Source organism: Salvelinus fontinalis, chromosome 35, assembly GCF_029448725.1.
Source record: "Salvelinus fontinalis isolate EN_2023a chromosome 35, ASM2944872v1, whole genome shotgun sequence".
In the NCBI taxonomy this organism is placed as follows: domain Eukaryota; kingdom Metazoa; phylum Chordata; class Actinopteri; order Salmoniformes; family Salmonidae; genus Salvelinus; species Salvelinus fontinalis.
In genome coordinates this window covers 32082415-32183644 of record NC_074699.1, presented here as the reverse complement: position 1 = coordinate 32183644, position 101230 = coordinate 32082415, and the positions used below count along the sequence as shown (strand labels likewise).

The 101230-nt window shown below is 41.9% G+C and overlaps 3 protein-coding genes, 1 long non-coding RNA gene and 1 pseudogene across 7 annotated transcripts; 4 read left to right on the top strand and 1 right to left on the bottom strand.

The window, feature by feature from the left end:
* The first annotated feature begins 9398 nt into the window (after positions 1 to 9398).
* On the top strand, positions 9399 to 21865 carry LOC129834928 (dynein regulatory complex subunit 4-like; annotated as a pseudogene).
* A 3561-nt stretch (positions 21866 to 25426) lies between these two features.
* Positions 25427 to 55059, top strand: LOC129834734 (fatty acyl-CoA hydrolase precursor, medium chain-like). 2 transcript variants are annotated; one of them, XM_055899978.1, is made up of 15 exons: positions 25427 to 25882; positions 33417 to 33465; positions 44334 to 44436; positions 44910 to 45114; positions 45283 to 45421; positions 45518 to 45651; positions 45785 to 45938; positions 46048 to 46152; positions 46330 to 46434; positions 46598 to 46738; positions 46846 to 46926; positions 49830 to 49977; positions 50173 to 50322; positions 50592 to 50664; positions 52670 to 55059. In XM_055899978.1, the coding sequence occupies exons 3-15, from the start codon at positions 44340 to 44342 to the stop codon at positions 52851 to 52853; spliced, it is 1716 nt and encodes a 571-aa protein (XP_055755953.1). In that variant the 5' UTR covers positions 25427 to 25882; positions 33417 to 33465; positions 44334 to 44339; the 3' UTR covers positions 52854 to 55059. The 2 variants fall into 2 exon arrangements, with proteins under 2 accessions (XP_055755953.1, XP_055755952.1); XM_055899977.1 differs by lacking the exon at positions 33417 to 33465 and having other exon boundaries at positions 25428 to 25882.
* A 525-nt stretch (positions 55060 to 55584) lies between these two features.
* On the top strand, positions 55585 to 68146 carry mthfsd (methenyltetrahydrofolate synthetase domain containing). 3 transcript variants are annotated; one of them, XM_055899974.1, is made up of 9 exons: positions 55585 to 55782; positions 55936 to 56039; positions 63733 to 63846; positions 63903 to 64016; positions 64169 to 64282; positions 65300 to 65390; positions 65497 to 65609; positions 65740 to 65865; positions 66858 to 68146. In XM_055899974.1, the coding sequence occupies exons 1-9, from the start codon at positions 55755 to 55757 to the stop codon at positions 67770 to 67772; spliced, it is 1719 nt and encodes a 572-aa protein (XP_055755949.1). In that variant the 5' UTR covers positions 55585 to 55754; the 3' UTR covers positions 67773 to 68146. The 3 variants fall into 3 exon arrangements, with proteins under 3 accessions (XP_055755949.1, XP_055755948.1, XP_055755947.1); XM_055899973.1 differs by lacking the exon at positions 63903 to 64016 and having other exon boundaries at positions 55586 to 55782; XM_055899972.1 differs by lacking the exon at positions 63733 to 63846 and having other exon boundaries at positions 55587 to 55782.
* Positions 68147 to 71169: 3023 nt separating this feature from the next.
* On the bottom strand, positions 71170 to 75477 carry LOC129834987 (forkhead box protein F1-like). The gene is made up of 2 exons (XM_055900347.1): positions 74183 to 75477; positions 71170 to 72343 (listed from the first exon to the last, which is right to left on the bottom strand). The coding sequence occupies exons 1-2, from the start codon at positions 75153 to 75155 to the stop codon at positions 72180 to 72182; spliced, it is 1137 nt and encodes a 378-aa protein (XP_055756322.1). The 5' UTR covers positions 75156 to 75477; the 3' UTR covers positions 71170 to 72179.
* Positions 75478 to 76175: 698 nt separating this feature from the next.
* On the top strand, positions 76176 to 93033 carry LOC129834986 (uncharacterized). Its single transcript, XR_008756343.1, has 3 exons — positions 76176 to 76416; positions 89346 to 89460; positions 92014 to 93033. It is a non-coding gene; the product is annotated as an uncharacterized LOC129834986 (long non-coding RNA).
* The last annotated feature ends 8197 nt before the right edge of the window (positions 93034 to 101230 follow it).

Below are 101230 nucleotides of genomic sequence, written 5' to 3'. Positions count from 1 at the left end.
AATCCAAATGTTCAAATTTCAATAGCTCTTTAACCATTACTCCTAACACTTTCAAAACTGGTTGTAGCTAAACCGATGGCATAGACGCACATTGCACACCCTTTAGTTTGTGCATTATTTTTATTTTTTAAATCTCACATGGTTTTACATGAATTTTTCAGAATTTATCATTTCAATAGCTCCTTGGTCATGTGACCAAGTGACTTCAAACAAGGTTCAGAATATCCACTCAGTGGGCCTACACATTGCACACCCTTTAGTTTGTCCATTTTCATCTCACAAGATTTTAAAATAATTTTTCAAAATGTAGAATTTCAATAGCTCCTTGGTCAGGTGACCTGGTGACTTCAAACAAGTTTCAGAATGTCCACTCAGTGGGCCTACACATTGCACACCCTTTAGTTTGTCCATTTTTATCTCACATGGTTTTACATGAATTTTTCAACATTTAGAATTTCAATAGCTCCTTGGTCATGTGACCTAATGTCCGCTGACTACCCTTCTATATTGCACACTCTTGTTTGTGTACTGTAAAATCACGCAGTGTAACGTACATTTTTCATTGTTTCAAATTTGCAATAGCTCCTTGGTCATGTCAATTACACACTTTAGAAGCGTGCAGTGGATATACACCCATATTGCATAACCTCTAGTGATGTATCTTCTATATTGTTGTACATTAATATTAGTTTGACAATTAGGGGGTTCAGTCCAGTGTTGTGTTTACCATTTTCATTTAATATTTATCTACAATAATTTGTAGTTCTAAGTACTTATTTTCCCAGTTTTTTAGTTTTCCACAGTATTTAACAGTGGTACACAATAGGAGAGAGACAGATAATATCTCCTTTCATTGTTAATATCAACCATAAAGGAAAAGGGCAAAGTACGAGAGTCATGCTATTAATTGTCCAAAGATGGAGAGTGAGCTAGTGAGGTAGGCTTTAATCTTTTCCAACATGTCAACAGACACTTAACACAGGTGTGATTGTTGACGAGGACAAGGCTGGAGATCACTCTGTCATGCTGATTGAGTTCGAATAACAGACTGGAAGCTTCAAAAGGAGGGTGGTGCTTGGAATCATTGTTCTTCCTCTGTCAATCATGGTTACCTGCAAGGAAACACGTGCCGTCATCATTGCTTTGCACAAAAAGGGCTTCACAGGCAAGGATATTGCTGCCAGTAAGATTGCACCTAAATCAACCATTTATTGGATCATCAAGAACTTCAAGGAGAGCGGTTCAATTGTTATGAAGAAGGCTTCAGGGCGCCCAAGAAAGTCCAGCAAGCGCCAGGACGTCTCCTAAAGTTGATTCAGTTGCGGGATCAGGGCACCACCAGTACAGAGCTTGCTCAGGAATGGCAGCAGGCAGGTGTGAGTACATCTGCACGCACAGTGAGGCGAAGACTTTTGGAGGATGTCCTGGTGTCAAGAAGGGCAGCAAAGAAGCCACTTCTCTCCAGGAAAAACATCAGGGATAGACTGATATTCTGCAAAAGGTACAGGGATTGGACTGCTGATGACCGGGGTACTATCATTTTCTCTGATGAATCCCCTTTCCGATTGTTCGGGTCATCCGGAAAAAAGCTTGTCCGGAGAAGACAAGGTGAGTGCCACCATCAGTCCTGTGTCATGCCAACAGTAAAGCATCCTGAGACCATTCATGTGTGGGGTTACTTCTCAGCCAAGGGAGTGGGCTCACTCACAATTTTGCCTAAGAACACAGCCATGAATAAAGAATGGTACCAACACATCCTCCGAGAGCAACTTCTCCCAACCATCCAGGAACAGTTTGGTGAAGAACAATGCCTTTTCCAGCATGATGGAGCACCTTGCCATAAGGCAAAAGTGATAACTAAGTGGCTCGGGGAACAAAACATCGATATTGTGGGTCCATGGCCAGGAAACTCCCCAGACATTAATCCCATTGAGAATTTGTGGTCAATCCTCAAGAGGCGGGTGGACAAACAAAACCCCACAAATTCTGACAAACTCCAAGCATTAATTATGCAAGAATGGGCTGCCATCAGTCAGGATGTGGCCCAGAAGTTAATTGACAGCATGCCAGGGCAGATTGCAGAGGTCTTGAAAAAGAAGGGTTAACACTGCAAATATTGACTCTTTGCATCAACTTCATGTAGTTGTCAATAAAAGCCTTTGACACTTATGAAATGCTTGTAATTATACTTCAGTATTCCATAGTAAAATCTGACAAAAATATCTAAAGACACTGAAGCAGCAAACTTTGTGGAAATTAATATTTGTGTCATTCTCAAAACTTTTGGCCACGACTGTAGAGCGTTTGTAGACTTTAAGAAAAAAATATTAAGTGACTGTCAGAGTCCTTAAGGAAAGGTGGGTTGGAGTCAGGCGCGGAGAGCAGAGGATTCGAATGAATGTCTATTTATTTTCCTGGGAAAACGGTCACGCCAAAACACACGGCGCATCAACTGACCGGCCCATACACAGGACCCAAAACGTCCAGGAAAACAACATACAAAATCAACATCCACACACTAACAGAAAATAACCCCGCACAAACCTAGGCAGGCCTAACAGGCTTAAAAAGACAAAAATCAGGAAACACAATAAGAAACAGGTGCAACTAATAAGACCAAACAAACAGAAAAGGAAAAAAGGGATTGGTGAGTAGACCAGTAGACCAGCGTAGACCAGCGACGACGACCGCCGAGCACCGCCCGAACAGGCAGGGGAGCCACCTTCGGTGGGAGTCGTGACAGTGACAGTTTCATCAGTACGTGCTTAAAACCTGTTGAGGACAGAGGGCGCTGTTTTCACTTTGGGGGAAAATCGTGCCCAATTTAAACGGCCTCGTACTCAATTCTTGCTCGTACAATATGCATATTATTATTACTATTGGATAGAAAACACTCACTAGTTTCTAAAACCGTTTAAATTATATCTGTGAGTAAAACAGAACTCCTTTTGCAGCAAACTTCCTGACAGGAAGTGGAAAATCTGAAATCGATGCACTGTTCTAGGGCTGCCTATTAATGTCCTTGATATATATTATAATACATGCACTTCATACGTCTTCCACTAGATGTCGACAGGGAGTGAGAGAAGAAATGGAGTGAATAACTTGATCTGGGTCGAATAATAGCTCTCGGCATGACGTGTCACCAGTTTCCTGTTTTCTGGAGAGCGCGTCAAGGGACCTGGATTTGCCTTCTGATAAGCTGTCGTTATGGACGACTAATATCTCCGGCTTTGATTTTATTTGATACATGTGACAATATCATCATAAAGTATGTTTTTTCAATATAGTTTTATTAGATTATTGAAATTTATTCGGGACGTTAGGCGTGTTGCGTTGTGTGCCTTTGTTCAGGAAGGAGAGCTCAGCGCCACTTTGCTAGCTTTCCGTGCTAATTGACTGGAGAAGAGGACATTCTAAATCCAAACAACGATTGTTCATGACAAAGGACCCCCTGTACAACATTCTGATGAAAGATTATCAAAAGTAGGACCCATTTTATGATGCTATTTCATATATCTGTCGAACATGTTGTACTAGTCGTTTGCGGCCAGGTTTTGGGCACGCTCTCGCCATAACGTAAACTGCATATCGTAATGAAGTTATTTTTAGAATTCTAACACGGCGATTGCATTAAGAACTAGTGTATCTATCATTTCCTATACAACATGTATTTTCTAGTAACGTTTATGAATAGTTATTTGGTCAGAATAGTTGGAGTGTCATAAAAATATCTGCACATTCTGGGAAAAAGATGCTACGTTAGCACAATGTATAACCACTGATTTCAGCTCTAAATATGCACATTTTCGAACAAAACATAAGTGTATGTATAACCTGATGTTATAGGACTGTCATCTGATGAAGGTTTATGAAGGTTAGTGAAAATTAATATATTTTGCTGGTTTATTCCCTATCGCTAACGTGCCTATTGCTATCGCTAACGTGCCTTGATGAATGAATGCGGCAGTGTGGTAGGCTATTGTAGTAAGCTAATATAATGCTATATTGTGTTTTCGCTGTAAAACACTTAAAAAAACGGAAATATTGGCTGGATTCACAAGATGTTTGTCTTTAATTTGCTGTACACCATCGATTTTTCAGAAATGTTTTATGATGAGTATTTAGGTATTTGACGTTGGTGTCTGTAATTACTCTGGCTGCTTCGGTTCTATTTCTGACGGTAGCTGTGATGGTAGCTGCAATGTAAAACTGATTTATACCTCAAATATGCACATTTTTCGAACAAAACATAGATTTATTGTATAACATGTTATAAGACTGTCATCTGAAGAAGGTGTTTCTTGGTTAGTTTGGTTGGTTCTTGGTTAGTTAGTTTGGCTTTGTGCATGCTACCTGTGCTGTGAAAAATGTCTGTCCTTTTTTGTATTTGGTGGTGAGCTAACATTAATATATGTGGTGTTTCGCTGTAAAACATTTTTAAAATCGGACATGTTGACTGGATTCACAAGATGTGTATCTTTCATTTGCTGTATTGGACTTGTTAATGTGTGAAAGTTAAATATTTCTAAAAAATATCTTTTGAATTTCGCACTCTGCTTTTTCAGTGGAATGTGGGAGGAGTTCCGCTAGCGGAACGCCGGAGCCAGACAGGAACTTCTTATGGCTGCAGGGTGAATATTGAAAAACTGGAAAATATGTGCACATTTTCAAACGGCCTATTAATAAATTTTTGCTCTTACAATATGCATATATTTACTACTATTGGATAGAAAACAGTCTCTAGTTTCTAAAAACGTTTGAATTATTTCTCTAAGTGGAACAAAACTATTTTTACAGCCCATTTCCTATCCGGAATTGAGATTTCCAAATGCGATGTCTCTCTTTAAGAGCGTGTCTATAAAAGGTCATGTCACTTAGGACCGTAGAAACACGTCATACGCCTTCATCTGGGTGTAATGCGGAAGTGAGAGAAGAAAGCAGTTGAATATCTCGTCCAGGGACTGAACACAACATCTTGGAGTGAGACCTGCGCACTTTAGATTTTTTTCTGGGCACGAAATAGAACAATAACTCGGCTCGTGGACAACGCTCGTTAAAGGTGAATATGAGCTCTGGCTTTGATATTATTTGATATATGTCACAAAATCATCCTAAAGTATGTTTTTTCAATATAGTTTATGTATATTATTGAAATTTATTCTGGACTTTAGACGTGATGTGACGCAAGAATTGTTTGAAGAAAGAGAGGTTAGCGCCGCACGGCCAGTGTGCTTGCTAATACAAGATTGAAATAGTTCGTTCTGGAACCCAAACAAAGACTGTACTGGACAATGGACCCCTTTACAACATTCTGATGGAATATCAACAAAGATAAGGACCCAATTTGGGATGCTTTTTCATATATCTGTCGAACTGTGCTATGCTACCGTTTGACTAGAATCAATGCTGCCGTATGCTAGCTAATGTAGTAAGCTAATATAACGATATATTGTGTTTTTGCTGTAAAACACTTCAAAAATCGGAAATATTGGCTCTATTCACACGATCTTTGTCTTTCATTAGCTATCCACCATATATTTTTCTGAAATGTTTTTTGAGGTGTAATTAGCAGTTGACGTTGGTGTCTGTATTTTCTCTGGCTACTCCCGTGCGATTTCAGACTGTAGCTATGATGGGAGCAGTAATGTAAAACTGATTTATAGCTAAAATATGCACATTTTATGAACAAAACATAGATTTATTGTGTAACATGTTATAGGACTGTCATCTGAGGTAGTTTTTTCTAGGTTGTTTAGGTTGGTTCTAGGTTAGTTAGGTTGGCTTGTGCATGCTACTTGAATCCTACTTGTGCTGCTCCTACTTGTCTGTCCTCTTTTTTATTTGGTGGTGAGCTAACATAAATATATGTGGTGTTTTCTCTGTAAAACATTTAAAAAATCGGACATGTTGGCTGGATTGACAAGATGTTTATCTTTCAAATGCTGTATTGGACTTGTTAATGTGTGAAAGTTAAATATTTAAAAAAAATAGCTTTTGAATTTCGCGCCCTGCACTTGAAGTGGCTGTTGTCATGTTGATCCCGACTGGGGGCTTGCAGCCCAAACAGGTTAAAGAAAGTCATCACAAAGATCACAGATGACAGTGCCCACCAAATCTATGACAATAGAGAATTAATTGTAAGCACCAAAGTGTGTTTGTCAAAATAATATCTGAAATGTCAGTTGTTGAACATAATACTTCTATTTGCAATAGCAATTTATGATATATGCAGTTGAGGAATATTCCATGTACCAACACTACATGTAGGACGAACATAAGACATTCCCACATATAGTATTTCTTTTATTTTTTATTTCACCTTTATTCAACCAGTTAAGCCAGTTGAGAACAAGTTCTCATTTACAACTGCGACCTGACCAAGATAAAGCAAAGCAGTGTGACACAAACAACAACACAGAGTTACACATGGAATAAACAAACGTACAGTCAATAACACAATACAAAAGTCTATATACAGTGTGTGCAAATTAAGTACGATTAGGGAGGTAAGGCAATAAATAGGCCGTAGTGGCGAAATAATTACAATTTCGCAAATAAACACTGGAGTGAGATGTGTGGAAGATGAATGTGCAAGTAGAGATACTGTGGTGCAAAGGAGCAAAAAATAAATAAAATAGAAATAAAATAAATAACAATATGGGGTTGAGGTAGTTGGATGGGCTATTTACAGATGTGCTACGTACAGGTGCAATGATCTGTAAGCTGCTCTGATAGCTGATGCTTAAAGATAGTGAGGGAGATATGAGTCTCCAGCTTCAGTGATTTTTGCAATTCGTTCCAGTCATTGGCAGCAGAGAACTGGAAGGAAAGGCGGCCAAAGGAGGAATTGGCTATGGGGATGACCAGTGAAATATACCTGCTGGAGCACGTGCTACAGGTGGGTGCTGCTATGGTGACCAGTGATAAGATAAGGCGGGGCTTTACCTAGCAAGGACTTATAGATGACATGGAGCCAGTGGGTTTGGCGACGAATATGAAGCGAGGGCCAGCCAACGAGAGCATACTGGTCGCAGTGGTGGGTAGTGTATGGGGCTTTGGTGACAAAACGGATGGAACTGTGATAGACTGCATCCAATTTGCTGAGTAGATTGTTGAAGCCTATTTTGTAAATGACATCGCCGAAGTTAAGGATTGGTAGGATAGTCAGTTTTACGAGGGTATGTTTGGCAGCATGAGTGAAGGAAGCTTTGTTGCGAAATAGGAAGCCAATTCTAGATTTAATTTTGGATTGGAGATGCTTAACATGAGTCTGGAAGGAGAGTTTACAGTCTAACCAGACACATAGTTATTTGTAGTTGTCCACATATTCTAAGTCAGAACCGTCCAGAGTAGTGATGCTAGGCGGGTGTGCAGATGCTGGCAGCGATCAGTTGAAGAGCATGCATTTAGTTTTACTTGCATTTGGAGCAGTTGGAGGCCACGGAAGGAGAGTTGTATGGCTTTGAAGCTCGTCTGGAGGTTAGTTAACACAGTGTCCAAGGAAGGGCCGGAAGTATACAGAATGGTGTCGTCTGCGTAGAGGTGGATCAGGGAATCGCCAGCCGCAAGAGCGACATCATTGATGTATACAGAGAAAAGAGTCGGCCCGAGAATTGAACCCTGTGGCACCCCATAGAGACTGCCAGAGGTCCGGACAACAGGCCCTCCCATTTGACACACTGAACTCTGTCTGAGAAGTAGTTGGTGGACCAGGCGAGACAGTCATTTGAGAAACCAAGGCTGTTGAGTCTGCCAATAAGAATGTGGTGATTGACAGAGTCGAAAGCCTTGGCCAGGTCGATGAATACGGCTGCACAGTATTGTCTCTTATCGATGGCGGTTATGATATTGGTTAGGACCTTGAGCGTGGCTGAGGTGCACCCATGACCAGCTCAGAAACCAGATTGCATAGCGGAGAAGGTACGGTGGGATTCGAAATGGTCGGTGATCTGTTTGTTAACTTGGCTTTCGAAGACCTTAGAGAGGCAGGGTAGGATAGATATAGGTCTGTAACAGTTTCGGTCTAGAGTGTCTCCCCCTTTTGAAGAGGGGGATGACCGCGGATGCTTTCCAATCTTTGGGGATCTCAGACAATACGAAAGAGAGGTTGAACAGGCTGGTAATAGGGGTTGCAACAATTGCGGCGGATAATTATAAGAGGGTCCAGATTGTCTAGCCCAGCTGATTTGTAGGGGTCCAGATTTTGCAGCTCTTTCAGAACATCAGCTATCTGGATTTGGGTGAAGAAGAAATGGGGGAGGCTTGGGCAAGTTGCTGTGGGGGGTGCAGTGCTGTTGACCGGGGTAGGGGTAGCCAGGTGGAAAGCAAGCCCAGCCTTAGAAAGATGCTTATTGAAATTCTCGATAATCGTAGATTTATCGGTGGTGACAGTGTTTCCTAGCCTCAGTGCAGTGGGCAGCTGGGAGGAGGCGCTCTTATTCTCCATGGACTTTACAGTGTCCGAGAACTTTTTGGAGTTTGTGCTACAGGATGTAAATTTCTATTTGAAAAAGCTAGCCTTTGCTTTCCTAACTGCCTGTGTATATTGGTTCCTAACTTCCCTGAAAATGTGCATATCACGGGGGCACTTCAATGCTAATGCAGTATGCCACATGATGCTTTTGTGCTGGTCAAGGGCAGTCAAGTCTGGAGTGAACCAAGGGCTATATCTGTTCTTAGGTCTACATTTTTTGAATGAGGCATGCATATTTAAGATGGTGAGGAAAGCACTTTTAAAGAATAACCAGGCATCCTCTACTGACGGAATGAGGTCAATATCTTTCCAGGATACCCGGGCCAGGTCGATTTAGAAAGGCCTGCTCGCTGAAGTGTTTTAGGGACCGTTTGACTGTGATGAGGGGTGGTCGTTTGACCGTGGACCCATTACTGACACAGGCAATGAGGCAGTGATTTCTAAGATACTGGTTGAAGACAGCAGAGGTGTATTTAGAGGGCAGGTTGGTCAGGATAATGTCTATGGGGGTGCCTGAGTTTACGGATTTAGGGTTGTACCTGGTAGGTTTCATGATAATTTGGGTGAGATTGAGGGCATCTAGCTTAGATTGTAGGACGGCCGGGGTGTTAAGCATGTTCCAGTTTAGGTCACCTAACATTACAAACTCTGAAGATAAATGGGGGGCAATTAATTCACATATGGTGTCCATATGCGGCAACAGTGAGAGACTTATTTCTGGAAAGGTGTATTTTTAAAAGTAGAAGCTCTAACTGTTTGGGCACAGACCTGGGTAGCATGACAGAACTCTGCAGGCTGTCTCTGCAGTAGATTGCAACTCCACCCTCTTTGGCAGTTCTGTCTTGGCGGAAAATGTATACATATACATAAAGGCATTTTTCAGCAATAATTTTACCACTCAGAATCCAGAATGGATATGACAATGGGGCCAGCACAGGATGTAATACACCCTTACAACAATCTACTTTTTGTTCTTTTTGATATTCTTATCTGGTAAACTGCTACTGTGTCAAGAAAAGAGCCCCAATTAGGGGTTAGTGTACTCCAGTAAAAAAGGGCTGGTTTGGATTAAAAACTATTGCCCTGTGTCCCCGTTCATAGGGGCATGAGAGACTAGTCAGTGGTAGAATTGAGAATTAGAGTCCCGCTCCTTGAAAGCAGCAGCTATACCCTTTAGCTCAGTGCGAATGTTGCCTGTAATCCATGGCTTCTGATTGGGGTATGTACGTAACAGTCACTGTGGGGACGACGTCCTCGATGTACTTACTGATAAAGCCAGTGACTGATGTGGTGTACTCCTCAATGCCATCGGAAGAATCCCGGAACATGTTCCAGTCTGTGATAGCAAAACAGTCCTGTAGTTTAGCATCTGCTTCATCTGACCACTTTTTTATAGACCGAGTCACTGGTGCTTCCTGCTTGAATTTTTGCTTGTAAGCAGGAATCAGGAGGATAGAGTTGTGGTCGGATTTACCAAATGGAGGGGGATGGAGAGCTTTGTACGCGTCTCTGTGTGTGGAGTAAAGGTGGTCTAGAATTTTTTTCCCAATGGTTGCACATTTAACATGCTGATAGAAATTAGGTAAAACTAATTTAAGTTTCCCTGCGTTAAAGTCTGTTTAGTTTCCCTGCGTTAAAGTCCCCGGCCACTAGGAGCGCCGCATCTGGATGAGTGTTTTCCTGTTTGCTTATTGCGGAATGCAGCTCATTGATTGCAGTTTTAGTGCCAGCGTCAGTCTGTGGTGGTAGACAGAGATCCACGAGATCGAGGAGAGGAAGAACAGCCAGATCAACACGCTGATGAAGAACCACGAGAAGGCTTTCAGCGACATCAAGAACTACTACAACGACATCACCCTGAACAACCTGGCCCTCATCAACTCACTCAAGGTTAGCAATACCACAACAATATCAGCTAATAACCAAGGTATTTGTTCTACTCAATAACAATAACCTAGGACCAATCAACTAACTGAGTTTTAGAAATTCCTCAACGTACAGTATCATCAAACCTAACCTAGGCTTCATCAACTCACAACTCACTTGTGTATTACAAGACGATAACAGAGAGGTGTATGATTACTGATAGGCCCTGATCTTTAGCAGAAGGGTTCACTGTGTGGTGTGCCTGACTGACAGTGGCCAGGGTTTGGAGCCCTGGAGGGCAAACTGTTTGTTACACTAACACATCAATACAAGCTAGTAACCAGTTGTTTACAAGGCCTGTGTGTGTCTGTCAGGAACAAATGGAGGAGATGAAGAGGAAGGAGGAGTATCTGGAGGAGGACATGGCAGAGGTGCTGCTGCAGAACAAGCGCCTGACGGAGCCCCTGCAGAGGGCCAAGGAGGAGGTGACCGAGCTGCAGAAACAACTGGCCAACTAAGAGAAGGACAAGACCTCACTGGCGGTGGGTTACACACACAAACACAGAATAGAATACATGATATTTAGTTATATGGTAATTATAGAGAAGATTTATAGCAAAAAGCAACAATGTAGCAGTATGACAGATTTGCATAAAAAATATTCATATAACAACATGGAAAAGTAAAATTCCTTCAAATGGTAGAGAGAATAAAGTAGACAGCACGGGTCAAAATTTTGATTTATGTCCGGATGACGCGTACATGCCCAAATATGGGCATCCGGCCAGGACATCCTGTTCCTGTTGTCACGTGTTAGAGGGTGTGTTATTTATATCTATATTGCATCTATTCCTTTGAAGTTGTCATGATGATTGATGTGTAGGGACCTGGTTGAACTGGGAGGGTCTGTGTTTGAACATTTCAAAGAGAATGGCCCCACACCCCCTATTTTATTGTCCTTAGGGCTGTTGTCTATGACGCAGGAATGTCCGGGGGGTAATTTGTGTGTGTTTGTCTCTGCTGGGGTGTTTGAAACAATGTTTTTTATCTAAACAATTCAACGATAGGAGGGCATATATACATAACGATACCCAAACAACAGGAGATTTTCCTAGGTTGGGGATCAAAGGAGAGCTGCTCTCCAGGGTGGGGGCTGTCACAGTCAATCATGACAGCCACTTTGAAAGGCCTTTACTTATAACTTAAACAGATTCATTTTCTACCCAGCTTATTAATTCATGCTGTGGGATAAATCAGGTGTTTCTTGGTGGGCTTAAACAAATCTCCTGTGAAACAAAAGTGTACACTTTACACACGTTTATTGACTTAAAAAAACACCACAGCAACATGAAAGATATAGTAGAAATGCTACAAAAAATCTATTAGTTCTTATTTTTTTTCCCAAGCCTGTCTGGATGTGAACTACTTTGTGCCTGGAAAACTTACGGAGCTGGGGTTTGTGTGGAATATCCTGCGAGCAAGAGAGACTGTCATGACGACGGGGTGGAATTGGAAACGGCAGGATGTATATGTCACACCCTGGCCTTAGTTATCTTTGTTTTTCTTTATTATTTTAGTTAGGTCAGGGTGTGACATGGGGGATGTTTGTGTGTTTTTGTCTCGTCTAGGGTGTTTGTATTGTCTAGGGGGTGTTTGTAGAGTTCATGGGGTTGTGTTCAGTGTAGGTGTTTATGTAAGTCTATGGTTGCCTGGATTGGTTCTCAATTAGAGACAGCTGTCTATCGTTGTCTCTGATTGGGAGCCATATTTAGGCAGCCATAGTAATTAGGTAGGTTGTGGGTAATTGTCTATGTGTAAGTTGCCAGTGTCTACACTTATTTGTTTTGTATAGCTTCACGTTCGTCGGTTTGTTGTTTTGTAGTTTTGTTTAAGTGTTCTTCAGTACGTCGCTTAAATAAATAGATTGTGTATTCACTTCACGCTGCGCCTTGGTCCTCTCTTTCACCCGAAGACGATCGTGACAGTATAAACCTATAACCAGGCCCTTTATCTGTAAGAAAGGAATAGTAAAAATGTTTAACTAATTATAACATGTTTTAAAAGGTCGGTACTAAAGATTTAGAATTAAATAAAGGAATTTAAAAGTGTATCTCATCATTTAAGGAACAGGAATCGATGGTTATCTCTCTCGCTCCGGTCTGTCGCGGAGAAAAGGCATTTCTGGGAAAATGGTTATGTGCGTTTCAAAACAATGTCTTATTTTATACGAATACAGTCTTTCCTACAACAGCCTGGTATAAACATAAATATTTACAAGGTTATTAAAAGTTTAGTACTGTCTGGTAATGATGTATAACTGTTGTACAACCAATGTTTATAAATAAAACATCTGTGCATGTTTCAATATTGTGCATGAAAATAGTTTTGGATTAATTATAAGATGTTTTAAAAGGTCTGTACTAAATATTATGAATTAAATAAATGGTTTTAAAGAGTTATCTCACCTTTAACGAAGGGGCTCTGTCTTTTCGCTCTATCATCATGCATGTCTCAGAGAAAAATTATTTTGGAAAAGACGTGTGCGTGTGCAGGAGGTGTGCGTGTGCAGGGTCAGGAGGTGTGGGTGTTTCAAAACAAAAGGGGGTGGGGGTGTGTGTCTCTGCATGTGGCGTTTGAAACCAAAAAGGTGCGTGAGGCTGTTTTAGAATTGGGTGTGCGTCTCTTAAAATGGGCACTTTCGATTCATTAACACACATGCCTTTCAAATACGTATTTATCTCACCCCCAAGGACGTGGGGGGATAAAAAGTCAAACAACCTCCGGCAGACCTCCTACGGTTTAAAACATATGTTATTTGTAATCAGCTCATATACAAACGGCCCCCCACCCAGGTCTATAAATCTATATCGGACAAAAAAACATACAGAATAATGTTAGGAGGAAAATGCAAGTCTTCGCTCTGTGAACTTGTGTGTTTTAGCTGACAACACCAATCTATGCAGTTCTGTAAGCTAAACTCCAAAGGTGTGTGTGTGTGTGAGTGTAGGTGTGTAGGAGGATAATATGTGAGTTGCATGTTGAAACGACTCTCTGTGCTGACTTTCTGTAGTGTCGAAAAATACAAAATCTGAATGTTTATGCTTTCCTTGATCTGAACCTGTACTCAAGTGTGAAAAATCCTTGAAATATCTTAACTATCCTTCCACTGGTAGATATAGCCTTTTGTTTATAGCCAAGCTGCTACCCCATGATGTTGTAGGAAATCAAAAGGAAATACAGACAGGCATAACATGTCGAGACAACCACCTGTGGTTTTGGGGACTCTAAACATTAAGAGGCAATATATGGCTTTTTTTTTTGCATACGGGATGCCACCCGAAAAAACGTCACCCCCGTTCTGTAAGATCATTACAGAATATCTCTCTTTTGAGCCAAGACCGCGGAGCGAGTGACAACGAAACGCTAATGCCTTTCGTATCCCCTCTGTACGAAAGGCATTAGCGCAACTCCAAACACCAGGCCAACAGCCCAGAACAGCTAAAAGATAATCTGTGAATCCATCCTAATGGAGTTTTCTGAAGGTGAGTTAGTGAAAATAACTCAGTGAAAATAATATATTAGATTTGGAGGCGTTAGGTATTTTTTCTGGGAATTGTTTGAATATTAAAATTAGATATTGTTTTAATATTAAACAGGCTGTCACGCCCTGACCTTAGTTATCTTTATTATTTTGGTTAGGTCAGGGTGTGACATGGGGATGTATGTGTTTCGTCTTGTCTAGGGGTTTTGCATGTTTATGGGGTGTTTACCTAGGATAGGATAAAGCAATCCTTCTGCCCCCCCCCCCCCCTTAAAAGATGTAGATGCACTATTGTAAAGTGGCTGTTCCACTGGATGTCATTAGGTGAATGCACCAATTTGTAAGTCGCTCTGGATAAGAGCGTCTGCTAAATGACTTAAATGTAATGTAAATGTTTACTAGTCTAGTTGTTTGTATGTCTATAGTTGCCTAGATTGGTTCTCAATTAGAGGCAGCTGTTTATCGTTGTCTCTGATTGGGAACCATATTTAGGCAGCCATATTCCGTTGGGTATTTTGTGGGTTATTGTCTATATGTAAGTTGCCTGTGTATGCACTTGTTTAATATATAGCTTCACATTTGTTTGTTGTTTTGCATAGTTTGTTTAAGTGTTCTTCGTTTCGTTAAATAAATAGAAGAATGTATTCTTATCACGCTGCGCCTTGGTCCTCCTCCTCGTCATCCAAACGACGAACGTGACACAGGCGTTAAATGTGTTTTTTTTTTTTTACAGATATTCAGAAACGGATGGACAAAGATTTTTTTTTTTTAGGCAATATGTCAAATGCACGTATTCTTATAAGTTAAAATGTATCTATTTGGTATAAATACATGTTAATATTATCTAACGTCTGTATGATACCCAGAGGCTACCGGGCATAATTGATTGCAAACCGACAGCGTTACACGGGGTTTCTCAGAAGCAAACTGCGCCCGGTCCTTTACGTAGCCCCTCACCATCACACTATTTTCGACGTAAATCCCCAAATAAAATCCCTAATAATATTTATACATCAAAAATAAAAAGTGTGTACATAATTTTTTTTAAAGCTAATCTTGTGTTCACGGCGGACCCACACCAAACAGGGGTACAAGCCTCCTTATGGACCCTGAAGGACTTGGGAGGAACAGATGAAACAGAGGCTATTCTACGGTTCTGTATGAACAGCCTTACCTTAACTCCAAACACCAGCCAGCAGCCAATAGCACATATATTATTTAAGAATGATAGGTATTAGTTCTTGTCATTTACATGTAAGTAAAAAAAAAAAAGAAGCTTATTTATCCATTGAACCATAGATTTTATTCATGCAGTTTGTAAACAATAGCTTATGCCCTCTTAGGGTCTATCTGACCCGCTTATTATATCAAACCTCTCAGACTAGAAATTATGATTAGAAACTATGAACAACTATGTTCAAACTGTGATTAGAAACGATAATTAGAAACTATGACAAAACTATGATCAAACTATGATAATAAAACTATATAATAAACTATGAACAACTATGAAGACAGGGCTGTGTGTGTGTGTGAATGATGATCTATAATTTAAGTGTGTAATATTACTCTCTCTCAATGTATACCCTTTTACTTAATGTATACCAAAGTAGCAAATATTTAACAACGTTTCAACATTTGGTATTTCAACATTTATGAAAGACAGTGACATACAATTTTAGGCAATAATCAATATAATGCGTTACATAGTGTGCAGCTGTGATAACTTTAGGTAATATACTCTCTCTGTCTCTGTCTCTGTCTCTGTCTCTGTCTCTCTCTCTCTGTCTCTCTCTCTCTGTCTCTCTCTCTCTGTCTCTGTCTCTGTCTCTGTCTCTCTGTCTCTCTCTCTGTCTCTCTCTCTGTCTCTGTCTCTCTCTCTCTCTCTGTCTCTCTGTCTCTCTCTCTCTCTGTCTCTCTCTGTCTCTCTCTGTCTCTGTCTGTCTCTGTCTGTCTGTCTGTCTGTCTGTCTGTCTGTCTGTCTGTCTGTCTGTCTGTCTCTCTGTCTCTGTCTCTGTCTCTGTCTCTGTCTCTGTCTCTGTCTCTGTCTCTGTCTCTGTCTCTGTCTCAGGCTGTGAAAAAGACAAAAGATAGGACATTGACTCCTGAGTGAGTCCAGGCTAAATTAAAAAGACCCAAATAAAAAGTATGTGAAAAGATGGGGTCAAATGTATTTTTTTGTTGTTGTTACAACCAACAGGTCATCCTAACATTTGACATAACTAGTAAGCCTTACATCCTGAATGTATAGGGGCTCCCAAATATGGACCTGGGAACACACAGGAAGGCTGGGCCCACAAGCCCTTCTAAGTAATTGAGCCGAGAACATAATTGCTATATTGTAATTAAAAGCAATGAACCATAAGAGAACACGGGACCAAGGCAAAGCATGACCCATATAGAATTAAAACAACAGTATTCTAAATGAGAAATATAATCTAATAAACAAATGTCTGCATAATGAAAGACATGAAAACTGTCTCCAACAATGTATTTAGATATGTATAAAACGTTGATATCGTCAGTAAGGTCACTGAGACTAACAATAGACAATAGTTTTTGTGGGAGGTTTAGGGATAAAATATATGGTAAGGATCATGAATGTTAGAGATTTGGTCACAGTGGGGATTTTGAAAGAGTGAGATTAGAATCCCAAAGTAATCGTGGTAAAAAAGATCATAAAGGTAATTTCATATTCCTGTTTAGGGGGTGTCGTGGAGAATTGTCTCAGAAATATAATACTCTTACAAGAACTTGTGAATTCAATATACACTTTAATACAAAGTAGCAAAACTGAGCCCTTCCATGGAAGGACCCTATCACAAACGTAACAGAGCCGAGCCCCTCCATGGAAAAAGACTAAATTCTCATATTACAAAGTCCTTGACCTTTCTCCATTATTTTATTTTCATCTCAGAGCTTGCTTGTTCACGCCCACTAACGCTCATATCTGCTTTTGGTTAGGTTATAATGATGGTAGAACCCTTTTCACATGCTTATGTTTCACGTGTCAGTCATCAGTTATTTTGCTTCCATCCTTCTTCCTGTATCCTTCTGACCATAGTACGTCCAGCTGTCATAAATGTACGTATGGCCTTGGTTAATGTACTCTTTCAAAAATAGAGTATAGCCTGGGTGTCATATGGCCTGGGTGTCATCTTCTCTTAATGTGCATGTCCATGTTTACATACATCCATGACTGAATGGTTTCACAAACTCCTTTTAAAGGTTTTGTAAGCATGTTGTAACAGGCCTCATTCAGCAGTCTAGAGATTAACCTAGAGACATCAAAAACAGCAATGTTTAGAGCAGCTTGGAGAATATGCCCCATGTAATGGGCAAAGAGCTGAATTACCTAACTCTGTACAAACCAAAGGAATTTCCAGAGTTAGCAAACCCTGACGCTGGGTATGATAACTCTGACTCGTACGTCGAATGATTATTGTAGATGTTAACAACCGAGGGAGTTTACAGTAGGTCAAAGAGATGAATAAAGGCAAAGAGAGCAACAAATTTACCTACATGACCTCAAAGCAAAGAGTCACTGACGTTTTTATATACAGTACTACACATATCCAGAAGACAGGTCCGTACTGTAGTACTACACTATTACACGGTTATGTACTACTAATGTACTAGTATCTAGGATGTTAAGGAATATCTATAGTGGGGAACAAGTACATGATATAACACATTCCCCACAGCATCTAAGGATGAATACACAGACACTGACATTGTATTTTGTTATGTGAAAGTAGCATAAGTATGTGTAAAGAGTTTACAATTTTGTTTAAAAGCTCAGAATATGTCTCTTGTGAAAATTGAGATGGGGTACATATATTATGTATTTCAATTTCTTACACATTTTTAATAATACTTGTGAGTTGTAGACACGTATAAACCAAAGGTTTCATTTGGGTTATAATAATGATTTACAAATGAAAAAGTCAGTAGTTCAACGCATATTATGTAATTGTGGATTCAATTCTTTTTCAATATTTTAGGATCATAAATCAAAATGGACCGGTGGCGTCTACTTTATTCTCTCTAATGTTCTATGATGAATGGTTTGTGTTGTGATGAATGGTTTGTGTTGGGTGCATCTGAGAGTGAATAGAAATGTAATAGGGTACTTGGTGAAAGTAAACAGGAGTGATGGTGCCTGTCTTGACAGGGGGCCAAGGCATGTCTGAAAGACCTGAAGTGGGAATACGAAGTGCTGGAACAGAGGTTAAGTAAGGTGAGAAGCTACAATTACACACATACACATACACACGTACAAGCGTGCACACACACATGCACACAAACTCTGGTTTGTAATGACAAAGGCTTTTGTCCTCACGTGTTCCATAAATTGTTGTCACTTGATTGAATCAAATCAAATGTTCTTTGTCACATGCGTCGAATATAATCGGTGTAGACCTTACAGTGAAATGCTTACTTACAAGCCCTTAAACAACAATGCTTTAAGAAGTTAAGAAAAAAAAAAGTGTTAAGAAAAAAATTGAAAATAAAAGTAACTAATAATTAAACAGCAGCAGTAAAATTCAATATTTAAAGGCTATATACAGGATGTACCGGTACAGAGTAAACGTTCAGGTGCACCGGTTAGTCCAGGTAATATGTACATGCAGGTAGAGTTAAAGTGATTATGCATAGATTATAAACAGAGAGTAGCAGCAGCGTAAGAGAAGGGTCTGGGTAACCCTTTGATGAGATGTTCAGGAGTCTTATGGCTTGGGGGTAGAAGCTGTTTAGAAGCCTCTTGGACCTAGACTTGGCGCTCCAGTATCGCTTGCCGTGCAGTAGCAGAGAGAACAGTCTATGACTAGGGTGGCTGGAGTCTTTGACAATTTTTAGGGCCTTCCTCTGACACCGCCTGATATAGAGGTCCTGGATGGCAGGAAGCTTGGCCCCAGTGACATACTGGGCCGTATGCGCTACCCTCTGTAGTGCCTTGCGGTCAGAGGCCGAGCAGTTGCCATACCAGGCAGTGATGTAACCAGTTAGGATAATCTCCATGGTGCAGCTGTAGATCCTTTTGAGGATTTGTGGACCCATGCCAAACAGAAAGTTTAGCCTTTTCAAATTTGGGACAGGGAAGAATCTGAGAAAATAATTGATCATGAGATTAAGGGTTAGAACTAAAACGGCATCTACACTGACATCTGTGTTCCAATCGAATACAAAAAGGAGTTTCCCACCATTGTATACTTTGACGTGATTACAGAGGAGTTCAAGGATGAGTCCTTCTGCCCTTTTACCCTGTGTACAGGAGACCACAGCACAAACTAACTACACAGACCGTTTATTAGGTTGACTAAAAACGTCCTAGTAACTGGACACTTTTCACCCATACAATGGCTACTATAATGGCTACTATTGAAGGACAGTCCCTCTGTTATGCATTAACACACCCAAAACATGGAACAGAACTGAATCAAATGTAATTCTATCAAATTGATCCATGCTTAACTGATCTGTGTTTCTAACTGAGCTGAGCCAATCCTTTGTCTGTGTGGTGCAGGTCCAGGTGGAGCGTGATGACCTGTATAAGAAGTTCACCCAGGCCATCCAGGAGGAGCAGCAGACGAGTGGCTTTAAGAACCTCCTGTTGGAGAGGAAACTGTTGGCTCTGACCAACACCCTGGAGAAGGAGGCTCAGCTCAACGAGGTGCTGTCTGCCTCCAACCTGGACCACACCGCCCTCGGCGTGGTCACACGCAAACTGGAGGTATGCTACCCTCCCTGGGATACCTAACCCTAACCCTAGCTTCATGTCCACATCCTGCTTCAGCCTTAACCCAAACCACCCTGACTACACAAGACTACACAGCTCCATCATACCAAAGAAGCTACACTAGTAACCTACTCTCTTGTGTTGAGTTAACAGTAGAGTTGTGAAAGCAACTAGCACCACACCTCATCAGACCTGCTTTGTGGTGGATACTGGATACAAGCCAAGTTGTCATTCAAGATTAAAACAGAGAAGTGTTCTTAACAGAAAACTGTGATCTTCATTCCATCGTGCGAGTATGTTTTCTGTTGCTAAGTCCTTGCGATCAGGTTTCTCTACTCTACTGTCCTAGAAGCTGATTCTCCAGTGGCTTCAACCACATCAAATTGTAAACCTTGCCTGTGAGCGTAGTTATACTGGTGGAAGCTTACGGTAGACTATTCTGCAGCCAAACAACTCTATTTGTTTTTTCCTTGAGGAAGTTTTGGACTCCAAGAACATTGCGATCAAAGACTTGCAGTATGAGTTGGCGCGGATTTGTAAGGTGAGGATGTTGGCTGAATACAATGCCTTTTGGGTCTGAACCCTATTTAGTTTTGTACATTAAGGGGAAAACAACAGGATTATAACTATGTAATAGAATAACTAACCAATCTAATATCAATACATTCTCATCTTTATAGGCAAAGTGATAATAGCGTCTGTCAATAAAAATGTTAACATCTCTGTCTGATGGGTAGGCCCATAATGACCTACTGAGGCCAAGCTGCAGGCCTTTGGGATCCCAATGGAGGAGCTGGGCTTCAAGCCCCTGTAGAGCAGTGTGGCTGGACACTCCCTGGGCCAGGGCCCTGCAGTTCTGGTGTCTGCCCCCACATGAGGCCCCCAGGCTGGGCTCAGAGACACAAACACTCCCCTGACCCACACAGACGATCACTTACTGCAGTGCTAATGTGACTCTTCTTTCTACCTCAGTCTTTTTATTGTAACATTTGATAGAAATACTACTGAAGATCAACAGCAACTTCCTATTTGTGAAGATGAACTTGTCTTTTTCCACTACACTGTAAACATTTCCAAATATAATATTTAAAAAAGTAACTCAGCTGCTCTATGTGTGTATATACTCACACATGGTGAATGAACAACAATATGTATGTTTTTATGCCGAGATGAGATCCATGTTTGTTCAGTCATCTCACTAAATGTGAAGGGCAGGCAAAAACCTGCAATATAGACACCAGGGTAGATCAGCATATAATCAGGACTATCAAACCCCAACTCAAACAGGATTTCCTGAGTCTTACTGCCAACAAAGTCATTTTTCTGAGGAGCCTGCTATAGACAGCAATAGTAATGGCGTCTTTTTGTACGCACTAATTCCAGCATGGTGCATTGAACAAAGCTTATGGGAAAATTGAGTTTTTGTAGGGTTTTTGGATGAACGCCAAAAATAAGGTCTGTGGTTAACACAGGTTAAGGAGATCTTATATGTTTTGTTCTACACGATAATCTTCATCAGCTAACATTACTTTTGTGAATTATGAAGTGTTTATGTAATGAAATAAAAGACACCCAAAGGCTTCATAATTCATAAATATCACGTTAACTGGCTGATATCTCATAGAACAAAACGTATAAGCGCTCAATTATCTCATGTGTTACGTTCCCCAGTTTCTGTGTTGTTGTGGGTTTTTATGTGTGTGTATTTCAGGAAATGGCTTCTTGGAATCCTAAAGCAACTGATTGGTCGGCCCCATCGCTGATTGGACCTCTGACCCCTCCCTCTCGTTAGGGGAAACAGCTTCAATTACCAACTCCTTCTCCAGCTTGGTTTCCTTTGTCAGAAGAGAGCTTCTTTTTATGTCCTGTGTTGATTGTTGTGGCGGTCAGTAAAACTTTTGTGGATATTATTTTGTAGCCGCTCCTTCTGAGGTATGTGTATGCCAATAGGACTTAGTGAACAATTTAAATATCCAAAAACACTAAGTATAAGTAATTATTCTGTTTCATTTGTTCCTGGGGGGAAGGGGAACACACCTTGGGAGTGTTTAGGCAAGAGGACTGCAGGAATACATAACCCATAGTATTTAATCTGTCCATGCACACTAGGTAAGACCTGGGTGGACCACCCCCTGTATTTTGGTTAGCGTGCCAGGTGGTGCTAAAGGTTAGGGAAGGAGTGGTAAGGTAGGAGAGGGGTCTCTAACTTATACTTTTCTTTGCTTTGGTTCCATCCAGCCCCTTTTCCCCACCTTACCGTGTTAAGGAATAATAAATTCCCTGTAAATTGTATTTTTCTCGTCCTCTGTCATCCTTCCCTGCACCTACGATCACATACTTTTTCACTCCACGGTGAGTTGAGATGTAGCAGGGTGTTCCTCCAGGAGGCGTACGTAACACATGCAAGTAAGAAAGCTAAATCAAGCTACTTTTTGTGCATGTGTCTGCTCAAATGGTCAGAAACAGACTCCATGAGGGTGGTATGAGGGCCCGACGTCCACAGGTGGGGGTTGTGCTTACAGCCCAACACCGTGCAGGACGTTTGGCATTTGCCAGAGAACACCAAGATTGGCAAATTCGCCACTGGCGCCCTGTGCTCTTCACAGATGAAAGCAGGTTCACACTGAGCACATGAGCACATGTGACAGACGTGACAGAGTCTGGAGACGCCATGGAGAACGTTCTGCTGCCTGCAACATCCTCCAGCATGACCGGTTTGGCGGTGGGTCAGCCATGGTGTGGGGTGGAATTTCTTTGTGGGGCCGCACAGCCCTCCATGTGCTCGCCAGAGGTAGCCTGACTGCCATTAGGTACCGAGATGAGATCCTCAGACCCCTTGTTTTTTTATTTTTTTATTTTACCGTTAATTTACCAGGTAAGTTGACTGAGAACACGTTCTCATTTGCAGCAACGACCTGGGGAATAGTTACAGGGGAGAGGAGGGGGATGAATGAGCCAATTGTAAACCCCTTGTGAGACCATATGCTGACACATGCACATTTGTGGCCTGCTGGAGGTCATTTTGCATGGCTCTGGCAGTGCACCTCCTTGCACAAAGGCGGAGGTAGCGGTCCTACTGCTGGGTTGTTGCCCTCCTACGGCCTCCTCCACGTCTCCTGATGTACTGGCCTGTCTCCTGGTAGCGCCTCCATGCTCTGGACACTACGCTGACAGACACAGCAAACCTTTTTGCCACAGCTCGCATTGATGTGCCATCCTGGATGAACTGCACTACCTGAGCCACTTGTGTGGGTTGTAGACTCTGTCTCATGCTACCACTACAGTGAGAGCACCGCCAGCATTCAAAAGTGACCAAAACATCAGCCAGGAAGCATAGGAACTGAGAAGTGGTCTGTGGTCACCACCTGCAGAACCATTCCTTTTTTGGGGGTGTCTTGCTAATTGCCTATAATTTCCACCTTTTGTCTATTCCATTTGCACAACAGCATGTGAAATGTATTGTCAATCAGTGTTGCTTCCTAAGTGGACAGTTTGATTTCACAGAAGTGTGATTGACTTGGAGTTACATTGTGTTGTTTAAGTGTTCCCTTTATTTTTTTGAGCAGTGTATTAACTCTGCTGTTATTGTACTATGTAATACCTGGTTATTAGATAGTCCTTGCCTATTGTGCTATTGCAGTTCTGTTCCATTTGTATTTAATCTTGTAGCCCATTTGATATGCATACATTCATCCTGCTCTATTCATTACATTCCATGTGTATATTCATTGTCTCTCTGTTTCTGTAGCTTTACAGAACATTACCCATGTACAGTTGAAGTCCGAAGTTTACATACACCTCAGCCAAATACATTTAAACTCAGTTTTTCACAATTCCTGACATTTAATCCTAGTAAATATTCCCTGCCTTAGGTTAGTTGGGATCCCTACTATTATTGAAATTTCACATTCTTAAAATAAAGTGGAGAGAATGATTGATTTCAGCTTTTATTTCTTTCATCACATTCCCAGTGGGTCAGAAGTTTACATACACTCAATTAGTATTTGGTAGCATTTCCTTTCAATTGTTTAACTTGGGTCAAACGTTTCAGATAGCCTTCCACAAGCTTCCCACAATAAGTTGGGTGAATTTTGTCCCATTCCTCCTGACAGAGCTGGTGTAACTGAGTCAGGTTTGTGTGTGCGAGAAAGGAGGCCTACATTTTCGAAAGGATTGAGGTCAGGGCTTTGTGAAGGCCACTCCAATACCTTGACTTTGTTGTCCTTAAGCCATTTTGCCACAGCTTTGGAAGTATCCTTGGGGTCATTGTCCATTTGGAAGACTCATTTGCGACCAAGCTTTAACTTCCTGACTGTCTTGAGATGTTGCTTCAATATATCCACATTTTCCTCCCTCATGATGCCATCTATTTTGTGACGTACATTGGTGGCAAATCTGATGGCCGAATGGTAAGCAACATTTAGCCGATCGAGAGCACCCTTACCTGCCGATCTATAAATTATGTCTCCGTAATCTAGCATGGGTAGGATGGTCATCTGAATCAGGGTTAGTTTTGCAGCTGGGGTGAAAGAGCAGCAACCAAGTCTAGATTTAACTTTAGCCTGCAGCTTTGATATGTGCTGAGAGAAGGACAGTGTATCGTCTAGCCATACTCCCAAGTTCTTGTATGAGGTGACTACTTCAAGCTCTGAACCCTCAGAGGTAGTAATAACACATGTGGGAAGAGGGGCATTCTTCTTACCAAACCACATGACCTTTGTTTTGGAGGTGTTCAGAACAAGGTTAAGGGTAGAGAAAGCTTGTTGGACACTAAGAAAGCTTTGTTGTAGAGCATTTAACACAAACTCCAGGGAGGGGCCAGCTGAGTATAAGACTGTATCATCTGCATATAAATGGATGAGAGAGCTTCCTATTGCCTGAGCTATGTTGTTGATGTAAATTGAGAAGAGCGTGGGGCCTAGGCTTGAGTCTTTGGGTACTCCCTTGGTGGCAGGCAGTGGCTGAGACAGCAGAATTTCTGACTTTATACACCGCACTCTTTGAGAGAGGTAGTTAGCAAACTAGGCCAAAGTCCCTTCAGACACCAATACTCCTTAGCCGGTCCACAAGAATGGAATGGTCTAAAGTATCAAGAGCTTTGGCCAAGTCAAAAATATCAGCACAACATTGCTTAGAATCAAGGGCAATGGTCACATCATTGAGGACCTTTTAAGGTTGCAGTGACACATCCATAACCTGAGCGAAAACCAGATTGTGTACCAGAGAGATTACTATTGACATCAAGAAAGCCAGTCGGTTGATTATTGACAATTTTTTTCAATTTATAAAGCCCTTTTACAAAAATTCCCATTGTACGTAACATTACTAAACTTTTGACACATGAGTTACCACACCTGAGCTCAAGGATGGCTATCTCTGGAAATTCCTTTGTTCTTTAATGAGTTAGATAAATTAGCTTGAGTTTGTTCCACAGATAAGGTGCAAAAAATATTCAAAATGCTCTTAAATGTGATGTTTTGCTGCCTCTTTACTGATTGCTGTGTTATTTTGACTTTTTTTCTTTCTGCTTGCTTTCTGTATTTATATTTAGTGTATTTTATGTAATTCAGGGCTCATCTGTAAAAGAGACCTTGGTCGCAGTATGACTCCGTGATAAAATAAAGGTTGAATAAAAAAATACATAACATATGTGCAGGGTTAAGAGGTAAGTGAGGTGGATATGTACATATAATTAACAGGACTGAATACAAGCAGATGCAGCAGCATATGTGATGAGTTAGTGGGAAAGGGGTCAAAGCAGATAGTCCGGGTAGCTATTTGGTTAACGATTTAGCAGTCTCATGGCTTGGGGGTAGAAGTTTCGTGGTGGGTTTTTCGTGCTGTAACTTGATTTCCTTGAGACATCCATTTTACACGAGCCTGCTAGTCCGAGACTGAGGCTGCCTCTGTCTTTTATGCCTTTGTCGGCACTCAGTACAACTGCCTCAAGCTTTCCTACCTCCATGGTAACGGCATCTGGGTACAGGAATTCTAGTGAACACAAGTGACTATCGCTAGGACCCAGTCAGGGATTTACTTAAAATCAGTCGAATTGATCCTGCGCCGTTGCCTCATTGGACAGGCGCGTTTTTTCTTTCTTTCTGAAAACAACCAAACTGCACAAAATTCCAGTACACTAAAACTGATTTCTGGTTCCTTCGTATTGAAAGATTGTCAGGTTATGGCATTTCTAACAGCAGACTTTAATGCCAATCCCTGAAATTGCACCGAGTTATCAATTGGAGAGCAGCTTTCACTGGTGAGCCAAGATACTTATTTTCTTTTGACAATTATTTTAAGTTTCTGCCTCTAGTCCTGCTTTTACTGTAATGCATGATAGTTGAAAACTTGAAACTTATAATACTTATAGCCTAGCCTATAAACTGTATTTTATTGTGGGTTGATTGCATTCAATTAGTTTACTATAATCCCATAATGTATTTGATGCATTGCTTATTCCACATTACATTAAAACCAGGTGTAATGTGTACGCTGAGAGTCGGGAAGAAAGTTCAGGGAGTGTATTTAATTAATAAATGAACGTAGAACAGAACAAGAAACACGAGTAGAGTACAGACGTGAAACAATAACGCATGGAGAAGGAACCAAAGGGAGTGACAGATATAAGGAAGGTGATGAAGTCCAGGTGAGTCTTTACACGGAACCCAAACCAGCTGCGCGCGTGCGCCATCGTGCATAAATGTATTTTGCCCCCCCTCACCAAATGTGATCAAGACATGCAGGTTAAAATATAAAAACAAACTTTGAACCAATTACATTAATTTGGGGACAGGTCGAAAAGCATTAAACATGTATGGCAATTTAGCTAGCTAGCTTGAACTTGCAAACAAATTTGTCCTATTTAGCTAGCTTGCTGTTGCTAGCTAATTTGTCCTGGGCTATAAACATTCATTTGTTATTTTAATTGAAATGCACACGGTCCTCTACTCCGACAATTAATCCACACAAAACAGTCAACCGAATCGTTTCTAGTCATCTCTCCTCCTAGGCTTTTTCTTCTCTTGACTTTATATTGCGATTGGCAACTTTCATAAATTAGGTGTATTACAGGCTGACTACACCGCTCGCTATTGGTGACATGACATGCATACCCCTTAGCTAATGTTCCTGTCCAAAGGTCTTTACAAGTTCAGACCTACATTACCAATGATTGCTTAACTTGTGTGCGTGTCCAGTAGCCTTCATAAGACCAGATATGGCCCAGACCAGTCACGTCTTGTTAGTTTACCTTGCCTCATCTATACAGATTCTGCTTACGTTCTGTTCTTTACATGTCCAATGGTCAATTCGATGTTGATCTAGCTTGGACACTCACATAGGTTTAGCCTTCATTCTGCTTACATATGTCTAATATTTAAGCTTATATTGATTATTCTTTCTACTTCAAAGAGAACAGTATAGGTTACTGACAATCATCAGATGACTGGAAAATCTCCAACATAATCCCCCCTTTGAAACTCACAGAGTTTCACACAATTACATTTTCCAGTATAGATGAGAATGGGAGCACCTAATGAAACTCTATGGAGATAATCAACCTCACATCCATTTGAACAATCTGAGCTCCACTTTCCCATATACACTGGTGAGTCAGAACATATAGTGTTAAAGCATGTGCATTTCTTAGCCTTACCTGAGATTATCTCAGTTGAATACAAGAAAAATAGTAAACAAAATCAATAAACATCCTAAACCCTTATATTGTCATTCTCAATATGATACCTAAACATATTGCCCTTCCTCACAGACACCTCTCTAATATCTATTTTTGACAGTGAAAAACCTGTTAGAAGATTGAGAACAAACCCTATGTCACATACATGTCTAGGTGAAACGATATTCAGAAGGTCTAACAGCATTTATCATTCAGCAACTGTTACATTGAGTACATTGTTATACTATGTGTATACTTTTTTCTGGCCCCGCTGAGCCCCCATATACCAGCCATTTGTTATTGCTTTTCTAAATGTTGTTTGGTCAATGTTTGGTTCTGGGGTAGTTTTCATTATGGCTACACCAGTTGGTAAAAGATGTCCAGATTTTCTGCATCAACCCACTTTCTTGTGGTTTTGTCATTGTCTTAGTTGGTGTACTAGTGCATGTGGGAGGTGAGTTTACAATTTCTTCTAGGTTGGTCGATGTTGCTGTCAAGGCCATTCTACCGTTCTTCATCTGTCCTGGTTTTCACTCTGTTAGAAAGACCATGTGATGGCAGAGAAGTCGATGGTAAGAAAGTCTCCTTCCCATTCTCCTGTCGTTGTTTCTTCGTCCCCTTGGACAGTGCCTCCATCAGGGGTATCTGCCAGAGTAGATATGTCATCAGGAGCAACAGGCATGTCACTCCTCCCTATCCCTGGACTCTGGATATTCAGAAGATGCTCCTTTGTCCGCCTCTCCTTCGGCTTCTTCCTAGCTCCTTCCTGGCTCGTCGACCTCCTCTGCTCCCGTTCCCTTCGGACACCCGCCTGGTGTATCAGCATCCTCATGGCTCGGTGATAGCCGCCTCCTCCCCGCTCCGTAGGGACCCTCTCGCCTTGGCTTGTTCCACTTCTTCCGGAACACTCGGATGTAGTCCTGGTCCCCTGGGATCACCGGACGTGGAACCTCTGGTCCTGGTTCAGGCTGTTTCCATGAGGTTTTCAAACTCAGAGACTTATGGCCTCTGTTCTATGATTACACCATCTTATTTCTATCTCGAAATCACACAACAAAATGCTATTCCAGCTGAAGCTGGTGACTTCCTTCACTTCAGCTGAGCTGCTTTTAGTTTTTCCACTTTCTCCTGCTGGTTCCTAAGAGAGTGAAAGAGCATAAGACTTGCAAAGCAACGAAAAACACAAAACATAACAGTAATTTATGCATAAGTATATTCATGAAACCCGAAGTCTGAGACCATGACAATTCTATGCATCCAGGATACTTTTCTGCTGGACTCCACAAAAATAAAAGCCCTAAACAAGCTTCCTCATGCTTTCGCCCAGTCTTCCCCTTTCGGCCCCAGGTTCTGAAAGCTGTTCCCAAGCCATGTCATTTTAACTTTTTCATTGCCACTTAATAGGCACATCACCTGATGGGCAAGTGCGTATCCCTTATCAACGTTACATCCTCTTGAGGTAACTCAGCACTGTATATGCTTTCACATTAATCCCTTCAACATGTTGTTTAGAGTACAATTACCCTAACATCTATCCTTTTCATATGATGCATTAACCAATAGAACAAGTATCTCCTAGACTTAACCCATCTGCATGTATGTCTACAGTGGACTCTAGTCTCTCTCTCTCTTCAGCTCCGCTTCCTCTGTCATGGTGTTTTCAAGCTCACCCATTATGTAGCTGGACCTTACTACTTGTGAGAATTATGCACCCACCGAAGAGAGACATGACGATCTTTACCACTGCTGTAAGGAGTACCGTATGTGTGGACCAGACCAAATCTATCCCAACACCCCCTCCTGGTGTATCTGGATGTTCACTCAACCAAAGGCTGAATTCCGGAGATTATCTCTGTTTTCACCTGAGAATACACACTGCAACACATGGGTTATTTCCTGACAACATAATTTGTGACATTTGACTAACCGCATCCCCTGTACTCCTATCAGTCTCCCAGTTACCAGTTACCAATCCATGTGGCATGAGTCTTCATATATTGATATCCCAACAATGCTACTAAAGTGACCCCTGCTACTACTAACATGGCCCATGCCTATAATCCCCTTCAATTGCGATCCCTTCGGCAACTGCCGTGAGAATAACTACTGCCTGTAATCTATCAAGTATTCGCCGGCTGTTAGAAATTGGGAAAGAGATGAATGAGTTGGAAGAATATTCAACCTCCATATCCTTCCATCTAAACCCATAACACACATGTCACTACTCCTAATTTACTACCACAGTTAGAAACATACTAAAACATTCTCAAATCAATTTAGTCAATATACATCAATCCCTCCTTTGGAACAAAGATCACTCTTATGTTTCACAAAACCTAAAAACATATTGACCTAACAAGAAAAGAGAAAAATAAATGTTAAAATAAATACATGTTTAATAACTTCCCACTACTCGTAATGTAATTTAAACTGGGGGAAAACGTCCATCCGTTACGTGCCCATGTTATGCTGGTCTCCATGCTGTCTCCATCTCCATCGTTGGGTGTTATTACAAAACACAGACTAATAACCTTATATGCAATTACTTGTATTCTATCACCCAGACACCTCTTTTTATCAATACAATGTAACATTATAATGACATAATAAAACAAAAGAAACAAGAACCAAACAAAAAACAAAAACCTTTATGTTAACCAAAGCATTCATCCAATAAATTCTAACCCCCCTAGCAAAGGATACTTACAGATAAGGTTTTCAGGGCTTCCATAGACCTAATAAATCTAAACAGTTCTATATCCAAAACATAACTAAAACATTTTATAAATGATCCAACCCAAATTTAGAATAACAGTCCTTAGTGCTTACTATAACTCACATTCAAACTTCTCAATTTAGCAAACATCATCCCTATTAAAATGTACATTTATAAAAATAAAACAAGTATAACTTATCATCACAGCCCCCTCGGTCCCTGTTTTCCTGTCATAAATGGCCTAGTAATGAAACATCAGTAACTCAATGCATACTTTAGTCCAAAATGTTGGCAGTGTGTAGACTCAGAAGTGCCAAAAGTCACTGTTGAATTGCACACCCTTATTGCCCTTTTTCCAGCCGGTTAGGGAGGGCTTTGAGGTTCACACACACTGTTTGTGGCAATTTTTCCTACCATGCATTAAGACACAATCTGATGTCACCTTCCATGATAATGGCCAGCAGCATACCACCCTGCATACCACTGCTGGCTTGCTTCTGAAGCTAAGCAGGGTTGGTCCTGGTCAGTCCCTGGATGGGAGACCAGATGCTGCTGGAAGTGGTGTTGGAGGGCCAGTAGGAGGCACTCTTTCCTCTGGTCTAAAAAATATCCCAATGCCCCAGGGCAGTGATTGGGGACACTGTCCTGTATAGGGTGCCGTCTTTCGGATGGGACGTTAAACGGGTGTCCTGACTCTCTCTGAGGTCATTAAAGATCCCATGGCACTTATCGTAAGAGTAGGGGTGTTAACCCCGGTGTCCTGGCTAAATTCCCAATCTGGCCCTCAAACCATCATGGTCACCTAATAATCCCCAGTTTACAATTGGCTCATTCATCCCCCTCCTCTCCCCTGTAACTATTCCCCAGGTCGTTGCTGCAAATGAGAACGTGTTCTCAGTCAACTTACCTGGTAAAATAACGGTAAAATAAAAATAAAATAAATAAAAATAATTTGTTTATTCTACTGGTGACCTCTCAGGACGAGTTACAGATCATGAAGTTATCAACATAATCCCTCGCAGAAACCCACACTCCAGTATCCCAATCCTGCGAATTTTGTATTGAAACATAAAATAAAAATGTAATCATCAATACATATATCACAATCCATTTGGAGTAACTGTCATCCCTTGTTAACATATATTTTCCCTTCTATATGCAGACTGAACAAAGTACATTTGTATATTTACCCAAAGACCATAACCCCAGGGAACTGGTAATTTTCCCTTTGAACACGTGATTCAAAAACAACATGTTAAATCAAACATATTTGACTTACTAGTCAGCTTAGATTACAACTCCTTATAATTTCCTAATGAAATAATAGAATTTCAAAGTAATGGTACGATTTGAATAGAGACTGGTGTTTTTCATTCATTTTATCATTTAATCCCACCTGTTTTGATCACTTTCCAATGAGATTGATCAAGTCTCATGGGAAAGTAATCAACACCTATTAAAATATTTCCTCTCCCTCTTCTTTCCCAGACCTTCTGAAATCATTTAAAACCTTTCAAAAACATTTCCATCCATCTGTATACCCAGTTTAAAAATGAATTGAAGACTCCAAAAAGAAAAACTCACAGTATCAATACCACTAACCCATATTCATAACCAGTAAATGGTGTGTGCGTGCTGGTGTATGTGTGTGTTAAACCATATGTCAAAAAGAAACAGAAATGGCCAGGCATTACCATGCTTTATTTAGCATGCACTAGTCACAATACACACCCATATTATATTACATGATTGGTCTCTTACTGTCATAATCATGTACAAATATTCTGGTATTGCTAATAGAACAATTTCCAATCAACGCACTTAATAGCTGTTTCACCTTTAGATTGTTCCTGTTAACCATTCTAAATGTAATACTTTTTCCTGTCGCAAATGTAGTCAATTTCTCAGCTGAAGAAATTGTGATATTTGATCCTAGGCATCAAATAGAAAGTTGTTTTAGACATGGTCTCTATGTCTACCTTAATTAACGTATATTGGACTTCCATTTTTCCTGGAAGCAAGAATTCTATTCAAGACCCATCAGATAATACAGTGTTCCATTAAGTGGAATTGACCCCATTTTAAAATAAACAATCCCAGAACCCCTGTCCAGTAATCCTATCAGTTTAACCTGTTGCATTAGTTTAGTCAAATACAAAACTGTTGTTTAACAAATGTAGAACCTTCAAAGAGTTGGTGCTGTTTACACTCCTCTCTCCTAGGGCAGGATCAAATGCGCCCCTCCTGCCAGGTCACATTTAAGTGACGTCACAGGATGGTTGGCAATCCCCCTCACTCACAGGCTTAGGAAGGAAGTAGGGTGTTAAAGTGTGTGAGTTGCCTGTCCTGAGTGAGGGGGATGCTAACCATCCTGTGACGTCACTTAAATGTGACCTGGCAGGAGGGGCGCATTTGATCCTGCACTAGGAGAGAGGAGTGTAAATGATATATGAAGACTAGTGGAATTGCACAATACTAAAAGTTAGGAAGAAATACTATTTAGAGGTGTATAAACATCATAGGCGAGTGTCCAGTAAGGTTTATAGAAAATGTATACTGGGGTGTGAGGTAAAGGAATATGCAGTACAGGGAAACATGGATGTTAGAGCCGATTTGGACATATTTGTATGAAAGACAGAACATACAGAGCTCCATGTACATTTGTGTAAATATATTAAATATTAATGTATATGATGAAATATTAGGTACGTACCTTTATGATTTATATGATTTATATTTACCTGATTGAGATATATTCATTTGTTGTTAGTGTAACTTAGTTTTTGGCCCCCCCCTCTTGCCCATTCATTGTACTGTGTTAAGTGTGTTAGGATACAGGCAGGAAGTTGGGCCTTCGGGGGAAGGAGTCCTTGCTAGATGCGGGAGCGGTATAGTTTTTTTGACCATACAAACATACATATTACAAACAGGTCATATTATGTATTTTCCATATCAAGTCATCTATGCTTTAAGTTGATTGGAGAATCATTTTTTTGTTAGATATAAGAAGAATAAACATTTTTGTTGCACCATATCCCATGGATGTCATTGAATGTTTGGCCGTTTGGAAACCTTGAGTGTGGACTGTATGCGTACGAAACAACCCCGCTTCATTCAGGTTTGGGCAGTGGCTAGAGGAAAGGAAGCCACTACAATCAAGTCAAAAAACTCTGAAGGATTACTATCGGAAGGAAGTCTCCGGTTCGGACACACGCTGGATATTGTTCTATTTGTAATTGCATTCGGACCACAAGGACAGTGTTACGGAGTCTAGTTGATAGGTAATCGACTAGTTGGACTGTTCCCCAGACTCCAGGCGTAGGGATTTGTACAATGCTTAACAAGGCTATTGAATTTAACATTGGTGTCTGTCTTTATTCCTTAATCCAATTTATCATACAGAAACAGACAGCTCACTTGGAAGGACTTGAACTCCTAGAATTCGCCAGCCGTGAGTAACCACTGTGAATGAATGAGTTGCCCTGTTCAATGCGATCGTTTGATCATGCATATTATGGAAGCGCAAATATGCTTGTTTGATAAACCTGGGAATGGAATTCAAAACACAGCGCTGTGAAAACAATTAAGAAGTTTAAGTTTGGGGAACACTGAGATCCTATGCACAATGTAGCCTAATCATATGTCTAATATTTGGCCTAACGTGGAAATGCAACACATCAACGCAACGAATGCAACTTAAGGATCTAAAGATACTGCGTGTTTAAACTTCATTAAAGGGACAAAACGTATAATGGGATGAAATGTTTAAAACGCATCTAAAATGACGAACTTGCACATGTTCAATTCAAAATGGGTCAATTTGCTGAAATGGATGACTGTGTTTTTAAAGCATTAAAGGAGGTCTAAAGGGGCATTACGTTTAACAATCAAACCAACAACTGTGCCATTGTAAATTGAGTGAACTAAAAGTGAATGATGGAGGATGAAATCCCAAATAAGACTCCACTGGAGAGGGCAGAGGAACATCTAAATTCACTCTATGCAGCCCGGAGAGGCAAACTTGGTGTGTACACGCAAAATTAATGAAATAAAAATCCTTCTTGTTAATGGAGGAAACATTGAAACTGTGAAGGAGATTCTTGAAGCATTTGATGCTGTTCTCAATGACTTTAAGAATGCTCATGAATCTGTGCTAGAGCTGGTCACAGAGTGCACATGAAGATGAGATCCTCAGACCCCTTGTGAGACCATATGCTGACACATGCACATTTGTGGCCTGCTGGAGGTCATTTTACAGGGCTCTGGCAGTGCTCCTCCTTGCACAAAGGCGGAGGTAGCGGTCCTGCTGCTGGGTTGTTGCCCTCCTACGGCCTCCTCCACGTCTCCTGATGTACTGGCCTGTCTCCTGGTAGCGCCTCCATGCTCTGGACACTACGCTGACAGACACAGCAAACATTCTTGCCACAGCTCGCATTGATGTGCCATCCTGGATGAGCTGCACTACCTGAGCCACTTGTGTGGGTTGTAGACTCCATCTCATGCTACCACTAGAGTGAAAGCACCACCCACCAGCATTCAATAGTGACCAAAACATCAGCCAGGAAGCAGAGGAACTGAGAAGTGATCTGTGGTCACCACCTGCAGAACTACTCCTTTATTGGGGGTGTCTTGCTAATTGCCTATAATTTCCACCTTTTGTCTATTCCATTTGCACAACAGCATGTGAAATGTATTGTCAATCAGTGTTGCTTCCTAAGTGGACAGTTTGATTTCACAGAAGTGTGATTGACTTGGAGTTACATTGTGTTGTTTAAGTGTTCCCTTTATTTTTTGGAGCAGTGTATATTGCCAAACTGAAGGTCCTGGAGAGTGTTGAGTCAACTTCTCAATCCCATGCTGTGGCAGCCCACTTACTAAGCCAAGAAGATGAAATTAAGTCTTATTTTGAGAAACAGGAACCAGAGGTCTATGAGGAACCTGATCCATCACCTGTTGAGTTTGCTGCATTAGCTGCAGTTCCAAAGACCTCACTACAAAGAGTTTTACAACAACTGACCACAAAGCCATCAAAACCTATTCAGAAAACAGTCATAAACCACACCCTTCAGCAGCCAACAGCAAGGTCTAGCAATCAACATAGAATCAACACTGCGGGTATCAGCCATAATACCAGCCATGATAACCTCTCTACTGTCATGCAAAGGCAGAATGAAATTGCTGACCTCCTTGTACTACAGCACAAACAAGCCACACTCCCTGTTAGGGAGATACCTATGTTTGATGGTGATCCTCTAAACTTTAGGCCATTCATGCGTGCATTTGAGCATGGTATAGAAGATAAGACAAGCAGTCACCAGGATAGGCTCTATTACCTGGAACAGTATACCTCTGGTCAGCCCAAGGATCTGGTCCGTAGTTGTCTGCATATGGAAGCCAGAAGAGGCTATGCAGAGCCTAAGAGGTTGTTAAAGGAACACTTTGGAAATGAAATCAAAGTCACCACTGCTTACATGGGAAAGGCTTGGAACTGGACAAACATCAAACCAGATGATGGAAAGGGACTGGGTGGTTATGCACTCTATCTATGAGGTTGCTGTAACGCTATGCAAGACCTACAGAACATGGAAGAGCTTAATCTTCCCTCCAACATAAAGTTGATCATGTCAAAACTTCCCTACAAACTAAGGGAAAAATGGAGGTCTACAGCATGTGATATTTTAGAGAGAAGCCACCTGAGAGCCCAGTTCAGTGTCCTGGTGACGTTCATGGAAAAACAGTCCAAAATACTGCAGGATCTGTTGTATGGAGATATTCAAGATCCCCTGTCCAACAAAGCGTTTTTAAAAACCAAAACAGAAGCTGACTTTAAACAGCAGTTCAAGTCCAAGAGTTGGGGAAGCAGCTTTGCCACTGCAGTAGCTGTAGTGGCAGATTGTGACCCTGAAAAACCTTTAAAAGAACAAACATTCAAAGTAAAAGAGACCAGGCACCTACCCTTCTGATGCTCCCCGTATCTCATGTATATTTTGTGCTGGTGAGCATTTATTGGTCGACTGCCAACAGGTGAAGGCACAGCCACATGAATTCAAGGTTGAGTTTCTGAGATCAAAAGGCTTTTGTTTTGGCTGGTTGATGAGAGGACACTTAAGCAGAGAATGTAAAAGAAGGATGACCTGTCAGAGCTGTCAAAGAAAATACCCCACTATCCTGCACATTGAAGGAAGAGAGAGATTTAAATCTCAAAAGGCAGATATGAGTGGTGTAGCAGTAAAGCGGGAGGAGACTGTCAGCAGTGCTCTTGTTTCACTGGAAGCTGGTGAAGGTACCGGGGCCGGTACAGATTGTTCACTTGCAATTTGCCAGTTCAAGTAAAGGTGGTAAATGGAAGCAAGTCTGTGTTAACTTCTTTGGGGTAGGGGGCAGTATTTTCACGTCTGGATGAAAAGCATGCTCAGAGTAAACGGCCTGCTACAAAGCCATAAAAGCTATAATATGCATATTATTAGTAGAGCTGGATAGAAAACACTCTGAAGTTTCTAAAACTGTTTGAATGATGTCTGTGAGTATAACAGAACTCATATGGCAGGCAAAAAACTGAGAAAAATTCCAACCAGGAAATGGGAAATCTGAGGTTGGTCAATTTTCAACTCAGCTCCTGTTGAAGATACAGTGGGATATTGGTAATTAGTAGAAAGAGGAGGAAGGGAAGCGCTATTAAGGTACACAATAGTACATTTTGGTAGATAGAAGGTGCTCTTTGGTAAAAGGGGTGAATTGGTCATCAAACAGAAAGGAGGACCAAGGCACTCTTCATATAATTAATTAAAATGCCTTAATTAGTATGGCATGTTCAATAGAAACAAAGTTTTTAAAAACCGTTGCATCCCTGACGAAGGCCATGCAGCCGAAACGCGTCGGTTTTTAAAAACTTTGTAATAAAGGCATTTTAATTAATTATATGAAGAGTGCCTTGGTCCTCCTTTCTTTTTGATGGGATATTGGTAATGTTGCACTTCCTAAGGCTTCCACTAGATGTCAACAGTCATTAGAACCTTGTCTGATGCCTCTACTGTGAAGTGGGGCCGAAGGAGAGAGGAATGAGTCAGGTCTATCATGACCTGAACATGCCCTGACCATGCGCGTTCACGTGAGAGCGAGCTCTGTTCCATCGCACTTCTGAAGGCAATGGAATACTCCGGTTGGAACATTATTGAAGAATTATGTTAAAAACATCCTAAAGATTGATTAAATAATTAATTTGTCATGTTTTTACGGACTGTAATATAACTTTTTTAACTTTTCGTCCGTACTTTCCGCTGGACCTGCCCGCGCGTCGTGAGTTTGGAAAGTGTACTGAACGCTAGAACAACAAGGAGGAATTTGGACATAATTGATGGACATTATCGAACAAAACAAACATTTATTGTGGAACTGGGATTCCTGGGAGTGCGTTCTGATGAAGATCATCAAAGGTAAGTGAATGTTTATAATGTTACTTCTGACTTCTGTAGACTGCATAATATGGCGGCTATATTTGTGTTTTGATTGGGCTCTGTGCGCTGACTCAGATTATTGCATGAGTTGCTTTTTTCGTAAAGCTTTTTTGAAATCTGACACAGCGGTTGCATTAAGGAGAAGTGCATCTAAAATTCCATGCATAACAGTTGTCTCTTTTAGCAATTTTTATGATGAGTATTCCTGTAAATTGATGTGGCTCTCTGCGAAATCAAAGGATGTTTTGGAACTTCTGAACGTAAGGCGCCAATGTAAACTCAGATTTTTGGATATAAATATGAACATTACCGAACAAAACATACATGTATTGTGTAACATGAAGTCCTATGAGTGTCATCTGATGAAGATCATCAAAGGTTAGTGATTAATTTTATCTATATTTCTGCTTTTTGTGAATCCTCTCTTTGGCTGGAAAAATGTCTTATTCTGTGAATAGGCACTCAGCTAACAATCATTTGGTTTGCTTCGTCGTAAAGCCTTTTTGAAATCGGACACTGTGGCTGGATTTACAACAAGTGTATCTTTAAAATGGTGTAAAATGCATGTATGTTTGAGGAATTTTAATTATGGGATTTCTCTTGTTTTTAATTTGGCTCCCTGCAGTTTCACTGGCTGTGGAAGAGGTGGGACGCTACCATCTCACGTACCCTAGAGAGGTTAACCTATGCGTTTCTCTATTCTGGTAGCTCAGCAACATTTTGTACGGAGAGACTCATGAGGCAGCTGAAAGCTAAAGGCAGTGAGGCTGAAATTCTGCTACGCACAATGGGGCAGGAGAGTCCTACCAAGAGCTTCGAGATATCTGGATTAGAGATTGGCAACTTGGAAGGCGACACATTTCTTGCATTACCAAAGGTCTACACCCAGAATAAGATCCCAGTGACAAGAGAGAACATTCCCACTCAGAAAGGTCTCAAAAGGTGGCCATACCTGAAAGAGGTTCAGTTGAAGGAGATTGATGCCGACGTCGAACTCCTGATTGGCGTAAATGCTCCAAAGGCAATGGAACCCTGGCAAATCATAAATAGCCAAGGCAATGGACCGTATGCAGTGAAAACCCTCTTTGGATGGCTGATGAACTGTCCTCTTAACAATTGTACCCTGGCAGAAGAATATGGACGTCCAACGGTGATGGCCAATCGTATCTCAATGGCCGACCTGGGGGTTCTTCTTGTAAATCAGTACAACCATGACTTCCCTGAGGGAGTATGAAGAGAAAAGTGAGATGTTGTGCAAAATTTGCACTGCGAAAGACTGCAGAAGACAATTGTGAGAGGTACAATGAAGAGGTGATTCAAACAGTCAAGTCCAACTTCTATGTTGATGACTGCCTCAAGTCAGTTGCCACAGAAGAACAAGACATAGCTCTCACAAAAAACCTCAGGGATGTGTGCTCTCAGGGTCGACTCAAACTGACCAAGTGGGTCAGCAACAGCCGCACTGTGCTGGCTTCTATCCCTGATGAACACAAAACCAAGCAGATAAAAGAACTGGACCTGGACAGAGAAAAGCTGCCTGTTGAAAGAGCACTTGGAATCCGATGGAACATTGAAAGTGATGCGTTTATCTTCCGAGTCACTGTCAAGAACAGACCCCTTACAAGAAGAGGTATTCTCTCAACTGTCAGCTCTATTTATGATTCATTAGGTTTCCTCGCCCCATTCGTATTAAAGGCAAAGCAAATTCTTCAAGTGCTCTACAAGCTAAAGTGTGGATGGGATGAAGTCATCCCTGAAGAACACTCTATTTCATGGAAGAGATGGCTCTCAGAGCTGGACCAGCTCTCCAGATTCCAGATAGACAGGGGTATGATGCCTGAGAACTTTGGTCAAGTCAAGACCGCGCAGCTGCATCACTTCAGTGACGCAAGTGAACAAGGTTATGGCACGGCAAGCTACCTTAGGTTCACAAACGGTATAGAAAAGGTCCACATCGCATTCATACTGGGGAAATCAAGGGTGAATCCACTCAAGCAGATTACGATCCCCAGACTGGAACTTGCCGCAGCAACATTGGCAGTGCGAGTGGACAGGATGTTAAGGTTGGAGCTCCAGATTGAACTTGAGGAGTCAACTTTCTGGACAGACAGCCAGTCTGTGCTAAAATACATCTGCAACGATACCAAGGTAGCCATACCTTTGTGGCTAATAGGGTTGCTATGACCTTTCGAAAGCAAAACAGTGGAGGTATTTGAACTCCAAACACAACCCAGCTGATGATGCCTCAAGAGGATTACATGTTGAAACTTTCCTGAACTCAAAGAGATGGTGCAAAGGACCAGAATTCCTGGAGAGAACAGAAACACAATGGCTGAAAGTCCCCGAGGAGCTTGGCTCCATCCCTCCGGATGATCCAGAGGTGAGAAAAGACGTCATTGTAAACAGTACGTGTGGAAGAAAAGAGTCCGACCAGCAAACTGATTGAGTACTATTCAACATGGAACAGGTTGAAGAAAGCAGTTGCCTGGATGCTGAAACTGAAGAGACTTCTTCTACAGTTAAGCCAGAAAAGGAAAGTTCTCACACAAACTGATCCACGATCAGTTCAGAGTCTGACAAACTCACTGAAGGAACAAATTGACAAGTTCAAACTGACGTTTGGAAAAGAAAGTCTGTCTGTAGATGACCTAGATGAAGCAGAAAAGGTCATCATTCGATTTGAGCAAAGACAGTACTTTAAACAAGAAATTTCACTAGTTGTGAAAGGAAAACAATGTGCCAAGAGAAGCGGCTCAATCTGTAAGCTTGATCCAATTGTTGACAATGGTATTCTGAGAGTAGGAGGAAGGTTAAGCAAAGCTGCTATGCCTACGGAACTAAAGAATCCTATGATCCTGCCCAAAGACTCCTACATCTCCAGACTGATCTTACTCCACATCCATGAGCAGGTTGGCCGCTCTGGGAGAGGTCACATGCTTTCTAGACTTCGCCAGCGATATTGGATACCCTGTGCCAACACCTTAGCAAGGAAGATCCTTAAGAGCTGTGTCTTCTGCAGGTGGATGCAAGCTAGAGCTGGAGGACAGAAGATGGCCGACCTTCCACAAGATCGAGTGTCACCTGATTTGCCGCCTTTCACCCATGTGGGCATAGATTACTTCGACCCAATAGAGGTGAAGCGAGGCCAGGTTCATGTGAAGCGGTATGGTGTGATCTTTACTTGATGTATTGACAGTATGTGAATGGTAATATGTTATACGTACCTTTTTTATAGCACTCTAACGATGCGATATTTTAGTAATTTGAAAAGCTGAGGATTCAATACAAGGTTAAAGGATAAGTAGAGGGATCGAAACTTGCTACGGTTGAAAGCAAGCAGGTAGTGGGACATTTGAAGTAGAAGTATGAGAAACATTCTTTGACAGTTTTTGATTATTGTTGCTTGGTTTTATAGTGAGGTAACTCCAGTGAATTTGAGCAGGAAGCTAATGTATTATAAAATTATAATCTGTGTCCATTACGTGGAGCAGTGTCCAGCAATACAAGCAGAATGAAATAAGTATTGACTGCCAAGCTGATAAGACAGCACCAACTCTTTGAAGGTTCTACATTTGTTAAACAACAGTTTTGTATTTGACTAAACTAATGCAACAGGTTAAACTGATAGGATTACTGGACAGGGGTTCTGGGATTGTTTATTTTAAAATGGGGTCAATTCCACTTAATGGAACACTGTATTATCTGATGGGTCTTGAATAGAATTCTTGCTTCCAGGAAAAATGGAAGTCCAATATACGTAAATTAAGGTAGACATAGAGACCATGTCTAAAACAACTTTCTATTTGATGCCTAGGATCAAATATCACAATTTCTTCAGCTGAGAAATTGACTACATTTGCGACAGGAAAAAGTATTACATTTAGAATGGTTAACAGGAACAATCTAAAGGTGAAACAGCTATTAAGTGCGTTGATTGGAAATTGTTCTATTAGCAATACCAGAATATTTGTACATGATTATGACAGTAAGAGACCAATCATGTAATATAATATGGGTGTGTATTGTGACTAGTGCATGCTAAATAAAGCATGGTAATGCCTGGCCATTTCTGTTTCTTTTTGACATATGGTTTAACACACACATACACCAGCACGCACACACCATTTACTGGTTATGAATATGGGTTAGTGGTATTGATACTGTGAGTTTTTCTTTTTGGAGTCTTCAATTCATTTTTAAACTGGGTATACAGATGGATGGAAATGTTTTTGAAAGGTTTTAAATGATTTCAGAAGGTCTGGGAAAGAAGAGGGAGAGGAAATATTTTAATAGGTGTTGATTACTTTCCCATGAGACTTGATCAATCTCATTGGAAAGTGATCAAAACAGGTGGGATTAAATGATAAAATGAATGAAAAACACCAGTCTCTATTCAAATCGTACCATTACTTTGAAATTCTATTATTTCATTAGGAAATTATAAGGAGTTGTAATCTAAGCTGACTAGTAAGTCAAATATGTTTGATTTAACATGTTGTTTTTGAATCACGTGTTCAAAGGGAAAATTACCAGTTCCCTGGGGTTATGGTCTTTGGGTAAATATACAAATGTACTTTGTTCAGTCTGCATATAGAAGGGAAAATATATGTTAACAAGGGATGACAGTTACTCCAAATGGATTGTGATATATGTATTGATGATTACATTTTTATTTTATGTTTCAATACAAAATTCGCAGGATTGGGATACTGGAGTGTGGGTTTCTGCGAGGGATTATGTTGATAACTTCATGATCTGTAACTCGTCCTGAGAGGTCACCAGTAGAATAAACAAGTTATCATGGAAGGTGACATCAGATTGTGTCTTAATGCATGGTAGGAAAAATTGCCACAAACAGTGTGTGTGAACCTCAAAGCCCTCCCTAACCGGCTGGAAAAAGGGCAATAAGGGTGTGCAATTCAACAGTGACTTTTGGCACTTCTGAGTCTACACACTGCCAACATTTTGGACTAAAGTATGCATTGAGTTACTGATGTTTCATTACTAGGCCATTTATGACAGGAAAACAGGGACCGAGGGGGCTGTGATGATAAGTTATACTTGTTTTATTTTTATAAATGTACATTTTAATAGGGATGATGTTTGCTAAATTGAGAAGTTTGAATGTGAGTTATAGTAAGCACTAAGGACTGTTATTCTAAATTTGGGTTGGATCATTTATAAAATGTTTTAGTTATGTTTTGGATATAGAACTGTTTAGATTTATTAGGTCTATGGAAGCCCTGAAAACCTTATCTGTAAGTATCCTTTGCTAGGGGGGTTAGAATTTATTGGATGAATGCTTTGGTTAACATAAAGGTTTTTGTTTTTTGTTTGGTTCTTGTTTCTTTTGTTTTATTATGTCATTATAATGTTACATTGTATTGATAAAAAGAGGTGTCTGGGTGATAGAATACAAGTAATTGCATATAAGGTTATTAGTCTGTGTTTTGTAATAACACCCAACGATGGAGATGGAGGCAGCATGGAGACCAGCATAACATGGGCACGTAAAGGATGGACGTTTTCCCCCAGTTTTAGTTACATTACGAGTAGTGGGAAGTTATTAAACATGTATTTATTTTAACATTTATTTTTCTCTTTTCTTGTTAGGTCAATATGTTTTTAGGTTTTGTGAAACATAAGAGTGATCTTTGTTCCAAAGGAGGGATTGATGTATATTGACTAAATTGATTTGAGAATGTTTTAGTATGTTTCTAACTGTGGTAGTAAATTAGGAGTAGTGACATGTGTGTTATGGGTTTAGATGGAAGGATATGGAGGTTGAATATTCTTCCAACTCATTCATCTCTCCCAATTTCTAACAGCCGGCGAATACTTGATAGATTACAGGCAGTAGTTATTCTCACGGCAGTTGCCGAAGGGATCGCAATTGAAGGGGATTATAGCAAACTCGCTAAATAGTACAAATTAGCTAGCAACAGCAAGCTAGCTAAATGGGACAAATTAGTTAGCAAGTGCAAACTAGCTAGCTAAATTTCCATAAAGGTTTAATGCTTTTTGACCTGTCCCCAAATGAATGTAATTGGTTCAGTTTGTTTTGATATTTTAACCTGCGTATCGCGTTTGGTGTGGGGGGGAAATAAATGTTTGGGTTTGGGTTCGGTGTACGATGGTGATAGGTGTGTGTAATAATGAGCAGCCTGGTGACCTAGAGCGTCGGAGAGGGAGCAAACGTGACACCAGGGATTTTTGATGTTACAGCCTGCTGTAACTTCAGAATTTTAGTTTACTGTATGGCCAATGATGTTGCTGTTAGTCCAATGTAATCTCTATCCAGGTTAGCTCAAGGTCTAGTCTACTCCTGTCCTGAGCCAAGCTGTCGGTAATTTACTCATAGGTAATTGCCTGATATCATGTCATTGTTGGTGTTCTGCACACTGAACTTGGCAGAAATGTAGACCCAAGATAAACAAGTGGAGTTGGTAGCATGACATCTAATTTCATAGTGCATGTCCAGGCAGCTATAGCAGATTAAAATGAACCAGGATGTTCTTTCAGAGGACTCCACCTTTTCAAACTGCTGTTTGACATTCGATCAGGACTGAATCAACTCGGCTGGCTTTTTAGAAAATCCATAACAGGTTGCATTGGAATTTCCAATGCCAGCCTGTGATATGAAGAGCAGCTCAATCCTCAATCTCCCACAGATTTACTGAAGGCATTTAACTGAATTGGGGCTCCATACGGCTCATATTCCTTTAGCTGGAGGTCATACTTTTCTCTCTAATGTATTGATATTTGGTTTCTCACTGGATATGGATGTAATGTGCATTTAATGTATAGAGATTATGTAAATCGGCAACTGCTGAAATAGATCTTCATGTGGTTTGATATTCTACAGACGTGAATGGATAATCTATCTGGCACTATGATGTGTCAGGGCAGAAGAGTCCTGCTCGCATGGATAAGTCTGAGCCTGTTTGTGAGTTTTCATACAGTCGAAGGTAAGAATGTAAACTCAGCAAAAAAAGAAACGTCCCTCTTTTAGGACCCTGTCTTTCAAAGATCATTCGTAAAAATCCAAGTAACTTCACAGATCTTCATTGTAAAGGGTTTTAACACTGTTTCCCATGCTTGTTCAATGAACCATAAAACATTTATGAACATGGAACGGTCGTTACGACACAAACAGCTTAGACGGTAGGCAGTTAAGGTCACAGTTATAAAAACTTAGGACACTAAAGAGGCCTTTCTACTGACTCTGAAAAACACCAAAAGAAAGATGCCCAGGGTCCCTGCTCATCTGTTTGTATTGTTTAATTCACTATTTAGCAACTATAAAATACATTGATTAGCTATTAACAAGAAGCTATATATACTTTAGTTTGGTATGGTTGTAAATCGCTCCTTTCCCAATTAATGCGTCCTTTGACAGAGTACTACAATTCCTTTTCTATAACTTTAAAATCTTTTCCAGGCGACAGAGAGAGCCTCTTCCAGCTTAATACTAGGTATGGTAAGCTGGAGGGCAGACTGGTCAGAGTGAGAGAGAGCCAGACGAAGGTGGCTGCCTACCTGGGGATCCCCTTCGCTGAGCCCCCTGTCGGGCCCTTGAGGTTCCAGGCCCCCAAACCTCCCCGGGTGTGGCAGGGACTGAGAGACGCCAAGGCTTACCCCCCACTGTGAGCCTAAGCAGTAATGTCTCAGAGAGACAGGCAGGGAGACAAACAGCCTATACTGTTTTTATGGGGAACTCTGAATCATGCTTATTCTGATGAACATTAACATTCTGCCATGTTTTTATTGATAGTGTAATAAAATGTCACCTTCCTTGTCCTATTAACACACAGGTGTCTGCAGAACATGAACCACACTAGACGAATGGGGGACCTGTACAGAGGTCGGTTCCCTGTCCTAACCACCTCAGAGGACTGCCTTTACCTGAACATCTACACACCAGTCAAACCTGGGGACCCAAGGAAACTACCAGTGAGGAGAGACATGAGAATGTACTCATATGCTTGTCTACTCTGAGTTAGATGTCTTTTGTTTGGTGGTCTTGTCTAAAAAAAAAAGTGTCTGTAGGTGATGATTTGGATCCATGGTGGTGGCTTCCTCATGGGAGGGGCTTCACTCTATGATGGCTCCTCATTGGCTGCCTTCGGGGACGTTGTGGTGGTCATCCTTCAATACCGTCTGGGTATCCCAGGGTTCCTCAGGTACATTTCTATTGGTACTGATTTTGGTCAATATGATCAATGCACAAATTTGGGTCAGTAACATTTTCTCCTGTTTGGTGTCTACTGAACACAACCCTGGCATATCTGATCTAATGTCTGTGTGATTGTCCAGCACTGGGGATGGCCAGTACCCTGGGAATGTGGGTATTCTGGACCAGGTGTGTGCCCTGCGCTGGGTGCAGGAGACCATCAGCAGTTTCGGGGGAGACCCAGGATCTGTCACCATTTTCGGAGAGTCTGCTGGTGGTGTTGCCGTCTATTTACATGTGTGTACTGTAGATCTAGGAAAACAGATACTTGTTGATACAGATAGATGCACTGGCTGTCTGTATGTAGGCTTACTTTGGGCACTGATCCATGGTTCTGTCTGTACAGATGATGTCCCCTCTGTCATCAGGACTGTTCCACAAGGCCATCAGTCAGAGTGGAGTACCCCTCATTTCTCTGTTCATCCAGGATGACCCCAAACCTGCTGCACAGGTGATCTGCTGTTTCACAGTGTGCTGATCATAACAGCAAGTCTCAAGGATCCCATACATTGGTTCATATGCAATAAAACCTTCAGTGGTCTTATAACTCATTATTATTCTGGTACAATGTAACGTGTTGTAATTACCGTCATTCAAATGCTCTGGTTTCAATCTCTCCCTCCTCCAGCTGGTGGCACAGAGAGCAGGATGTCCCAGTGATGACTCTGCAGAGCTCATGACCTGCCTCAGTACCCTCAGCCCACAGGACATAGAGGCGGCTACACCTGCACTGGTAGGTTTGTTCTGAGCCTCACACTCACCTTACAGTGTGTGGGGTGTATGTATCCGAATGCCAGGCTGTTTCTGCTTTAGCTAACTTATACTATATACCACTGTTGAATGCAACAACATGGCTGTTTGACTTCCATTCTGGGGCCCATCCTCTCTCTCCACAGGGGGAGATGGTTCTGTCTGTGCACAGGGATGGAACAGTCATCCCTACCAATCTGGAGGAAGTCCTGCAGACCAAGAGCTTCCTGGGCTTCCCCAGCATCATGGGGGTCAACAACCATGAGTATGGATGGATGCTCCCACATGTATGTATGTCCTTGCATGAAGATATGAAAACTGTCTGTTATATATTTTACGGGTAAATATACTTTTATCTTATTTTTTTTTTGTAAGACCTTGTGTGTTCCACCAGTTTTTCCTGTTTCCTGGATGGGATCTTGGAATGACCCATGAAAACATGATTATGATCCTGGCGTTTATGCTTCAGAAACTGGTTAGTGAACTACGGTGGCAGCCAGGGTTGGGTAGGTTACTTTCTAAATGTAATTTTTTAGAGTTACTAGTTTTCTGTCCCAAATTGTAATCAGTAACGTAACTTTTGGATTGCACAAACTCAGTAATGTAATCGGATTACTTTCAGTTGCTTTTTGATTACTTTCTCCTTAAGAGGCATTAGAAGAAGACGAAAAGGATCCATCAAATGCATTTGGTGTGTCATAGTGGTCTCTGACTTGTGGTCAGACTCGCTCGGGTGGAACAAACTTAAACTTGCGCTTTTTTGCAATGCTGAATTGAATTTTTCATTGAGAAATCAGAAATGTCATAATGTATTTTTTTCCGCAAACATCCTTTCTGAATTTAAAAGTATTCAACAAAGTAATCATCTAGCTTTTAAAAAGTATATTTTTGCTGGTGAAAGAACAATCAGAACTTCACTTCAACTTCATGATTTACGCAGGAAAATACACACTGGGATGATAATAACAGAGTATTATCAACCTGTAGATTTAAGAGGAGATCCTAGAGTTTCTCCTTAGATTGTCACACACAACTGCTTGTTGATTGGTTAATATAGAACGGTGGGTAGGCTTTATGCAAAATATTGAACAACGTTTATCTGATTATATGCAGACTGGGATTTGTCGATTTAAGACGAAAACAAGTTTTACAGCTGCTTGAAAATGAAATATAGAGTATTCTAAATGATCAACAAAACAAGTCTGTACGCTCTGGGAAATATACAGTACCAGTCAAAAGATTGGACACCTACCCATTCAAGGGTTTTTCTTTATTTTTTACTATTTTCAACATTGAATAATAATAGTGAAGAGATCAAAACTATGAAATAACACACATGGAATCATGTAGTAATCAAAAAAGTGTTAAACAAATCAAAATATATGTTATATTTGAGATTGTTCAAAGTAGCCACTCTTTGCCTTGATGACAGCTTTGCACACTCTTGGCATTCTCTCAAACAGCTTCATGAGGTAGTCACCTGGAAGGCATATCAATTAACATATTATGGCAAGAACAGCTCAAATGAGCAACGAGAAACGACAGTCCATTATTACTTTAAGACATGAAGGTCAGTCAATACGGAACATTTCAAGAACTTTGAACGTTTTTTCAAGTGCAGTCGCAAAAAACATTAAGAGTTATTATGAGTCTCATGAGGACCGCCACAGGAAAGGAAGACCCAGAGTTACCTCTGCTGTAGAGTTCAAGTAACAGACACATCTCAACAACAACAATTTTTTTTATTTTACCTTAATTTAACTAGGCAAGTCAATTAAGAACAAATTCTTATTTTCAATGACGGCCTAGGAACAGTTCAGGGGCAGAACGACAGATTTTTAACTTGTCAGCCCCGGGATTTGATCTTGCAACCTTTCGGTTAGGTGTGTCCAACGCTCTAACCACTAGGCTACCTGCCACACCTTTTCAGAGGAGATTGTGTGAATCAGGCTTTCATGGTCGAATTTCTGTAAAGAAATCACTACTAAAGGACACAATAATAAGAAGACTTGCTTGGGCCAAGAAACACGAGCAATGGACATTAGACTGGTGGAAATTTGTCCTTTTGTCTGATGAGTCCAAATGTGATATTTTTGATTCCAACCGCCGTGTCTTTGTGAGACGCAGAGTAGGTGAACGGTTGATCTCCACGTGTGGTTCCCACCGTGAAGCATGGAGGAGGATGTGTGGGGGTGCTTTGCTGGTAACACTGTCTGTGATTTATTTAGAATTCAAGGCACACTTAACCAGCATGGCTACCACAGCATTCTGCAGCGATACACCATACCATCTGGTTTGTGCTTAGTGGGACTATCATTTTGTTTTTCAATAGGAATATGACCCAAAACACACCTCCAGGCTGTGTAAGGGCTATTTGACCAGGAAAGAGAGTGATGGAGTGCTGCATCAGATGACCTGGCCTTCACAATCACCCGACCTCAACCCAATTGAGATGGTTTAGGATGAGTTGGACAGCAGAGTGAAGGAAAAGCAGCCAGCAAGTGCTCAGCATATGTGGGAACTCCTTCAAGACTGTTGGAAAAGCATTCCTCGTGAAGCTGGTTGAGAAAATGCCAAAAGTGTGCAGAACTGTCATCAAGGCAAAGGGGTGGCTACTTTGAAGAATATAAAATATATTTTGATTTGTTTAACACTTTTGTAACGTTCGTCATTAAGGGTAGACCAAGGTGCAGCGTGATTTGGGTTCATCATATTTTATTAAAATGTGAACCAGCAAAAAAACAATAAACAATACAACGAATGAAAAGCTTTGTCGTGCAAAATACATGCAACCAAACAAAGACAAGATCCCACCACTGAAGGTGGGGAAAAAGGGCTGCCTAAGTATGATCTCCAATCAGAGACAACGATAGACGGCTGCCTCTGATTGGGAACCATACTAGGCCAAGAAAGAAAAAGAAAACATACATATACAAAAACTAGAGTACCCACCCTATTCACACCCTGACCTAACCAAAATATAGAGAATAAACTAAGGTCAGGGCGTGACAACTTTGTTGGTTACTACATGATTCCATATGTTATTTCATAGTTTTGATGTCCGCTATTATCCTACAATGTAGAAAATAGTAAAAATAAACACCCTTGAATGAGTAGAATGTTCCAAACTTTTGACTGGTACTGTATATGCACTATATTTACATACATACATACATACATACATACATACATACATACATACATACATACATACATACATACATACATGGTATATTATATTAAAAATCCACTTCTGACACCTTAATACAGTTTTTTTTTTGTAATCAGTTACTCCCCAACCCTGATGGCAGCATTATAATAAAACATCTAGCAGTCTGGTCCATGAGCTGCATTTTAAACTCTGTATCTCCCTGGTAGCGTATGCCAGACTCTGCCCTGGGAATCATCGTAGGGGAGTACTTTGGTGACACGAAGGACCCCGTGGGGATCAGAGATGCCTTCTTGGAGCTGATGGGAGATCTACTGATTGTGATCCCTGGGATCCAGGGAGCCAGGGGGTGTAGAGGTGAAGAATACACTGGGAACTATACCAATCAGATGCCTGATTTTTCTTTAGAAACCTGGAAGACATTATTTAATAATTATTATGAATAAATTATTTTAAAACAGTTTATCTAATTGATTGAGACATTTTGTAGTTGACAGACCTGTTATGTTGGTATTCACAGTTGTGTGTAATGTATCTGTCTGTCTATACAAGATTCTGGTTGCTTGATCTACTACTATGAGTTCCAGCAGCGCCCCTCCATGTTCGCGTCCAGCAGGCCAGGCTTTGTGAAAGCAGACCACTTTGATGAGGTTGGCTTTGTGTTTGGCGCCCCCTTTTGGACAGATGACATAGTGATGTTAGGTAAAAATAAATAACAAATATTCTGGAGATATTGTAGGCTAAATATATTTGAAAACCTTGTTTTTATATCAAATTCTGGAGGAACTGTCCATAACAATAACATGAATAACAAGTTACTGTGAAGTCAACATATTCAGATGTTAATACTGTTTATTGACAAAAGACTGAGGGAGATTATATTTTGGACAAGCTCATTCTGTTGAGCCTGTACTGTATCTCTGCAGCTTTTCTTGGAAACGACAGAAACTAAAAAAGTTTTCCACTCACAGATAACACGACAGACGAGGAACGACAGCTTAGCAGGACCATGATGAAATACTGGACTAACTTTGCCAGAACAGGGTGAGAGATCCCTTTTTTGTTCTCTCGCTCGCTCTCTCTCTCTCTGCATTCAGTTGGAGAAGCTTCAGCACAGATATGACATGTAACAAGAACCAGATTTCTGTCATGATGTCAAGTTTTCATACCGCCAGAGGTTTTTAGTTTTTTTCTGAGTAAATTGATTTCTAAATAAGATACAGGAGATAGTTCATACTAGACAAAGGACAGTTTAAGACTCCCTACTGTATGCAAAAAAATATGCTACTATATACCAAGTATGCTTTTCATATCTACTTAGTGGTTACTCAATATAGTACATTATAGTAGATCAACCACCAATTGCATTGGGTCATAGTAGCACTGTACATACAGTGCATTCGGAAAGTATTCAGACCCCTTGACTTTTTCCACATTTGGTTACGTTACAGCCTTATTATAAAATGTATTACATCTTTTTTTCCCTCATCAATTTACACATAATACCCCATAATGACAAAGCAAAAACCGGTTTATAGATATTTTTGCAAATGTATATAAAAAAGAAATATTACATTTGCATAAGTATTCAGACCCTTTACTCAGTACTTTGTTGAAGCATGTTTGGCAGCGATTACAGCCTTGAGTCTTCTTGGGTTTGACGCTACAAGCTTGGCCCACCTGTACTTGGAGTTTCTACCATCCTTCTCTGCAGATCCTCTTAAGCTCTGTAGGTTTGAGGGGAGCATCGCTGCACAGCTATTTTCATTTCTCTCCAGAGATGACCGATCGGGTCAAGTCCGGCCTCTGGCTGGGCTACTCAAGATCATTCAGAGACTTGTCCCAAAGCGACTCCTGCGTTGTCTTGGCTGTGTGCTTCGGGTTGTTGTCCTGTTGCAAGGTGAACCTTCACCCCAGTCTGAGGTCCTGAGTGCTCTGGAGCAGGTTTTCATCAAGGATATCTCAGCACTTTGCTCCATTTGTCTTTTCCTCAATCCTGACTAGTCTCCCAGTCCCTGCCGCTGAAGAACATCCCCACAGCATGATGCTGCCACCACCATGCTTCACTGTAAGGATGGTGCCAGGTTTTCTCCAGACGTGATGCTTGACATTCAGGCCAAATAGGTCAATCTTGGTTTCATCAGACCAGAGAATATTTTTTTCTCATGGTCTGAATCCTTTTATGTGCCTTTTGGCAAACTCCAAGCGGGCTGAAATGTGCCTTTTACTGAGGAGTGGCTTCTGTCTGGCCACTACCATAAAAGACTGACTGGTGGTGCTGCAGAGATGGTTGGCCTTCTGGAAGGTTCTCCCATATCCACAGAGGAACTCTGGAGCTCTGTCAGAGTGACCATCGGGTTCTTGGTCATCTCCCTGACCAAGGCCCTTCTCCCCAGATTGCTCAGTTTGGCCGGGCGGCCAGCTCTAGGAAGAGTCTTGGTGGTTCCAAACTTCCATTTAAGAATGCTGGAGGCCACTGTGTTCTTGGGGACCTTCGATGCTGCAGACTTTTTGGTACCCTTCCCTCGATCTGTACCTTAACACAGTTCTGTCTCGGAGATCTGCGGACCATTCCTTTGACCTCATGGCTTGGTTTTTGCTCTGACATACACTGTCAACTGTGGGATATAGACAGGTGTGTGCCTTTCCAAATCATGTCCAATCAATTGAATTTACCACAGGTGGACTCCAAGTTGTAGAAACATTTTGAGGCTGATCAATGGAAACAGGATGCACCTGAGCTAAATTTCAGAGTTTCATAGCAAAGGGTTTGAATAGTTATGTAAATAAGGTATTTCTGTTTATTTTTAATACATTTGCAAAAATGTCTACTTCTGTTTTCGCTTTGCCATCATGGGGTATTGTGTGTAGATTGAGGTTTTGTTTTCTTAAATCTATTTAGAATAAGGCTGTAATGTAACAATTGTGGAAAAAGTCAAGCGGTCTGAATACTTTCTGAATGCATTGTATGTAAAATGAAGTAGTCATAAGTGCAGCCGCTCATATGATGCCAATGGGTGTGTCCCTGTCTCTCCCTCTGTTCCTGTAGTAACCCTAACGGAGATAATATGTTTGATTGGCCGACATTCACCACAGAAGAAGAGTGTCTACTGATCCAGGCAAACCTCGGGCTGGGCAGTGTCTCAGAGAAGAAGAGAGCCCAGTTCTGGACAGAAGACTTCCCCAAAGGACTGCAGACTGCTGGACACAAAGATGCACACAATGACCTTTAGAGCTGAATGTTCACTGTGTCAAATGCTGTTCTAGGAGTGTCCATGTTGTTTCCCTCCACTCCTGTCACGTCCTGACCATAGAGAGTCCTTATTTTCTATGGTATAGGTCAGGGTGTGACTGGGGGGTTTGTCTAGTTTATTATTTCTATGTGGGGTTCTAGGTTTGTTATTCTATGTTGGTGATTGTGTATGATTCCCAAATAGAGTTAGCTGGTATCTTTGTCTCTTATTGGGGATCATATTTAGGTCGCTTTTTTCCACCTGTGTTTCTGGGATATTGTTTTGAGTTAGTGCATGTAGCATCTCTGTAGTCACGGTTCGTTGTTAATTTATTGTTTATTTTTTTTGTCTTTGCTAAGTTTCACTTTCTAATAAATAATGTGGAACTCAACATCTGCTGCGCCTTGTTCGTTCGAATAAATGTCGTACCGTGACAGAATATCCCATCAAACCAGAACCAAGCAGCGTGTTCACCAGGTGAAGGATTTCTGGACATTGGAAGGAGATAATGGAGGACAGCGACGACGACAGGGTTCGCGGCTACAGAAAGCCCAAGGACAACCCCAAGTTTTTTTTGGGGGGGGGGGGGGGGGGGGCACATGGAGCTGGCGACTGAGCAGAGAGAAGAGCCAGAGACTGTCAGGGAGGCAATGGCGAAGTTGGGAGAGAGTGAGATGAGAGCTGTTGTGCAAGTGTGTTCTGCTCAACATCCGACCAGAGGATCCGGTTAGCAGTGTGGTGCAACCTGTGCCGGTTCCACGCTTCTAGCCTCAAGTGCCCCTCTCCAGTCCGGTACGTCATGTGTCTCCTCATAACTCTCCCTGAAGTGCGTGTCCCCAGTCCGGTACGTCCTGTGCCTGCTCCTCGCACTCTCCCTCAAGTGCGCCTTCCCTGTCCAGTACGTCCTGTGCCTGCTCCTCTCACTCTCCTTCAAGTTCGCCTTCCCAGTCCAGTACGTCCTGTGCCTGCTCCTCGCACTCTCCCTGAAGTGCGCCTTCCAGTACGTCCTGTGCCTGCTCCTCTCACTCTCACTGAAGTGCGTGTCCCCAGTCCAGTACGTCCTGTGCCTGCTCCTCTCACTCTCCTTCAAGTGCGCCTTCCCAGTCCGGTGCGTCCTGTGCCTGCTCCTCGCACTCTCCCTGAAGTGCGTGTTCCCAGTCCAGTACGTCCTGTGCCTGCTCCTCGCACTCTCCCTGAAGTGCGTGTTCCCAGTCCAGGACGTCCTGTGCCTGCTCCTCTCACTCTCCCTCAAGTGCGCCTTCCCAGTCGGGTGCGTCCTGTGCCTGCTCCCTGCACTCGCCCTGAAGTGCATGTCACCAGTCCGGTGCCACCTGTACCGGTCCCCGGTCCGGAGCTTTCCCCGGCGACGGTCCCCGGTCCGGAGCTTTTCCCCGGCGACGGTCCCCGGTCCGGAGCTTTTCCCCGGCGACGGTCCCCGGTCCGGAGCTTTTCCCCGGCGACGGTCCCCGGTCCGGAGCTTTTCCCCGGCGACGGTCCCCGGTCCGGAGCTTTTCCCCGGCGACGGTCCCCGGTCCGGAGCTTTTCCCCGGCGACGGTCCCCGGTCCGGAGCTTTTCCCCGGCGACGGTCCGGAGCTTTTCCCCGGCGACGGTCCGGAGCTTTTCCCCGGCGACGGTCCGGAGCTTTTCCCCGGCGACGGTCCGGAGCTTTTCCCCGGCGACGGTCCGGAGCTTTTCCCCGGCGACGGTCCGGAGCTTTTCCCCGGCGACGGTGTTCAGCCCGGGTCCATGGCTGGATCCACGGGATGAGCGGGTTCTTCGTCCTGCACCAGAGCCGCCACCGACACTAGACCCCCCCCTAACCCTCCCTTCAAGTTTTGCGGCCGGAGTCCGCACCTTTGGGGGGGGGGGGGGTGTACTGTCACGTCCTGACCATAGAGTCCTTATTTTCTATGGTAGAGTAGGTCAGGGTGTGACTGGGGGGTTAGTCTAGTTTATTATTTCTATGTGGAGTTCTAGGTTTGTTTTTCTATGTTGGTGATTGTGTATGATTCCCAAATAGAGGCAGCTTGTATCTTTGTCTCTAATTGGGGATCATATTTAGGTAGCTTTTTTCCACCTGTGTTTATGGGATATTGTTTTGAGTTAGTGCAAGTAGCATCTATGTAGTCACGGTTTGTTGTTAGCAAAGACAAAAACAAATAAACAAACTAAGTTACACTTTTTAATAAATAATGTGGAACTCAACATCCGCTGTGCCTTTGTCTGACATTTATTCTAACCAACGTGACAACTCCAGTGATACCAGTCTGCTATTAGGTTACAGTATATGAGGCTTTCTTTGCCTTTTCCTTATTTTGTATCATAATTTGACCATTTTAATATTCTAGATTTTCTGTAGTGGTTTGCTCTTCTATTTTAATTTTATATATTAAATGTTTTTTGATATGTAGCATTTTTATCTTGCTGTGTTCATATGTCCATTAAAGCCATACAATCATCAAGTGTGACTGATTTGATGATTGTCCTTCTGCTTAGTAATACAACATTTAGACACTTATCTGATATGCTAGCACTTTGTGCTGTGTGCGATTTGTCAGTTGAGAGTCGACGTGTAATCATTAGTCCAAACAGTTGCAAAACGTTCTAAAACGAGTTTCTATTGGACAAATTTAGGAATGCCCTTCCCCGTTAGCTATGGTTGCTTGCGTTAAACGTTTTGTAACAATCGACTTAATGAATGCATCCCATGTTTGCTTTTGACCGTGTAAGGTTTGGCCTTTCCGAGCTACCATACAGAAAAAAAACAACCCTGACAAGCAGCTGTTGCTACAATGTTAAAGAACTCCCACGTGCGCAAATCAATCTGTGGTCCCTTTGTGATAGTTTGACTAATCGTCAGTGAAATTGTGAGAATTTTCTGCATCTTCGACTAGAGGACAATGGAGGCCGTTATTACGATTAATCCCGGTAAATGATTGCTGCGTGTTTAGTGTAAATTCACTAATGCTAACGCATGCCAATGGATGGTAGCCTAGCAGTTGCCGTTATGAAGTTGCGATTTACATGACCCTTTCTTCAAAACTGTCATTTCATCAAGCATGTGAATTGTTTTTTGTTTAGGGGCCACGAAATGGGACATCCGAGAGAAAGTTTGGGATTACATTGAAGCTAAGAATCTTGCAAACTTTCCAAGGCCTGTGCACAACAGAATCCCCAATTTCAAGGTAGGGCATTTCTGGAGGTTCAGTGTATTGCAATTTGATTGAACTATTCCTAAACCTAACCCTATTAGTATTTGTCAAAATATGTTTGAACCCTCTTGTCAGTAGTTTCAATTTGTATTTTGCATGTGCTGCTGGTAAAGGTCCCAAATAGCCATTTTGAAAAGTATTGTCAAATGTTCATTGTGCACTCTGCACAGCCATTGGTCTGCACTAATACATTTAGCTAGCTAGCCTTACCTAAACATCAGACTGCTACCATGGTTACTCCATGACACCAGTCTAAAAGAAGGAGCTATAAAAAAGACTCAGTCTCTACAAGACAGAATGTTGAAGAAAATAATATTTACACTCTACCGTTTATACATGCTGTTTATCCTTTTGGCTGTAGGATGTTGAGAAGGTATCAACAGGAAAAGTGTTTACCCGACTTTTTGCACAATATGTTAACAATAGCCGAATGTAACTAAATGTATTTGTATTTATTAGGGATCCCCATTAGCTTCTGCCAAGGCAGCAGTTACTCTTCCTGGGGTCCAAACACATTAAGGCACTTACATCTCACACAAAACAAAAGATAAAACAGTACATTATTTTAAAACTTTTTTTAAACTAGGCAAGTCAGTTAAGAACAAGTTCTTATTTACAATGACGGCCTACCAAAAGACAAAAGGCCTCCTGCGGGGACGGCGGCTGGGATTAAAACTATAGGACCAAACACACATCAAGACAAGAGGGAACACAACACTACATAAAGAGAGACCTAAGCCGACAACATAGCATGGCACTAACACATGACAACACAACATGGTAGCAGTTCAAAAAAGGGTACAAACATTATTGGGCACAGACAACAGCACAAAGGACAAGAAGGTAGAGACAACAATACATCACGCAAAGCAGCCACAACTGCCAGTAAGAGTGTCAATGATTGAGTCTTTGAATGAAGAGATTGAGATAAAACGGTCCAGTTTGAGTGTGTGTTCCAGTCGCTAGCTGCAGCGAACTGAAAAGAGGAGCGACCCAGGGATGTGTGTTTTGGGGACATTTAACAGAATGTGACTGGCGGAACAGGTGTTGGATGAGGGCTGCAGTAGATATCTCAGATGGGAGGGGGGGGTGAGGCCTAAGAGGGTTTTATATAACATTATTACACCACTACATATCTACAATACAAAATGTATAATACCACCATATAACCATATTACTATGTGTGTGTAGAGTGCGTGTGCTAGCATTTGTGTGTGTATGCATGTCTGTACCTGTGAGTCTCTTCACAGGGGTATTGTTATGTTTTTTAAAATCCGATTCTGCTGCTTGCATGTAGTCATGGCTCTATGTAGTACTGTGTGCCTCCCATAGTCTGTTCTGGACTTGGGGATTGTGAAGAGTCCTCTGGTGGCATGTCTTGTGGGGTATGCATTGGTGTCCGAGCTGTGTGCTAGTAGTTTAAACAGACAGCTCGGTGCATTCAGCTTGTCAATGATTATAAAAACAAGTAGTGATGAAGCCAATCTCTCCTCCACTTTGAGCCAGGAGAGATTGACAGAGGTCGACCGATTAATCGGAATGGCCGATTTTAATTTGGGCCGATTTCAAGTTTTCAGAACAATCGGAAATCGGTATTTTTGGACACCGATTTGGGCTATTTTTATTATTATTTATTTTTTAATATATATATATATATTTATATATTTTTTACACCATTTATTTGACTAGGCAAGTCAGTTAAGAACACATTCTTATTTTCAATGACGGCCTAGGAACGGTGGGTTAACTGCCTTGTTCAGGGGCAGAATGACAGATTTTTACCTTATCAGCTCGGGGATTCAATCTTGCAACCTTACAGTTAACTAGTGCAACGCTCTAACCACCTGCCTTACATTGCACTCCACGAGGAGCCTGACTGTTACGCGAATGCAGTAAGAAGCCAAGGTAAGTTGCTAGCTAGCATTTAAACTTAACTTATAAAAAACAATCAATCAATCATAATCACTTGTTAACTACACATGGTTGATGATATTACTAGTTTATCTAGCGTGTCCTGCGTTGCATATAATCGATGCGGTGCGCTATCGCGAAAAAGGGCTGTCGTTGCTCCAACGTGTACCAAACCATAAACATCCATGTCTTTCTTAAAATCAAAACACAAGTATATATTTTTAAACCTGCATATTTAGTTAATATTGCCTGCTAACATTAATTTATTTTAACTCGGGAAATGGTGTCACTTCTCTTGCAACAGAGTCAGGGTATATGCAGCAGTTTGGGCCTCCTGGCTCGTTGCGAACTGTGTGGAGACTATTTCTTCCTAACAAAGACAGCCAACTTCACCAAACGGGGGATGATTTAACAAAAGTGCATTTGTGAAAAAAAGCACAATCGTTGCACGACTGTACCTAACCATAAACATCAATGCCTTTCTTAAAATCAATACACAGAAGTATATATTTTTAAACCTGCATATTTAGCTAAAAGAAATCCAGGTTAGCAGGCAATATTAACCAGGTGAAATTGTGTTACTTCTTTTGCTTTCATTGCACGCAGAGTCAGGGTATATGCAACAGTTTGGGCCGCCTGGCTCGGTGCGAACTATTTCGCCAGAATTTTACGTAATTATGACATAACATTGAAGGTTGTGCAATGTAACAGGAATATTTAGACTTATGGATGCCACCCGTTAAATAAAATACGGAACGGTTCCGTATTTCACTGAAAGAATAAACGTTTTGTTTTTGAGATGATAGTTTACGGATTCGACCATATTAATGACCTAAGGCTATTTCTGTGTGTTATTTTATAATTAAGTCTATGATTTGATAGAGCAGTCTGACTGAGCGATGGTAGGCACCAGCATGCTCGTAAGCATTCATTCAAACAGCACTTTTGTGCTTGAAGCATTGCGCTGTTTATGACTTCAAGCCTATCAACTCCCGAGATTAGGCTTGTGTAACTGATGTGAAATGGCTAGCTAGTTTGCGGGGTGCACGCTAATAGCGCTTCAAACGTCACTCGCTCTGAGACTTGGGAGTAGTAGTTCCCCTTGCTCTGCATGGGTAACGCTGCTTCGAGGGTGGCTGTTGTCGATGTGTTCCTGGTTCGAGCCCAGGTAGCGGCGAGGAGAGGGATGGAAGCTATACTGTTACACTGGCAATACTATAGTGCCTATAAGAACATCCAATAGTCAAAGGTATATGAAATACAAATGGTATAGAGAGAAATAGTCCTATAATAACTACAACCTAAAACTACTTACCTGGGAATATTGAAGACTCATGTTAAAAGGAACCACCAGATTTCATATGTTCTGAGCAAGGAACTTAAAAGTTAGCTTTCTTACATGGCACATATTGCACTTTTACTTTCTTCTCCAACACTTTGTTTTTGCATTATTTAAACCAAATTGAATATGTTTCATTATTTATTTGAGGCTAAATTGATTTTATTGATGTACTATATTAAGTTAAAATAAGTGTTCATTCAGTATTGTTGTAATTGTCATTATTACAAATACATTTTTTTAAATGTATTATTATTAATTAATTTTTAAATCGGCCGATTAATCGGTATCAGCTTTTTTTGGTCCTCCAATAATCGGTATCGGCGGTGAAAAATCATAATCGGTCGACCTCTACTACAGAGGGTAGTGCATACGGCCCAGTACATCACTGGGACTAAGCTGCCTGGCATCCAGGACCTCTACACCAGGCGGTGTCAGAGGAAGGCCATAAAAAAATGTTAAAGACCCCAGCCACCCCAGTCATAGACTGTTCTCTCTAATACCGCATTGCAAAAGCGGTACCGGAGTGCCAAGTCTAGGACAAAAAGGCTTCTCAACAGTTTTTACCCCCAAACCATAAGACTCCTGAACAGGTAATCAAATGGCTACCCGGACTATTTTGCATTGTGTCCCCCCCCCCCAACCCATCTTTTTACGCAGCTGCTACTCTGTTTATCATATATGCATATTCACTTTAACTATACATTCATGTACATACTACCTCAATTGGGCCGACCAATCAATGCTCCCGCACATTGGCTAACCGGGCTATCTGCACTGTGTCCCACCCACCACCCGCCAACCCCTCTTTTACGCTACTGCTACTCTCTGTTCATCATATATGCATAGTCACTTTAACCATATCTACATGTACATACTACCTCAATCAGCCTGACTAACCGGTGTCTGTATGTAGCCTCGCTACTTTTATAGCCTCGCTACTGTATATAACCTGTCTTTTTACTGTTGTTTTATTTCTTTACCTACCTATTGTTCACCTAATACCTTTTTTACACTATTGGTTAGAGCCTGTAAGTAAGCATTTCACTGTAAGGTTGTACACACCTGTTGTATTCAGCGCACGTGACAAATACACTTTGATTTGTAATTTTCAATTCTGTAAAGTGAGTGTGGAAGAGGTGAAAAACGTATTGTTGTCTATCAACAATGACAAGCCACCGGGGTCTGACAACTTGGATGGAAAATGACTGAGGATAATAGCGGACACTATTGTCACTCCTCCTGGACAGAAGCAAAACTAATTCAGCTTCCCAAGAATAGTAAAGCCCCTTTACTGGCTCAAATAGCCAACCAATCAGCCTGTTACCAACCCTTAGTACACTTTGGGGGGGGGGAATGGTGTTTGGATCGTTCTAGTTTGTTGATGTGGACACCAAGGAACTTGAAGCTCTCAACCTGCTCCACTACAGCCTCGTTGATGAGAATGGGGGCGTGCTCGGTCCTCCTTTTCCTGTAGTCAACAATAATCTCTTTAGTCTTGGTTACGTTGAGGGATAAGTTGTTATTCTGGCACCACCCGGCCAGGGATCTGACTTCCTCCCTATAGGCTTTCTCGTCGTTGTCGGTGATCAGGCCTACCATTGTTGTGTCATCTGCAAACTTAATGATGATGTTGGAATCGTGCCTGGCCATGCAGTCGTGGGTGAACAGGGAGTACAGGAGGGGACTGAGCACGCACCCCTGGGGAGCGCCAGTGTTGAGGATCAGCGTGGCAAATGTTGCTACCTACCCTCACCACCTGGGGGCGGCCCGTCAGGAAGTCCAGGATCCAGTTGCAGAGGGAGGTGTTTAGTCCCAGGATCCTTAGCTTAGTGATGAGTTTTGAGGTTACTATGGTGTTGAACGCTAAGCTGTAGTCAATGAATAGCATTCTCACTTAAGTGTTCCTTTAGTCAAGGTGTGGAGTGCAATAGAGATTGCATCATCTGTGGATCTGTTTGGGCTGTATGCGAATTGGAGTGGGTCTAGGGTTTCTGGGATAATGGTGTTGATGTGAGCCATTACCAACATTTCAAAGCACTTCATGGCTACAGACGTGAGTGCTACGGGTCTGTAGTCATTTAGGCAGGTTGCCTTTGTGTTCTTGGGCACAGGGACTATGGTGGTCTGCTTGAAACATGCTGGTATTACAGACTTAATCAGGGACATGTTGAAAATGTCAGTGAAGACACCTGCCAGTTGGTCAGCACATGCCTGGAGCACACGTCCTGGTAGCCCTGCAGCCTTGTGAATGTTGACCTGTTTAAAGGTCATACTCACGTCGGCTACGGAAAGCGTGATCACACAGTCGCCTGGAACAACTGATGCTCTCATGCATGCCTCAGTGTTGCTTGCCTCGAAGCGAGCATAGAAGTGATTTAGCTCGTCTGGTAGGCTCGTGTCACTGGGCAGCTTGCGGCTGTGCATCCCTTTGTATTCTGTAATAGTTTGCAAGCCCTGCCACATAAGACGAGTGTCGGAGCCGGTGTAGTGTGAGTCATTCTTAGACCTGTATTAACACTTTGCCTGTTTGTTGGTTTGTCGCAGGGCATAGCAGGATTTCTTGGAAGCTTCCGGGTTAGAGTCCCGCACCTTGAAAGCGGCAGCTCTACTCTTTATCTCAGTGCGAATGTTCCCTGTAATCCATGGCTTCTGGTTGGGGTATGTACGTACAGTCACTGTGGGGACGACGTGCTCGATGCACTTACTGATAAAGCCAGTGACTGAAGTGGTGTACTCCTCAATGCCATCGGAAGAATCCCGGAACATATTTCAAGTCTGTGATAGCAAAACAGTCCTGTAGTTTAGCATCTGCTTCATCTGACCACTTTTTTATAGACCGAGTCACTGGTGCTTCCTGCTTTTAATTTTTGCTTGTAAGCAGGATTCAGGAGGATAGAGTTGTGGTCGGATTTACCAAATGGAGGGAGAGCTTTGTACGCATCTCTGTGTATGGAGTACAGGTGATGTAGAATTTGTTTTTCCCTCTGGTTGCACATTTAACATGTTGATGGATATTAGGTAGAACTGATTTAAGTTTCCCTGCGTTAAAGTCTCCGGCCACTAGGAGCGCCGCCTCTGGGTGAGTGGTTTCCTGTTTGCTTATTTCCTTATACAGCTGACTGAATGCAGTCTTAGTGCCAGCATCTGTCTGTGGTGGTAATTAAACAACCACGAAAAGTATAGCTGAAAACTCTCTAGGCAAGTAGTGTGGCCTGCAATTTATCACAATATACTCTACTTCAGGCGAGCAAAATCTAGAGACTTCCTTAGATTTGCACCAGCTGTTGTTTACAAATATTCACAGACCGCCCCCCCCCCCTCGTCTTACCGGAGTGTGCTGTTCTATCTTGCCGGTGCAGCGTGTATCCCGCTAGCTGAATATCCATGTCGTCATTCTGCCAGGATTCTGTGAAACATAGGATATTACAGTTTTTGATGTCCCGTTGGTAGGATATTCGTGATCGTACCTTGTCTAGTTTATTGTCCAATGATTGCACGTTGGCAAGTAGTATTGACGGTAATGGCAGCTTTCCCACTCGCCTTTTCCGGGTCCTGAACAGGCATCCGGCTCTTTGTCCTCCGGCGCCAATGCTTGTCTTTCATAATTTGGTCAGTTATACTTGGATGTGTAGCATTTGCTAATCTTGCCACTGAAAAAAAAAAGTTGGCAATATCAGTGGGTTTTGTGATGAATGAGCCATGTGATTCAATGAATGATGGAGCCGAGTGTGTCTTTCTGCCCAAATTTTCATTTAAGGTGCTCCAAAGCTTTTTACTATCATTCTTTTGTTTCATAGTGTAGTTCCTCCTTTTTAGTCACATACTTTCTAAATGTTCAGTATGTTTGCTAATCGGTTGTGCTGCCAGACCGATTTGCCATACCTTCAGTCAACTCAAGCATGTTTTCTCACAATTATCTGTAAGTGTTTGTCGTTTGGTTACGCTCGGCCATATTGTACAAGTGTTTTGTCACGTGCAAATTGCATCAGTATTGAAAATACAAACGATATACAGACGACTAGCACATAGAAGGTCAGGTTGATAACGCTACTCTGTAGATGTTTTATCTCACATTCCTACCTGAAAAGGACCAACCAGACAGACAACCGGTATGTAGAGTTGGAGAGGAAGCTTTCCTGATCCAAATGCTAATTTCTTCCAAAGTAGAATTCTATGCAATTTAACTTGGGTTCTTCAGGCTATAGCTAGCCTAACTACCTTAGATATGTCATATTGTAAGCTAGTAGCTATCGTAGTTCCTTTGTCTTTGACCTGTGGTAAAATCTCAATTTTAGTCAAGTCTACTGGACAAAATAGGTTAACAGTGGCACACATGCTTTTGAACCCCTTGTCCTTTGTGTGTGTGTGTGGGTGCGTGCTTGTCTTGCTGTATGTGGTTGTCTATGCGGTCAGGGTGCGGTCCCGGCCTGTGACCGTCTCTCAGCCCTGCAGGAGTTCAAGTCCAGCCAGACGGTCAAAGTGAACCCGGACCGACCCCAGCAGCAGGCCCGCTACATCACCTTGGATGTAAGTGTGCACTCACATCCTCTCTCCTTACCCCCTCTCCCCCTCTCTGCCCCCAGGGTGCCCACACTGCCTGCGCCAAGGTGTCAGAGCTGCAGGTATTCAGTGAGACTGACGAGGTGAAGGTGGACCCTGACAAGCCGCTGGAGGGGGCGAGGCTGGCCGTGCTGCAGGTAGCCCTGGGCCACTGGTTCAGTAGTGTTGTCTCATCACCAGATCATAACCATTGAGTGCTGGATTTATGTCATTTGTATTAGATGCCCTTTACTCATCTGTCTATGGTTGTATTCTCTTAGCTTACTAAACTCTGGCCTCTTGCTTCTAGGCGAGGAAAACCCTGCTGGTGCCGACCCCTCGCCTTCGCACAGGACTCTTCAATAAGATTGTCCCGCCTGAGGGAGCAAGCAAAGAAGAACTGAGAGTGTGTTCCACCTCGCAGGTGAGTCAGTCCCTTCTCACTAGTGCTGAGCAATTAATTGAAATGTCAGTTATTTTTTTCCGTTTTTTTAACAACTAATTGACTTCAGTTAAATTATTTGAATTCTATTTTGTTATTTTTTTCTTCTTCTGTGAGCTCATTGCGCTGTAGTTTCTATAGAGATAAATCAGATCATGCCCGAACTGTGCGATGTTGTAGTTTCCAACAGGCCAAAGTTCTACATAGTTTAGTACAGAAAACTTGATAATTAAATACAATGAACATAATCCATTGTGCGGCTACTTGTCCGGTCTGTTTCTTTTACGCCTGCTACGTAAGAGATAGAAGAATGCGCGATCAAGAGGGGATACATAGAGAGCAGTTGCTTCGTGCTTTATTTACTTTGAAGACCTACTGAGATAGTGATTTTGTCAGACAGCATAGCCAACAGCTCTATAGAGATGAGAGGATGACTTGGAATTAAATAATAAAGTCATCAAATAAAACAAATGTAATATACACAACTGAAATATTTTTAGGAAAGTCATGTGAACTGCTGGTTAATAAGTGATAAGCAGTCATTACCATCATGGGACTTTTATTAGTTGTGTTATGTTACAGCATTCACCGCACATAATGCATAGTGCATTTCATGTTTTGTTTTTTAAATGATCAAAACCTAAATCCAAAATGGTGGTAATTTTGTAGTAATAAACTGAACCAACCCCAAGAAGCACTAATCGCTCAACACTACTTCTCCCCCAACACCCACCCCACCCCACCCCCAGTGCACATGGATTCAACATCACACTTTACCTCCTTCATTCATCACTTCCCATTCATTATCCCCATAAACATGCTGTCACTCTGTACAACTTGGTGAATCCACCATAGAAGACCAAATGCTTTGTTCCCAGACTAGTTGGAGTGTCGGGTTTCAAATGTAAAATGTTTGAATCCAATGTTTCTTGTGATCTGGTGCACCTGTTCTCACCTTTTTCTTTCTTACTTTCTTTCTTTTCTTTGTTTCTTCTCCAGGGAGTGAAGGAGTTCAGTGTCCCTGTGGGTCTGGATTCCAAGGTTCAGGTGGATCTTCTGGTGGTTGGCTCTGTGGCCGTGTCTGAGAAAGGTGAGAGCTCTGTGGGCAGTGGACACCTACCCTGGTCCAGGAAAGTTCCGGCTCAGCATCAACACCGATACTGTTAGGATTAATCTCATCTCTCCTTTCTCCTCAGGTTACCGGATAGGTAAAGGAGAGGGATTTGCTGACATGGAGTATGCCATGATGCTCTGCATGGGGGCTGTGACGGAATCCACTGTGGTGGTTACCATCGTCCATGACTGCCAGGTTAGCCTGTTATCCCACAACATGAAGTCACACACTGTGTTTGGTCTTAACCTGGATAAGTGTTGCTTCATGCTCCAGATTCCTATTATTTTGCAATGTGTGTTTGTGCTTGATGTCTGTATTGCTGCAGGTTGTTGACATCCCAGAGGATCTGATTGAGAGCCATGACATCACTGTGGACTACATCCTCACCCCGACCAGAGTCATCAAGACAGACTGCCAACGCCCCAAGCCCCAGGGCGTCATCTGGACTAAGGTACAACACTAAATCTCACCCAGTTTAATGTCGCTCAATATGATTCATTCCATTGCTTATGCAGTTCTAACTACTGTTGCTGCTGCTAGCTACAGCTGCTGGTTTTACTCATACGACTGCTATTAGTTGCTGTATGTTGCTGAGTGGCTGAAACCTCAATGATTTGAGCTAGAAAATAGCTTTCAAAATGAGGCTAAAATTGCACCCATCTTCTGTAGTTTTCCAGTAACTTTTGGCTGCACCTCAAACCGTGTTGCTTGAGCTTTGTTTGCTCACCTTCCCGTAGAAGTATACCCATTACACACACACACGCTACCTCTGGGGTCCCTTAAGACCACCATGCCTGTCCTGAGGACCCATGCTGACCTCGTAGACAGGAAGGCCATGTCTGATCATCAAAGGCCTCCACCGGGCCAGCCTGGCTGTGCAGGGCCCAGTTAAAGAGAGGGCACCGGGGCCAAGGTAAAAACAATAGCCCATTATATCCTGTACAGGAGCAGCCGCCATCACAGCCTTAGCAGACCCACTCTGCCCTGGGAAATCGGAGAGCGGTCTTTATATAGCTTACCAGGGAAGTGGAATATCCCCCCAGAATAAAGATGCTATGGTCAGAGAGGTTATCAGCGCTCCTGAAGACTCTGTTTCCTCTGCGTTCATGTACTGTAAGCATGGATGTGTTATGTGTTATGGAGTACTGTTCGTTGTTGTGTCCTTTGAGGCTTGTCGTAGTCTAGTCATGCATGGGTTTTGGTGTAGTTCATAAGCAATCTAGCATGCACTGAACATTTGCATGGTCACCTAGAACGGCATGAGCAGACACCAAACATCAGCTTTCTTGATTGTGTTTATACCCCATCACTTTACTAAACCCCATTCTTCTTGGCATGACCCAGAGCTGGGCTGCCCTTAACCCAGTGCTTTTGCTGACCTTGAGCAGCCCTGCTGTGAAATGACCTTAGTGGTCCTGAGCCTGTCCTGTTGTATACCTGCAGCTGAACGCTGAGATGCTGGAGAAGATCCCTGTGCTGAAGAAGCTCCGGGCCTTGGAGGAGGAGCAAGGGAAGGACGTGACCCTGGGGACCCACCCTCCCCCGCAGCCCAGGGAAAGGGCCAGGAGGGAGCCCCGGAGGGACAGAGAGCCCAGGTCAGAGGGTGATAGACCCCGGCGTGAGCCCAGGCGCAGGCCTAGACGGAATACCCAAGAGGACTCTGAGAGGGACCCCAACGGGGAGTCCAGGGAGGAGACTGAGCAGAAACCCAGACGACGCCCACCAAGAGTGAGGAGGGAGGGGGACAGAGAGGGGGGTAGGGATGGTGACGGGGAGGGAGGCCAGGAGGGAGGCAGAGAGGGGGGTAGGAGGGTCAGGGGATTCCGCAATGGGGGCTTCCGTGAGGGGGGCAGAGATGGAAGCAGGGGGAGAGGCAGAGGAGGCCGTGAGGGGGCCAGGGGGAGGGGAAGAGAGGGGGACAGGGATGGGGTCAGGCAAGAGGGCAGGGAGGAAGGTGGTGAGCCCCGTGAGCGCAGGCCCCCCCTGACCGTGACCACAGTGTACCTGGGGGGCATCCCTGCCGGGCTGCGTGTCAGCGAGCTGAAGACTGCTCTCCGGGAGAGGGAGGCAGCCCCCATCCGTCTCACATGGCAGGGTGCTCAGCACCGGGCCTTCCTGGACTACTTAGACCCCCAGGCTGCAGACCAGGCCCTGGCCGCCCTGGAGGGGCTCTCCCTGAACGGCCACGACCTGCAGGCTGAGCTGGCCAAGAGCCAGAGGGGAGGCAGGAGGCCAGGTCCAAGCAACCGGAGGCCCAGACCAAATACAGGTCCCAAAAATACAGCTAGAGAAAGTAGAGAGAGTACGAGTGAAGCAGAGGCAGATTCCCCCAAGCAGGAGCTCAACCATAGTGAGTAACTGCCTGCTTCTCTGTCCATCTCTGTAACAGAAGCCAAGCCAGCAGAAAGAAAAGGCTGTGTTTCATGAAAGGGAAGGATGCTACCTTCACTGTACCAATGTGAAGTGTGAAAATATGTTTAATGCCTTAAGCAGTTTGGTTTGTCGTTCTGGTTTTTAGTGTTGGTATTGATAACACGTAACCCCATTTACGTTTGAAATGTTCTTATACAGAAGTTTCATCCACACTGGCAGGCCTGTCTGTCAGTCACAAAGGAAGGAGAGGTTTTCCCTGTTAGTCTCTTTGTGCAGGGGCAATGTTTAATGTCCTACATGTAATGCCATTGGAATTCACAGGATATTTTCTGTACTAAATAAACCATACTTTGAGTTCATAGTTTTAACCATTTTTGTCTTCTTTATATCTCAAAACCCAGGACTGATCAACCTATGACTGTCAAATGATGATCTGTGTACACACCATACACCGCTAGTCTGTCAGTACTGTGTGTTGCTATTGTTGCAAGTTATCCTACTGACGAACAATCTGGGGAAAATATGAACCTAAATCTAAAACAGATGAGGGAAATAGTATAGCAAGATGGATGGTGAGCTGGTGTGTTAACCCTTCATCAAGTGTCCTATCCTCTCATGGGACCTTGTTTATGTCTTTTGGCAGTATTGGGCTGTTTTCCAGCACTCCTCTCGCTAATGGCATTATACATGGTATAGCCTATCAGAGGGCCTGACAAGTCCAATTAGTCTGAGGGTGGTATGTGGGGAGCAGGCGTTAAGAGGACTAGCTGTAGTATACTGGATGTGCTAACCTCTCTGAGCTGTCTATTGCTAAAGATACAGTACCTCTGGAAGTGATATGTTGTATAACCAGCAGGTAAACATTATGGCTGGCATGACATGTCTGATGGCTTATTTGAACTTACTTTGGCTAACGCTTGAGGTTCTATCTGCAGCTACCTGCAGTGCCCTAACCCTGTGACAACCTGTGTGCATTTGGTTGGCCTAACAGTGACTTATAGCTGCTGTGCTAATGCTCGGCTTGGCCAAAGAGGTGTCCTACAGTTCAGAGTAGTTTAGACAGGCTGAGGGACGAGCACATAGAATGTCTGCTTCTCCAGACCAGAACCTAGGCAGGCTTTTTATGGAGTTGTCATCCAGCCCAGGGAACAGCTGTGGAGCCCCAGCAGGAATCCCAGCCCCATAGAGGTGCTGCGCCCCGGCTCACGTCATCAGCATGCTAATGTGTGGTCCCTCCGCTGCAGTGTGGAGCGACTGGGCCTGCTGCCCCTGTGTGCTCTGCTCATACAAGGGAATTTCACTGGGGTTCAGAGAGTGGTCACCTCCTCGTGAGATAGCACAGCTCCATACATACATAGTCACACACAGAAACTCCAACATATTGTAACGACCCGGTATTGTGTTCTGTGTTTGTGGGTGTGTTATGGTTCTCATGGCTACTAGCAGGGGTTGAATATGTCAGGACAGATGGAAAGGTTGGGGGGGTATGATGGGTAATACCGCGGGATTTGGAAATGCATAAATAGGGATTACTGTCTCATTGTTCGCTCTCTTCTGTTCGTGCCTTGATCTGTTCCTATGAGAGTGACTCTTGACCCGACAGGGTAACATTGTGTACGTTCGGCATTTAGCGGCGTGGGTTGTGGCCGGAACAATAGCCCAGTTTATGAATAAACCTGTGTTCTGACCTGCACACCTAGAGTCCGTCTCTTTTTCCTTTATGACCCAGCCGGGTCATTACAATATACACAGCAGGGCATGGGGCCCAATGTGAGAATAAGCTATTATAACAATACTTCACTTCCAAAACACTTAAGTTTTGTTATTACTGTATTTGTCCTTGTAGGTAACGTTATAGTGCAACTAAAGTGTTTAATATAATAAAAACACTAACATCAAGTTGAAGTGACTATTGAAATGCAGAATATAATGTGTGTGATTTCATTTGTTCCTTTGCGATTTTAAGCATTTTTTCAGACACTGATATAATAGGGCTACTTCTAGAATGCATGCCCAAATCTTTTTTCTTACACTAATGGTTTAAACAGTACATTTGAACAGGCAGTATTTCCGTATTAGTCAACGTTTTGATAGTGAATGCAACATTTGTTGTATTGTTTGATTCGAATATATGTTTTACTTAACTAGTTCTAGTATAGTGTTGAAGTGCTCTTTATAGCTTGTGACACTTAAGGAAGTTTTTGGGAATTCAGTGCAATTGGATTTGTGCATAAATGACGTATTTAAGTCAAATTAAGCGTACAGATTTCAAGTTAGATTCGGTGCTGAAACAAGTCTGCGTTCTGTCCAATATGACATTTCCAAAGTAACAAATGTAAAGATTGAATCGACATGTTTGTGAAAATGGCATTTCAGATTGTAAATGTCTTCTGCAGTTCAGCCTTTAGATTCATACAATGGAAATAAAACCAAGGTGTCTTATAATGCACGAGAAATGCTTAGGCCTATATTATTTTAGAAGTCTTTATACTGATTTAAGCCCTGTGTGATTTGCTATGTATTTTGGGGGGGGGGGGCAGATGTCATGCAATGTAGCGCTAAGTAGGAAAGGCATATAAGCATCTACAGCAACAAATAAACCAACGTTTTATCAGTGAGAATAAGCCCATAATCTCAAGGTTGAAAAAATACATAACCCACACAAAATAATAAAAACTCCCGTTTAAATGCTATTTAGCTATGGCTATACTGGCTACAGCCTATATATTCCAGTAAAAACAACCTCACATCCAGAATGCTGTATTTGAGAAAAGGCCCGTTGTGCCTTTATCAGAGTAGGATAAATGTTTCTCGGCGGTGGGCACGCGTTTTCCTCCCTCTCTTTGAAACCGTATCCGAGGCGAATTCGCCCTCTCCCCGTAACTGCTGGCTCTGATTTGTTACGGGTTAATTGCAACATACACTCCGATTACACAGTTATACATTGGACAGAAGTTTTCGACCTCCAACAGATATTTGTCTTATTTTATATCCAACCATAGGCTATTGTGTTTTTAGCTAATTCCTTTAACATGAGCGTCAATAGGCTAATGGATGTAGCCTATACTAACGAATTGTGTTCACCTATAGGCCTATTCTTGTCTAAACCTGAATCAATTCCTAAATACGTGGCCTATTTTCACATTAAAATATTTGGTTGATTATCTGAATATTAAGGACTTATGACGAATAGTTTTGAGTTTGAAGACAACTAAAATAGAACACCCCCAAAAATATTTAAAGGCCTTCCCGTTGCACCACACAGTGGAATAGACTGAACTGTATCTGCATGTGTAATTGTCCCTAAAAAAAGGGAAAAAAGAACATTCGAGAAGTGTCAAAATAATGGAAACAGAAATAATTGTATAGGTGTTTCAGCCAGTTAAACTGCATGCCAATACGTTTAATTTTATACAAATCGTGTGTAGTAATATACAGACTAATCTAAAGACACTCGAGTATGCCAATACTCAGCATAACATCATTTACAATTTATACAGTGCTGAAAAATAACGGGTGTCTACACGGATATATACACCTAAATAGACATGTAACTAATAGTGCTTACATCTATATCTTCAATTTCCGTTTTAAAACAAATAAGAACGCGTCATGGCAAATATTGCCAATAAAGCAGACTTCAATATTGTGGCTATAAGTGTACAATTAAAAATATGCACAGAATAAATAAGAAGTTGCGCTTTGCTATTTAAAAAGTGCCTTCATCTTTCCTTAATTCAGATCGTCTTGTTGTTGATTTACAAATGTTAATGTATGGTGTAGCCTATAGCTTAGTTTAAACTTCTCAGAAAATCAAATAAAAATCGAAGTATCATTTCGATGGACCCGAGTAGCATAACCCGGGTTAAATAAGCAATGAAATTGTCCCCGCAGTATATCTTTTGAATGCATAACAAAAATAATACACATTGTTGTACATTGTAAAATATTCTCAAGTGGTAGTCATCCGCCCGCAGAGTTATAGTACCAAGCGGCAGCTGGGGTTGAGATGCATGAGGTGAGTGTCAACCGGTCTCTGCTTTACCTCTTGTGTGGCACACAGACATTTCTTGAAAATAGCCCACAGCTTAGGCCTACACCACAAGGCTGTTCTGTGATATTTCCACTCCATTTTTGGTTTCTGAGAGAGATAAACATTGAAGTTTAACAATCTGTATTTGCAGTATTTATGTCTCTGTACCAAATCCTTTGTGTGAAAAGTTGTTTAGTTTATGGGTTCTCTGGCGTTACTGTTGCTTCTCTTACAGCGCGCTCCAGGGCCTGCCTTCTCTCCTGCCTCCAAGGGTTGGGTTGCTTCCTCGTCTCAGCCCTGCAGCCGCTTTGGCTTTAGTGGCTCAAGTCAGTGATGTCCGTTATTCACTGTAAGGGCTGTCACATGACGCAGGGCTTGATGTCCTGGTAGGCGACCTGTTGGTGATGATAGTAGGAACTGCTGCTGGGCGAATGCATCGTTGAAGACGTCATCGCGTTGAAGGAGAAGACGAACTCCTTCCGGTCACACATACTGGGAGACTGAGAATGGTACCGTGGAATACCTAAGAATACAGAGACAAGAGTACATCATATTTCAATTCACATTATGCCATATAGCATGCCAACCCAATATGAATGTGTTGCTGTCAATTGGCAAACAGTATGGTTGTCTTTCTGAATAGGCTAGTAAGAACCACAGGTCGAGAAGAATATAGGCCAGCATTTTAAAGAAAAGGTGGTAGCTGAGGGGAAAAGGACACCGCACACTGCTCTTGATAGTATTACTGATCTTTAATAAGCTTACTTATCGGCCTCACAGGTACCCAATGATTTATGAAAACTTGCTCGGTAGGTCTATGTCCTCATTGTGGTTTTAAAGACGTGTTTAATACGTCTTATTTACACACTTTATTCGAATATTTATGAAATTCATATTGTTATATTTGTTAGCAATTATTTGTTTTTCCTTCGCCTCCAACCGCTTTCGATGCGTGGAACGGATGTGGGTGGGGCTAGGTCTACATAAGGGTGCTAAAGAAAAAAGGAAACTCAAAAGCTCTGACGAAGGCTGTGAGGCCGATACGTAAACTTATTAAAGATCAGTAATACTATCAAGAGCAGTGTCCTTTTCCCCTCATCTTGTCCAACTGTTACCATCCACCTGCAAAAAATATTGCTCAGATGTGCGAGTGCATTTTGAATAAAGAAAAGGTGGTAACAAATTACTTAAATACATATTTATGGGTACAAGGAAAATTAAGAAACTAGTATTGCCACTGGGTGATTGCATATAGCCCTAAATTATCCATCATCAAAATAATACACATTTACCTTTGTCTATAGAAAGAAAATGTAAAAAAAAAAAAAAAAAAAAAAAAATCAAAAGTGACTACTGACCTTTTTGATGTTGGCCTAATTTGTTATTTATAGGGTGAATTGTTATCTTGTGCATTGCATTATTTAGCCTATATTGTAATATTATAAAAGTCGATTGAAGTAGGACTAGTATTGCCTAAATCTTTTCAGAATATTGTTAAAGAGGATAAATTCATCCTAAATTGCCTTTCAAGAACAATTAATTGTAATTTGGGTAGATAATCTTTCATTTAATTTGGGAAAACCCCGGTCTGTCTGATTGGGGCTGTCGTAGGGAACTGTTGAGGCAGAGAACCGTCTGGAGAGCTCGAGAGTGGGATAGTTCTAATTGGCAGTGGCCTGCTCGCACGCAAATCCCGGAGGACCGGGTGCCTCGAGGGCTTGAGCTGGCTGGCTCCGGCTCGCGCTTGTCTCTAGATTGGCACCGTTCTAAACACTTGTCCCAGAAGACGTGCTGTCCGCGTGCTTCCTTAAACCACCTCCAGGAATTTATTAGGAAAACAGAGTGAGGGTTAAACCCGCTGTTGTCCCACTCCTTGGCCAGTTAAATGAGGACAGGAAACCGAATTACTTAACTTCCTTGCTAGATAATTAGACGATGGTTTCTTGCGTCCATTTCCTTATTTCCAAGATAACAGAACTATAATTTCTACCAATATTGTCCGCCAAAAACTGTGGCATATTGGAGTTGTTGTAGGCCTATGTAAAAACAAATGCATTGAGCACTGCTCAGTCCCTATCTTTGCCCACTGCACTGATTGCAGTAGGCGACGGCTGCCGAAAGACCTTTGCATATAGCTGGCCAATAGCAGTAATGTAATCTTCGTTTGTATCTACTGTCTGCGAAACAATGCTCTACATGCCTAGATATTTTCATTTTTCTTCCTCGTTTATAATTTACTTTAGAAGTTGTGGATTTGGTTCAAAGCAATTAGTGGGCTATAGCCTAGGCCTTGTGTTTATTTCGCACACATTTTAGGCTATTGGGTATGACTCACTGTAAAAGGCATGCGATGTTAGTTTACCTTGCAAATCTGTGTTACTGTGTCCGTTCTGATGAAGATTATACTGGTCTAGGGAATGCGTGGGTAAACTGGGCTGCAGTGGGTTCGCCCCGGGGTTGCAGGGAGACAGTGGCTGCTGCTTGATGTAAGAACCTCCGTTATTCAGAGAGGATGAAGGCGCTTGAGCCCAGGCCGAGCTTGAGTAGACGGGATGCGGCTCCATCACTCCCCCGCTGGTGAGGAGGGGCGAGCCTGAATTGTCGTGGTGGGGGTACTCGCCCCCCGTGGATCCTGTGCAGTTCCCCATGTAGGAATGTCCACTGTTGGCTGACAAGTGGGACATGGAGTGCCCGGCCAGACCCATCCCCTCCATGTTGCCTGCCAAGTGTCCATTCATCATCCCAATCCCGCTGTCCAGAGACAAGCCGTTGGGCGGACAGGACAGGCCCCCGCCGCTCCCCTGGAAGTTATAGGACTCGGGGAGGTGGTTGAATCCCAGGCCGTTCATCATGCTGTACATGGGCTTCAACGCCTGGCATTTACGCCTGAAGCCCCGCGGCCTCCTGCGGAAGGATCCCTCCTCGAACATGAACTCACTGGCTGGGTCGATAGTCCAGTAGTGGCCCTTCCCGGGCCGTCCGAGACCCTTGGGCAGCTTTATGAAGCACTCATTCAGGGACAAGTTGTGACGCACGGAATTCTTCCATCCTTGGTAAGAGCCTCTGAAAAACGGGAAGCGGCTCTGTAGGAACTGGTAAATTTCACTGAGCGTCAGGCGTTTGGTGGGAGAGCTCTGGATAGCCATGACTATCAGCGCAATGTAAGAGTAGGGGGGCTTCTCTGGGCGGCGGATCCCCGCGTTGGTCTTTTTGGTTTTGGTGGTGGAGGAGGCGGTCTCCATCACAGTGGTCTGTCCGTGGGGCTTCTCCGGGGCAGACATCGGGCTGCTTTGGGCAGGAGTCTGCGCTGGGGGCTGCTGGACCTCTGCCGTCATTAGTTAGACTATCAGCGCAATGGCAAAAATGTTTGACAAAAATATCCACGTCCTCGTTTTTAAGTAGTACTAGAAATTTCGAATAAATAATCAAAGAAAAGTTTAAGATGGTTACCAATAATCTCTGCTGTTGAACTACGCACGGTCAAATGCAAAGCTGAATTTCTGTAAACCGTGCGTTATTGCGCTCTTCCTTTTGGTGCCTAAATTCCTTAGCCAATGTGAACCCTGAAACCCGTAGCGAGTGTCCAAATTGAAATGGGGGATAAACGGGAGCTACTTCAACTTCTGTCGGTGCGTCTGGAGGAGCTCGCCTTTTACTTATCCGTTGCCATCAGCGCCTTGCTAGCTCGAGCTCTTGACCATCAGGACGTCATTGGCGCACCGGGCCCGCCCAGTCCCCTCCCACTCACACACATCTGCCTGGCTTTAGTTTGTCTGGGAGCAGTTTTTTTTTACCCAACTCAAAATCAGTGAAGTGGATCTTTCTTAACAATCAAAATTACATTTTATTGAACAGAAAATTATCATTTTTTAATAGCATGGCGTGAAACAGGAATTATTTTCAAATATAGGACATAGCCTACTAGAATATCTGTTTTCAGAATGTAAATGGTAGCCTAATACAACAGCCTACAGAGGCCTATGCTAGAACTTTGCAACGTTGAATAGTTTTTATTTTCGCAACGACAATATTTCTTAAACAGTGTTTTTGAAAATGTATGTTTTTACTAAGCTTGTATGCACAACCACCGTGATATATAAAACTGTTTTTCCACTTGTCAGATACAGCAGGCCAACCTCACCATAGCACATTTCACTGACTTTGACTTATTAAAGTGTGAAGTATGTTTAAAATGTTGCTTGAAATACGCTTATTTGAAAGAAAAGTCCTATATTCAAGACCACGCAGCTGATTTCTTTAAAAGACAGGAACATGGGCAGGATGTTTATACAGCAAAATGTAAACATTTTCCCTGGCCTTCTTTAAATAAAAAATCAAGCAAAAAGCCCCGCTAGATCAGCTCATACTCAATCTGATGCATTATGTCCGTTTTAGACAGCTCCTTGTGTATGGATAGGACTCTTCAACGTAAATGCAGAAAGGGATTTCAATCATGTATAATTATTATGTTCACACAGGAGAACTGAGGGGAAGAGCGCTCTGAGCCTAGCCGAACACTGAGCACTGAAACTCGGCTGAGGACTTTAGATCGACGCCCACCAAACACTCTCTCCTCAGAATGGTGTTCGAATCAAGGTAAGTCACTTTAAACTTTTGTCAGTTAAAACAAGACAGCGATATGGCTGCGGGACTTCTCAATTTAGTTCCAATCAAGATTTACTAGACCTGTTGTGCAGTTAGAAGTGCGAATTAGATAGGACGCCATATGATGGTCTCATTAGTCATTTCGACAGGTAGCCTAGTGGTTAGAGTGTTGGACTTGTTGAAAGGTTGCAAGATCGAATCCCGGAGCTGACAAGGTAAAAATCTGTCGTTCTAACCCTGAACAAGCCACTGTTCCTAGGCGTCATTGAAAATAAGTTTTTTTTTTTAACTGACTTGCCTATTTAAATAAAGATACAATTTGATTGTAATGTGGTGGGCAGCCTAACCAGACTATAGTGTCACAGAAAAATCGTAACAAATATCATCTGAGTTACAAAGTTAAGCGATGTAGCACATAGGTCTACTTTATTTTCCTTTTTTGAAAAGTTCGAAGCGCATTCCTTATTAACAAAGAGCTGTCTTAGGCTCATAATTTTCAGGCTTATCGTTTGGAAAATTAGAATAAGAAAATAAGTAATTAGGCTACATTTAGAAAATGTATTGTTTTTGAGCATTAGGTCTTCAAGCGCTTCATTGCACCTCTTCCACCATTCTAAATGTAACCAGTTTCTAGTTATTCATTTAAGCCTTGAACCGCTAGGCTATATGTATGTGTGTAGTGGAGAGCCGCCGGTCCATAGACTAAATCTGTTGACAGTAGACTGTTCATTGTTCCCCGGAGAGCGCACAAGCCCTCAGCCCCTCAACCCCTCAACCCTCACTCAGGCGCTCCTGGTGCGCGGGTTCACTCTCCGGGCTGGCTCGCGGTGGTTCTGCTGTTTTGGTTTGCCGGGTTGTTAGACAATTTTATTATATGCTTTTGCAATCTTGTAATTAATGCCCATATTGGATATGCAACAACGCAAATCAGTCACAGATACTTTGTCAAATTGTAAATACAAAATATAATACATTTTGGGTGTCATAAAAGTAGGCTATACTGGCTACTGTTTTTTCTTGACTAAGATTTTGTATGTCTTTGGAATTATATTCTACAAATAAATGTAGTGGTCCTACAAATATGCGTCTACAGGAGGATATTGTAGGCTATTTAGGCCTACTCATTTTTATCAAACTTCGAAAACTAAGGCCACATCAAAATGACATGATTTATTTATTAAACCGCAAGATGATGTTCTGAAGCTCTATAGACCTACATGTATTTGAAGGACAGCCTGTGTTGCAACAAAACTCCGTAAATGCCGTTGTTGGCTTGGCTCCTTTGTGACGTTTTTGCCAAAGGGTAAAGCAAATAAGAAAATATACAAATCTCCGTTGTCAACTACACGGGGCATGCGAGAGGTACAATGGTGGGATTTGCTGTTGCGGCTGAGTTTGAAACCTAAGTAAAGAAATGTATATAGGTAGTAGTATTGTTTTAACCGGTCCCTACACAGGGCGCTCGCTTGGAATGAGGCCCACGCATTTATCAGGGGAGCGGACCACCCAGCGCGCAGAGAGAGGGGGCAGGCGCGCTTGCATTCTCTCTTTCCCCCTGCATTTAATTACGTTGATGACTTCATTCCGAGAATCACGCCTTGTTTCAACACGTCGTGCCCGTCCCCACGCCGAATGGCCCTCTCATACACTTTAACCCCGCCACTCGTCTTTGACATGCACTTTGAAAAACTAATGTCCACGGCTAATTGATCCCTAAATGTTTACCCAAACTAGTGGGACGCGAGTTGCTCCATTGATCTTTGAAGTGGGACGCGCCGATGACTGGCGAGTTGTGAAACCCCTCCGCAAAAAGCTGTTGACAGCTACGAATAATTATTAATGGTCCCTCTGGACTCTCAGTTGATATTATAGACGATTTTCCGTCAGTCAAATTATTGTTACTGCGTGGTTTTAAACGAGTTATGGTTAAGTTATGGTGTCCTCTAAATTATATTGATTTATTTACATAGTGCATTGTATAATTAACATTGGCTGAAGTCACATTGCCCACAATTATCTTCTATGGAATATATGTTTCTTAGTTAACATGCTTTACCGCCTTACCCATGTTAGGCAGCCTAAATCCTACATGGACATATTGAGGAAAGGGTTAACTCCAATGGTATAGATTTACTCTGGTAATGCCACTGTTGCAGGATTGTGTTTGTCGTCATTTTACGGCAATCCGAGGTCACCACTTCCCACTTGCCCCTCCTAGTTTATTTCATGTACTTTTTCCATGACGTCCTCGAATGAAATATTTGACAGCGTTGCATCCTCAGGAATGTTCGACCACTTAGGTGGAGGAATTCCACATCATTCGGCCAGCCCAGCAGTATGCGTTTTTGTCTCAACAGAAAGCCTCTCCAAATGGTCTTATTGTTATCCAATCGACGAAATTTGACCCAAAGGCCTATTTTATTTTTTTATTTTACATGGACGTAATGATGCATTATATTGTTGAGAGTGGTATTGAGTTTTTGTCTGTATGTTGAAATGACCATGAATATAGATTAGATACATTAGATATCCCCTTTGCAACAGTTCTCAGCGAAGACGAGGATATACCATCCCAAGATCGTCTTTCCCCGTCTTATAAGCATACACCTACCCAAACACACATTTTAAACACATGGCCTTTATTTTAGCAACTTTTGTTGTACAACTACAGCACTCTGTGCCTGGACATTTCAATCAACGGTGATAGGCATACTGCTGAAGCTGTGCACCATACAGTGATACACTCGGAGTCTATTTATCTTGCAGTCACTGCGAGGGAGATTGCAATTCAGCCTAAACCTTGAATTAGTCTACTTACTTTATATCATATAGCCTATCATAGCTTGTCCAAGACTCACCCAGTTATACATTAGAACTGCTACTGTCTGTAGTTAATGTGACTGTGAGGTGATTCCTCGACAATGCTATAAGAGAGAAACCTCAGCATGTCACATACTGTTTTACCCAACACAACCACTATGCCAAATCTGATAAAAAATATATTTTTAGATATAAAGATGATTTATTTAAACTTTATTTTTAGTTTTTTTTGCAGCTGCCATAACCATTCAGAAAGCTTGGTGATGGGAAAACGAGACTCCAGAACATAAATTAATTGTTTTTGATCAAGGGGTCATTTAAAAAAAACTGTATAGGCTACTGGACGTTTAACAAACTACTGTTGTAATTAGTCTTATAGGCCATTTGGGAATATATAATTGATAAACAAAATTAGTCCTGAGTTTGTTTAGAAACTGAAATGACGGTCTCGACACTGAGAAATCAGTGTGTTACCCGCTTCAGTGTTGGAGTGGAGACGGGGAGGGTCACCAAAAGGCTGCAGCAGAGTTGTTTGGAGAACTTTGTGATGGATTGATCGATCAAATGTATAACTTCACATTAGAGCCGCTAGTTCATTGGACCTGGATGCACTTGAAGTCGCTTCTTTGCACGCCTCAGGATTTTAGAAGAGAACCTTGAGTGCATGATTTGGAATTATGCTTGTTTACTTATTAAAGCATTTTCTAAAAGTCAAGAGATTAATTTGTTTTGATGCTAAAAATAGGATAATGCTTCAAAAGAATATTAGTATATAGTTGTGCCATGCCTAAATATTATTCAATGATTTACTGCAGAATATCAATTATGCTTTGCAATTCTGTTCTTTCTCTTATTTGACCCATTTCTGAGGTATGGGCTCTTGCATCTTGGTCAATTAACCAACGTGATGACACAAAATAACCTAATTTAACGCCCATAATGCTAGTACTATGCAAATGTCATTACAGTGCCTTCAGAAAGTATTCACACCCCTTGACTTTTTCCACATTTTGTTGTTACATCAATTTTAATCTAACTTTGTCATTGTAATTTTTTGTCAACAATCTACACAAAAAACTCTGTCAAAGTGGAAGAAAAATTCTAACATTTGTAAAAAAAATAAAAAAATATATTAAAAATAAAAATAAAAATATATAATTTTGGACAACTACTCATTAAAGTTTATTTTTATTTTTACTATTTTCTACATTGTAGAGTAATAGTGAAGCCATCAAAACTATCAAATAATACATATGGAATCATGTAATAACCCAATAACTGTTAATAAACAAATCAAAATATATTTTAGATTCTTCAAAGTAGTCAACCTTTGCCTTGATGACAGCTTTGCACACTCTTGGCATTCTCTCAAACAGCTTTACCTGGAATGCTTTTTCAACAGTCTTGAAGGAGTTTCCACATATGCTGAGCACTTGTTGGCTGCTTTTTTTTTTTTTTTCTGCGGTCCAACTCATCCCAAACCATCTCAATTGGGTTGAGGTTGGGTGATTGTGAAGGCCAGGTCATCTGATGCAGCACTCCATCACTCTCCTTTAGTGGTGGTTTCTTTTCAGCAATTCGACCATGAAGGCCTGATTCACGCAGTCTCCTCTGAACAGTTGTTGTTGAGATGTGTCTGTTACTTGAACTCTGTGAAGCATTTATTTGGGCTGCAATCTGAGGTGCTGTTAACTCTTCCTTTCCTTTGGCGGTCCTTGTGAGAGCCAGTTTCATCATAGCGCTTGATGGTTTTTGCATCTGCACTTGAAGAAACTTTCAAAGTTCTTGAAATGTTCCAAATTGACTGCCCTGCATGTCTTAAAGTAATGATGGTGTGTAATTTCTCTTTGCTTATTTGAGCTGTTCTTGCCATAATATGGACTTGGTCTTTTACCAAATAGGGCTATCTTCTGTATACCATCCCTACCTTGTCACAACACAACTGATTGGCTCAAATGCATTAAGAAGGAACAACATTCCACAAATTAACTTTTAACAAGGCACACCTGTTAATTGAAATGCATTCCAGGTGACTACCTCATGAAGCTGGTTGAGAGAATGCCAAGAGTGTGCAAAGTTGTCAACAAGGCAACGGGTGGCTACTTTGAAGAGTCTCTATTTGAATCTATTTGTTTCTACATGATTCCATATGTGTTATTTCATAGTTTTGATGTCTTCACTATTATTCTACAATATAAAAATAAAGAAAAACCCTTGTATGATTAGGTGTGTCTAAACTTTTACTATTATTCAGCAATGTAGAAAATAGTCAAAATAAAGAAAACCCCTATATCAAAACTGTAACTTTGCCACTCAGGACCATTCACTGTCTTGGTAAGCAACTCCAGTGTAGATTTGTGTTTTTGGTTATTGTCCTATGCTTAGCTCCATTCAGTTTCTTTTGTTATCCTGAAAAACTGCCCAGTCCCTTAATGATGACAACCATACCCATAACATGATTCTGCCACCACTATGCTTGCAAATATGGAGAGTGGTACTCAGTGTTGTATTAGATTTTCCCTAAACATAACACTGTATTCTGAACATAAAGTTAATTGCTTTGCCACAGTTTTTGCAGTATTAGTTTAGTGCCATGTTGCAAACAGGATGCATGTTTTGGAATATTTTTATTCTGTACAGGCTTCCTTCTTTTCACTCTGTCATTTAGGTTAGTATTGTGGAGTAACTACAATGTTGTTGATCCATCCTCAGTTTTCTGCTTTCAGAGCCATACAACTCTAACTGTTTTAAAGTCACCATTGGCCTCATGGTGAAATCCCTGAGCAGTTTCCTTCCTCTCCGGCAACTGAGTTAGGAAGAACACCTGTGTCTTTGTAGTGACTGGGTGTATTAATACACCATCCAACATGTAATTACTAACTTCACCATGTTTTTTACCCATATACCAATAGGTGCCCTTTTTTGTAAGTCATTGGAAAACCTCCCTGGTCTTTGTAGTTGAATCTGTGTTTGAAATTCACTGCTTGACTGAGGGACCTTATAGATAATTCTGTCTGTGGGGTGCAGCGATGAGGTATTCAAAATGTTGTTACACACTATTATTGCACACAGAGTCCATGCACCTTATTAAGCACATGTTTACTGATGAACTTATTTAGGCTTGCCATAACAAAGGGGTTGAATACCTATTGACTCAAGACAATTCAGCTTTTCATGTTTAGTTAATTTCCAAAAAGTTCCAAAACATACATAACTCTTTGATGTTATGGGGTATTGTGTGTGTGTATAGGCCAGTAACAAACAAAACAAATCTATATTGAATGCATGTTACATTCAGGCTGTAACGTAACAAAATGTGGAAAAAGGGAAGGCATGTGAATTCTTTCTGAAGGCAACGCTAAATATAGATATACCACTCTCAAAATTGTTCTGAGTAAATAAAGGTTATTAAATGAATACAGTATCTCAATTTGAACAACAATGGAAATAATAGTTTGGTAAAATTGTATTCTGAAATCCTGAAACCAACATATTCTATCTTACAAGATATAATACACATATTTGTAATATTTATAACAAACACATATTGTGCATGTTATGTAACTCAAGGCGTCGGGTGAGAATGCCAAGGCAAATACATGTTTTAAACCTGGCTATCTATATTGTCAAAATATGTAAGCCTATGGGTATATATACTTTTGTCCTATTTTTACATGTGATATATTTCTTAAGAAGCAGTTAAAGGGAAACATGATAGCAAAGAGAGGAAAAAGATGCACATAACGGTATTACCTGACTGAGCGCATATGTAGCCTAACTACGTACAGGAGCATCCCGTGTACAATGTCAAGAGGATACGTGGAGGGTACATATAACATGTCCATTATGTTGCTGTAATGCACTGTATGGAAAACAGTTCAACAATTGAAAATGTTGTCTTTGTTCCCAGCACATGCCTTTTAAAACAATCATACAATGCATCATTTGGCCAAGGCCTGTAAGTATTTCGTTTTTTAAGAACGAGTGCAGATATCTTGATACATTACAATAAAAATACTCTTTCAGACTTTCCGTGCCCACATGTGTAGCCTATTTGTTAATGTACCATTTGAAATCCAACAACGAAATCAGCAAAGGTATGCATAATTTGTTTTTTCCCCCTTTTGTTTTATGACTAGCCAAATTTAAGAAAATCGTTGTAATATCAACAACAATTTGTCATTTCAGTAATATTCTGATCTACTTTAATGGACAATAAAAAATATACATATGAATGTAAAGTTGAATTTTAAGCAATTTTGGGGGACATTTCACCTGTCATTGTCCCAATAACACAATGTTGATTCCCTTTTACACTCTTGGCTATTTTCGGAACAATGCATCATCAGTATATACATTACTACAGATTTCAATTTCCAATGGTCTGAAACTAGATATCTCTGTCTCATGCGTCGCTTAGGCCATCTAGCGTTGTCGTTTTAATTGAAAACAGTATGTTGTCGAGGTGTGTGCACCCCCCTCATCACTTTCTCTGGCGCGGTAGGTGGCCGTGTATATTTTTGTTCAAGTGGTGTTTATGTGAATGAGAAAGGACTGGATTGCTAGCAGACCGCTGATTGCGCTCATTGGGCCGCTACATTGATCTGAACGGTATAGTTGAGGGGCCCCACCCTTTCATGCAATCAACAGAACTATAGAATCGCGTTCTACGACTTTTTAATTTACTTGGCAAGATCTCGCTGCTGGACCTCCAAGGCGCGCGCCGGTGTGCGTAAAGGCGAGGGAGAGGGGAGTCCTTTTGTCGTTGTAACTCCAGTGTCCCACGATACCGAGGACACTACCCATGGTATATAGGCTAAAACAGGACGCGCACACATCTACCATGAAGAAAACGAATTCACCATATCCCACTGGGCACAAACTGGTTGAGTCAACTTTATTTCAAAGTCATTTGTCAACATATTGTGACGTTGAATCGACCTGGAAAATACATTGGATTTGCAAAAAGTCATGAACATAAACAGTTGATTTGAGAGTGAAATTTCAACCACATAATTCAAATCAACTTTATGTCACATGCGCTGAATACAAGAAGGGTAGACCTTACCGTGAAATGCTTACTTACAAGCCCTTAACCAACAGTGCAGTTCAACAAGAGTTAAACAAATATTTACCAAATAAACTAAAGTAAAAACGAATAAAAAGTAACACAATAACAATAACGAGGCTATATACAGGGGATAGCGGCTTACCATAATTGTCACCATGGTAACCAATTTCCAACAAAGACAAACCTTGTATAAAATATGTTGAATTTGTACCTTTTGAAACAACATCAGATCTTCAACATTATATCTACTATCAGAAAAAAATAAACAATAGGTTGAGCAGCACCTCCTACAGGTGAGTTGATCTGTCTACAGCTATCTATTAGATCTCCCATCCAGTGTTTTAACCAAGCGCAGCTTAGCTTTGATATTTTCCACTGACTACTACCAATGTGCTATAGTGATAATGACTATTGAGATATATCTTAACTAAATATATAAACTGTTGCTATTGAAGTCATTCTGAAGGGTAATTGGAGCAAATGAAATGTAACCATACTCTTATAAGTCTTACATCATCAATGAGACTATTTAGGCCTATACTGTATAGCATTTGTGAAGTCATCAACAGCTATTGTTTCAATTCAACACAGGGTTCAACTAAAAATAGACAATACATAGGCCTAGGATTTCAAGCTTTGGTTGATGTCAAATTTAATCTTGAAGTTAATAATGAATATGTTGGATTCACTTCTCCATTTCAACCAAAAAACTAAGTTAAAGAATAGAACCAAATCAAACTGTTTTAAAGTGCATTTTAACTTTGATTAGATTTAGTCCTATTCTTTAACTTAGATTTTTGGTAGAGATGGAGTTATGAATCCAACATATCAATTATTAATTTGTAAACAAACTGAAATTAGTCAGACTAAGTCAGTGGCACAAAATATACATCTCCTTCAAATGTTGACATTTGGTTGTGTTGACAACCAAACACAATTCAATATCACTTTTACCATACAGTAAATAGCATATTAACTTGTTAACAAATATATGTTGAATTCACATCTCCAACTAAACCAAAAATAAAGTGAAAGAATATGATTAAGCCAGTGGCTCAGTTGAAACTATCCCAGCATTAGATATGTCTCCTATAAATGTTGATATTTGGTTGCTTGCCAACCTAACACAATTCAATATGACTTGTGTAATACAGTAAATAGCCTAAAATGAAGGCCATTTTACAAACTAATGTAACAGTTTTTTTCAACCTTAAAATGAGTAACACATCCATGGTCTCATTTTGAGGTTAATTTAACTATAAAAGTCTCATTATGGAATCATAGAAAGCGTGCATGTTCATAGCATGTTCAAGATCCCAGGTCTGTGGAGAACTTCACAATATAAATATCTGCAAAATCTCAAACAGCATTGATCACTTGCACTATGTACTTTTAATGTAATACAAATAGAATCCAGGTCATTCGGTTGTGCTATTAGATGAAGCACATTGATAATGATTGAAGCAGTTGTATAAATACAAAAAAGCTGACATTGTATTCCCATTTGAAGTGTTGTGCTTTTAAATGGTTGAAAGTGCAATGATAACACATGGAGAGCTTGGGACTGGTTCTAAATAAGGTTCTATCTGCATTTTTGTCTAAATGTAATTATTGTCATAGCCTTGTTCTGTTCAATGTTCTCTACCTGTATAGTACTCTAAATACCCCAATTCATGTTGTTAAGTTCAAAAGAATACTAGATAAAAAAAATTGCTGACACCATTCAAACCAATGAGGTTTCAGAACTTTAAAGGCAATTATCTATCTCTGAGTCATATTACTGAACATATAACCTTATAGCCCCAAACTCTCGACATTTAGATGACTACTAAATAAAAAAATCAAACATTGTTTTGACGTTTAGAATGTGGTTGTGCTTTTAGATAGGTTAAAGCATAGTGATAAGACATTGGGAAATCAACAAACTTCTGTCTTTTTGAGTGGGCAAATAAAGGTTGAAATCTCATTGATCAACATCTCAACGATACATTACCCACATTTCCACTTTGAAATAACGTGGTGTGGAGGGTGGGATGTTTCAGGCCATTTCAGCTTTCTGTTAATTTCATAGCATTATCTTCTTAGTGAAGTTGTCGGTGATAAAGGTATTCAGATATCGTTGCTGATACGCTTGCCGTTTAGCCTATGAGCAGGACCTATTTTATTTGCAATGCATCCCACAGTAAGATGTTACTGGTTCATCCAGATGGGGATTGGTTGATAGAAGGCCCTACACCTTTTTTTCTGTTCAGAATTAGGGAGCCAATAAGCACATGGCACACAACAGACCCTTTCAGTTCAATGGTCAGTTTCTGCTCTTGGGCACATATTCATCTCGTATCTGACACTCTTCAGTCATATTCCTATCACCTCGCCTTGCTCTCCATCTCTTTGTTTAGAAGGCTTAACATGCAAAAAGAGTCCAAGACGAGGATTCTCCATGGTGGCCTACTACAGTGTGTGACATGTCCATTGATCATTCATGTCTCGAACTAAAACAGGAATCTCATGTTGCACTGTGTTGTGTGTTCGGTGTGTGGGCAAATTCTCCGATTGAAAAATGTTGCATTTACAGATTTATATGAATGCTCTATTTGTCAATTTATTTGAACCATTGACTGAGGCTACTGACATGAATTATAATTAACTTGGAATAATGGGCCTGTAATTAACTGATCAGTAAATGCAAGTGATTGTTTTTATGATCAGACGCATGAAATGGAGAATGTGTGACCCGTTTTAGAAGTCAAAATGTAATTGAAACTGCATTATTCGAGAGATGGAAAATACATTCATTCAATATTTGTAGGCCTTATATTCTGTAGGCGTGATTATTTGTTGTTGTTTATTGAGAAACATTGGATTTTGGATTTCGTTTTGGACACTCGTTCGCCCTCATGCGCTGTTCAGTGCTGACATTTCCCTTATCAAGGTATATTTCACTTCAGCTGCATTCACTTGAAGTGTCTCTTAGAAAGCTACCTATTTATAATGCAATAATTAAATATGCAAGGTCACATTACATCTTATCAAACATACAATAATTCCCATTCATTGCAGGTTAACCTGCATGATAATGAAAATTTCATAATCTTATTATATATTTTTTTATAGCTGGTTAACATTATTTGTTTGTTCTGCACGACATTGATAGCTAATCATGTTAAGTGTATTTGTTTATAGCCAATGTTTTGTGTGAGTGAGTTAGGTAGGCCAATTCGTATGGTTATTAATATGAGAGAGAATATTAGCCGGCTTTCGATTAATTATCACCCAGAAACCAAAACCAAAACAAGATCTCTTACATTTAAAAATAGGCTACATAAATATATACCACACTATGCGTTCTTTACATAGCCCCTGGAACTCAGTCGCACAGTTTGTTTATATCCATAATGTTTTGGTTCATTTGAAACTGGCAATTTATTTCCTTTTTATGGTTGTTAAACTACAATAGACTATGTATTGTTATCCTTAAATATAGGGAACCCGCAAACCTCAAATACACGAGATGAGTCATTTTGTGCGCGCAGCGATGGTGCTGTGTCAGAACACGGAGCTTCCCAGGAAAGCTTGGCGCTCCAACCAAACAACAACACTCACCCAACCGTCCCTGAGGTATTGTCAATCCGAAAGCCGCTTCACTTATTCCTCTCAATAGGCTTCAACTGCGTATTCTATTCGTAACATAGTCCTCATGTTCTCTGAACTTTGAATCATTTTTGACAGCTTTCAGCGATAAAAAATATGAATAAAGGCATATGTAAAATTCCTTCTGGCTTATTTTGTGATCACACAAGCTCGGTTTCACTACCACAACATTATTTGACATGACTGAAGGACACGAGTTTTGAAGAGTTGGCAGTTCCAGAATTTTTACGAACTCAAAACTGTCCAAATGTGGTCATTGCGAGAAGGAAAATGTTCCAACATGTCAAATATCTGCGATTGACGTTTTAGCAAAAGACTGACAGCATGTTTATAGGAGGAAAGAAGACAAACAGAAAATATGTATTTATCATAAGGAAGTAGATGGTCACTAAAACAACAATTTAGTCCTTATTCTTTTTTAATTTGAGACTTTTTGAGGCTCATTATGATAAACAAAAAGAAAACACCAGAAACGTTTCATTTTTGTGATTGTGGATTTTGTTTCCATTGTGGCAGGGTATATATTATTGGCACTTATTTTCAAGTGCTTTTGTCAACTCTTGTTTATCTCCAGTTTCTCGATCTGTAAACTATACCTGAATATAGTCGCTCAAGTAATTAAATTACAATATTGATGTTTAACATTTTTCATATTTTTTCAAATGTTTGTTTTCTACTTATGTCTGCCTTACAATATTGCCAAGTCAGGACAGTAGCTGCATGCTTTAATCAAGATCATTTAACAGTGAGACATCTGACAATCATTTTCTGCACACTATTATTAACTTAGTGTGCCATTCCTAGAGCTAAATAGTGCTGAAACAAACCAGAGTGTTGCCTAATGTCTGATTACCTCTCAGCTATAACCCCCTATTGATGCCCATGTTTTCAACCAGAGTTGCATCTCTTCTGACTCATCCACTATAACAGACCATTTTGATAATTTAAAATCAGTCTAAAAGCACATCAAGTCATTGAACTAAATTATAATAATCCTCAATAGCCCTCAAGCTAATGTAATAGACACCTTTCTATAATGTCTTTGATGAACCACAGAACAGTTCGACTGTATGAAACGACACTGGGATTTATCAAGCGCCCCTTATCCTATACTAGTTAATTTAAATGAAAGCAAATTATACAACCTAACTCCTGATAAAAGCTTGATATTAAATGCACTTTCAATACATTTGAAATATGGATTGAATTTCAATAGACCTACTCAATGATCAGGTGTTCCTTTTCATTTTCCCCATACGGTCATGTTATTGTTTCTTTTAATAATTCACAACCCTGCTTCTTATCATATCTATATCATGTACAGTTTAATGAAAGTTTGCTCATATAACCAACACAAATCTTCTTTTTCCCATTTCAGCCCTCTGTGATGGATGAGGGAGAGAAGGTCTTCCAGTGATGGCAACAGTTCCTATGACAACCAGACCTCCACCGGGGGATTGCGTCTGTCAGACAGTGCTAATGATAATTGAGAGGTACGGATCGAAAAGATTGAGTATGGCTGTAATCTCTCCTCCAGCGGAAAACCAGAGAAACCGCTCTGAGATGACCATGTTCCCCTCTCACCACCGCCCTGCTTAGTCCTGCACTGTTCTACACTGCATGCTTCTACTCTGCTCTATACTATATTGCTGCTGGAGGCCTCCCAGCCTGCCCCACACAGGGCAGAGAGTGAATGGGTAATGTCACTGTGTGTGCGCAACCTCCTTTGGTGTCCCCCTTCCCTCAGCCTCACACACAACACAGGGCCAGTCCAGGGAAGTTTGTTACAGATGCCCGGGAATATATCAACAGGGAGAACTCAACCAGAAGAAATGGTCAGAGTAGGACATAACAGAGAGAGGGAGGGAAGTCAGGCCACAGCCAGCTCTGATACAGGTTAGTTACAGAGGCTTTGAAAGTTGCTGATGGCACTTTGATTGGAGCGTAAGCAGGTTTATATGATGCATGTTTATATGCGTGTTCACTCACAGCCCACCATCTCTCTCTCTCCCATTCTGAAGGGGGATTTTCCTGTGGCGAGCCGCTTTGGAAAAAGCAATTAAGAATTTCCAAACAGTGCACAACAATAGGAGACGTCGTTCTGCAATGCAAGTTCCAAATCCAAGTCAGTCCCTTACGGTGTTCCTCTGAAACGGTCCCCGGCTATATTTAATCCGCCCTGAGAGCAGAACCCACCTACATACAAACCACAAATTGAAACTATGGGGAGGTGGTTTGTGGGGTGTGGGCTAAGTGGGGATGGTAATTGCCTATTGTGGAGCTTAGGCCTCTCTATTCTGCCATAAACAGGCTTGGCAGCCCACAACATGATACCCCTGCCTCCACTCCACTGTTTGAGTTGGGGAGCAGATCCTCCTTGTCTGTGGGAACCCATAGCCCAGCAGTGGTCGGAATCAGTCAGGAATGCTTTGGAATGGTAACACAGCGGAAGGCTAGGGTGGGGAAAAAGGCCAAGAGCATTTCCTGAACAGAGGGGGGTCCCAGCGAAGCATCACACTTCACTGGCATCATGTGACGGGGATCCCGCCAGGCCTGAGCCCATGATCCCGATTGGAGGAGAGGGATGTGGGAGGGAAGAGGAGAGGAGGGTGAAGCTGGAACAGAAGAGAGGTGGATACGCAAGAAAGACAGAGGGGTGAGGTGAGAGGGAAGCATTGGGATGAGAGAGGGATGAGGTTGGAGGCAGAAAAGGGGAGTCAGGGGGAGAGGCACATTCTGCTAAAACATACATCTTTATTTTCCCCTGAGTGAAGTAATGCAGTCTGGACTGGCTGGATGGCTGGGTGTGGATGAGTGTCTGAGTGTGTTATACCACGACTTGCATGAAGAGGACTTCCCAGTCTCTAATTTCTGCCCACAACAAAGTGCCTTCCACTGTATCTGTGAGGAATAAACAATATATACTGTCAAGGTCTCCAGAGAGGTCACTGAGACAACGTGGAAGACTGGGAGTTCTTAGACCACTGCTACTGAAAACCTGCAATAATCTGTGCAGCAGTGTGGGGCATCCTACATACATTCTAAAAGACTGTACCTTCTCACCACAGCAAAGAAGTAAATATTTTGGCACAGCACAGGCATGTCAGAATGATTCTGAGTATATCCAGTTAACTGAAGGTCTGAAATATAACTTTGCTTAGTAACACGTGATACTAAGCAACACCCTGCAACGGTAACAGTGATGAATACTTTGGTTGAGAGCAGTAGACCAGACGGTGTTGAAAAGTGTGAAGCAGACAGGATTTGCGGCTGAAATTGGACAGTACAAGTATATCTGTCAGTGTGTGTGTGTGTGTTTGTCCAGACCTATGAATCGGTGTGTGTGTATCCAGACTGGCGTGGACAGCCAGTCCCTGCTCCCTGGGGCTTGTGTAAATGTCGTGAGGATCTCAGGAGGAATCTTTCCCCTCCAGTCGTCAAAGGGCTTTTTATTTCCACCTGCTCCCGGCCTCTTTCCGTTGGTCTGCTCTATAACAATGGTGCTGGAAAGGCAGCAGAGTGCAGGGTGACAGCACAGAGATTGATGCTAGATTGTGTTTGGACCTTTTTCAGATAGAGGCCTTTGAAGGGAAGTTGCCCCCCCCCCCCCAACACTACAACCCCTCCACTACCATCTCCACCTCCTCTCCCTCTAACACTGGGCTTAGCAGAGGGCAAAGTGCTGATCAGGCCTTTCTCCCAGATCCCTTTTTTAAAAAGAGCCAATCGCCCGAAAAGGCAACTTGGCAGGCGGTGGTAAACAGGCTTTTCACTACTCGTAAATCAATTCACCACTACATGAAACAGGATGAAGCTCATTTACACCACGCAGACGGTCGAACCCGAGCCCAGAGACGCCCCACCTCGCCTCCGGCTGCTCCCTCTCTCTCGGCAGGCCCCGGGGCTCTGGGCAGAAAAGAGATACACGCTCATCAGGACAGCATTCTTTCTGTTTCACCGAACAGTGGCCTGACGAAGAGGGTGATCCATCACCTCAAATGTCAATTTTTTTCTAATGTTCTGTTTTCCTCTCTATCTCTCTGTAGGCTGGAGTGGGCAGGCGTGCGGGTTTGGCCACAGGAAGCCGTGAATTCCTCGGAGAACAGAGGGTGTCAGGGCCCAGAACACGACTTGGGGGGGGACATACTGTACCTTGTAACGTCTCATAATCCTCCTACTTGACCCCTGACCCCGGCCTGTGTTTGTAGCAGGTCATCGACGTGAGAAATCGCAATGAGTCACTCCAGCAGTGTGTTTACCTTCTGGAGTCACGCAAGGAAGGAAATAAGGCACGGTCTTCTAAAAGTGGCAAAGTGAGAGAGAATAGCAGCAGTATTAGAGCAGAGCCCTGATTCATCTCACTGTGACTGGCCTCTTGTACCGTTACACTGGGTTTATTTAACCTATTCACTACTGTAGGGAGACTAGCTACAGATCAGCCAAAACAGGGAGTAAGTCTACAATATAGCGTACTGTATGAAAAAATAAGGTATGAGATTAATAGTGTAATTCTATAATTGAAGTCTGATTCGTAGTCTGATTCACGCATTGAGTGAAATGATCCGTGTACTGCAGTATGTGGGTACAGCTTGTTTTTGCTATCACTATGTTGCTAATAGTCCGAACATGTATTATTTTTGTCATAATTTTCTGCTGAGTGTTTTGCAGTCGTTCCAGTTTTTTGCTGTGCCCAATGAAATTAGGAGAGATGTAGTCATTTCCTTTCTGTCTCATGCAACAATCATAAATGATATGTGTATGTGATTTTTCTGTGTAATAATCATTTATTGCAATACATTTCTGAGTCTCCCAGACACAGATTATATCTGGAAGATCCCTTGTAATACGCTTTAGAGGAGAAAACGCTGCATTCCCAAATACATAGTTTTTATCTTGAACTTGAAACTGGAGTGAGTATGGAACTGTGGCCAACGCCTGTGATTAAAATACAATGTCCTGGCCTACCATCATGCTGTAGCCTTCCACACCGTGGGCTTGTGTGATTGCACAATTGTTGTTTTTGAGCATGTGCCCTTGTTAGTTTTACTCTGTAAATAAATATGTGCTCCGAGCTGACAATTCATCCTCCGTTACTTTCTTTCATCTTTATATTGGAGAGGAGAACATCATCACTGACCAGTGTCTCCACCTCTCTCTCTCTCTCTCTCTCTCTCTCTCTCTCTCTCTCTCTCTCTCTCTCTCTCTCTCTCTCACTCTCACTCTCACTCTCACACTCACTCACTCACTCACTCACTCACTCACTCACTCACTCACTCACTCACTCACTCACACACACACACAATGAGAGAGTCAGCAGCTTCTTTCCTGAATTCCAAGGGCTGTCAGGCGGTTTGATTGATAGTTGTGTTTATCACCATATTATTAAGTAATCAGGCTCACTACAGTTCATTATAATTAAAGACTTGGGAAAAGTGTTTTATTTTTTTGAGTCCTGTAAAAAAACATAGTTTTGTGTTTTTTGTATGTGTGTGTGAGACAGTGTGTTTATATTTGTATTCTTTTCCACAGTGGACCTTAGTGACCAGGATAATCTGTGTGTCTGTCCAGCACTGAGTTTATGGCTACACTGGAGTCTCTGTGAGAGAAGACAAATGCAACCACGATGACATATTATATCCATACAGTAACAACATGGAATACTCCCCCATAATGGTAGCTCTTTATTTCACTTGTCATTTTAATCTTCTATCTTAGTAATCTTACAACTTACAACTTTATTTTCCCCAAGGGAATGTTTACAACATATTATATAGGGAAAAACCCTCCATATTCTGTGAGGCAGCAGCCTGGGTCTCTTGCTCTCACCCAGGTTGGCAGCCATTGCCTGTCCGGCTGGCCTGCGTCTGTCTGTATACCCCAGAGGTAAACACAGTGGTGCCACAGCGGACATGCTGAGTGTGTCCTGACTGGAGATAGTGAGAAAGGAGAGAGAGCACTGTGGCACTATTCAGGAGGTCCCTGCCAGGTTTCTCTTCTGGAGGCAGGGTTCATTTGATGAATGGCCCTCCGGTAATGGGACATGTATTAGGACAAAATGGCTCTTTTAAAAGCCCCAGCTCATTCTGTTGCTATGGCCGATTTGATTCAGGAATCAGTCAAGTGGCAGATGTTTCATGTAGGGTCGTCGGTGTAGGTGCAACACACTGCTAAGCACGGCTACACATGGCTTTTAACGAGCCAATGAGAGAGGAGGGTGTTGAGGATGAACATCTGGGATAAGAGGGAAAGAATATTCTTGCTAATTCCAAAACACTATAATGAGTGATATATTGAAGTACCACAGGTGGGGAAGAGTGCAGGTGAGCAGGCAGACTAGGAGTTGAACTGTTTCATAAAAAGACATTGGTGATATGGAATTGTAGATAACATCATTAATGCATTCCCTCAGAAAAGTATTGGCCTTTTTTTATGTACTGTATGTGTACTAAATAAAGTGAATCATTTACAGGTAATTACTCAGTTGAACACAAATTATTGTTAATTTACGTTTAGATTTGTATTTTGTGAACTCCGAACAAGCAAAACAAAATAACAAAAAATATGTGAATAAGACAACGTACGTGCATATGTTTTAAAATATCACAACAGGCTTTTCCCAGGATGTGTGTGCGTGCAAAGTGTGTCTTTTTTTACGTGTCTAATTTAATGGAATTGCACATCAGTGGTCCCTGGCTTCCCCCTCGTTCTCTAGTATTTTTGTCTAACTGGGGGAAAGAGACACTTAGGGATCTGACGATAAATTCCCTGTCTTTCCGCAAATGTGTTTGGGCTATAAGATAAACATAGGCTGGAATAAATTCAACACTAATGAAACATTCTGGTGGTCCCATGTTTACATGAACTCTATTACCACTAGGACCTGTCTAAGGTACTGACCTTCTGCCCTCTCACACCAGTAGACATCTGCAGCCCACAGTCCCTAATACGTATCTTACTGAACGGAGTAGAACTACAAACCCTTCCCTCCTTTTAAACAGTATGAAGACTTGGCTGTGCATCCTGTTCCCACATTAATGCAGTGTGATGTACGATGATCATAAACGACCTGTGGCTGCAAACATCTCAGGACATGTGATCAGTGAGGGGTTGGATTCCACTACCTTGGTATAACTCCTTTTTTCGCAGTCCAAAAAGGTCACGGAAAGCACAGGAATTCAAACACACTTTAAACGTCTGCTTCTGGTGAATTTCTCCTCAGGAGAGGAGAACGTAGAGCGGATCAGTGTTTACACTGTAGTTATTTATTATGGCAGGATTTGGACATTTATTGGTTTTGTAGCGTGTAGGGGGAAAATAGAACCTGAACAAGGTCTATAGTGGAGACCTGAACTGTTTGCTCGTCTTGGTTAAGTGGATCAGCTTCATTAGAAAACGTTTTAGCATCAGGAGAAATCATTAGAGTTGGGATAAACACAGGAGCCCCTTCAGGCCGTTATCTCGAATCAGATATGAGTGGAGTTCCCTTTTTGCTTAATTTATCATTCTGGCCTCTAATACTGAATAAATAGTAGCCTACTAACGCTCAAGGATGTAGAAATACAGAAGGCTCCAGTTGCTTTGTGCTGTCTGTGTTAGAACCCCGTTAATGACAGCTAGTTAAAATACCACAACAACAACACAGCCATACATAACAGTCTACACCTCTCACATAGTCTTGTGTGGATGAATGTTGAGAGCTGATCTGATGAAGACTGATGAAAGACCTTGTTGAAGTGAATCTCCAGTATGGGTGGTTGTGTGTTATCCTCAGATGTCTGGGTGCAAGTGATCTGTTCTGTAGTTAGCCCGTTATTTTGATCTGCTCTTCACCCCCAGCCCAGCCTACTGTACCCCATTGAAACACAGGCAGGCCCACTAACCAGGCCAGCAGACCGCTGCTGGCAGCACACTGTAAACTGTGACTCACACACAGACACAGACACAGAGAGAGGGTAAGGCTAAAACATGAATCAGCTGGACCTGTAAGCAACACACAGTAACGTATACTGCAGCATAGTCAACATGAGTGTTCATACCACTCTGGCTCTGATGTCATTATCTGTGTGTGTTTGTGTGTGTGTGTGTGTGTGTGTGTGTGTGTGTGTGTGTGTGTGTGTGTGTGTGTGTGTGTGTGTGTGTGTGTGTGTGTGTGTGTGTGTGTGTGTGTGTTATCCTGTATCTATTGAATGGGGAAACTTCAGCTCAAATTGAGTGGGACAATGTGAGTCACATTTTCAGTTCTAGGAACAGGTGCTGTGAAGGACAGACAGTCAGACAGAGACAACAACACAGACAGTCAGTCAGACAGTCAGACAGTCAGACAGAGACAACCACATAGACAGTCCGTCAGACAGTCAGACAGAGACAACAACACAGACAGTCAGTCAGACAGTCAGACAGTCAGACAGAGACAACCACATAGACAGTCAGTCAGACAGTCAGACAGCCAGAGGCCCTTTCATGTGTCTGGTGAAACATGGGGATCCATCCTTAATGACACCTCTGGGACTGACAGAAGAAGTTTGTCTGGTAAGGCAGATTGGAAGTGGCTTGCAGATGAAAGTTAGAAAAATAAATAAAGCAATGGCAAGCAGTCAGGGTTTTTCTCTTGTCAAAGTACACCCATAATGGGAGACATACGGACACACTCACGTACGCACACGCACACACACACTCACACACACACACGCACACACGCACGCACACACACACACGAAGAAAACAAGTCCTGCTCATGTTTTGTTTGCGGTGTTATGTATCAGTCGCCAAGGAAACATTGATGAACTTCGGCTGGGAGTCTTTAGCAGTGGAATTCTGTGTTCATCCCTTTGTTGTGCGAGACATTCTATGTAGGATTTTATTCTGCATCGCTACTCTTCTTTATTGTGTTAGAGTGCTTTACAAGTGAAATCAAAGCCTTTATGACAGAGAAGCTCTGTTCTTGATCACAGCGCTCCTATTTTAAGTGCAGACAATATTTGTTTCAGTGTTAAACAGGTCATTAAATCAATCTCAGAAGGATCAAATGGCTTTTTAATCTCCTCCAATTGATATTTTCATCAATATTCATAGTCTGCCTAGAGTTAGAATAGTAATGGTAAGACAATCCACTGTTGCCTCATCCTGGCTCCCTCACCTTCTAAATGCACTACATGTAAAACTGACCCTCTTCGCTCTCGTGTGTTCACACACGTTCCACTGTTCCTATTTTCTTTGTGCCAGTCCAAATTAGGCCCAGCTCTGCTAATACGTCTCACGGTACAGGAGGTTGGCTAGCCCTTAAGGAAAATAAAATGGCACCCCTCAGGACTTTCTCTTCTCTCTCTGAATGGCACACAGAGAGACGTTGTTGGCCCAGAGGAGCCATGGACTAATGATGAGAGAACAAGGGGTGTTGGTTTAATTGTGCTGGGATTTGGATGAGAGTGTGTGTGTGTGTGATTTTGTGTGTGTGTGAGCGTGCATGTGTCCGTGCATGCGTACTTGTGTGCGTGCGCACTTGTGTGCGTGCGTGTGTGGTCATTGGTCTGGAGGAGGAGAGGGAGGTGGTAGAGCCAGGTCTTAGTTACTACAGCTTCAGATCCATGAGTGGGAGGGTAAACATGCTCAATGGTGCAGCCCTGTTTGACTTGGCTGGAGTAGTGTGTGTGTCTCTGCATGGGTAGAGTTGAAGTTGAGGAAGAGAGGTGAATAGAGTGATTAAAGAAGGGACTTGGGGACTAACAGCCTAACTTTTGTCACTGGTGCCAGGGGAGTGATTTACTCTGAGTATGGTCAGTCTGTTGTCTGAGCATGTTAACAAATCACAGCCTCAGGTCTGACCACCACCACACCAGGTTAAACCTCCATAACTCTCTGACCACCACCCAGCCTGCCATCCAGCCTGCCAGCTAACCTGCAGAGCTACAGCCAGGTCTCAACGGCTGAGTGCTGAGTGGGTCTCATGGCCTCGGGGCAGCCTATGGTCTGCTGACCCCCACCAGACTCACCATACCTGGGTGTATGACACGTCCACCCCCAAAGTGGATACAGCCCAGAGGTTTAGCTTGTGTCTGTTTTGATTCAAGGACTACGGCAGTAAACAGAGAAAAACAGTGGCAATTGTTTCCCAGAGGATGATACACTCTTAGAAAAAAGGGTTAAAAAAGTGTTATTTGTCTGTCCCCATAGGATAGCCATTTCAGGTTCTAAATAGCATCTTTTTTTCTAAGCGTGTAACATAGATGAATTATAAACAAATCAGTCCTAAATCATATAATCAATAAATCAGGCACTAGGGTCTGTGGTGTGTGGTGTCTGACCACCAGCAGTTCAGTATGACCCTGGGGGCACTGGGTGTTAAGACCTCAATAACTCTCCCTGATCCCCCCTCTCATTATCAGCCCAGCCCCAGATCTGCCCCTCAGCCCCCTGGCCACAGCACCGCTGGCCTGCCCCTGCTCTCCCCAACCCTCCACAACTAGGAGATAACTCTGAAGAGAGACTCTCTGGCTGAGCCTAATTTACCACCCAGCTTCTGAAAGAGATTGTTTTTACATTTTAGAATGTGTGTGTGTGCACACATGCCTGAATTCTTGATTAGAAAAAAGGAAAACAAAAGTGGACAGAGATGATGAGAAGCTATGTTGGTATGATTGAATTCCTATTTGTTATAGGATATCTCACTCAATGTCCTGCCCTCTGGACATTTCATGATTCTACCATTAAAACTCTGTTTGATGACCACACTGTGTCAGAGTGAATTAGACCAGTCTGAGAGATGTGGGCCGTGGTGTGTGACTAGATCAATACAACACTACAGTCACGCCTGAGAAGGCTGGCAGTCTGTGAGCTGCTTGCCAGGCTGACTCTCTCTCTCTCTCTCTCTCTCTCTCTCTCTCTCTCTCTCTCTCTCTCTCTCTCTCTCTCTCTCTCTCTCTCTCTCTCTCTCTCTCTCTCACACACTCTCACACACACACACACACACACACACACACACACACACACACACACACACACACACACACACACACACACACACACACACACACACACACACACACACACACACACACACACACACACACACACACACACACACACGTGAGATGTGAGATGTGTGGAAGTATGGACATGGAGGATTTTCTCCCACCTCACAGGCCAACCAGTGTTATTTCTGGCCCCTGGTATGTGTGGAGTGGCCACACATTTTTCAGCAGGTTCTTTGAGCGTTGTAGGTAAGAGGGTTCTTATGAGGGAGTAACCATCACTTGCTTCAGTGTTAAATGATCTTCCCCATCGTAAAGAGAAATGGAATATGATGGATTATTATGTAGACATTGGGCTGCTGGTGGTGGTTATATACACGGGTATGAATGTGTGTATATACGTGTGTTGTTTTCGAATTGTGTGATGGGATTATGCTCAAGGTGAGGCTCAATGGTGTTATTTTTAGTGTGTGTCTGGTAGTACATTATGTAATTCAAATCAAAGTGTCTAATAAGTTCTTGCATACTTGCATGCTGAACACCAGCCCTGATTAGCTTGACGCTTCAGGATTCCTCCCTGCTCTCCAAATGATTCCTCTCCTTGACCAATGTGAGAGGCTAACTGTGGCAATATGTGTATGTGTGTGTGTGTGTGTGTGTGTGTGTGTGTGTGTGTGTGTGTGTGTGTGTGTGTGTGTGTGTGTGTGTGTGTGTGTGTGTGTGTGTGTGTGTGTGTGTGTGTGTGTGTGTGTGTGTGTGTTTGTTTGTGTGAGTGTATGTAGGAGGTTATGTGGCATGTGGGAGAGAGGGATAGAGTGTGGATTTATGTTAGATGTTTTTGTATGATTGAAGTGTCTTAGGCTGGTGTGCAAAGGGAGGAGGCTGGGTGTGGAGAGGTTTGGCAAAGCAGAGTAAACATTGGACAATATTCTTGTTTCATGCCTGATAATCAATAACCAGACCCCAGGGCTGCACGCACACCAGACAGACCCCACACAGAGGGGCTCCTAGCCACCATACCCCCCCCTTTCCTCTCCACAGACCACCAGGGACCCCAGCTTACAGTTTCCCTACCTCTATCCCTCTTCTTCTCGCTCTCCCTTTCGCTCTCTCACTTTGCCACTCTCTCTCTTTCTTCATCTCCCACTCTCCCTCTCTCCCACTCTCCAATGAGGGCTGCCGAATGGCACGGGAGAGGGGAAGTGAAGCATTCTGGGAAATGTCTGTGAAATGACTCATCTTCCTCCTGACCTTTCCTGTGTGTATAATTGCTGTTCATACACTGTAAGGCCTGTGTGTTTACCCCTGCAGACTGACTGTTATTACTCCTACTTCTCCTTTATATTTCTCATTTGGCTCAGAAACAGGGGTTAGAGGTCGACTATTCACAACAGCTTTGACAAGATAAACACCTGTTTCTAAGTTCGTGGCTCCTCGTCCTGCCTGAGTTATCCTATTAGCTCTACTATAAACCTCTCAAAGGGCCTACACATAAGTAAATACAGACATTAATATGGAATATACAGTAACAAACTCTCTCAGTGCAGTCGTACTCATGGTAACACATGATCAATATCCTCAAACGTTTTTCATATAGCTAGAAGAGGTTTGACTGGTTGACTGTGCATTTAGTTCTTTTTATTTCAAGTCCTGATGGTATGTAAAGGGATTGCCTTCTTTTTTCTGTTAATATGTGGACTTTTGTGATATACCATTGTGTCACGATCGTCGTAACGTTGAAGAGAGGAGGACCAAGGCGCAGCGTGAAATGAATACATACTTGATTTATTTAACGAAGACGAAAACGAAGAACACTTGACAAACTAATACAAAACAATAAACGACGACGTGAAGCTAATCAAAACTAGTGCTGACACAAACACTACACATAGACAATAACCCACAACCCACAATACAAAACAGGCTACCTAAATATGGTTCCCAATCAGAGACAACGCAAAACACCTGTCTATGATTGAGAACCATATCAGGCCAAACACATAGAAATATACAAACCAGACATACAACATAGAATGCCCACACAGATCACACCCTGACCAACCAAAACATAAAACATACAAAGCAAACTATGGTCAGGGCGTGACACATTGCCTATGTGTTGACTTAAGTTATATAAGGTGAGGGTGGATTTGTTCCTGTACTTAACGTGTTGATCATTAATCAAGCTGCCATTGACACCACAGCGGGCACTCAAGCCGCCGGGTTAGCATATTTTTAGGAGAGGAAATGGGCACAGACTAACCGCCTCCGTCTGCCACTTTTTGACACCCGTAAT

Coding starts and splice junctions, on each gene's coding strand:
- mthfsd (XM_055899974.1), top strand. CDS start 55,755: ATGGAGGCCGTTATTACGATTAATCCCG. Junction 55,783..55,935: donor CGTTATTACGATTAATCCCG/GTAAATGATTGC, acceptor TTTTTTGTTTAG/GGGCCACGAAATGGGACATC. Junction 64,283..65,299: donor GAGTGTGTTCCACCTCGCAG/GTGAGTCAGTCC, acceptor TTTCTTCTCCAG/GGAGTGAAGGAGTTCAGTGT.
- LOC129834734 (XM_055899978.1), top strand. CDS start 44,340: ATGGATAATCTATCTGGCACTATGATGTGTCAGGGCAGAAGAGTCCTG. Junction 46,435..46,597: donor AGGCGGCTACACCTGCACTG/GTAGGTTTGTTC, acceptor CTCTCTCCACAG/GGGGAGATGGTTCTGTCTGT. Junction 50,323..50,591: donor AGATGACATAGTGATGTTAG/GTAAAAATAAAT, acceptor TTCCACTCACAG/ATAACACGACAGACGAGGAA.
- LOC129834987 (XM_055900347.1), bottom strand. CDS start 75,155: ATGACGGCAGAGGTCCAGCAGCCCCCAGCGCAGACTCCTGCCCAAAGC. Junction 72,344..74,182: donor CAGTAACACAGATTTGCAAG/GTAAACTAACAT, acceptor CTGTATTCTTAG/GTATTCCACGGTACCATTCT.